Below are 122,970 nucleotides of genomic sequence, written 5' to 3' on the forward strand. Positions count from 1 at the left end.
TTTATGTCTCATAACAGTCTCAAAACACATATATATATACTTTATATTCATTATATATTCTAACAAATCATTGTCATGTTCACAAGCACTGATAATGCTCTCTGTGTGCTTTGGCATGCCTAATAATGCATATAGGAAGTGTTTCATTCCAAAATGGAATAACTACCATTTGAAGAAAAATGACATCTATTCTTACAAAATGATAAGGTGGAAAGTAAAGCACAATATTGGTTACTATCATATTGATGAGTCATCTTGAGACCTCTGACTATGCAATACCTGTTTTAGAGAGAATATCATCTGTGTTTGAAATTGACTAAATTTCAGGTAGCACATTTTTTCTAAAAGGGATTTATAGAGTTTTGGAATGAAACCACTCATATTTGATTCTGCAATCTTGAGAATAATGTTGAAATATCCATGAACAAATTTTCACAAGGATCATAATGTCAGCAATGTTGTCCATATCCATAGCTGCCATATGTTTCTAGAAAGTAAATCCACCACAATCAAAAGCATCAAAGTCTGAGTCTGCCACTTCAAAGTCAAAGCTGTGGAAGTGCTGTGAGTCAAGTGCATGGCCTCCTGCGTGATGCGGTCCTGCTGGCCCCATGCCAGAGAAATCTGTGCTGGGCGGCAGGTCGGGAGCTTTGGCCTCCAGAGTAGAGGAAGAGCAGGCGCCCAGGTAGCCCATAGCAGAGGAAGCAGCAGCCCCTCCCATCAGCATATAAACCGCCCTCACTGCTTGGGCATTATTAGCAGTGCCATGGCGCAGGCAGCCTGCTGAACGCACACTTCCGTTTGTACGAGGAGATTTCCTGCCTGTTGGAGTGGGTGGTGTGAAATAACATACCAGCAACATGTGTTATTAAGACTATTCACAAGGAAACTAATTGAACAAAGTGCTCCCTGGAGGGCAAAAGTCCTGCTTTGGCTAAACTTCACATTTATCTTGGTTTGCACAGAAACTTGGCTTGACCCAGTAATACATAAGACATTTGTACACACTCTCAACTCACCTTTCTCCCATTGGGAGCCATCAGTTCCAGGTCCTGGAGATGATGCCTCCACATCACTGACTGGTGGAGTTGGAGGACCTTTGTCCATGATTTGTTCTGGCATCAGATCTTTGAGAGTAATGCATGGGGTTGGTACCTGATGACGCTTACAGGAGTGCAGATATGATGAGACACTCTGGAGGAAAAAATAATACAGTTAAGGAAAAATATGTTTGTCAAAGAATAAAGAATTTCTTGGTAAAGTAATTGTCAGGCATACAAGGATTTCATACATTAATGACACTGAGTCACTGAATGACAAATCTGTAAATAAATGGACAATTTAGATATTGAGTTTAAAAAGCAGTGTGTTCTATTGTTGTGATACCAAAAACAAGCCATTCGTTTTCTAAGAAATAACTCTCTTTAAATCTTTAAAATCAACTTATCTTCAAAAAGATACTACAGGTAGACAGATGAATAAGAGGGGACAGCCTAAGAAATTATTCTGCAATCAAGAGATTCTAAAATGTAGCCTGCATAGTAATGCCCTACAGACACTTTTATACCCAGTTTCAGACAGTAAAAAACATTTAAGATGGTGTACGGACTCACCTCTTTCACTTTTTTCAGCATATTCAGCCATTGACTATAAAGAAAGAAATGCATCTATTATCACTTCCATAAAGATCATACAAGTGCATATCGATGCAATGAATGGATAATTTGTTCGAAAGGAATATGTTTTTGCCTTGGAGGCATGAAGAGATGTCAACCCTCACAATACTGAATAGGGCTGCAGGAGAGTGGTGGGTTGAAGGGAGGAGAAGTAAGCAGGAGTTTATATATTGAATGGAGGTAATGTAATTGGATTTAAGAATGAAATTGGGGAGTGATTGTGCTTGTAAATGGCAGAGAAGACATGAGGATAGACATAATAATGACTTTCTGAGTGATTTGAGTGGAATGAAGTATTTGATTATTTGTGAGCTCGCCTCCCAAAACTAAAGTAAAATTCCAAGCAAAAACATCCAGGCAAAGGCTAATTTGTTGAGACTGTATCGTGTCAATATGACAAATCATAATCCCAGCAATTGAAAGTCCACCGGACCTGCAGTCTGCAGCGGTGTCAGCCATCAGCAGCAGGTACTTATTCTGGGACAGGATCAGAGCAAAACAGCAATCCCTGCAGCCACCAGAGGGTAACTTGGGCAGATCTAGGATCTCCTTGCCTTCCACAATTGCCTCACAGCTGCTCTGCAACACTACCAACTGGTCAGGTGGAGATAATGCATCATGGCACACGAGGAGACTGCCTTCAGCTGTCAGCAGGAGAAACCTCCTCTTCCACTGTTTGAAAATAAATCCCCCTGGATAAGAGAAGTAGATAGGAGGTGCAGGGAGTAAAGGGAGATTAGTGGAAACAGGACAAAATCAGAAGACAAAGGAGAACTCCTTGGAGACATTGGCATGATGTTGCGATAAATATAACATTTCAAATCATAAACGCTAAACACCCCAAGCATGTTGACAGGATTAAGCATTGTCACAATGATCATGGTAGCGGTGGGAGCAGTGTGCCACTGGATTAAAGCATGAACACTCTGTCGTTCTATCATCCCCTCCGATTAGAGCGAGTCAGATGGTTGGAGGATCAAGGGGCTGTGGATGTGGGTCTGGACCAATCAGATAATGTTGACCAATGTGCACATGGACCAACATAATCATAAGCCACACATCTGGATCCACTCAAACTATATGCACATTTGAAAAACGCATGGATGTATAGTAGAATTACAATTACATAATAGAATATAGAAATTGCTGGTCTACCCTGCCCAGCATAATCTGTATTGCTTTTACTGTGTCACCATTCCGCTTGAAAAAAGTTTGAACACTGACAGCAGGGATTTAGTCTGGTCTACTAATCTATTTACGGTATTTTGGGTATTTTGTACCCATTGCAACTACAGCTTGTGGCAGGCATTCAGATCACATGCTTTTATCAGTGTTTGTCACACTTAATAGCTGTGGACTCAGCTATTGTGTGCAATGCATCCCAGAATGCTATATATCCATCTATCCATCTTTAAGTCCATCAGTAAATATTTCAAAAGCACTGATGATTTTCTCCTCAAAAACATATAACTATTTTGAAAGCAACAGTCTCAAGATTACTCTATTAACAATCCATAATGTGTTTTACTTTCATGCCAGAATCATTTAGTTACAGTAGGCGTATTTTGGAATGAAACTTCTTTGAACGTCTCTACATGGAAATGCACTGCTGCTTTTAAAGCTGCATGGGGTTGGACACAACATACAATCACTCTTATTGAACAATTATTCAAAATCATCCATAAAATCACAAAATCATCAATATCATTATGTAAAATGCAATCATCAACATCATTATGAAACTAAATAAACCAAAAACCAGTATGAAACATTTCTGACAAAAAAACAAAACAAAATCAGCAGTTTGAAATTGAACTGACTAAATAAAAAAGTATCAAAATTGAAAATGAAACAATCATGAAAACTATTGGAAACTACAAAACTAAAAGAGAGACAAATCTTTACATTCACTGAATGTTACCACAGCTATGAAAAAAGTTTAATGAAGCAGAAGACTTAACTCACCATACACCCTGAGGGATCCATGGTGTATCCCTGAGATGTTCATGTCAGCAGCCTGCGTCCGACAGGTCTGGGTCACAGTTGGAGTGAGATGGGCGAAGACGGGATGGGTGAAAAGCGCATGGGGCTGAATGTGTGTTTTAATGCTCAGGCTTAATCCCCATTCATCTGGGATGTTCCCCACAGCCACAGTTCAGCCGCTTGCTATGAAAATGGGTTCAGATGAGATGCTTATACACAGACTGCTGCAGTGTGTAGTGTGTGTGGAGAGTTGGTGCGTAAGAAGTGTGTACATTGCCAGTAAGGGGCAGGAAATTGTTATGACCTCTTAATACACTTTTTTTTGTTTTGCTAATGTCTGCTTTAGGCTTTCAACGGTTCCACAGCAGTCATGGAGAGAGGGTTAAGATCATTTTCTGTCCTGTCCTGTGTAATTTAGTGTCTTGTCCTGTGAAATGTGTGTCCTGTACTATTAGGAGGCTATTGTCTTGTCATGCCACATCATTTAATACAGTCGAACATTTATTGGGTTGGCACACTTTACTTGAATTTATTCATTTGTAAAAATTGCAGCTTTGAACCATTTTCCAAAGCTTGTGGCCCAGTCCCTAGCCTAGTAGCCTACAGCTAACCTTTCAAAAATGCATGTGATCTGACAGAAATCGAGAAGGTGCAAAGTTAAACCTGCGTTGATGCAGATCTTTGTTCGCGATATCAGTGCTTCATAAAGCTTTGGCTGGGTGAAGAGTAGATCTCCCTTCATATATGATCTGACAGAACAATGCACCAATTCACAGTCTGAATTTCAATGCCTTTTGATCACCATTTATCATATCATTTAGCAGAATGGATCATAGAATAATCAATTACTCCAATGTCGACCATCTTGTAAACATTGGGGATTGGGATTTATATTTAGGAATATATACAGGACAAGGCAAGACACAGGAACAGCAGAACAGAACGGGACACAAAGGACAGCAGCCAAGACACTGTAGCCACCTAATGGTACAAGACCCTCATTACCAGTGGCCTAATTGTGTCTAAACATTGGGGAGGGACCAACTGAAAGTCGGGGGCTGGGGGCCCTCCTAGAAAATTGTACAAATTTTAAATGAATTTCCTGCAATTCTACAAAATCTGACATCACTGTGGAGCTTTCTTGAATACAGTAAAAGATAGACTAAATCACCCTCACAAAAAAGGAAAATGCTAAGTGACAAACTATTGATATATGTAGGCCTAAGTTTTGAATACAATTAAAACAGTTTTTTAATACAATCCATTTCTCTAGTAGTTATATATTTATTTTACAGTGTAATGTGTCTATTTTGAAAAACTACAGGGTAACTACATAAATCTTAACAATGGAGTAAAGATCAACACAACCAACTATCCTACATGAAACGTACATGACACACATATTACATTCTCTTGTTTAAAGACCACTAGCATTGTATTGTGGATCTGTAATGCTCCATTAACTTAAATTTTCCTATCTACCAAGTCACATGACAGCAAGCTAATGTAAAACACATGACAATATAATCCAGAAAATAATTAATGAGAATTTGGGACTGATACAATTCAAATTATTCAACAGAGTTTATTATTCCCACAGGTCCCACAGGTACCATAACATGCAGTCACCATTAGTGTGTGGCTACAGGTGTTTATGGTACAGCTATTAGACAGCAGAGCTGTTTTTAAGTCTTTTGGTGCAAGTCCAAGTCAAGTCTCAAGTCTTTCAGGGCAAGTTGCAATTCAGTTGAGGGCTTTTATTTAACAACTTTAATTTTGCTGGTTAATTTGACGGCCACTCACTGGGTTCAGAGGTATCAAACACAAGGCAGAGTCCAGTTTGGGATGAGGTTGGGATATGATTGGCATGCTTGGTGATTGATGACATATGTGGTTTTGATAGTGAATGTCCCGTATCACAAACAAACTGAATGAATGATGACGTGGCTTATGAATTTGGCTGAGCGCTAGGATACCGTGAGTCAGCTGTATAGGGTTTAGCAGACATTGATCTGACCGTACTTCCTATTGCAAATGAATGTAATAACTCAACTTACATTGGCAAGAACGCAAAAAGACAATCAATTGTTAAATTGAAGATCCAGATTCAATCAAGGCTGTCAGACGTGACAACCTCTTCCTCCATTCACAGCGAGTGTGTGTGACGGCCGCAGAAAAAGCTAGGAGACTTACAGGGAATTCTTCACACAAATACTGCAATTATTTCCTATCAGACATTGTTGGACAAAATTGACTACTTGTTTGTGCTTCAAGGCTGTTAGACAACATTTAGGCCTATATCACACACACACACACACACACACACACACACACACACACACACACACACACACACACACACACACACACACACACACACACACACTAAGAAGCATGTGACATCCAATTGCACTTACATTTTGACTTATTCTACATACATTGAAAAGTTTGACTTGTAAATGCATGCATCTACAAGCCTACTCCAAATAGAAATAAAGTTCTATGTAATAGGCTAAATATCATTTCAAATAATCCAAACTCATTTTTGGCATTCAATCGGCGGCTTGGCCCACTGTTTCTCCTCCACCAATCAGAACACGGCTTCGCTTCGCCATTCTAACCGATTATGACATCACTGGATGGAGCTGGACTCTGCTCTACCAATCAGAGGCTGTCTCAGCTGCACTGATGACATCACAATCAGAATTCCGACATGTTTGGTCACAGCAGCTCAGGGCATAAAAAACCTCGCTTGAGGACTTCAGCTTCATACCTTACCACACTCTGTGTGGTATAAGGTATACTTCCCTGGGTGCTGGTACAGCTGTTGCTTAAGTTGGACCGCAGCAAGAGGCTCTCTTTGGGAACCTTTTTACATGGTCCTCATTTCAGACCAGCAGCTATTGGATGCTTGGTGGGCGTGTTTGGAAACTTTCTCTTAAATTGTTAATATTTCACTGAAATGTGTTTCTGAGAGAAATGACGACCCTGTGAAAACAAACCTTCAAATGATTGCAATCCTGTCAAAACCCGCCACCCAGTCCAGCCGCTCTAAAGGTGTGGTCTGGTCGTTAGCGATGGCGGTTCGGTGAAGAGCTGGTGGTTGGTACGAAAAGACGCGGTTCGCCTCCCGCTGAAACAAGCCTGTTGTGGGGAGTGTTGATGGTTCACTTTTAAGGGAGGGAGTTTGAACCATGGGCGTGGGGTTGCAAGGGGGGCTAGTAGGTTCATCTTGTAATTTGTTTCCATCGATTTGTCTGTTTTTTATGTATTGTGTTTGTTTGTTTCCATCGAGGACCACTTTGGAAATAAGTGTTTTTAGTAATGCTTTTAAGTGTTATCCGCTGGGATTTTGTGTCATGATACTCTTTTGAGTTGTTGTGCTTTTAAATTCCTAATAAAATCAATTCAATTCAATTCAGCCAGTCCAAGTGGTGGTCTGGCGGTTGCAGTTGAGGCGCGGTTTGCCTCCCCTGAAGCAAACCCGTCACCCAGTCCAGCTGCTCTAAAGGTGTGGTCTAGTGGTTTAGCGATGGCGGTTCAGTTAAGAACTGGTGGTTGGTATGAAGAGACGCGGTTCGCCTCCCGCTGAAGCAAGCCTGCCAGCCAGTCCAAATGGTGTTCTGGCGGTCGTGGTCGAGGCACGGTTTGCTTCCCGCTGAAGCAAACCCGCCACCCAGCCCAAACAGTTTATGCTACTCGTTAGTATAGTGGCTAGTATCCCTGCCTGTTATGGGAGACCAGGGTTCAAATACTCCGACGGGGAGGCAAGCTTCCCTGAATTTCCCCAAGAGGATTAATCAAGTGCTATTTTATCTTATCTTATCTTATAGGGTTGTAGGCCCTTGTCAAAGTCCACAGTAAGAGCTTTACCAGGGGCTCCAGGGAATGTGCTGGGTGCTCCTGCTGCTGCAGCAGTACCATTAAGCCGCGTGGTATTAGTCAGTAGCGGCAAGCAACAACACTGCTGCTGCTGCTACTACAGCTGCTGCAGCTGTATAGGCCTAGTAGTGGTAGTTCCAGTACTTCTCATTACAGATATCTGGAATATTTTAAAACAGCATTTTGGCTAGTCTATGTAATGAGAAATATTGTAAATTAGCATTTAAGATATTACATTATGACCAGTCAAAATGCTAATTTAAGATATCTTACATTATGACTAGTCAATTAGGGTTAGGGTTAGTTCAGTTGAGGGCTTTTATTTAACAACAAATTTTGCCTACTTTGAACCTATGCTTTGAACATTGGGGGGGATGCGTCCCCCCCGTCGAGTCATGGCACATTATTGTGTTAAATACATACATGATATGCCAACAATGATGATATGATCAAATCAATGTGACATTACTATAAAGTTTATTCTCATACAGAATATACTGCATATTAGTTATGGTGCTCACAGACTTTATAGAACATTAAATAAAAATTAAATAAGCTCCACTGCTAGCAGAAAACTAAACAGGACAGAAAAAAAAATGTTGGAGAAACATCACAGTCAGACTCCTGTTCATTTTGTGGCATAAATATGGAGGATTCAAAGCAATGCCATAATTATAGCGTTCAAAAGGAATTTAATACATATAATGCATCGGCAACAAATTAATAACTTAGAAAGAGAGAAAGGCCAAGTGTAATAATTATACATCACTAGCGACTACATTGTGGTATGTATGTTATAGTTGATGTAAGTTGTGTTGTTGTGTAGGCACTTTATATTATCACATTCTCACATAAACATTGGTTTTATCCTCCAACAGACAGCAAATTAAAGCTATGGGGAGGGAAAGCCATCATGTCGCTCACTGGTGCTTGTGTTCTAAATTCAGTGGGAAAGGCTCAACTCAATTTGATATAAGATTATATATAAGAGAGTATTCTGAATTAAACATGGCATGGATTCCATTCCTTTATTCCTTTATTGATTGTAATTGCTTGCCATCTGCTAAAGATAAAATTAGATTTTTATGTAAGTTTTATTGTAATGAAACTTATTGTATTATGTAAATCACCAGAGCTTCTTCTAATGTTCATTCAGCTAATTAGTCTTGAGGAATTATTTTGCATTTCTCAATTGTAAAATCAATGAGGATTTTTTTCAGGAATGAACACAAGTAGCAAGTCATCACTAGTTGTCATTTTCCCTCCCTATCTGTAAGGTGTTGTTTGGTAAGGTATTTTTTGGCTAGGAAAGTTGATCCTCATATTGCTTCCTGAAACAGTCTCCAGCAGGGAAGAAGTCCCAGCATCGCTCCTGGTACATCTTCCAGACGTACGACTCCTAAAACAGGGGATGGTAGGATTGACAGGAATTCAAGGAGGGAAACAGCAGCAGACAGCAAACTGAAAGTAGCTGGCACTGTGTTGTTGTGTTGTCAGCCTGTAGGAATCCTAATAATAATCTTAATAAAACAATAAATGTAATGCAACTTAGAAACCAGACTGACCTGTCCAGTGTGTTCTGTCTCATCTTTGTTGATGAGGTACATTAAGAAGAACCTGAAAAAGAAACACAGGTTAATTTTGGCTCATTTGTACTCAAACATATGTGCGCACACAACACACACACACACACACACATTAACACAGAGAGTAAACTGACATGTAATTGGCCAGGTTATGTTCATCGAAGGTGTGGGTCTCGAAGCCGTGCGGTGTCGTATCAAAGTAGTCACTTCCAATGCCACATATGAAGCATTTTGTCTGCACAAAATCAGTCAGAGGATTAGGCCACGTTGTACATATTGGTATAAAACTCGCACTTCAAACTGTAGAAAAAATAGGGATCAAGAAATAGCAATTCATTCTATACCTCCATGTCTTCCTTGACTTGCTCTTGTTGGTCTCTGAGTTCTCCAAAGGCATCAATGATCAGACCTGTATACAGCAATATCATTAGAGGTTCCTGAAAATCTTCATAGTGCTAGGCATTTTTTGACATCCCTTTTCCATATCATCACGGTTTCAAGTAGGTCTCTCAGCCACCTTTTTCTTTTCACTTGTAAATTCACAGTAACCACTGACCACCCATAGAGAAGTTTCCACAATAAGTTGAAATTTTCCTTCCAGCTTGCTTGGCCCATTGGCAATTTGTTTAATGGTAATACGTACCCAAAATCAATTATTTGGTGTAGTAAAGCATGTAAAATTACATTTATTAAGTTGGCATTGTTAAAAGAACCCATAAGGCTAATAAGCTCTTTTATGAACTTACTGTAGTGCGATGAGAAAATGTTCACTTCTGTGTTTCAAATATTGATTTAAATCTCTGCAGTTTAAATAAATATTGGACACTTTAAATTAATACAGTGCATCCCCTCCCAGAACCACAACCTTATTGTGTTAGAGGGGTTTGTGAGCCTTAATGACCCTGGGAGCCTTGTGCTCTTGGTAGGGACATCTATGGCAAACTGATCTCAGGTAGGGGACAAACAAATCAAAATTCATGAAGACCTCTAGCCTGCAAATAGTTTTTCAAAATTATTCTACAGGTGGCTAGTGAAGTGATCAAGATCCCTATCAGTCTGGAAACTCTGCCCATATATCTTTCCCTTGAATAGCTTAAAAACCGAATTCTATTCTTAACTTTAGTTATTATTAGTGCCCAGTGACATTGGATTTGACTGTATCTTCCAGTACTGTATATATATATGCCCAGTTGATTTACCCTGAATAATGGCCAGCAGGATGACAATGACGAAGAAGAAGAAGGTTATATCAAAGACCACTCGGTACAGCTCGTATTCATCTCCAGCAGGATCCTCAATCTCGTCGCCTATGCCACCGCCGGCACGCACACCCACATACATGTGGAACAGGTAACACTAGAGAGGGAGTAAAGAGGGAGGAGAAATAGTGTAAATTGGGATATAGTGTAGAGATATATACAGTATGTGTTAAACTTCACATTTTTGACATGAACAGTGACTCACAGTCATCATGTCATCACATTTCATGTCTGGTTCGTCTTCATCCTCACTCTTGTTATAAAACTTGCGGAAGAAGTTGAAGGCAACTACAGTGTAGAGGTACACAACCACAGCCAGCAGGCCCACTGTCATCATCAGCTGGCAGAAACAAGGACGAACAGAGTGAGTACATTTAAACAGTGGCAACATAAATGCAACAATGCAACATAAAGATTGTTCAGTTGTTTCTGCTCATGCCTGTTTTCCATTGTGGGTGACGGAGGACAGGATAGTGCGCAGAGTCTTGACACCCATGGCAATATCCAGCAGGTGACAGGCGAAGAAGAAGTTGTTGTAGTGGCCGAGCAACGACATTATCAAGTACCAACAGAGATAAAGGAAAGTCTACAAAAAGATTAAGGGAAAAAACATTCAGAGACAAATATGTAAACAAGACATCCACATTTACAGCATACAATAATATGTACTATATAATAATATGTAGAAGAGGTCATGAGGGTCAAGTCTCAAATCAAAAGAATTAATTCTTAAGTCAAATCCAAGCTTCTGTTTGGCAGCCAAATCAAATCAATTAAAGTCACAAGACAGAAAAAAAAAAAAGCCCTAAATTCATGGGAAAAAAGAAAAATGGCCGCTGTGGCCAATTGGTACCATTTTTGCAATGGCTCCAATTCTGAAAATGTTCAGTGCATTGAACTGTACATGTAAATAATGGTGTTTTTTTTTTGTTTTTTACACAATTCTGAACAGCTCATATGCATTATGCCTGGACTATATACTTGAATATTATTTGTGAGATTATTGTAAAGGCTATTATTGGTATTATTAGTCCTTCAGTTGGCACTAGACTTGATAGTTACTGAGGCAGCCAGCCATTCTATTATTTGTTACTTGAGTTGGATCTGAGTTCTTGTCCACAACTCTGATATATACTGTATACAGTATATAACATATATTTATATATATGCAATATATACAAGTTGATATTGTTTTTGCTTACACCGTCTGTGAACACAACGCCAAATTTCCAGATCTGGTACTTGATGTCAATGGAAGTAGCCCTGAAAAGATACAACATTGGCTCATATTCAGCAAATACTATTCTGTCCATTTTGTATGATTTCTTGTATTATTTTGAGGAGAAGTGTGGTGTGCATGTCTTTGCTGGTTAAATCAGTTCTGTACCATGTGAACATGGAGTTGTCTGGTTCCTCCTGTTTCTTCTCATGTTGTTGACTCACATCCAGGGAGGCTAAATCCACTCCCAGGAGCTCAGCAATTCTCTCTCTGCCATAAATGTCTCCATACTTATCCAGAACCTGGACACAGACATTAAATATTAACATGCTGTCCAGAACCCATTTTAAACCCACCAAAAGTGTGACAAAAGCAAACACAGCTCACCTTTCTCTTGACAAATTTGTCCCAATAGTTGTTTGGAAAAGAGCTGTGAAAAAAAACATGAACATGGGACTTAATTTACTCAAGACGGAAATCAGTGTTTCTGAATGGTTCTTTTGTGTGCTGAATAAATGTTTACTCTATTCAGAAGCATTTTATGGGAGACAAATATGATTTCTTTTTCCACATACGGTGTGTTCAGGACCAGTCGGTCCCACTGGCCCTTGATGTCATCGTCCTCGGGCTGCTCAGTGATGTAGAGGCCATCAAACTCCAGCTTTCTGGCAAGCTCCTTCTCCCTCTTAAAGATCACCAGTGGGATCTGAGAAAAAACAATCACAAGTACTGTACAATTGCATATTGAATTTTGTGAGATGTGTATGTCAGAACACGATTTACATAGCCTAAGTGCATCACTTCACGGACAATGTATTTTGCCAAGTCTGCACGTCTCTCTTGTATCCACCAGATAAGAACTTGTCTGACATTAAAGTTTTCCCAAAAATGTCTGTATTACAAACTGCTGTGTGTCTTGTCCTACGCAGTAGGTGGCTTTGTGGCAGCCAGATTCAGGTTGTGTATCCTTGGTAATATCAAATAGATACAGTAGTAGATAAGGTAGTAGAGACAATTTGGATCAGGTCTATAAAAGGAGCAAAAGTGAGTTGTAGTACTGGATAGCTAGGGGACACTGACATTTTTTCCTTTTTGACTTTTATTTTTACCTGGAGCACTATTCGGCTCGTTCCAAAGGGATATTTTTTCCTGATATTAGGCAGATCAAAAGACATGAACTATTCATCTGAAAGGGATAATTCACTGGGCCTCGCTGTGTGTGAGCTCTTGGAGTTAATGATCCATCAATCTCGGAACCCATTGCCTATCCGTCAGACGACAATTAGACTCTGGGGGCGACCATGGATGTATTGCGACCATTGCGACGACCAATATTTCGGGGTTTCCGGTGTAGCCAGCGGACATCCGGGCCAAGACTTCCTCTTCTGTGCGCCGGTCATTGTTTACAGTCCGATTAGCAACTTGAGACACGAGAATGGAGTTGGAGTTGAGAGACGACGTCTCATATGCAGATATCTGTTTATAGAGATTAGCCGAAATGTCGTCTGGACCTAAAACACCTACAAAAAGTATCGATGTTTGTGTATTGTGTGGAGAAACGTTCGACTCGGCGCACGGAAGAGGAAGTCTTGGCCCGGATGTCCGCTGGCTACACCGGAAACCCCGAAATATTGGCCGTCGCCCCCAGAGTCTAATCGTCATCAGACGGATAGACGATGGGTTCTGAGATTGATGATCCATTGATGGAGTCATGTGTGTTCTTGTAATAAAAAAAAGATTTCTAAGACTTCTATTTTTCTTGTGTTATCTGTCTGTGAATCCTTTGTGTATGATGTATAACAACTTCTATTATGGACAAGCTATGCAGATGCTCCAAGGTACAGCAGAGAAACTTTCATTGCTCCACGTGTACTGCAGAAGTGATGAGGCAATGCAGCCCAAAATGCTCTAAACTGCATTTCTGAGCGCTTCAAATTCTCACCCTTGCATTTCTTCTTGAGCCTTTTCACAATAATAAGAGGGGGGATGGTTCATTATTACACTGAATCAATTGTGATGTATGTTCGTCATACCTTGAGGCAGTTGTATCCGATGATACAGATGAAGGAGATGACTGTGTGCAGGACTGAAAGGAAGGACATGGTGGGCTGCATGTAGCCAGTGCTCTCCTCCAAAAAGAAATAAACTGGCATATCTTCCTCATCCTCGTCTCCTTCACCCATTCCAGATCCCTCGGCCTCTTCTCCCGAGCCTTCAAATAACCCAGAGCCTTCAAACATCCCGCTTCCCTCAAACGCTCCAGATCCTTCCGCCTCCTCTCTGTCAGGCGGGCTGTCAGACACCTGCACACAGCAGATTGGTGGAGAGACAGGACAAAGCAGATTGATGAAGTCAAGACAATGACTCAGTACAGTAGAACCTTAATTAGCCGAACCTCAGACATCCCAACAGATCAGTTTATTAAACAGACATAATTGAACACACTCAAAGACTTAATTGTTGTTTTTTCCTGTTTATACAAGCATCTAAAATTATTAATATTGCAAATTAGACTGTACTGAGTATTTCAGGATGTGTGTGCATGTATGATTCCTATTGTGAATAAGTCTTAGTCCACAATTTCAGTATATTCCAATGCTCTAAACCTCTAATTCTCCTGAACGATGGGTTTGGATAAACAAGGAACTAGTGTATAGCAAAATCATCACAACCATTCAACATAATATACAACAAAATTATTCAAATATGAAAGCATTTCTTGACCCTGTAGAATAGCAGAATGAAGTTCAGGGCAAATGCGATGAACAGAGCCAGAAAACGCAGGTTGTAGAAGTTTCTTGAGAGGTAGTTCTACAAAAGAAAGAAAAAATACTTTTCAGATGATTGGTAAATTGGTAAGTGAACAGTCAGATTGAACTAATGCCAGTGAAGCATCATTTATGAAACAAACACTAGCAAATGTGTCACCATAAATTTATTCCTTTGGACATCCAGCTCAGTCCAGATTTGGAAACCTTCCGCCTTTTTCGGTTTCTTTTCTTTCTTTGCTGCAGATTTCTTTGGTCCCACTGGTTGTTCTTCCTCTTTGGTCTGAGGTTCTTTCTCTGCTTTCTCTCCATTTTCAACACTGAAACCCAAATAACACAGTTAGGTTATTGTTTTATTTGTGTATTCCATCGACACCAAAATAATGAGATGTGCTGAGGGAGGAAGGAAAATTAATCTGGAGACTCTTACTCAGCCTTCTCAGGCTCTGGAGGGGGTTCTTCCACGGCGAGAGGTTCAGGAGGTTGCTGGCTAGCATCAGCTTCTTCTGGTGGCTGTAAGCAAACAAAAAACTGCTCATATGCACTAGTGAGTAGCCTGCATGCATACTGAACAACAAGCTTGAATCAACATAAAATTGAAGACACTGCTGGGCTGCCTTTTATGGCTTGTCATTTGGAAAGCCTTCCCTCATCTGTCTTTTAGATTTTTACTCTTGTTTTATTCATATACAAGTTTTTGTAAAAAATCTGCCAATAGTAAAAAGCATAGTGCAAATCTAAAAACTAGATTGCCAACCATTTAACAAGTTACCTTGTTAATATGAATATTAACAAGTGAATATTTAGGTAAATCAAATTTACCAGACATGCTAAAAATTCACCTGTTTCCTCTTTGTTATGGGAGTCCCTTCAGGAGTTGGAGGCTCAACAGGTGCCTCAACCCCCATGTCTCCAAGTCCACCTGGAGCATCAATACCTGGTATCCTCCCACCCTCCTTTTCCTGGGTATCCTCCTCCTCCTCCTCCCCACTCCCAGTTTCTCCAGTTTCAGTCACCCCTCCAGTGTCTTGTTCTTCCCCTGTCCTCGGCTCCCCTGGCACATCTCCGTGCACGTCGTCCTGTGTGGGATCTGGCATGCTGGCTAGGATCTCAGTCACAGTGATGTTTTTGGCTCCCTCCACCAGGCCGCCTCCAAACAGGGTTTGCCAGATGAGCATAAAGAAGCCTTTGCACACACTGTAAATGAAGTGCAGTATACTCATCAGGATGGTCCAGAAGAAAGTGGACAAAGCCACCACAATCTCCTTGATGGTCATCTTTCTGACCCGGCGGTACTGTCTGCGAAGGTTACGGAAGGTGAAAATGCTAAAGAAGCTTAACATGCTGTTTATGAAGTCTGCAAAGGCAGAGCTTGATTCAGGTGGCCCTTCCTCCCCGTTACTGTCCTCATCTCCTCCACTTGCTCCCCCTCCCGGTCCTCCCTCCCCTCCACCTTCTACTCCCTCATCATCTGGTTCCTCCTTTTCCTCCTCTTCCTGCTCTGAAATCTGTGAAGCTATATTCATCTCAAAGATGGTGTCCTCACAGAAGTTGACAAACATCTCCATCTTCTCAGACTCACCCCCCTCATTGACCACATCAAAGATAAACTGTCGTTTGGACTCTCTGACCTGCGGCATCTCCCACTGCCTACGGTTCACTTCACTGATCTCAAAGTAGATGCGCTCAATCTTTCTGCTGGCACCCATTATTTCAATACGGCCCAGGAAGGGGCGGAAGTAGTTCAGCACGCTCTCTGCCTGTTCTAGGAAGTTCTTCAGCCTGGTGTCATGGGGAACGTGCTCAGACAGGTTGGTCAGCAGCACTGCAATGTTGAAGCCAATGTCTTTGGCAGGTTCCTGGAAGCGACTGGCAAACTCCTCATAGTTGATCATGTCATTCTCATCGGCCTCTGAGCAGGACAAAAGAAACTGGATCTCAGAGGGGGAGTACTGTTTCTGACTGTCCATTGACTTCTGGAAGTCCTTCTTGGAGATCAATCCTCGAGGGTCGGTGACGTAATCGCGGAAGGCATCCGAAGCCACAATGTCTTTCAGCTTGAGGAACATGTCAAAAAACTTGAGGATCATCTCCACATTGCTGGAGGACTCTACCAGCATGTCCACCATCTGACGGGCAATTGTACCATTCACCACATTTCCTGAACCACATGGAGTAAAATTAGAACAACGGTTTGAGATGGACAAGACAGGGACAGATGAAAACTGTTAGATCAACAGAAAATGCTCTTTTACCCTCCAACAGTGAGAGCAGCATAACAACCATGTCCTTCTGAAGGTCAAGAAGCTCCTTTAGCAGACCAATCTGGCTGGAGTCCTACGACAATACAAAGACACACAGGATCTTACAGTGATAACTGTAGATTATATTTTGAAATACTAGTGGTTCAAATTGTACAGACATAGACTCAGTGTTGTTGTTTATAATTAGAGATGCAGTGGTAACGAGTGGAGTGGAAAACAAAAGTGAAAAGTGTAAACATTCCATGGTTATCACACAGAATTAGGTTAACCCAGATACTTGTTATAATATGAGGTCTGCATTAAAGAAATTGTGTAATGCATAAACTCACATTCACAACAAAGAGGGTGCTGCCAAGAAAACTTCACTCACCAATGCCTCATGCTCACAGAACTTGCCATGACTTATTGCAATACCAAACAAAACACTTTGCAGAAAACAGGTTTAGGAGCACTTGCATGTCAGACTGTAACCTTCATATGAACTCTGGCTTATAACACATTTATAAACCCTAAACAACAGCTTAATGACAGCTATGTGGCACCTTTCTGAATACTGATTCAATCATTATGTCAGCTTTCCTTTGGTGTTCATGTAATACTTAAAGCATTTGTGCCACCGCATTGACCTCCTGGCTTGAAACAGCCCACTGAACACTGCAGAAAGTGCATTGTACGAATAATCAATGCTCCATCTACTGTATGGCAGTGATCTCCAATGCTATGTCATGGAAGAGTATTCAAATTCAAATCAGCTGGTGTAGTGTTTGGTTGGAATGAAAACCTGAAAACTCCTCTATGGCACAGGACTGGAAACCACCGGCTGAGAGACATTTTACTGTCTGCAAGAACAAACAAAGTGGCATTGGTGACATTTTAACTTCCCTAGTCTAGCATGTAGTTTGCACCGCCAATCAGAAGTAATACTTGACGGTTGCGTCAAGCCTGTAGTCAGCTCCACCTATCAGAAGTAATGCATAAGGACATATGAGCTCAGTTGGCTTTGTCTAAGATGGCAAAGCAGCAGTAAATTAAGGGCTACTGCCTAATTTTGAACCACAAAATTATTTAACTGGGACAACGAAACATAAAACCCCAAATACTATCAAATCTAAATATTATAGCGTAATTTAAAAATTACAGCTGAGGTGATTAGCTCACTAATTTTGGCTTTGATTTATGTTAGTGTGTGTTGGGTCTGGCTACTACTACAACATGTTGTCAAAAACTTGGTTTCAAATACAAGCCCTGTTCCTGCCCCCCTGGGCACAACCAGTGGATATATGGATTTGCTAAACCCCCCCAAATTTTAGATGAATAGTTTTAATACAGTTAATGTACATGATGAAAATTATCATACTATGAAAACCTGAACATCTAATGATGATGTCACTACATTTCTACAGACTGAAAACCAGGGGAATGGATTGACCTTGTTCATACAGTATGGTTTGTGTTTGGACACATCTAATACCTAAATGGATTCATCCTAAATGTGCCAAGGATGGCAATGAATCATGATAACAGAGGTTAAGTTGGAAAATGGCACTTTACATGAATTTTATGAAATACGTGTTCGAATATCATATATAAGATCAGCTGATGTTAGAGTTAATCAGATAGTAACACACCACAAATGGAAGGCATATTCCCTCAGGTTAATTATTAATGAATGAAAATGGCACAATCAGCATAATTCTAACCCCTGTTAAATGTATGCACACAGGATGGATGTCAGATTAAAATGTATATTATATATATATATATATATGTAAATAGTGTCAAGTGTATACTCCAACAGCGGAGGTTAAAAGTCAGTTCCTTTTCTCAGTAAGTCTTGTTGTCACCTGCTTCTAATCGTTATGCCTAAATTGACCTCTAAAGTAAATAGCTGCATTTAAATCACTTTCGTTGTTAATTAAAATTTAAACTTGCTGTTGTCAAATCCCAGAGAGAATGGACATTGGTTGATCATTAAGAGGGTAATTCTGGTTGGGAAAATTTTAAATACTTGGAACGTGGTAATTGCTTAACAAGGCAAAATATGTGTTGCAGTAAGGAGAATATCACCCAGTGTAAGTCCATACAGTATATGCTAATTTAATGGCCTGATGTGGTTTTAACCAGTGGTGCTCAACCAGTGTGCAATAGCACACTCATCAAGCTCAGGTTTTGCTCAAGTGTTGAGAAAACGATCCAAAGTTTCTGCATTGATTTAATGATAATTGTATTTTGCAAGCTTATGATCAGACCTTCCTCCACGCTACAGCTGCTGGAGCATTGTCTTAGGATCTAGTTCTGTTTGACACCAGCCTTTTGATTTGACACTTCCAAGCAATTAATAATTTGGTGTGCCTTGGAATTTAATGTCTAACTAAAGTGTGACAAAAATTAAAGTAAAATTTTTTTTTTTCCAGGTGAAAGTCTCAATGAATACTGGCAAAAGTTAAAAGAAGTAATTGGCAAATAGATTATTCTTTTAAATTAATAAATATATAGGAAAATGGGCCCCACAGAGCTGCCTCACTTTATCAACCAGATTTGGGGGGAAAATGTCAATTAATGTGGCTTAGTGACCTAAAGTGAAACGGAAATTTTAGTAGTCAATGCAAAGAAGGCCTACAATTGGAAATGAATGGATAGACCTTACATAGATTAATAAGTGGGATCTTAATGTGGACTAGGGACCTAAAGGTAGAGTGAAAAGGTCATAAATTCACTCCCATAAATTAAATTCTAGTTATTTGTGGACAGGATTTTAGATTACATTTGGGTGAGAAAAGTTCTATTGAGAACATAAAATGTAATAGTTTCCATTATATGCAAACATGGATACACACTTGTATATTTGGGGACAATAAATTCCTATTGCAAATCCCATCATCTGAAGGATTAACCAAAGGTGCTTTGATGCAGCTTTTCCAATGGAGAGAAAGTCTTTGACAGGAGTTCATGCGGATATCAGTGACCCAGAAAATCTCTCAACACAACTGTTAAAGTGCTTATCTGATTACATGTATTCAAAAAGCTTTCTGTTTATTGAGACGGCATGAGATATAGCTGTTGATCAATACCAGCGGCTCCATAATTATTTCACCAGGTGCTGAGACATCTGGCTTTCAAAACTCACTTTTGTAACCCATATTCTGTTTTGTTTGGAAAGGGATTAGTGTCAGCAGAGATTGTGTTTGAATTGGAAGGCAAATACAATCTCTTTTGGTACTAATCTCCTTCCCATAGTTTTGGAACAAAAACTCCCCACCCAATGTAATTTGAAGACACTCCCAGCATTTTCGGCTTAACAATGGATGTGTCACAAGGCATTTTAGGTATGAAGGCAAATAAGCCTCGTTCTCAAGCCAAAAAAACCCAAATGACATAGTATTATTATTGTAGCATTTTGCATCATAATATATTACCTCTAAATTAAATGTTTCTATTGGATCTCTACTCTAATAGCTTGTATACACATCTCTATTGTGAAAATGTAACTTTTATTTTGTATCAATTATAATCCCCTTAATTATGTAAAGGGTTGGGAGAGGTTTAGGGATGATTGCTGTGCCAGCTGAGACTTGCACAGGAGGAGATAATTTCTATCAGTGTTATTACAGTTCATAGTCTGGTCACCATCAGAGGTTGATAAGGTCATAGATTACGGAATAATTATTATTACAGGACCTCCACAAGGAAAACTGATTTTGTTTTAGCGTATTTACTCCCCTGTATGTCATGTTTGTTTTATTTTTATTTTAGTTCATTAAGGCATATTAAGTGTTTGTTTTAGCTTCATGTTGGAATTTGCTGATTGAAAAAATGCATAGGCTACTTCATGGTTTTTGTTGTACCTCTAATTTGTTCCACAGTGAGGGTTTTATAGCATTTTTTATAGCATTTTATTCAATTTCAGTCTATTATGCTGAGTTAAGCCCTACTTTAGCCCATGTTCACAAAACGTTATTTTTTCTTCTGCTGATTGTAAATACTGCTAGAACTCATTGAGCCCTACACACACAATATTGTGTCAACATTTCTCCCCTAATTAAGCAATTTCTACATCAAGTATTCTTATTTAATCTGTAAAGGCAGGTGAATATAAAACAAACTGATAAAGGAAACCAACATTGAATAAAGTACAAACTGGTAAACACAATATCACATCAATAGATAAATAAAATGGATACATACTTTACCCTGCATTGACCATGTGAAAGACAGTTTAAATGATCAATATATTATACAGTTTGTGAACAGGTAAAAACACGATTACATTTCAAAATAGTCTTGTTTATGTCAAGTTTTTGACATTGCCTCCATTATTTGATTTACACATTGTGATACATCACATCAGAGAGATGTTTTCCTTTACATAATATAATCAAAGTCATACACAAATGCACTTTCTGGCATCAAACATTTAAAATATTCCCTGTTCAATGGTATACCACAGTATTTGAAATAGTATGCTTATAAGCAGCTGATAATTGTGTCAATATCAGGTAGAGAGAGAAAGTGCATTCAGATATGCTAAGTAGGTAAATTATTGATAAATCAACGCCCGACTCTATACATAACTGCATACTTAAAAGGTTATGCATGCAAATTTGGTGCTAATAAAGGGGATGCCATCTGCCTCCATCCCTCCAATCACAAGAATCAGAAGTAAGAGAGGATGCTTTCACATAAGATAGGTTTTAAGCATCACAAATTGATTTCATTTCATCTTCAAATTTAGTCTCTACGTCGACTCCATGGTCAAAATCTTCTTACTGTTGTAGAAGTTACTGACAAGCTGATCATACAACTAGCATTCAAACAATGAAAAATGAAAAATAACTGTTCAAGCTGATGGCTTGAAAAATATTTGTTTGTCCATCACACGCAAGTTTACTGAAAATGAACAACCCCACAATCACTTAAAGCAAAACTAATATCTGTTAAAATAGGCACAAAATATTGTATAGAGTGGAGAAGTCATGTGATTTCCCTGAAAGTATTTTGACCATTGATGTGTAGCATTGGGATCGCACCATAGACTGGGATCAACGTGATTCCACTCCTTCAATCAGTCATAAAAATGGTCAAATGACACATAAGTGCATCTTAAATTTTAACATTGTTAAAACATTGTAGACAAAAATAAAAAAATTTCAAAGGTATAAAACTGAATGAAAAACTTATGTGATAATTTGTATTGCTTGATATATTCAGATGGTGAAAATGGTGAAAATACTTCTAGAAACCATGTGACTTTGCTCTATAAATGAACAAAATTTTCAGGCAGTAGAGTATTTTGTGCTTATTATTAGGCTTGTGACTAACAATATAGATATTTAATTTTCCCATGCACATGTAAGCAGCTGTTGTATATACTATACTATCCTCTATGTATGGCATGTACAAAGTACAGGTAAACCTCAATAAACACCAACGTAAAGACATTCCTGGTGGCTCTGTAATGGTGGGGATGCTGTTTTTGGCATAGTTTTGGTTCACTCAGTTCATAGGAGGCAAGGGCACAACTAACAATACTACTGAGTGTTAACTTGGCCTTCAATCGTCATGATAGCTATAGAAAAAGCTAATGTTGTGCTGAAATCTTGGTGGATGATGAACATAGTATTCAAGACTGATACTACAGTTAAAAAAGTTTGCTAGTTCTTAATCTGTCTAATAAAGTAATGGTATAAATTATGGTTGGCCTGGCTTCTCCTTGAGTGCAGTGGACTAGTCTAGATTTAAGAAAATTAACATTTTTAACTGGGTTGACCATCCCTTTAAGAAGGTCATAAGTTATGGGTAACATTTTCTCACTCCTCAAACCATTGGGTGACCACTTGTACTTTGTTGGCACTGTCATCCTAGACGACGCCATTGTAATTGAAAAAGAAATGCATCATCAGATGAAAGTTGCACTTCAGAATTATTGTCAGTATTGATTAGAAAATGCTAGTGATGCCATGTCGGGGAGCGCACCCCGCACTAATACAGAGTCACCAGAGCCAGTTGCTGTTTGCCTTTCCTCTATTTTGACATTATTTGACAGCAATGTTTTTTCTTCTGGAGAGTATGATTAATTGACTCGTATGCACGTACCTGCGCCAGCTTCATCATCATGTGGGCAAAGACATGGAGGAACCCAACTACAGCATCCCACAGCCTGCTGTGGGCCAGGGACTGCTGGTTCCCTGTACAGGGGCCCTGAGGACAGGAGACCGTGAGTCACACACGACAGGAACAAACAAGCAGATAAATGTCTGATTTATTCAAACCTTACCTGAATATACTCAGTCAGACTGTTGAAAATCTGTTTAGCTACTGTCATAGCTTTGGAGAAATTCTTCTTCCCCGGTTCATCAATGATGTCCTTGCCAGAGTAATACCAGTAGAAATCACTGATAGACTCCTTGATAGAGAAAGTGAGAAGGACATGTCAAATGTATTCAAATTTAATTCCACTACAAAAAAGTATTGCACTGTTCTTTACACAGATAAATAGTGTTTAAACAATTCTTATGTACTTAATCAGATTAACAGATCAAAATGTTTTACCATTTTTGTTGTCCTTTTGGGCCAATTTGAAATGATTTTACACATATAGTATAAATAGTATTAAATAGTATATGTACTATAGTGTTCATTTTGAAATAGTCATTAAGTGGTCATTAAATAGCCATTTTGTTTAAACAATGTTGATTTATCTCAGACCGCTCTTATACACTGCAGAATTAGTCTATATTGGAAAAAAAATCCCTTACAGAAATACCAAATGGCAAAAAAATAGAATAATGGTCCAGCAGGAAAAGTTGTACAGCAAGGTTAGCTGGGTATGAACACCAGGTTTTGTGCCAATATGATCCACAGTTTGAGATACAGTATGACCTTTTAAAGTTTTCATTTTTGAGCTTTATTAATAGCACCCCTGTTAGGCCAAATCACATTATACGAGGGTCTGGAAGGTGTCGTCCTCACTGTACCTGCAATCGGAGGAGGTAATCTACTGTGCAGATGATGATGTTGATGGTAGTTGTGCTGCCTGTCTGCGTACGCAAGTAGTTCTGAAAATCTGCAGCAAAACAGAACACCACTTGAAAAGTCTGGCAACATTTGACTGTCTTAATAATTTCACAAGATTAGTTTGTTTATGTTGACTTTTGTTGAAACTTTACTCTCATTCAAGACACGAGTCATTCTCACCGTTATTGTGGCCCTCACAGAGCAGCTGCAAGAAACGGAAGAGGTCACACGTGAACTCGTCGTCTGCCATGACTTTCTCACCTAAAGAAAAAAAAAATGCAAACGAAAGCATCAAAGTAAACCTCAAAATCTGGTTGCATACAATGGTGAACAGGCTTACTGGGGATTATTGAAACAGTGCAGCTCATCTGCCTGTTTGCCTGTGTGTAAGCAGCATAAGAATCCTTATGAATAATAATAATTTCCCAGCTTGTCATCATTTCCCCATGTATTGCAATAACCACCTTGGACTTTGTTTTTACCACCATGGGAAGTATGATGAAATACAACTTGATGAAATAGGAAAAGTAAAGAAAAAGCATACTAAACTAATAATGAAATTGACAAAACAAATACTAATGAATGGTGCAATGGTCTGACATACAGTAAAGTGTAAAACTACACAGATATCGTCAGCATCACATGCATAAAAATAACACAAAAACAAGTTGTCAATTAAAAAGTTAACACAAATTAAGACATAAAATACACAGTCATATTAACAACACATATAGATCAAACAGACAATAATACTGGACCGTGGTCTTGAACACATAGCATGACAATTATAACAGTGCTGTACTGTACACACACAGACACAGAATCATGCAGCACAGACCAAGTGTGCTTGTTTAATGTAGCAGAATTAAATGGCAGAGAGGTTGGGGCATTGTCCAAGAAAAAGCAACATGTTGAAGGGAATCCAGTGCAAATTACAGAGGGGAATATAAAGAGGTTGCTAGAATTTCATCTGATAGAACTTCATCTGATAGAAGCTTAGCATAAGATTCTCAAATGATGAAATTAATCGCTTTTGGTACCAGAGATTAGCATCAAGTTTTCACCAATAGTGTTGTTTGATTAACAGAGAAGACCAGATTCCATTCATCGCCTTTTGGAGCGAGCGAGAAGGGTGAAGAGGAGCGTGAGCTGTGAAAAGAGGAAGATGGACAGTGGCAACCAATCCTCTCTTGGTCGAATTTCAGCGTTAAAGAGATAGAAGCCAAGAGGGACAGGGGAGAGAAAGAGGAGGAGGAGAACAGGAAGACAGATGGACAGAAACATGATTTACCCCGATCTATGTTCGAGTCTGAGGGCCATGAAAGGAGGGACAAGGGAGAGGAGGCAGTGATCGTGGGGAAGGGAGAGAGGATCAGTGTGTTGACAACAGTAGAGGACTAAGAGATGAGGAGGGGGAGATTAACAACATTCCATGGCAAATTCATTCAAATACAATTTAAAATGAACTTCCAGAATTAGATGACAAGAACACAATAGGGAAAACAGTAGGTGAAGCCCAATAGGCCCTTTTCACATTCTGTTTCTGCATTGCGAAACCGGTGCATTACAAATTCCTGTTGCCAGCTATGGCCTTCACTAAATCGCTCCACAACCCGCCCAAAATTTTAATTTGTTTTGTATCTAGTGCTAGTAACCATTACAATTTTGTTTTTGTTGGATTGGTTTGTCAATAAGTCGCAAAAAGAAACTTTCCACAGGAAGTTGTAATGCACCGGTTTCTCAGCATGGAAGCTGTTACCATGACAATGTGAAAAGGGCCTATTAGCAGGTGAATCTACTAGACGTAATGGAGAAAAAACAACTCATACAAATATTAAAAATTTGAATTCCTAAACAGTTATCAAAGTGTTAATCATATTTTAGGTTAGGAGATCATCCAATTAAATTCAAGAACTTATACAGTAAATGTCACAAATGAGGAACATTTAGAGGAAGATTAATTGAATTAATAGGAGAAGCTTCTGCTCAGAACGCCTATTAATTCAATCATTTTGATTAATTTGTTTTTGTATGTCGATGATGATGTGGCAAAAACCTTCTCCAAGTCACATAAGCATCACTGGACCAAGCACTACTTGATCTGTATTTTTTTATTTGGACTATTCTGTCTGGCTATAATATTAGGTTCTGAATAAAGCCATCTCTCCATTTATCCCTTGTTAGATTAGGGCCATGTAGGCTTAGCACCTGTTGTGTAATAGGAGTGTTACTGTCATTATTTGTGCTCTTGAGTTGAAAGTTAATGTGCAATGGTTATTCTAATCATTGTTACTGATGTCATGTGGTTTGATGATTTTTGAGTTTCGTTACTGCAAATGATTTCTATAGTCTCTTCAGATTTGCTGTGAATCTATTGTCTACTCTATTGTTGTGCTATACATAGCAAAGCAAGATTAGTCTATGTGCATTCCTTACTCAGACAAGATGTGTGTCATGCATGTCATGTCATACATACAGTGCCATACGTATTTCATTGCTGGATATTGTGTATTGTATTTATTATTTGCAGATATTGAGGTGGGTAGGGAACCCTGCACAGTGTGTATTCAACAATCTATTCTGCACCTGTGAAATATGCAGATCAAATATGACCTGTATATACTGTAGGCCCTATTATGTTTGTTAAATGATGCTGATAAGCAGTATGGAAACTTACTGGTGCCCTCCTCTGAAACCATGCCCAGACCCTCTGCCTTGTTCTGCCTCTCAAAGGCATTCAGATCCAGGACACTGCAGAAGACATAACCCTTGTTTTTTTTAGATGTACAGTCCCCACAGTTCAAATAAATGTCCCTACTTTATTCTATTAATCAGAAGCTGAACATTTTAAGAGTGACTGACCAGCATGTCTGCATCAATGCCTGGACACTCAGGAAGAAGCCTACATCCTTCTTATCCTTCAAGTACTCCAGCATTTTCTGCCAAAAGAAAGTGGGGAAAATCCACAAGTAAGTATTTGCTCTTTTAAAAATAACTTCAAATTTAAAACGACATAATCCAAAGATCTTGCTTCCACAAGACATACCTGTTGAACCTCACTGTTTCCGCCGTTTAGGATAGAGATACCCAACTTCAGGGTAGATGACACCATGGGCCCAGTCTCACCTATATACAGGAAAAGATGATTTCCAGATGTGGAGAGGATATGTAAGATAATACATTCCACCACAATGCAGGTAGGTTTGTGTGGTAAAAGCTTATACAGAACATAATAAAGAAGAACACCTTTGCAGGCACTGATCATTTGCAGGACCATCTCTGCAGCTCCACGGTTATGAAGTCTGGACTGCTGGTACAGGAGTCTTTGTTTCTCCATTTCTTTTTCCTGCGATGGACACAAATATTAGGACTGTGGCCTGATGTTTTGTATTCCACACAGCCTGCATTCACGCTCCATTCACTCAAATCCCTGACTTTGCACTGTCTAACTTCTAATCAACTTGCCGATTTTGTTTTTCTTCAAATGGAATACAGCTGTACTGTGAATAGGCACTTTATGCATCTGTACATAAAATGATCTCTAAGGAAATTGGTGATAACGTCTGTCAATTACTGATTTATGAAATAATGTTTGTTCCCTTTCTTTCATGTCCAAATATTCTGACGTAATGCTCACTCTTTCCTCTTTGCTATTCAATGCTGTTTTTTCACAGGCATTTGCATCATGGCTACTTACTTACTGTCCATCCATTTAAAGTATCTGTCTGTCTCTTGCACACATTCTCTCATCCCACTTTATTAGTCATGGAGTTGTTACACTACTTCTTCACGTTTGCTGGCTGGAGCAAGCGTTGGACTACAGCAAACAGCCCTGATGGCCTTGTCTTTTGCAGCGGGAGCCACTGCAAACGGCCATACAGTTTACCAAAGTGTCTTCATTGGTGCTGTTTTGCCTTATTCTGTATCAAAGACATTTCATTGCCATTTCATAGGAGAGTGCCTTTGCTTTAGGAAATGCTTTGATTTATTCATACACAGTAAAATAAACCAAAACATTCCTTAGCCTCTGAATGACCTTTACTTTAAATCTCAACCTGTGCAAATGTAAAATAGGTACAGTATAATATTCAACATACTGGGGATGCAAATATCATTTATAATCAAGGTAAAAGGTAAGGGTTGTCGAATGAATATCACTGAATATCACTGAATATTCAGTGAATATCACTGAATGAATATCACTGAATATCACTCATCAATTCCTCTGTTTAGCCATATTACAGACCCACTCATAGCATCCCACCCTCCTGAACCTCCCAAAGCTACCCCAAACACCACCCACCCACCAACCCACCCACCCAACCAACCACCCACCCACCCACATATGCCTGGCCATGGTCTACCCACTATGTGTGATGCAGTTGGACCTCATACTTGCAGCGCAGTAACTGATTATGTAATGAAACCTGGCTCTGAACTATGAACTATGGGATGTATGCAAGTTGTGGATATCTTTGTAGTTTTCATTATATGTGCATGGGAATTACAGCTTTGGCTGTTGTGTGTTCTACACTGGCTTTCACTGTAGTCTGTCAGTAAGCTAGGTAAGTTGGGAAAGGGACATTGATTAATAGCATTCAGTTAATAAAAATTAAAGTGTTATGAAGGTGAGAGGGGTTATATGGAGCGAGGGAGAGGGAAAGAGAGAAAGAAAATGGAACAGATATATATAGACAGGAAAGAGTGACATCACTGGTCAATAAGTCAGTGTTCAGTTATATTCACCATCAATTCTGTTAGAGATTTAAATAATTTCAGTGGTGTTTGACAACACTTGTGCTGTCATTCTCTGGCCTTCTGTCCAGTCTTTTAGCAGGTTCAACTCCAATACCTGTCAACTTCATATATCTAAAGGCTTTCATTTCAAAACTTTTTTGGTATGCGTTTTCTTTAATTTCCCAGTGACAAATCATGTTCACAAGAACAGAATTGTTTGGATGGAGCACTTTAATAAATGCATGTAAAAAGGTTCATTTTTCTGAAGTTTCTATGTTCAGTTTTCTCAGCTCCTACACGATTTAGAAAATATGAACACCATACACAAAGAACCAGAAAACACGTTGCTTTGATTTTGCAATAACTGAACACTGTACAGGAGACATGCACTTGATCAAAAATGCAACACAGATGGGGCTTTTCCCCTTATGAATTTCCAGGGACAAGACCAACCTTCCACCTTGATCTTTTCTTTAGCAGGCTCAATGTATAGTGACATGTTTTGTGGAACAGCTCCTTTTTATAGTGACGTGAACATTCAGCCTATAAATGAGTCCAGTGCCTGAGACTCAGAAAGGAGACTTGTGACATGTAGCAAAGGCATTTGCCTGAACAGTGGCAGCTGTTTTGAATATTCCAACTTACTGAGTCTCACGCAAAGTCCACACACAGGTACAGCCAATCAAAGTTAACCATGACACAGCACAAAAGCCCTTACTATCCAATCCAATACTGTGAGCTACATAAAGGAAACTGTTTGATTTATTTATTCCTTTAGAATGGAGTTGTTTTCCTGTAATGTATGGTAGTCTACATGATGTGACAGGATTACCTTTGGGCAACCTTTCTTCTTATACATTGATCATTATTATTATTATTATTATTATTATTATTATTATTGAAGGACCAATCCAGATTTGGGGGATGGCACACCCTACTGTTGATTAATTACTGTGATACGGCTAAACAGTAATATTAAATGTATTTTAAAGTGGTAAATGGTTTGTATGTTTGTATAGTTTGTAAAGACTGGAGGGAGGATAAATTACCTGCTTTTGAGCTATGGTGAGATTGTTGCGAATAGAATAAAATCTGTGTGCATAAAGCAACTGATATTATAAAAAAAAAAAGAAGAAAAATCTGGATTGGGGCTTTAACAAACAAGTCAACTCAAACTCACAAGTATGAAGCACAACATACGAACAGAAGAGACAGAGCACAGACAGAACAGACAGGAGCGATGAGACAAAAGAGAGAGACAGAGATGTGGGCGTGGAGTAATGCTCAGTGAATGATGAGGTCACTCAATGCGTTGAGAGCTACCGCTCCACTGTGTTCCCGGTCCCCAGCCCCTGGCCGCCCATTACCAGTTCTGACTGTCGCACCTCAAAGGACATCTCATCCTCAGCACTTTCCACCACCTCCTCTCCCCCTTCTTCCTCCTCACCAATATGGCAACTCTAAAACACACAAACACAGAGGAAAGGGGAAAAAGAACATAAGCATTGCAAATTACTGTCACACGCTATTTCAAAACTCGACTGATATCCCAAAATGCATCTCAAATCTAATGAAATGACTCACCTTTGCCATAATATCTGCATATGCCATATAAAGATGATCTGTATCAAGTTTACTGTAACAGGGACAAGAGAAGACAGGTGCAACATGATGAGAAGTGCATTTATTAGTGTTGAAAAATTAACTGAACTTTTAACTACTGTATGCAGGAGTTGTCTAATACATTTGCAAACTCTGAATACCATGTTGCACTGCATTCATACTACGACATTATAACAGCGAGGGCCTATCTAACCTCTTTTCTGTTAGAGCAGTGCGGCTGAAATGCAGAATGAGCTGGTGAAGGGGGTCTGGCTTGGTTTCCGTCTCCTCCTCCTCGTCTCCTTCCTCTTGCTCCATGGCTTTCTGGGATACGGAGAGAGGGGGATGAGAGAGGGGGATGAGTGACAGCTGCGACAAACCTCCACAGACAAAACGGCGGACACTCACAGACAAGTCATCGATCATCCTGTCTTCAAAGGAGTAACCCTCAGTTTGGATCCAGTTGCGTTTGTATCCCTCAAGGAACATGTTTGAAGCTCTGTGCCTGCAGTGAAAATCATTTCACCGTGTTCAAGCAACTGGTAGAGCTATTTCATGAACGTCCCATATGTGTTAATTCCCTTAAGGACAGGTGTGGCTTTCTCACCTTGGAAGGTTGTAGAGTGGCGTCATCCTGAAGCAGGCGACCACAGCCCGGCGTCTCTGCTTGGACAACAGCTTGTGCCACACCATCTTCTTGGATTTAAAGGGATGCTCCGTCTACACCAGAAAAGGTAGACATTGGCAAAATAGCAACAAGAGCGTTCCTGTGGAAACTTAACCAGCAGAAATAAAACCTTTTTAACACTTTCAAGTCTTATTTGTGAATTTTCAACTCTAATATCTGGACCGTATGAGTCAAATATTTTGAACACTGCTGTGCTTAACCATAATGTTGAAAACTGTAGTCAAGATTTGAGAAGATTTGATAGTACTGAATCTTGAAGTCAAGATATGCTGATTTGCTGATGGTGCTAACTTGGAGTTACAGTTACTGATGTTTCCCTTTTTAGTGTGCCTGCAAAGCGACATACCTCTGTTCTTCCTCACATTTCTTCTACTTTCTCTTCTTCCACCCAACTTTTGATTGATTTCTCTTATTTTTAAAAGCTTTCTCATTTCTTCTGTGAGGCTATTTATAAACTACAGCCACTGCAGGTAAGTTTGAAGAAAAACAGTTAACATTAATGCCCTAAGCTCAGCCTCTGCCCTTTCACACAGACCCACCCAGCCAGCAGTAATGAGCGACAGGTGATTGACACCACAGAGCGATGCCCTCCTGCTCCAGCCTCAACAGGTCAAATGCTGGAGCCACAAAAGTTCATTTGAAAGCAAATAACAGAGCAATGTATATAATCAATATTACTGAGATTCTGACATATTATCTTACTCATTTATGTTCAGCCAACATGGGGATTAATTTTGCTGAATTCAGACAAAACTTATAAAACCTACCTGTGGGGGCATTAAGCACGTATTTGAAGCACTTTCACTTCATTTAATACTCTATGGTGGGATCCCTGATTTTCTGTTTTCCAAATCATTCTGCTCACACACATTCTATACTATCATATTGGATCTTTCCTATCCCAATGCTTAATGAACTTCACGGCACTATTTCTGAAATACTAAAGGATTCCACCATACTGCAAACACAAGCATGCACACACACCCATACACACACTTTCCTTTAGGAAAATGTACTTTGTCACCTTTTTTCTATTATGCTGTTGCTATTTTTAAAAGTCTCCATAAAATAATGAGCAGCTAAAAAAAAATGTTGCGATAAAGACTTATTTTATTTAGTCACATTTTTTCTGATATAAAATGCAGTTTAAAGTCCCTAAAATAATTAATCTGTTTCCGTCATCCATCCATCTCTGCAGTCCCACCTCACACGGTATACGCTGGAGATACAGTAAGTGTGTTGAGTGTAAGTGCGGTGCGAGTGTGGTGGCTCACCACTTCAATGTGATAGAGGACAGCAGAAACCTCCTGCACTCTCTTCACAACTTTTACTGGGGCATCAGCGTCCTCAGCCTTCCCTGCCATCTCCTTGTACAGAGCCATCTGCCAGCGCATGGAGGGGTTGTCCACCTTTACACAACACAACACAAACAGGGACACAGGGCAAAGCTGTCTGAAAAGTGCAGTAACTGGGGGGCGGATCTGATAAATTAGGCTATTAGCACAAATCTAATACCAGGAGCAGTAAATACTACGTTATGGGACCGGCAGACAGCTAAAGAAAGACACCACTTACAGAGCCAACCAATTACCTTGCCCTGAAGATGAAGGTTGTTTTGCAGGAACTCTCTCACTTCTTCATCAGTGTCTCTCTGTAAGGTAAACAACCATTTATCAGTTATCGTCCTCTGGTGTTTGCTTTTGAAATGGTTTGGGAGATCACTAGCTACCAGGTAACACTGATTCTCACACACACTGAGGATTGTATCACAGTATTCCATGTGATACAAATCGGAAAACACTTGTTTACCAGAATCATGCTCATTCAAAGGCAGAAAAAACTACCAAAGAGTATCGGATCTTGGCCAAGTTGATGAGCTCCTGATCGGCGGGAGAGCACATGTTGAGGCCTATGGGGAGCATCTTTTTCAAGGCAGCCACGATAAGTGAAGTCTGAACAGAGTAACGGTCTCCCCGTCTCTTCTTCTTGGTACGCTCCGTATCTGAGCCCCCACCCTGAAAAAAGGATAAGGGACCAAAAGGCATTCACGGCTTCTCATAAAACGCCAGAGCAACAAATGTGCGAGGAACTATACCACAGTTAACACGGCTTTGCATTGAACACATGACAGCCTTGATTCAATGCCAGGCACACTCACTTTCATGGATAGAAGCCCTCATCAATAAAACCATCTTTCCCATAATGGTAAGCATCACTATGACACTACTACAGCACAAATGCAACTGATTCTACAGTAAATGCTACTGTACATCACACACAGTAACACTGGATAAAGAAATACGAGGAAATACCTTTCCTTTTGACTTCTGTATAAAAATGGAGAACAAAACATGAGTTTGGAAAGTAAATTTGTCAACATGTTCAACATTTCTCTGCAATTCATGACACACCTAGGTGATCATTTTAACATTATTGTGTTTTTATGTTTATCACACAATTTCCTGTTGAACATCATCCTACCTTTTGGTAAAGGTATTTGGGGCATTACACAATGCTCCACCTCTCTTGACAATGTGATAACAGCAGATTTGTATATGAAGAAATACCCAGTTAACACTTCACTGGGGATCCTAATGAACATAGTTTACTGTCACTCTAGGTGTAAGTACAAAGGATGTGCCTCAATGTTAATGTCTATCTCCTGTGATTCTATGATTCCCCCCAAATATAAAAATATCATGATCTCTCTGAGCTCAGGCTGGTAAGGAGAGGGTGTGGTGGAAATGTGAGGGCAAAGTTGGGAAATGGCTAGCTTTGGGAAAGGGAAGTTGGAAGGAGTGATTCTTAGCTGTAGGAGAGTAAATCAGTGAAATTGCAGTGATAAAACATGCAATAGAAAACAGATTTCATTCAAGTAGCAACCCACTCAGCATTCAATAGAAAAGAAAAATGGTTAAAACAAACCCGCTGCAGTTCTCTGTACTTGTGAGTAAATTATTGCAACAACAGCAGAACGTCATTAAAGATTAAAATGTTACACGATGTTGCAGAGCAAAACTCCAATAGAATACGCACAACACTATTTATGTTTAGCATCACATGGATGGAAATTAGAATTAGACTAAAGAGCTACACAATTCTAAAATCACACAGCTATAACAGACTGTCTGTGGGATTTGTCCCTGTGCTCCCCTCCCGCACTCCTGTCCTGTTTCTGTGAGGCTACATTGCCTCTGTTATCTGCTCTTCCTGGCATCCTCTATTAGCATATGTGTGAGAGCATACAATATATTCATGCACTTTGTAATTTGCATGTGTAGTCCATTTGATGCTTATTCTGCGTATGGGTCATACAGTATTAAGATTTCAGCCATGGAAGTGGAGATAGCAAGAGGATCACACAGTAATGGCTGCCTCACGGAACAGGATAGGATGCAAAGCCGCTCTACAGATAGAGAATGTCAAGTAGCTAAATCTAACAGTATTGATAAGGGGGAGTAGTCATTTAGCACTGCGGCAAAATGTGTTTAGCTAAACGTGTGGTGTGTGTGTATGCATGCATGCATGTTGGTGTATGCATGTGCTTGTAAGTGAAAGATGTGTTTACGGTATGTACGCCAAATAGCAATGTTTCTCAAAGGATGCACTCAAGGGGTGGGGGGCTATTTTGTTGCACATGAAGACATCTTTTTGACTTTTTTTCTTTTTGCAGCCCTCTAACCATTCATAGCCTACTCTATACGGTTATTTACACTATTGAATCCTAAGTGAGTTTCAGGCACAAATTTTAGATTTCAAAAGGCTTAAAGTGGCATGACTATAGTCGAGACTGAGCCAACCATTCTGGAAGAAGGCTAAAGAGCCTCTAAGCTACCTGTTAACAATGGTAACATGGTCAGCCATATATAAATGAATATAACTGAGGGGCAAAACTTGTGTACTGTATTCAGCGACAGCACCCAGCACCACTCAGATTATTTGCAGCTATGAGGCACTGGATGCACTTGATATGGTTCACTGGCCTTCACCAGGTTTGAAGACTGTATTATAGTGTTGTGTACTGTGAAGCTTGCCTTGCAGAAACAAAGGCTACATTTTACAAGCAGGGCCTATCCATTAATTGCCTGGAACCAGCCCCCTTCAGGACGGCTGGTTCCAGGAAAATTAAATTATGGCTATATTGGAAATACAGGAAGAGGCCAGAATCCTCCTGGCTTTGGCACATATGGAACCCCAGCTATTAGGTTTTAAGTGTTTCTTGGGGTGCCATGGTCAGAACTGGGCAAGCCAATCCCCAAAGCCCCCCAACCGCCCCAAGTTGAATAATTTCAAACAGTATCAGTGCTAGAGATAACTCAAAGCAGGGTCAGCCACTTCTTCAATTCAGTGCCAGTGTGTTATGAAAGACTAGTTTAGAGGAAACAGGGTGCAAAGCATTTCAGGGAAGATTTTAGAAAAGAAGTGTGATTAAACTTATTGGGTAAGTTCAGGGTCATTTTGAGTACATTCTACACTGGGAACCGAATGAATGTTTCCAGGAACCTGAAGTTAAGCACCAGGTCATGTGTTAGCGGGTGTGGGTACCAGGTAGTGTAAATGGGAACTAAACCATGATGTGCCATGGCTTTTCCAGGGAGGAATGACGAAAGAGCACAGAGAGGAGGACTAACATCATCCCCTAGAGGCAAAAAGCTGCATTACAAAAGCTACAGATCAACCAACCTTCAACGAAAAGAAACAAAAGACATAGTAGGAAGACTCCAACCCAACTATGATCAGCTAAGAGCAAACTCAATGACAGGATGATGGCACTGTGCTCTCACCGCCGCCTCGGGCTTGGTGTAAAGCCCAGTGCCATGAGCCCAACTCTACAGCAGAGTACTTTCATCAAGCGCCTCCAGACTCCCCCCCTCACACACTGGCAGGACTGGGGATGGCCCGCAGATAGGGCCGGCCCTATTGTCCAGTGATCCTTTATGACAATAGTGTAAATGTCTCTCCTTACTGTGTATTCATCGCGTTTTTTGATTATGTGGAATGTCACATAAAATCATTTTTAAAAGTCGATCTCTAAATCAGTAGATTTTTGTTTGAGTCATGAAGTGTTCCAATCTAACATTGCGTGTCAGTGTCCATGTATGCAAGCACAGGCTTGTAAATCAGTGTAATGCAATACTGATGACAGTGTAAGTGGATCCAAACTATAACTGTCGCTCCTATGAAGAAAAGACTGGCAAGGATTTTCATATCCTATTCCTATAAATAAATGTATATTTATAGCAATGACAAATTCTAGAGTGAGTTTTGTTCCACTGATGATGCATTGCAAGGTATTAGCAGCTAAGTGTATATAGCTGCATGTACAGAGAAACTATTTGTCACTGGTACTGGATTTGGTGTGTCATGTCATGTTTCTCTAAGTGGAATGTGCACTTGTCTGTGTCTGTGTCTGTGTGTGTGTCTGTGTGTGCATGTATGCATGTGTACGTGTGTGTGTCTTTGTGAATGTGCTTGGGTGTGTGTGGATCTGATGTGCCAGTGTGCTGGAGAGGTTGATGAAAAGCTCCCCCAAAGTGAGGTGCCATGCGGTCAGCACAGCGGTCGTGCAGGAACAAAGTCTAACCTCTGAGTCCCCGCCCTGGAAACCCAGCAGCAACCCAAAAGAAGAGGACAAGGGACAGCCAGAGAGAGAATATTATTAACACAACTGCTATTGTTCTCAAGCTTACGAATGAAAAAAATCTATAGACATTTCAAACACTGTACCTGGTAAAGATGGTGCATAAGTGCCTTTCTGTCTTGGATTGCATTGTTGGATTATAATCAATGGTACAATACTATGAGCTTCATAAAACATTACTAACCATACTAAATCAAGTGTAAAGTTTGTTAAAGTTAAAATCAGCACAAATGATTAAGGACACAAAGAAAAGAAACCATTGAACACATAAGAAGTAACACAATATGTCAGTAATATAAAGCCTTTTGATCAGAAGAGGGAAGCTGTCCGATTTGAGATCCAACACTAAGCCAGAGTTACTGCAGCAGTGGCTCTTCAGTGAGACAAATTTATACATCCTTTAATCAACTCACCTTGCTCATCTTGCTCTTGCTGTCAGCAGTGAGGAATGACATGTTATTGATCTCATTCATCACCACAAAGTTCTGCTCCTCTCGCTTGAAATTCTGCATAAATATGAGGAAAATAGAGAGAGGAAACATGCAATGAAGTAGGAGTTGTTACAAATAGCTGCGTTCATACGCCAAATGAGCATACTCACATGGGATTTGGACCAGAATATGAAGACCTCTCCAACCATTCGGAACAGCTCTTCTGCATCTGGGTCTGGGCATGTCAACCACCTCGCCCTGTAGCAGAACAAATCACATTAGGGCTCGCCAGTGCTTCATTTGTAAATGATGAGGTCCCAGAACACCAAGTGGTCGGTGTTCCCGCGAGTCGGTCTGGAGGGAAAAGGTTCCGGAACATATCAAGACAACAAGAGCATTGGAGGCACGGTGGTGCTCAGTGCAGCCATATAGCTTACTGTAGACCTAACAGCCTAAACATTACTAAATGACCGACTATATGACCTTAGAGTTCCAACTACTGGGGACCTATAACAATATTTGATTATTGCATAGGCTACATAATGCTCATTTTGTCCAAAATGATGGGAATTTACAAACCTGCCCTTCAAGAAGTGGACTAAAGATGTAACTGCACTGTGCACAACATAAATGCCCACACACTTGGCTGTGAGATATCCTAATCATACATAAACACATCAAGGAAACTGCAATGGCTTCAACCATTTACCAGACAAATTCTGGCTTGAGTAGTTATGCATTCATATTCAACACAAATACTTTCATAGGATATCTATTTTGACCTTAGGAAACAATGTCAGTGAATAATGAAATGACAGCAATAAAACGTGTCATGGTCGTGCCATGCAGCTAGAAGTAGACCTAAACGCGACACTCAGCTGGACCACGCTGGTTTTGAAATGCCCACATTGACGTGGGGCTTACAGACCTTCACGTCAACCAATTATATTACCAATTATTTCTGGACACTCAACATAACATGCGCAATTGCCCACATATTTAACTGCGGGACTTAGAGGTCCGCACTCCAAATAAGTTCTGTTTTCATCTATGCAAATATGAATTTAGATGTTACTGTCCCAGCAGACAGGTACAGTGTTTGAAATGTCTATAGATTTTTTTCGTTCGTAAGCTTGAGAACAATAGCAGTTGTGTTAATAATATTCTCTCTCTGGCTGTCCCTTGTCCTCTTCTTTTGGGTTGCTGCTGGGTTTCCAGGGCGGGGACTCAGAGGTTAGACTTTGTTTGTAACACGTTTACAAAAAAAAAAAACATGCTTACCTTGTCTAATTTTCCAAAAATAGTCCACACAGCGGACATATGGACAGCAAATTCAACTTTTAGCCATGACGATGTCTGAAGTTTAGCATAACACACTCTGCAGAGCAGCTCATTCATGACATGATTACTATGCGCTTGTTGCTACTTTCTAATAGGGTAATCACCTGTCTTCATATGGAAATGAGCCAATTAGGTTTTTGGAAGGGAGGGGAAAGGGTCAACTATTGAGTCAACTATTGGGATTATTACATGGCAGACAAGAAAAAACAAAAAAAAAACTTTCAGAGGTGCCGGGTCCACGCAAATAAGTATCGGAATGCAGGTAGTCCAAAACTGTGAGGTGCCGGATCCTGTTCCGGCAGGATCCGGCACAAATTAAGCACTGGGGCTCGTCAAACACAGAACAGAGTTTGGTTACTGAACAAGGTAAGAAAAGATAAGAGCATACAGTTGCATTGATTTGTCAGTACCACAGTTTAAGTGTGATATGCCAAGCTTCACAGTTCAAAATTCACATCTTCACTTGTGTGTCACCCTACCTGTTGTTGTCCACATAGCGGATGAGGAGAGGGTAGAGCGCATACAAGTCTCTGCAGAGGACAGCGAACTCATCTCGTATGGTGCCGTCCTCCTCATCCCCCTCTGATTTGCCCTCCATGCGCAGATGGTCCTCTTCAGCCACCACCTTTCCTGTGCGCTTCTTCAGCTTCTCCATTGTTGGGATGAAGTGGGACTTGAGCATTTCTGGCTTTGCCCTGCTCACAATAGGCTGTGAAAACACTAGGAGTGAAAGCAAATGGTGTCAGATCAGTTGTACAATATATTCACTCAGGTGTACATTATGACACATAAAAAGGTTTTGTGCGTCCTAGTGGCTCAGTTGGCTAAAGCACGTACCACATGGCATCCTGGGACCTTTGTCACATGTCATCCCTCTCTATCTTCTAAACTTTCCTGTCTATCTCTACTGTCAACTATCAAAATAAAGGCAAAAAAGCCCCAAAAATAATCTTAAAAGAATAATAGTAGTGTGAAAAGCAGCCCTCACCAGCCAACCTCTTCATCCAGGAGGCCTCATCAATACCCAGGTTGTTGACTACAATCTTCATGATGCTGCCCAGCAGCTGGTTGAGGTGCTCTGAGGTGACCTCAGTGCAGACCTGACCCTCCAGCTCAGGGAAGTTCTCAAGTCCTCTCTCCCACCAGCGGGGCAGGTAGTTACACAGCATGGGCAGAGTGATTTCAATCACATGTGGCATCTCAGTGTAACGGGCCCCTGACTCTGCCAAGTCCCCAATCTCCTTCAGCAGAGAATCCAGCTCAGGAATGTCCGGACATAATTCCTGGACCTCGTTGGGAAGGCCCAAGACTTTGAGTGAAAGAGTGAAAGAAGCAAAATTCAGGAACAAGGCTTGGTAAGACAGAAAACAAATGTGAGGATTGGGTAACACACTCACTGGCTCTCTCCCTGGGTGTCTTTGTGGTGTAGACAGAGAAAGCATTGAACTCATTTAGATGGGGCTCCAAGTAAGCTACTGGCATAGCAGCTGCAAGGTGAGCCAGACACTCTCCAAGAGCTGGCCTCTGTCTGAAAATACAAAAGACAAGTGCACAGAATCTCTCACAAGCTACCACTTCTAAATCCCTGTACAGTTCATAACATATGCAGACTGGGACTCACCTCTCAACATGTGGATTCTTGACAGTACCTAGGGAGTAGATGCTGCACATAATGCGATAGCATGACATCTGAAGATCATCCACTGTATGGAAGCAACAGAGACAGATAGTGTAAGAAAAATGTGAGATGAAACAAATACCACATGAAATAGGAATGCCGATGTTATCACTGCACTCACACATGACATCATCTCCAAACTGGTGCTGAGCGATGTGGTCAAACAGGGAGGTAAGAACTGGGAGCAGGGCAATGGTGGTGTAGTTAATGTTCTGGGACACGCCTTTCACTTGCTTTAAATGGAACAGATAGTACAAGAACATGGAGGTGAAAGGTTTAATGTTGAACATACTGTATCAATTGCAACAATGAACAATCAGGGACAGCAGTATATATTCTATAAACACTTACCTGATTGCCTTTAGATACTTTGCCTAGTTTGAGGTTCTCTACCATTTTCTCTATATCATCAGCAGCACTCTCAAAGAATGACCGCAACCCGGCCTTCACAATCTCAGGCCCCGACTTCATCACTGTCCTAATAAAGCAAATCAACAAGAGTACAGTGGAAAACCAGAGAAAATACATATATATATTACATATGATTTCATATCCCTCTTAATGACATTATGCATCTTGCAAAGACCAAAAATAAATGCTGAACCTTGCATCCAATGATCGTGCCAGAATGTGAAGACAGTTAACAATTGCTGGAGCGTCCGTTCCTGCAAAAATTACATAGTACAACAACACAATTCTGCTGTGATGAGGTCCTTTTTAGAATTTCAATCACCACATAGAAAAGAGAGCAAAAAGTTAGAAAGATTGTTGTTGAGAAACTTTGCAGACTTCTTACCAAAAAGAGAAACTCTGTGTCTCACCAGAGCAGACATTTTACAGAAGATACTATAAAGGGAGTGGAAATCAAGGAGGAAAGGACAGGAAAGGAAAGGAAAGGAAAGGAAAGGAAAGGAAAGGAAAGGAAAGGAAAGGAAATTAAAAAAGTAAAAGAAAAGGAAAAGTTGATCATAAGGGGAAACAGTGAAATAAGAGAGGAATATACTGTATAATACACCCCTGTGTGTGTGTGTGTGTGTGTGTGTGTGTGTGTGTGTGTGTGTGTGCGTGTGTGTGTGTGTGTGTGCACACGCATGTGTATGTGTAATAGGGAAAGAGAGGGGAGATTACCTAGCGATCATCTCCTTCTCCTTGTTAGAGGAATGCCCTCCACTACCCAGCACTTTGGCAGGTGTAGACAAGAAGTAGAGGCAGTGGTTCTTGAAGTACTGGTTGATTAGAGGCAACAGGATCTGAGAGACAGGAGTTATCACAAAGAGTTGTGTCATGGGAATAAATTGGGTCTTCAACATTGTGACCACTCCAGACTTAGACAACAGCCTCACCTTGGCAAAGAATTTGATTTCCTGCTCATGAGGAGACTTCTCCACTCGCCCACTGCTTACCACAGCCTCTGTAAGAACACATTGCAAAGTATGATAGTCTCACAATAACAAAAGACCTACTTTAATTTGCCCTGAAACAGTTCTATCGGATGTTACAGTATCCGTTCTCCACCCGGGCCCCACAGTACCAAGATGAGCGATAAATTCCTGGGCGATTTCCATCCATTTCAACAGCTTCTGCAGGAAACCATATGCAAATCTCTTCTCGATAGATGAGATGTCAGACTCCATATCTTTCAGGCCCCTGAAATGAAAAAGAGTAAGGCAATCAAAATTTGATTTTCCTCACTATATAATCAAATGCTGGGTTCAAGCACAAGCAGAGATAGATCTAAAGAGGACTTGTTTGAGTGCCTACTCTTTTGCCTTGTCTTACAATTTCCCAACCTACAATGTGATCACTACTAGATTTTTTGTAGTAAATTTGTTTTACCATCATCACCTACTGAAATAGAGCAGGATAGCCATAAAAATGGTTAAAACATAAAAAAGTAATCCTTCCAATTACCAGAAACTATTTTGGGTGCAGGAGTGCATTTTTCAGACAGGCAGGGATTATAGGGATTTTGATGCAAAAAAAACATGCACACAATTGTCATAGTTGTAGGCGGCCTCAGTGTCCTATTAGCACATTTTTCTTATTTTTTTTTTTTATCAATTATGCCAGTACAATACTGTTGCCACCCTTAGTCTGCTGTTACAGGCCAAGAACCTAATATTCCTTTTATTTTGTTTTTACCAAAAACAGGAACATAAAGCAACTATGATGTTATCTAGTGATTTAATGAAAATGAAGTCTAATTTGAAAACAGATATTATGTGACTTCCTTAGTTTGCTTGATATTTTCTGGTTTTTGCTTGTGTTCCTCTGTAAAGATTTTTGAAAAAAGCACTCTATGAATGACTTTGATTTGATTTGACTTTTCAATCAGTTTTATGACTTGAATCTGCTATACAGTGATGTAAGCACGTGCATCCAATCCCCCACAGTTGCATCAGTCGATTTTAATTGCTTTCAACCTGATCAGCTTCCATGTAACCTACTCTAATCATGTTTGCATCATTTGAATTGGCAGGCCGTCTGAGGGTACTATCTGCTAGAGCCACACAATCAAAATATTAAACAGAAATTATGTTACCAGATTAAATATTTAATTCAATTAGTCAAAAACAAATAAAATGTGACCGTTCAATCTACTGCATTATCACCTCGTGACAGCATATCCATTAAGCTGAAGGAATTTGAGCAGCTCATGAGCCTTCTCTCGATCTCGTGCCTTTTCCTTTGCTGTCAGAGTGTCATAGGGCACCAGCAAAGGATGTGTGCCACCTCCTACACAAAATAAAAACACAATCAAAACTCTTAAAAGACTTAATAAAAGCAAGCAAAACGTGAATTTCATGCGTTGTTCAGGCATGTTCAGGTTCTCTCCTGAAAAATAATCTCTCACCTTTTGACTGCAGCTCCAACTTCTTCTTCCGCCCCCAGGTGTTGTGGTAATTTTCTGCCAGCTGCTCTGCCATAGACTGGAAACAGAGACAAACTATGAACACTGATCAAATACAAAGATTATAGTACAGAAAGTTCAAACATTTACTGCCATACCTGCAGGTCTCTTGAGAGAGCCATGTGTGAGATTTCAATGGGCTGGGGGCTGTAACCATGGCTTGGGTCATAAGTTGCCTAAAAAACACAGAGTTATCATCACATACAGTAGCTAACACTTTTGTCATGACTATAATTCACAACTATCATTCATCCTACAGTTATACCTGTGCAGTCTGGGAGATCTTTCGAGACGCTGCCTTCTTCTTCTCTGACTCTTCTTCTTCTCTAGCTTTATCCATGGTCCACTCCCATGCCAGCATGGCTTTGATGGATTCTTTGATGGGCCAACGGTAGATCTCTTTGTCCTGCCAGGAGAAAAGTCAATAAGATCAGAGGCTGAGACAGATGAACTCAAAGTATAGAAACGATGAGCACACAGCAAGACTGTGAGCTTACCTTCTCTGAGAAAGTTTTGTAAGGTCTGAGCATGGGATGAGTTTTCGCATTTTCATCCAGCACCTCACCGTATGACCAGTTATTCTGAATCTGAAACATGACACACAAATACATATATGGATTACTGGTGTCATTCGTGCCAACAAGTGCATTAGCTTCCTCCTTCCTTGTGGTAATTCTCTATCTATTTTAATACCCAAGAGTCGACACACTAACTATTGTGACTACATATACGCTGAAATGTATTAATCTATCTTTCTTTCACTTAATGCTAGATTGCTTAATATGTAATGCTATAGGACAATAAAATGTCAAAAATCAATTAGCTGAAAGCATTGATTCAATTACTACTTATTTAAGGCTTTTCAAACATCTGAGCACTCTTTCAAGGATATGCAACCTTCAAGCAACCTTTTATTTCTTGCTTTAAAAATAAATTTCTTACAGTACATGGCCTCGACATGTCATTACAGCACAATGAAAAAACAAAAGCCCTACCTTTTCAAAAGCCCACTTGTCATGTGTATATTCAGCGTATTTGTTGATAAAGGGATCCAGCCTCTCAGGGATGATAGTGCTATGGATGGAAAGAATCAGTGGACATTTAGCTCCAACCATGTAACACACATATGACTGGCATGTTGACGAAAATCCACTTTTCAGTCTGTGACATTAAGCTCTCACTTTGTGGTCTCAACCGGTTTAGGATCAAAGTTTCCCTCTGCATCTACTGAGGCCTTTTTCTCTGTTTTGGAGGAGTAGCTGGCGTCCACATAGTCAGGAGGAATGGCTCCGGCGATGGAGCAGATGCACGGCATAGCAATTTTGAAGATCTCAGCGTCAAATTTCTGAAATCACAATAAGCAACTATTACAATATGCCCAGACCCCATCTCACGTGAAAAACAGTTTCATATTGCAAGTAAAGTTCACCTTGTGTGCCAGCGACTCAAAGATGCCCCAGAACAGTTTGCGGGTCAGGTGCAGCTCCTCCTCTGACGAGACACCAAAGTTGGCCCAGCCATTAGGCAGGCAGTAGTATTTCCAACAGCGCTCATAGTGATTGGTCAAAAGCTGCAGGACACCAAAAAATAAAGCAGTAGTCAGCTAATGAAAAACTACTATCAGACCATTTTGATGCTGTTGTCTCACTGAAAGGGCAGTTTTGTTTCAAACAGTTAAAAAGTCGTCATACCTTCAGTGGCATTTTGGCATACTCATTGAGAATGGGCACATCAAACACGAGCCGTCTCAGCAGGTGCTGGAGCATGGATGGACGTAGATGTCTGAGAAATGAAGAAGAATGAAAACACGTCAACTATCGAATCCACCTGGTGGCTTTAAATGTTGTCATGAAGTCAAACTCACTTGCACAAAGCCATGAGGCACTCTTCAATGATGTCTCTCTGGGCCTTTGTGAAGGCTCGTCCGCGAGACAGACGGTAGATCGTATGCAGCATGGAGTCGATCATTATGGCTCGGTGGTCGCTGCCAGCAAAGAGGGGAGCGCACTTGGTGATGAGCGGCAACACAGCTGAACACAGGTAGCGATTCAGAGCAAGGGCCATCTCTGTGGTACTGAAAGCAACCTGTTGGAAAGAGAGAAATTCTGAAGGTGAAATTAACGTAGTAACAGGATTATTACTAGCCATGTTTACAATCCATGGAGAACTGCAGCGTATACACCACAAGGAAATGAGAAACTGCTCTAGGCTCACCGTGTCAAGAGAGGCAGCGGCCCTCATATCAGGCAGGAAGCCCACCTCCAGCACATGGAGCAGGAAGTCCTGGTTGTCAATACCGTACACTCTGTCCAGGAACAGCACCATGGGGGCCTTGTGATCTGGCACAAAACTGGCCGACATCTTTGGTTCTATGATGCTGTTGTCTAGGCATCACATAAGGAAAACATAAAGAAATATTCAGAATAATACAGGAAAAGCTCCAAAAGAGTGTTAAGAGGAACTTGAACAGAAATAGATGCACTCTATCAGATACACTAGACTCCACTTGTGCTCAACTGTGAAAGCAGTTTTGTATAATGATGTAAGTTAAAGGATGACCTGACCACAAAACATTTAACACAATTTATTCACTTTCTGATAAATGCAAGAGCATAAACACTGGCACAACATAATTTTCATGAACCTGTTTTCACAGTATCCTAGGTTTTTCACTTTTCCACTTTAAATCCACTTAACTGTCTGAGTCCGATGCCGTTTGTGTTTACCTTTTCCAAAAGAAGGAATCTGAACAGGAAGGCTGATGACTCCCACCAGATCCTCAATAGGAACCAGAGACCTCAGGATGGCCCTGATCCTCAGAGCCTCACCCTTACCAGCCTGGATCAACTGTAGGAGAGAAAAGATCAATTCCTCTATAAAAAAAAAAAAAAAATCCTATTCCTATTTCCTATTCCTTTCCTAACCACTTTGATAAGTGGCGAGAGGAAACACAGTGTAACAGCTGTTAAGCAACTTACATGCATCTCTGGAGCGCAGCGTCCCAGCAAGTCAATCAAAGCAGAGTAGAAGGACATGATGGCATTTCCCAGGTGCACCCTGCTCTCCTCATGCTGCTCTTCTCCTCCAAACCTACAAAAGGAAAAGACACTGGCTCTAAAACATTCTGCTGCAGAAACAATGGCAGAGACTGAGAACACCCTCAAACCGAAGCTCTTACATAGGGAAGCGTCTGTCTTTCTTAACACTGGGGCCATCCCTTGCAGGATCCTCTGATATTTTGATGGCCTCCTCTATGGCGGCCAGCAGACCGTTACCCCCCTCCCCTCTCAGTGCCGGGCCAAAGCACTCAGGCCTACGAATGAGGAGACGCACCACCACGTTGGCGTTCTCCTCTACGCTCTCTCCTACAGGGCGGCAAAGAACAAAACAAAACTTATTAATGACGGAAGAAAACACAAAGAATATAGACATGAGGATTAAATATTCCATTGTCTAGTGAATAAAGGCCAGACCATTGACGAATACAGCAAAACGGAGGAAGTCAAGGTATTTCTCTCCACCACAGGGGTTCCAGCCGATGTCAGGGTATCCTTTAGCCAGGAGCATTGGACAGCTTTGAAGTCCACATCCAGCCAAATACTTCACCACCTGGAGAGACATCAGTGAACACATGAGTAGTGAATAATTTGAGAGAACCAACACTACCAGTCAAAAGTTTGGAGACATGCATTTTTCTTTCTCTACTAAACATTTGACTGGTAGTATACTTGTACATGTTGGTTGTGTTTTACCATCTCTAGGTCCTGCTCTTGCAGAGCCAATGCCAACTCATTGTTGTCGATACAAGAGGCTGCAGCCACATCCAGGGGGGTGGAGCCCCGCACTCCTGAAAAAATTGCACGTAATGTCCAGTTTAACCACACACATTGTCCTCAAACAAATCAACAATAAAAAGTACAGGAGCTGAATGAAAACCCTCACCAAGGCCAATGCCGCTGTTCTGCAGGAGGTAGCTGAGGTGGTCAAACATAGAACGTTGATTCTGACGACTGATGCGACAGAAATAGCACAGAAAACGGCAACAGTTTGTCACCATCCGAGGGAATCTGATCTCCTGCAAGTGGAACAACACGTTATATTTGTAAAGTCAAGTAACATCTAAAACTAGATGGCACTCAGGAGAGTGCACACCTCCGCCAACGCTATGCAATTGTCAATATATGCCAGTTCCACATGTCGGATTTCCACCAAAAGTTAATAATTTGGCAGTGTGCCATGCCCCCTGTGGCCAATTGGTGTGAAAAGTTAAACATTTTTTTCCACAACCTTTCATGCAAATCCGTTCATAACTTTTGGAGTTATCCTCCTAACTGACAAACAGACAAATGGAACAGGGCTTGTAACACGGTAACATAAATCTAGTAACATAAGCACAGTCTCTCTGTACACTGAACATACATACAGTATGGTGAATTAAGTAGTGTACCTTTGAGTCCCCGCCCCCCAGTACATTGACCATGACCTCCATGACAGTTTCATGCATGCCCAGGGCTCGCATCAGGTTGGGGTGCTGGTAGAACACTTTGTTACTCATGATGTTCCTAACAAAGACAAAACTTAAGTTGACGTATAGTTTCTATGACACGCATTTATTCACTTGTTGGACTCAAGGGACGATACTTAGAGTAAAATCAATCTGATACCTACCCAATGCTCTGAATCATAAGCCTCTCCTCCTCTGGGCCCATCTGGACGATGAGCAGTGAGCGGATCTGGCCCAAGCACTCCAGCAGGTCTATGGTGTCCTGAATGGACACTGCGTTGATGGTGTAGGCCTTGGGCAGGGCCCGGATGAGCTCGCCCAGCCCATCATACTGCCTGTGCAGCAGGCTGAACATCATACGCACCAGCTCCGGGTTCTGGATGAACGACTCCTGGGCCCAGTGGATCATAGTGTGGGAAATCAGCTCCTGCAAGGTCCCTGGTAGACAGAGCGTATCATTAAGCAAAAAGCCACAAGAGAAGTAGTCACTTACAGTGATTGTAGAACAGCTAAGATGGGTTGTTAGGCATGATGCAAAGCCCAATGTGGAGTGCCAAAAGCCCTCTTAGCTGTTCTAAAAGTACTGTAAAGCACAGCACTGAGGGGATTGTTGCTTTTATACAACAGGGGGAACACATCATTGAATTAAAAAAGAAAGAGGATTCAATAAATCCTCTGTTTTTAATCTTTAATAGTTATACAGCAACAGTAATTGCAATTTTTCTGACAAACAATGCAGTTCTTGAATAGTGGCTAAACAAAGCTAAGTGACAAATAAGTACCGGTATGAATGGTGATTGAGCCAATCAGAACTGAGGACCAGAGCTATCCGTTTAATATTGTAAGAATAGATTGTTTTTCATTATGTAATATAATCTGCATTGCTACTATTTTTAAATATTACTGTGACATGTGTTAATAATAACTTGCATATCCATAATTAAGTGGCAATTAATGGCGGCTCACCAAGTTTTTTCTCTTCCTCTGGCTCAGGTTCCACCTCTACTTTCTTCTCACGGAATTTCTTCACCTTCTCCAGCAAACGGAGCAGCCGTCCATGGACAGAGGTATCTACCTCTTCCTCCTGCTCCTCTGCCTCAATATGTACACCTGAGGGTGAGGCGTAAAAGGAGATCAGCTTTCATCTGAACCTGCCATTCATAATATTATGGGATTTTGAATGCTGATAGATGAGGACTGACCACAGTGTGCCAGTAGGTCATTGTGAAAAGCCAGCAGAGAATCGCGGACTTCATCAGGAACGGGACACTCCTCATCTTCAGCGCAGTTCTTAAAGTTCATGAGCATGTTGACCTGCACAACAGTAAACAAGAGTACAGCCGAGCATGATTATTTTTACTTTTCACCTCACACATCACAATAAAAACGTTGAGTACAATGTACTCTGCTCCGTTCATATGTTCATACAGTCTGAGTGTACCTGTTCCTGTGGTGGGGAGCGGAATTCGCGGGTCTTGCGGGCCGTCTCAGCAGCACTCATGGTGAACGCCAGCATTAGTTCATTGTAGCGTTGCCTCTGGTTAGTCTGTATCTGGTTGACAAACTGGTCTGAAAAGGCAATGATGGCCTCCACTCTGTGACGCAGCTCACAGTCGCAGAAATACTGCAGTAGAGTGCACATCTGAAGGACAAAACGAAAGTTAATAAAGCGTGAGGATTTTTATTAATATTGACATTGACAGTATCATTGAAAAGGTGAGCTGTAATTTCATTGCATTGTCTCAAGAGAGCACCCGCACCTGCAGTTTGACAGACTCTGGTAGCTTCATCTGGAAAAGTCCTTCCTCTAGATGTTCTCTTTTTGCCTCGCCACCCGTCTCTCCAGATTTTGCCTCTTTCTCTGTTTCCTCAGCTCCCTTCTCTCCATTTACGTGCTCTGTCTCATCCACCATTTCTTTATCTGGCCTGACGGATTCTGCCTCATCCACTTCTTCCTCAGCCTCAAATTCATCCTCCTCTTCCTCAGCTATGCCTTCATCCTCATATTCCTCCTCATCTCCTTCCTCTGCTGCTCCCTGCTCCTCTTCCTTCACCCCTCCTTCTTTTATGGCTGCTTTCTGTTCCTTCTCTCCCTTCGACTTCCCGTCCTCCTCAGCAGGAGCCTCTGCCTCCTTGCCGCTGAAGACCGTTGGTTCAATCATCTTCAGGATATGCTTGACATCTTCATCGTCAAACACGCCCATGATGAGGAGGGTGCTGATGAGCTTGAGGATGGGAACAAAGTGGAACTCAACGCTGCCCCCTACAGGATCTCTCATGGCCTGACCTCCGTCCTGCACAGCTTCTGTCAGCATGTTCAGGGCCTTGGTCTTCAGCACCTGGGAATACAAGCAAACTCATGATTATTAGTGACATATGTTTATAAGGCCAATAGCAAATGTATTTTTTAAAAACTCGTTATTAGACATTTGCTTATGAGTTAAGGTCAAAATGCTTAATCTTAACTCGTTTTATACTGTTGTATCCATGCATATGTATTTGACTCACACTTTTGTTTGAGCTTGTCCTTAGCCTTTTGATATGTAAGAATCACTGTTTACTGTACAAATGCGACTTATCTTATCAATATTTCTACTTGTCTTTCATGTGAAAAAGTGGTTTCAACGTGGTCCTAATTTTTTATTTTATTGTATCCTGGTTTTAAACTTTGTGCATATTTTTTGGATGTATATTGTGGCTTAGCAGGACCCCAGGAAGAATAGCTATTGGGGATCCTTATCAATAAACAATAAACCAGAGCTCCCAAAATCACCTCAACATGCTCCACCTCACCTGTAAGGGGATGACTGGACTCAGGGTGTAGATGTCTGGGTCTGTTCCCACAAACCCAGTGGGGGAGAAATGCAGTTTGGGACGCAGACATGTGGTGAGGCCCACCCCGGGTAGAGCGTGCGATTTGTCCTGGTCGGAGTACAGGGTGATGCTGCGCGTCTCGTCTGTCATGGGAACAATGAATTCCTTGTTGGTCCCCAGGCGGTTCCTCTTGGCGGACTCCAGGTGCATGCTGATGAGCAGGTCGTAGAAGCCGCTCCTCATTGGTCCAGGTAGGTAGGTGTTCTCGATGGCGTAGAAGAGCTGCGACTCGTCCACGTGGCTGCAGAGCGCGTGAGCGACACGGTTGTTTCCCAGAGCACAAACCGAGCCATACAACTTCAGCGTATGGTAGTGGAACTTCAGCAAGTCCATGCGTTCAGACAGCTCCAGGATGTCAATACACCTAGATGAAATGCAAAGAAGTAAAAATTGCCCACTCAAAAAAAACCAACGTTCCAACAGAAGCTTCTTTCACACATAAAACCCATAAAATTGATATCTGAGGATCTCTCTTGTTTCCACGTCTGTCTAATTTGACATTTTTGTCACAAAAGTAAAGCTACTGCCGGTTGTATAGTGGTTTGTATTTTTCCCTCCTACAGTTCGACAACAGAGCGTCCTGCGTCAGAGCGTCCTTTCTTCACACATAGCATTAAATTTACAGAACAGGCTGCATGTGATAAAAGGGCTAGAGAAACACAGAGAAATGCAGCTCTGACCTGTTTTCCTCTGGGATATGGAGGGCCATCATGGTGAGAGGCTCCCCGCACTCCACCATCCAGCCCAGTCTCTCACTAACTCGCCCCGTGTCTGGGGCCAGGAAGCGGTTGGGCATGCGGCTCCAGATGACCGGGGTCAACATCTGGACATCCAGTCTAGGGGGACACTGGGGGACGGGGTTCTTGCGCTCACTCCGGAACATGGCTGCTGAGATCGGCATGATGTTCTGGCAAGATATAAAAAGAAACAGAAAATATCAATTAGAGTAGAAGGTTAAATAATTATAGTTGAAATTAGGACCGGGAGATAATTCAATATTATCGTTTATCATCTTTCAGTGGAATTGTATTGTGATGATATGGTGATTTTGGGATATCGTAATACACAATTCTTGCTGTCTAAATAGATAACAAGCAAATTCTATTTTAAAATGATGACAAAATGAGGTATGAAACATTTTAAGGAATATTATTTGGAAATTGCAGTTTTATTTGACATCACACTTAACATTACCATTCGGTTCAATGGGATGAACATGAATTTGATTATTTAACATGTGATATTGCATACGTGAGCCATATTGTGATATATCAATATTGAAAAAAAAAATATTATTGATGATTATCGTGATATTGATTTCAACCATATCGCCCAGCCCTAGTTAAAATCAGGTAATAGTATTGTTGATGCAGACAGTGTGGAGTGATTCTTTGTGACTGACCTTGAGCTTGCCCAGCTCAACTTGTATCATATTCTGATTGGATGGCAGGACAAAAACAGCTGGGAACAGTTTTGTGTTGGGCTCCACCTGAAAGAAGGGAACATTGCGTGTTTGCATTAAACAGTTGAAGCTGTTTAAAGTATGTATACCACATTTAACAGCTTTCCTGACCTGGTAAAATGTGTTGATCTCTTTTCCATTGGCAGTGAAAGTCATGAGTCCAGTGTCCAAGTCAATAAGACAGCCAATCACAAAATCCTCCTGACTGACCCGGGTCTGCTGGGAGCTGCTGAACTCCCCTCCCCACACCATGTAGCAGTTACTGCGTTTTATACTGAAGAAGACAGGAAAAGACAGAAACCATTATTCAAAGCTTGTGCATCATCTTTGAATGGAGATATATTTGCATCTAACGGGATCTTTATGTCTTCTGTCTACGAGAGTAACCTACCTGTCATGAATGTTGCCTTTGTCGTCACCTACAGTGACTGTTACATTTCTCACTTTGTTGAGGTCAAAATGAGGGTCATACTGGTGATAGTCAGGTGTGATCCAGCCGACCCAAACTCCACTGGGCTCCTGCCCCGCAAACACTCGCACAGAATAATAGTACTGGTAAAGGAAGGAAAGAAGGAAAAAAGTAAAGGACGGAAAGGAAAGGAATAAAAAAAACAATTTCAGCTGAATAAGTTTGATAAGTTGGTTGGGAGAGAGATACGTTTAAAATGATAAAGACAAGATAAAAACTAATAAAGGCCATGTGTTATGTATATTGTATATTAATTATTTGATAGTTAACAGTAAAACCTAAATCTAGCAGAGTCTATGAGTGAAGCTATATGACTCTAAATTACACATTTAATCAGTATAAATATATATGAAACAGTGACAGTCATACTGTGGTGGTGTTGAGGATTATATCAACGTCGTCACGGTCATCTGGCACCACATCCTCTACTAAGCGGGGCATGGTGGGAACGACAGGTGGCGGAGTGATTAATGCAGCCTTCTTAGCCTTGAAAAGGAACCTGTAGAAAAATCAGACAGTTACACACATTGTATAAGAAACTTTAACTACTGTGTTCTTTACCTGCTGTAGCCTAAACCTCATACATCCCCTCTCTACATGAATCTGTACAAACCCTTTCTTCTTGCTCTTCTCAGTTGAGGCATCCTTCTCATTCTCTCCATTTTTGATGGCAGGGATCTCCTTGGGCACAGACGCTTCTTTCTTCTCCTCCTCCTGCTCCTTGCGAGTAGCTGACTTCTTGAGCACCTCGAAGTCAGAGTTGGGGTCCACCTCTACCACCTCATCCTCGGGGATGGTGAGGGCGCGAGTGAGCGGAGTGGTCCCGGCTCGGATTTTGAAGGTCTCGTGAAACTCGACTGGCATGCTGAGTCTGAGGAACATCAGGTCTGTGTTGGCGTTCTGAGAACCGAAGGTCTTGTGGGTCACTTTCAGACAGGGGGCGCTGTCCACTGTCCCATCCACACGGGACACCTACAGCACAAAGGAAAGGGGGAGCAGTGATCTAGGGAATAGAACTCATCTGTAATGGGAAAAAAGTCATTAAAAACATTGAGTCGGCTAATGTACAATATAGTCTACCTCAATGTGGGGATGGTCAGTGGGCACAGGGATGAACTGGGGCAGGCTCTTGCTGAACCACATGGTAATGTCTCTTTTCATGTTGATAGCAAAGGGTTCAAATCCCTCCTGCAGGCCACAGATGGTAAAGTAACGCAGGCTGCTGACGTTCTGGCCCAGGTTGATCCTGCCAACTTGTGACATGCCCAGACTGCACACCGGAATGAAACCTGGGGAATGGTGGGTATACAAACATAGATCAAGAACACAAACCAAAATGCACTCATTTCATTTCATGAGTCACAGCTGTCCTTTCTTACCCTCTCCTATCTCTATATCCTTAAAGGCCATCTCTGAGCCGGAGTCACTGATCAACATCTCTCCATTGAGGGTGAACATGATGTTCATCTCAGTGAGGTCAATCATACAGCCGACCACGTCACCAGATTGCCACTGACGACCAAATGGCTCAGTTCCCACATGCCAACGTTGGGCCTGAAAAAGACAAAGATTCATGTTGGAATTTCGTAGCACGGAGCTGCCTGGTAACCTTCACATAGTAAGCAAATCAGGCCTAGCTCACACCTTGAAGCCGTTGAAGACATAAGCCAACTCGTCTGCGCCAAGTTCTGTGTCGGCGCGGACACTGGGTCTGGCCCAGCCCACTCTCATCTCCCCGACCGTCACTGCCTCAAACTCAAAGTACCACTTCCCCTGGGTGACAACGTAAGACTTCTCCGCTCTGAACACTCGGATCTTATCTCCACGGGAGCTGCCTGGCCCGTGCCCGCCTACATTAACACAAACACAGCAAGATTAAATAGAACAGCTTTAGATTCATATAGAGACAAACAGATTTCAAATATTAAATATAACTATTCCTGCCATCTTCCTAGCAGAAAGCAACACAGACTTACTGCTCTCCTGGTCAGGTGGCTCTATGTTGTACCCGTAGCCGATGAGAGTGCGAACAGCTGCACAAACAGTGTCTCTATTGGTCTTTTTGGTCTTTTCATCTAGTAGGTTGTAAGGAACCAGACGGGGATTGCGCTTGTTCATTATATCCTGTTCAAGAAAAGCAGTCATATATTGTAAACAATAACAAATGTAGAAATGGAATGCCATTCTGTCCAGAAAATATCTACAACACTTTAGTGCAGCCTGTTGCCCATCTAAATGTCTACAAATATATAAGTTTCACCTGACAAAAACACTGTGGACATTTATTAGTCATTATTAACAATACTGCTTCTTGATTACAGGAACAGAGAAATGAAAGATACCTGCATAATACTATACGTCCAGCCTTGGCGAACTCGATCTCTTGCCCACACATTGTGTCCATTTTCTGCGAGTCTCTCCACTAGAGTGTTCTGATTAGGGGTCAGCTTGACATGGTTGAGGTCCAGAGGGGCTGGCTTATACGCGCTGCTCTGCATGTAGCTGAGGAACACCGTCATGTGATCAGAGTGGGACCGAGAAGAGCCGTTAATTGTATACATGATAAAAGAGAAGCAGTGTTAAAAACGATTCAGAATAAATGAATGCTCAGCGGCTCACGTTTTGGGGAGCTTGATCCTTTTCAGATTCTCCTCTGCCTTCTCATCTCCCATTCCCACATGACAGCCCAGTGCCAGCAGAGTCCTTTAAAATGAATGACGCAGGAGAAATGAGAAATACAAAGAGAAGAAAGCATAATGCTGTTGAGTAAAAAAAAGCCTTGACTTACTTGAGTGTCTCCCCTGACATTGCTAAATTGTAATTCTTCTCTGGTTCGGGCAGACTCTGGAAATCTACCAGGCAGGGGTGCAGCTTCTTGTTGTCATCACGAAACTTGATATGGATGTAAAAAAGGAAAGTGCCAAGAATAGATTTGTTATTATAGACAGTTACCTTTGCTGTAGGTAAAGATGAGCAACATTAAAAACACTCACTGGTCCAAAGGTCCATCCTTGTTCAATGCGAGTAACAGCCCATAACTCATGGCTGTTTTCTGCTAGCTTCTCCCGAATGCGCTCCAAATGAGGAGGGAGTACAATCTGAAAGGATAATAAATTCAGTGCAGCAGACAAGAGGAAGATGAGAAAGAAGAGGCTTGTATAGGATTTTACCTGTACTGTGTCCACAGGGCAAGGAGTGAAGGAAGTATGTGAGAGGGACTGTGTGGGACCCAGCAGGTTACGGACACCGTTAAAATCATGCTTATACTCCTTGATGGGCTCAATCCGCAGACGATCCCTGGGCAGCACTGCTTCATGGCATGGAGCGTAGCCTGGGGGTGGGAGGAACTTAAAATCCCCATGACGCCCTCCAAGAAGAAATCGCACCCTGTGATGAAAGAGTAGAATATTAACATCAGTCTTAGGGCACTCTACTTATTAAAGAACAGATACATTCAGAATATCTCATTTTACACAACATGATACGGCTTCTGATGACTGGTTACCCTAAACTTACATATACATACAGTGGATTGGAAACAATATTTTACTTAATTTCATATGATTAATTAACATACTTCTTTGGTGCCTATTTAGGTTTAATTTTTGTATTTAATTTATTTATTATTATTATTAGTATTATTATTATTATTATTTTTTTTTTTATTTATTTATTATTAATTCATCTTGTGTAACTATGTCTATGTGTTTTTGTTGGATGTGTTTGTATAGCTGTCTGGGTTGGGGGGGTTATTGTGCACTGTTTTGTGTGATGTGCTGTTCCTTGTTTAAAACTCAATAAAAAGTATTTAAAAAAAAAAAGAATATCTAATTTTATAATTTACAGTGTCCTACCTCACGCCTGCAGAGAAGCTGACAGCAGGGAAGAACAGGCCGTCCAGGTTGAAGTTCTCGAACATGCCCTGTACAGGGTGCCCATTGATACGGAAGGAAATGCTGGGCACGCTCAGATCCAAGCAGCAGCTGATCACGTCCTCGGCTGCCAGGATGTGCTGATTGGGTGTGGCAACGTGACGTGGAACCCGGCCTGCAGACACAAACAGGAGTTCTGTTTGTAACATTTTATCTGTATAAATGCAAATCTCGTGGTCTTTGTGGAGTGTCAACACAAAACCACAAGATTAAATTCTTGAAAAAGGCACAAAGGTTACATTTTTAAAGGTTTAAATATTAATTTTGAGCAGATGTTGATGCTGTAAGCCAGATCCCAGCAACAGACTACTTCTAAATTCCACCCAGTTTACTCTACCTGACCAGAGGTGAAGTCCATCAAAGCTGTAGGAGTAGAGGTCGTCCCCAACCCCGTTGCCCCCCCAGCCTTCCCCTCCCCCTGGGTAGGGGCTGTAGCCCTCCGTCAGAGCCCAACCCACACGCAGGTGAAAGGGCTGAGCTGTCAGGAAGGGCTCCACCTGGTCCACCATCACCTCAAAATACCACTTCTTATACTGCGTTGATCCTTCACATGTTCCAAGGAAAATGTTGGGTCTCATGCTAAGGAAAGACAAAAAGAAGATAAATTAGGACTGCAAGCAGTCATGGACGGGGCAGATGTAGCGTAAGAGGAAAAAGAAAGTTACAACAAAGAAAGCACATTTACTCAGCATCACCCAGGACTCAAACTCACAACCTTTGACACCAAGGGCAAGTCATGAACTTGTTGAGCTATCTGAGAAGTGACTTCTCCACAGGCGGCTTCACACTATGACTGAGGCAACCAGCAGGGTGCATGATAAGATCTGTCCATCCATACAAAGGCAGATTTCAAACTAGTGTCAAATATTTGCATACTTTATCTAGACAACATAGAGATGTCTGTAATTTATTTTTACAAGGATTGAATGCTTCATAAGTGAAAAACTGATGTTTAAAGATGCTCTATTTTCCATTGACTACAATGGTTTCCATAAAGGCAGAATTCAAATATTTTTTTTTAAATTCAATTTTTGAGATGGAAGTCTGAAATTTTGTAAGTTTCATCTACCAAGACAAGAGAATATTTTCTATTTTTACATGAAGATTGGACATTGAGTAAGCAGCAATGGATGTGGATGTGTACCATTTGCAGTCAGACATTTTGATGAGCTGTGGGCTAAATTTTTGATTCAATGAAAACCCCCACAAGAGTTTTATTTGGGCAGGTCTAATGATGCTCTGTAGTGATTTTCATCTAATTTGTGCAAAGTTTGTGGGACTAGATTTAATTAGTTTTACAGTTTTTAATAAAAACAGAGTAGTGGACTTCATAATTCAGTATAGGTACCAGTGTATGAAAGTTTTGTCTTGTTTGGGCCGATAACCTCAGAAAAGTACAGAGCTGTATTGTTGATTTTTTAAAGTTTTAAAATTTAGACTGTTGCTGTAGCGCCACCATCTGGACTATTTGCCCCAGACTTTAGTGAGTGTCGTTTAGCATGGGACTGGAGTATGGGGGACTGGAGCTATGTGCCAAGTTTTTTTTTACTTTTCATGCATGGGAAGGCAGTTTTAGTAAGAAAGTATAACAATAATTCATACAAACACAATAGGGGCCCTAACTAGTACTGCAAGCAGTCATGGACAGGGCCGGGAGATGTAGCATAAGAAAGCTCATTTACTCAGTATCACCCAGGACTTGAACTCACAACCTCCAGCTGTGGACCCCTAAATAACTTAGAGCAGTTATTTAGCTACAGCTACTAGGCTACAGCACACAAGAGACAGCAAAGTATTTTACAGGAGTTTCCTATTTCAAATTGACCGACCTGGTTACATAATTGATAATGTTGGTCTGAAGCAGGAGGTCACGACCTGGAAGCAGATTCTCTGTGATGAGATTCTGGTTGGATCTTACAGCCACACCGTTACACACACAGAGGGAGCACAGCACATCCAACACCTAGAGAAAGCAGGGAAAGAGCAAACCCACGCAGCTTGTTCTGGTGCTGTTTTGCAACAAAAGATGTGCAGCATGGCGTTGAAATACAAAAATTGCGAAAAGGCACCACACAGTCTCCTACACAGGCTCAAAGAGAGAGTATTCTAAAAGTTTTCCCAAGATGCTCAGCATACAGTATCACAAGTTACTTACCTTATGATTGCGTCCGTGCTTATCCAGAAGAGAGATGATTGATTTGATATGATTCTCCTGGATAATGTTCAAGACTTCTGGACTCTCAATCAGAACACAGTACAACACCTCCAGGATTCCTGTGATAAGAATGACACAACTTGAAATACATAAACAGCGGCAGTGCATGTGTTTGATAGGATACAATACAATATGATATGACACAATACGATACAGTACACAATGAAATATGATTTATTGTCACAAAGGGAATTCGGTTTGCAAGACCAGAGCAAACTGCAAGGTGTACATCACTCACATTAGTAAGCAACATACAAGCTTTTAACATTCACAGTTATGTTGTCAATCTATTTTTGCTTTTGTAGAGGCCAGCACAGGAAACAAAATGCACATCATACACAGTCAGCAGTCTATAAAACAGAGAGCAGCAACTTAAACAACATTTACCAGCTCACAATATACAGTGTTATCAATGAAAAGCTACACTACAGAATGCACGACCATGAGCAGCATATAAAAGGACATGAATAAATAAAAAATGGGAAAAATGTAACAAATGATGGAAATTAAACTTCTGAACATCTTAGAAAGCCACTGGGAAGCAACAGAGTCATACCTGAAGACGCCTCCAAACGGTCCAGTTTACTGACCAGCCAGTCCAGGTTATCACAGAAGAGGGCGCAGTTGGCACGATTACCTCTGATCAAAGAAGCTTCATAGAAGAACACAGACAGAGAAAGAAAAAAATGTTTAGTACATCATATTCATAAACAAGAAAAGGTTACTACAGATACCAAGAATCATAAAACATAAAGGCTCTTACATCTGAAATCACCAATCAGTGGACAGAATAAATCATTAGAGGAACATACCCAGTAATTCATACAGTAGATTTACTATCTCCTTCCATGATTCTGCAGCTTCCTCCCCGGCAAATTCAGAGAAGTGGGCTGCTGTGTTGTAAACATTGAGCCGATCAACACAGTCCAGAACGAGTGTAATCATGCCCTGTTATAGGGAATAGAGGAAAACATAGAATAAAGACTTATGAATACAAATATTACATGTAAATACAATCTAGCAGACAGAATTCACATCAAAATGCGCAGATTTTTCTTATGAATAGTCATTGCAGGACCATCTGACCTCCTCTTGGAAGAGGTTCTGTCTGTTCTTGAGGGAGCGGAGCTTGAACTGTTTCTCCTCATGCTCCAGTTCCTCCTCAGGGGGTCGGAAGTAGAAGATGAGGTCCTGCAGGGAGAGAACCACCGAGTCCATAGGCAGAGACGGGGGGCTGGGAGACTTGTTCTTCCCACTCAGAGCATCTAGACCTCTGGAGACACACAAAGAAGATGCAGAGAATACTGTATAAGTTTTGACTTGAAAATGAAAATGAGTTTTGAAAATTAAATATGCCATTTAGCAAAACTTTGAGAAAAATATGATTGAAGTGCTACTTGATGAACTGGTTGAAGAGGCCTGTTGTGCTGTAAATCATTCTAGCGGCCTGGGACTCTTCTGTCTGGGATCGAGCCACTGTGAGGGCATCATCCATGTGGCCTTCTTTGTGGAGGATGGCCTGATGAGTGAACAAAAGAGCTCTTAAAACACAGCTTAACACACAATGCTCATACAAGCTGACTTTAAAAAATGTGGAGAAGATCAGTCAGACAACTCACGTATTGAGCACAGACAAATGTAAATACAGATTTTATTTTGGCGTCAAGGCTCTGTTTTGTATCACTCCCTGTGAAGCACAATTTAAAGGCAGCCAAAAGCGAGAGCAGGGAGAGATCAATTAGTCATTAGTCATTTAGCTTTTTGTAGACACCTTGCTACACAATTCCACCTTACCTTCCTCTTCAGAGGCCCCAGACGGGCAGATTTGGCATCAACAGCAGCATATGTCAGCCAGAGGCCCGATGAAACATGCTGTACGAAGCACATGGACTCTCCATACTTAATCTCAGGTGTGCCCATGCCTTCCACATCTCGCTTCTGAGCAACTTCAATCTTCTCCTGTAGTTTGGAACATTATAAAAAGGAAAACAAATTGAAAAAGTGTCTTTGTTGTAAAGTTGGTGAGAATATCTTCTACTACAGAATGGACTCTCATACACATAGCAGCCTCCTTTTTTATGTTAAAGTTGAAGGTTTCCTGGTAGAGCTTGATTTGCCATGACACTTGACCTTTGAAATTCGGAAGCAGAAGGCAGACATCTTGGAGTTTGCTTTCTCCGGGTCGACCACCAGCAGTCCTTTCTCTTCATCCAGACAAAGGTATCTGCCTGTCGTTATGTGACGTATCCGGAAAGACTGGCCCCATTTAATGTGACTGCCACTCCACCTACACAGCAAACAGGCACGAGTGAATGAGCATCAGAATACTGTAACGTCAGTAAAAGTGTATGTTTGTAATCCATAGGTTGGTAAATACATGGAAACTAATTAATACACTTACCCAATACGTAGCGGTTCAAGTCTCCATAAGGATCGAGCATGACTGCATACAGCCCCTCCCTCATAATGAGCAACTCTGAACAAAACAAAGAAAATGTGTGGCTTGTCAGTGATATGTGGCATGGATTTGGAAGATAATATTTGATGTTGTGTACGACAAGCCATCAAAGATTGTTGCTCACCTGCGCTGGTCATCCCCTTGGTCAGCTGCTGGGATGGCCAAACACTCATCCATGTGACCATGGAACAGCCTGAGCACATAGCCTCCAATCAGAAACCCTGCAGGAGAAACGTCACATTGCTAAGTGAGAGTGGTTGAGTTGGTGGAGACTTTTTTTTGTGAATGAAGGAGGGGGAAAAAAGACAGACCTTCAGCTAGCTCACATCCAGACATCACAGGGTTCATCGTCCACAGTGTCTGCATGAAGGAAGCATCCACCATCAGGTCACCGCTGGCATAGGAGAGATGCTGAAAAGAGAAGAGGTGGTAATGTTGGTAAGATGATTCATTCAACAAACTGCCAGTTAAGGTGCTCTAAGTAAATTAAATCAGGGTTACCAGGTATCTCTCTGAGGACACACTGACAAGAATGAGGTCATCTCCCACCCTGACCTTCTCCCCTTCAGACCTTTGTTTGGAGGCCGGATGAATCGTCCACCAGCATGCCTCTCCTGTGAAAGACAAAGGCGTTTAGGATGCAGACACCCACCCCATTGCGTGTGGGACGTAGGGGGCAGTAAAGTTCATAGCTACCTGTAGAGTCCTCCTGCAAGCCCACATCAAAAGCCAGTTTGTCCGTCAGCGAGCGGGAAGTCGTCAAACAGCACAAGTACTGCAGCATAGAGAGAGAAATTACAAATCAGTGTGTTGAAGTGACACACGCTCCAAACAATTTAGAGCACAATAGACTGTGAAGTATGAATGTGAACTGAAGTATGAATGTGCTAACCATGCTGGAGTGAGTGTGCTTCAGGAGGATGGCGTGTCCGTACAGCAGGGTTCGGTGGCCCCCACCCTGTGATGACTGGCAGAGGAAGGCAGACACTGAGTTACAAAGGCCAATTACACAGAGCATTGTTCACTTCTCTTTTATACTTGGAAACAGGAGTGAGAACTTGCAAAGCGACAACTTTATTTGGAGAGCAGCAGGGAAAAGTTACAGACTCCGAGCATGTGCTGAGATAAGAGGAATAAAAACAACAACCATGTCTCATAACTGTCAACACAAGCAAGGGGTAAGTGAAAAGGAAAGAAATGAAACAATCTCAAAACAAATGAAGTCAAATGAACAAAATGCACCAAGATTAAGTTACATTATACTGAAAGTTATGATTGGAAAAAGCAAAACAGAACGTACCACAATAACTGTTACTTAAAATATTTTGTTATTATGTCATTATTAGTGTTTTCACATCCACTGTCAACACTGTTATTGCTCTATTTATTATTTGATCATAAGACAAAAAACAGCAAGAGATAAGCTGATTACATCACAGATTTACAATGGTACCCAGGACAGGGAAGTGGGAGTACAGAGGTTAAACAGACGGGACATTTTTTTACTGCAGAGAGATTTTTCCTATGCTGATGTTAGCAGCCCTTATTTTAATTTACTTCAATGCCACTTGGTATTTCCACTACGATAACACTGAGGTGAGGAAGTGAGGTGAGAGAGATGAGTAAAATGCGGTTATGCCAGGAGCATTCAGTGAGAAGGAGAGGACTCTCAGGCTGGAAAAGAGTGAGGAAAAAGGGGGAAATTTTAAGGGAAGGAGACAGGGGTGAATGAGCAAACGTACCCATTTGTCCAAATCGACTGCCTATGGTTGGGCAGGTGGGAGAGTGAAGGGGGCATGGGGCGTGGAGTCAGAGAAGAAACACAGTGAAGTTCAGTTGCTAAATGAACAAGACACCTCAAAAGAATCGTAAAGACGTATGATATTTTACGAACCACTCTAAAATCTGTTTACTATATTATACATATCATGGGTACATCAGATGCAAAAGAGGCACTTCTTCACCAAACGCTGGTTTCCCTCTGCTTGTCTCTCACCTCATCCAGAGAAGAGTTGGACAGCATCTCCTGTAACGCCCGCACAGACAGGGACTGCTCCAAAATGAAGCAGCAGATAGCCAAGTCTGGAGGGACATTCTGAAACACAGGGCATCCATCCAATGAAACTGATGAATAGTGGAAATGAAATTCTCAAGGTAACTATATATAAGGTATGAAGTAGGGCTGCAACTAACGATTATTTTCATTGTTGATTATTCTGTCGATTATTTTCTCGATTAATCGATTAGTTGTTCGGTCTATAAAATGTCATAAAATGGTGAAAAATGTTGATCAGTGTTTCCCAAAGCCCAAGATGACGTCCTCAAATGTCTTGTTTTGTCCACAACCCAAAGATATTCAGTTTACTGTCATAGAGGAGTAAAGAAACCAGAAAATATTCACATTTAAGAAGCTGGAATCAGAGAATTTTGACTTATTTTTCTTAAAAAATTACTCAAACCGATTAATCGATTATCAAAATAGTTGGCGATTAATTTAATAGTTGACAACTAATTGATTAATCAATTAATCGTTGCAGCTCTAGTATGAAGTGTCATTATAGTACCTGAGCGTTGGAGGTGGTCTCGAGGAAACAGAGACGATTCCCGAAGCCTTCACATGACAGACACAGCTTGATCTGTTCTTTTAGAATGGAGGCGGTGCACTGCAGCACAACCTGATCATCCTATAAAGACAAAAGAAGCACAAAATGAAGTAGCAAGGTGTTTTTTTTTGTTTTTTTTAGCATCAGCATTCACTCAAATTTTCTGAAGGTTGTGTGGCAATTATACCAGAAAATCAAACCAGGCATTTTAGCTACACTAGGATCTTTCAAGACTACTTTCAAGCCAAAGAACTAGAACCAGGAACAATTTGACAATAAAAAAGTATCCTATACCTCTTTTCAAAAGGAAAATTGCAGATTTTCAATTGTATCCCAGCTTTAATCTAAAGGCATTCTGTGCGGTTTAAATTAAAAATGTCTATTACATTTCATAGGTTGGTGCATTCAACCTGCCAGTCGTGACTTTGATAGGTCAAACCCATATGACGTATATTTGCGAGAGGTAGAGTTACAGGCAAACCTATTTTAGAGGGAGCTAAGTGGCGGAGCAAGGGAGCAGTTAACAAAGGAATACAGACAGTGCAGATGTCTAATTTTATTTCTGTGATTGATCACCAGATAACTGAGAGTTTTGAGTTAGACCAACATTGTGGCCAATGGGAACAACAGCAACTCAGGATATTACATAAATAACAGAACCTGCACACACAGCTGCTCCTCCTCGTTAAACAGCTCCCATTCCTAACCTTCACTTCGTTTCTTCTTTGTTGTTCCTCTGTGTCTGTCGCTGGCCCACCACTAATCTCCCCGCCTCTCTGGCTCTGGGTCGCCCGCCACTCCTCCCTGGCCCTCTATTTCAGGCCCCTGCACCTGCTGTTAACACATTCCCCTCTGGAAAGCACCAGATATCTGAGATTGGACGGCCCAGAAACACTGGCCCACATTGTGCGGCTTCAATAACCCAATTAGTCGGCTTGCTGAGACAGAGAATATTCAAAATTTCACTTTGAATCACCGTCCATGCTCAGCTGGTTATGTTTTCATCTGTAAAAATGCTTCTGGTTCATTCCCTTATTCAAGATACATGCCAGTCAGGAACAAAATAGCATATAAATTAGCAACATACATTGTAGAAGACCATACAGTACAATAATTCACATATAATGGAAGGAAACAAGGTGAGACACGAAGTACGAAGAGTATTTGCTAACATTCATTCAGTCATTTTAGCACTGGAGATATAGTTGAAGTGAGTGTCCAGCAGTGTATCAGGTTAGACTATAAAATAATTTAATTTGGCTTGTGCATTATTGTGGTTATTTCTGAAGCTATAAGGTAGCAATAGATTGTGCAAAATGATAATTATTGACATTCAAGGGAAAGACTTATTATACTATCTGTCAGATATCACATTTTTTATAGTGGACTTAAAAATGAGTGCAATCAATGTTGATATATAATGAAATATAATGCAATATGACAGTAGACAATTAAAAACAAAATATAAGCCCCAAATCTGCAAATTGATCTTTCGACTCTCAACTTATAAATTGATGTAATTTGATAATGTTGAGCCAGAAAATATCCCTTTTTTGGGAATTTATACTGAGGATTACAAATTAAAAACTTCTTGATGTGGGAGCAAAGCCTTGACCCTACCTAGAGTTCCCACATAGACTATATTTAGCGTTTGTATTATATAGCATTGAAAATGTGTGACTGCAAGTATCAAAATCTGCACTGCTTCACATCCTATCTGGATGATGTTTCCACAGATCAACTGATACACTCACTGTCTCAGCAAGACCCACCTTAGCTCAAGTGTAGTGGCCATGAAATGAAGCAGTTCCACCTGTATGAGATGTGTTTTTCTGTAGCCATCTGATATTTATACCACACTTGAGCTGAATCTGAATTTGTATGTGCAACTTAATGTGGAACACATTATGAGTTTGACACAGTGAGTGGTTCGGGGACGTTCACGTATTTTTTTACCATCAAGCTCTTGTCCTGATGGTGTGGTGGACAACTCAGCCACCACATATAAATTAATATATCAGAGCAAAACATTTAAATAACGATACACCACTACACAGTAGATTGAAAGTCAAGTCAATAGTTCAGCAACCACTAAATATAACCATCAAATTGAAGCCAAAAATACAACTGATAGCACCGGCTTCTTAAGAACCATTCAGCAAAATTCAGAAACCATATGGGCAACCATCAAACAAATTAACAATACCACTATAGCATAATGACAGAAATAAGTTTTCAATTGTGTCTTACACAACGTCAATTTTGTTTTCTCAAACTCCAGAAAGGAAATAAAATTGTCCACACAGTTGCTTAATGTGCCAGGCAGTTGTACAGTATGTAGCTCTTTATCAGGGGGGTGAATGAATTGTACAAGAGGCACTTGAGCTAATGCTAATGAGGTAATTAATTAAGCAAATATTTCCATGTCAACATTATTGTCTTCAAATAACACATGGATGATATCAATATAATCTCCAGATCTTAAATTAAGGAGTTATAGTAGTTTCAAGAAAATCAGTTTTTCCTCATTAATATGCAAATTTATGCAACAAGGTTCTCCAAAACTCTATCTACTCTATAGGGGGAATCTGGTGTGTGAGTATGAAATTTCTGTCATGTATTGTTCTTGAGTTACTGTGTTCACAAGAATGTGTCTACAGACAGACAGACAGACAGACAGACAGACAGACAGACAGACGTCACCATGACTACATAATGTCCCACATACCATGTACCACGGTGGGACATAATAAAGGTTTCAAGAAAAGTGTTATCCCATGAGAATGAAACTGATGGAAATGGTGACAGATATATATATATTTTTTTTCATTTCACAGACCGAGGGACAGAAACAGTCAAGTGGGTATATAATTTACCAGTATGTGTGAGAAATACTCATTTAATACTAATATTAAGTGTAAATCCAGTGTGGAAAAACTCCAATGTGAAAATGTAATGTTTTTCTTGACAGACAACAAAAGAAAAATTGATGGTAGAGTTGGTAGATGGTAGTGTTGGTGGTGTTAAAGTAAGTAATTCAGGCTACTCCATGTGTTTTGCAGCTATGTGGTTATCAAATATTCCAAAACACAGACGTTTCCAGAAGCCTTATAATGAAAGAGCTACTACAGGAACAGTCTGGACAAAATCTTATAAAAAAAGAAGGCGTTGTCACTAGTATACTTTCGGAGCTAAGTTCCCACATGGACTGAAGTAAGCAGGTGCTGAAATGGGCCGAGCCTTGAACTTGCTAATCCCCACATAGTAAATATAGAACTCAGCAGACTTCAGGATGAACAGCAGCAAAGTGACGAATGGCCAGTACTGACACCTCGACTTTCACGATTAACAACTAACATTTTGATTGAGTTTCCTCTTGACTGAGAGCAACATATTTATACATCTTCCTCTACACACATACACATCACAGCTACAGTTACATTACCATACTGTCCTGCTGTATGTGAATATTACAGTATTGTTTTACAGCAATATACTGTACTCAAATGCTCTGTTTCAAATTAGAAGACAATTCCACTTGAAGACATGCATTTCCTGGACTGATATATGTGCTGGACTAAAAATGTAAAAAGACTCACATTCCACTCAGCCAATGCTCATCTACATTTTAAGTAAAAAGTGGCCCAGCAAAGCTGACCCAGCAGTCCGTCTTTGTGCTAAAAGAAACACAGGGCGTGCGTTTCTTTTAGCACAAAGACGGACTGCTTTCAATGCCTCATTGCTGTCTTGCAGCCTTTGGCACAGAGCTATAAAAAGGAGTGCTATAGCTCAGTAGTGAGCAATCCAGCTAAAAATACTCAGATATAAATTTAATATTTCACACCCCTTGGTGTGTGAAATACAACTTAATACAACTTAACACATAGAATTAGCCCAGTGAAATGTGACTTCAAATTTTACTTGGTCTCTTAGGATTGTATTGTTATGTTATATTGTGAACCAATTATTATACATATTATTAATATTAATAGGTTTATATATTCACTCCCATCCTGAGATAACAGGGTAAAAAAAAGAGGTAAAAATTTAGATAACTGGAAAAATGTTGTGATTCAGATCATTCCAGTGTTCAGAAAACAGGTTCAGGTTGGTTCAATACCAAATGTATCCATGTCTGAGATATAAGGTAGCCAATGTGTGCTGAGTCATGACTGCCTAAGGCCCCAAGTGTATCTTAAAGCTGCACTAGGGCAAGACTTTTATGTAAAATACACCCGTCTTATCAGGTTATACCACAAACTGGGGCTACAACACAACAAATTGCCCATCACCAGTAATTGAGACCCTGTACATTCGCCACATTATGCCCAAATGAAGTGTCAGGAATGGTCACTGAAGAGAAATATTGTCCACGCACAGGAAGTGCTGAATCAAAACTTAAGAGCGAAATACAAAACGTTCTACTGAACAACTGAGAGCGAGCGCTCCGTCCAGAGAAAGCCGGACTCACCGACAATGGACAGTACCAAAAGACTTTTCTCCACCTGCACCAGCCACTAGAAAAAGAAATTTAAGTCTGAGGACCATGTACTGATCATGTCACATTACATGATTTCTGTCCTTCAAACGTTCAAAACGGTTATCACTTGCTGTCACTTGAAGCAGCCAAATTGTGTTTAAATTGTGCCTTAAATATTTCAAACCCCATGAAAATCACCACCTTTGTTATGGGACAAAGGAACAGGCTCAGAGGTTACTGTGTCATCTACATCAAATGTGGCAAATTGTTGTGGGCTCTCACTGGGTTTAAGGTAAATTGTCAGATACTGACATAGGACCCACATCACAAATAGTGATATTATACTCCTGAAAATCCACCCAAAATCCAAACTCAGTTGTTATTCCTAAACAGTTCAGTCAATATTTGTCAGCATGAACAACTTGCCAGACACAATAGGACCAAGGATTTAATCTGTAATGTCATCAAGAGATAAAACATGGAGGTGCTGCACTGACAGTAACTTGGGGACTGATTCTGTGGACTCTTAAAGTGTTTGTTAAAGTATTTACATCCATATCAGCTTTATTCTATTGTAGTGCGAACAAATACAAACCAAGAATAAATGCTATCAATGGTTCCCTCTCACAGATTTGTCATCCAGCGAGTCTGGCCTGCCTCCAGTCTCGCCTCGGGAGAGACTTGTTCAAGTTTACAAATCTAGACTAAACTCTCACACACACTATCTGAAAGTATAATAGGAATAAGATCTGAACTCTGTCTTTGGGCTGGATTTTCACTTTAAAGATTTAACCCAGGCATGACAGAGGTTTTCTGTCATTGTAAGTGTGTAACTACTGATTTCAAAAAATGTGAAAATGGCTTAAATCTCACACAATGTTGACAATATATTCATTGTTTTATTAACTGTCATCACAAATAAAAATCTGGTGCCACTGTCAAAATGAGACAAATACTGTCATCTAATTGTATCTAATTGCTTTCCTTAATCTGCCATATACCCATGTGTTAACCGTTACTTTGCACCAAAGTTGTCTCCTCAGTGACACAACAGTAACATATCATGTACCCACGGGGATATAAATAGATAACAATGCCGAAAAAACCAGCCACCTGTCCTTGTCAGTCTGTGCCTGCCACAGTCTACGTAAAGAAAGTCACTAATACAGTTGGTCTTATTATATAGGTTGGCCTATTCTCTATCCAGAAGCAACCATTCAACATAAAAAGGGTTATAACTGTACACTGTTAAGTAAAAAAGTAAGGTTACCAAGAGTTTTATACACTGCTGAAGCCAATTTCCAGGATACTATTTGAGAAAGAGAAGACAGCATCACTTACCGTACGCAAGAACTGAATCTCTTCCTCTCCATCTGCACCTTCTGCCATCCTGTCAAGGCATTAGAGGCTAAACCTTGCGAGAGATGGGAAAATGACCCGTTGTTTCTCACTCCTGTCACTCCTCTGTGTGTGGGCGTGCGGCGGGACAATGTTGGTGTGGGTTTCTGAAGGACAGTGTGGGTCCTGTGCCTCTCTCCGGCTGTGGTATGGGGCAGGGGGATTGACAGTTAACCCCTGTTCATTACAGCATCAAAAAGAGGTGGAGCGAACTGACAAAGTTGCACCAGCAATTAAAATGTTACTACTAGGCCATGGCATCTGGACAGCTGGTCTGCACTGTGCTGTACATGGTTGCACTTAAGTGAGATGTTAAATATTATAAGGTGAAAACTCTAATAAAGCTATAACAATTGAAAAATAGCTTTGAAAAAAAAAAATCTGTCTATATTCTAAAAATAGACTGAACTGACAGTGTTTTTACTTTTCAGTCTAATTCAACCTTAGGAGAATAAGGATGAACTTGACAGTCTTGGTTCTTGGTACTTATCATCTGCATTGACTTAAGCATTTCATTTACTAATTTTACTGAGTGATTTTATTTAGATCTAGGGTTAGGTTAAGAGGTTACAGGGTAACACCTAGGGGCCCAAATAATGTAAAGTGTTTTACAAATTATTTGTTAAGGTATATCAATATTATATATATTATTATATATATATATATAAGATTTCTTACAAATAAAGAAACATATCATCATCAACATAAAATTAATAAATGATTAAAAACCATACATTACAGCATTGCAGCATTTACGGTTGATTCATGAACAATTTACCATCATTTATTAATTGGTGTTTAAGATAAGATAAGATTTTTTTATTTTATTTTTAAATGTGTCCTGTGACAGGATTCAAACAATTAATGAGATACTATAGGCTTGTTCGGTTTAACATCTAGGCCTATTCCAACAGGCTGCTCCCTGTTCCTCCTGTTAACAGAGCAGGAAAGAAACATACTGTAAATGCAAAGCAGTGGTGAAATTTAGAGTAAAATTGAGGAGAGTATACCTACAATTTTAATAAATGTCATGACTGTCAACCAGCTAACTGTATGAAGCCTGACTGTAGCTAGCTAAATGTTTAGCTCTTTTCTTTGGCCATCCAGGATGTTACTCCTCACCTGCTGCTCCTTGCTCTGATGTCCCCTGTTCTTTCTATTGACAGTACAGAAAAAGTGACAAGCAATGGTGAAATTTGAAGAAACTGAGAAGAGCATCCTTAGTAATAAATAGTAGGTAGTAATAAATACCATGATTGTCAGTCAGTTACAGTAACTGTATAAAGTCTATCTGTAAGAAGCTAAATATCAAGCAGAATATAAACTCAAGTGTCATCTTATCCTGTAGCTATCTGCCCTGATAGTTACTCCACCTGTGCAGAAACAGCTGCTGCTCCTTGCTCCTCCTATTAACAGTGCAGGAAATGTGCAAAGCAATGGTAAAATTAGTAGGTAGAAATTCATAAAAGTGTCCCTAACTTGTATAAATAGCCTACCATGACTGTCAACTGTATGAAGCCGCTGCAGCTAACATTAGCTAATACCAATTTTCCCATGCCCAGCAACATTACTCTTCACCTGTGCAGATCATCATGGTCTTGTCTTGATGCCCCCTGCTCTTTATGTTGGCACTAGAAAGAATAAATGCCGAACAAAGTTGGAATTTGGACCAGCATTTGAAAAGGCTAACGTATCCCCTACAGGCATACTATCGCTGCTAGCTACAGATCTGGTAAATTAAAGCCGGTATGTAGCTAGCTAGAATAGGTGACCCTTTCCTGACTTGGAATAGTATACAGGGAATACTGAGTGGGAGTTTCAGTCTTCTCAGGCCAAAACATTTGGACGATAATAGAGAAGTACGTTCGCTTAGAGGAATTGGGATGGGATTCCATGTATAATTTTAGTGGGCCTACAAGATTTGATTAAATGTAATCTTTATTGTTGACTTTTAAAATCAAGTACCCCTGACTGCAGTGTGCTGAAGAATAGTAACGTTACGCTTCCTGTGGAGGGCAGCAAAAAGCCAGAGGTGCGTCTAGTCTGCCTCAAATCTCAGTAGAAGAAGAAAACGGTACGTCGGTGAAACCATTACTTCCTTCAATACACAATGCAGTTTCAGGTAAATATTGTTAGCTGTTTGTAAACAGTAGTTTTAATATTTAGTCATGAAATGCATATTTTTGCCAATATGGTGCGCTTTTTGTCTTGAAACCTGAAAAAGGAATCCAAAAGCTCTTCTGATAGCTGTTAGCTCGCTAAGCAACGGTACGTTAGTTTGTGAAACGTCTAGAGTAACGTTACCGATTCGGGGCTAATTTGTTTACTAACGTAGTAGCTAATGTTACCTTGCTTATGTAACATTAACGCTAGCTAACGTTAGTATAATTTCCCGTCGTTTTGCAGTGAGCTACTAAGCTTCTCCAAATCCATAAGTTGAACTACAACTGTAAGTTGAATCACAACAATGTGACACAGTGACATTAGAATAAGAGCAGGTTTCATGTGACTTTGTAATGATGTGTAATCTTCTGTGTGAAAGACCTTCCACCTCCTCAGGTTGGTGTAGAAGAGAAGGATGGATGCCCTTACCCACATGCTGACAGACCCTCTTGACCCAAAGGAAGAACATGACGGGCAAATCACAGAGGAGTGCATGTTGGGGAACTGTCGAGTGAGCCTGCCAGAGGACCTGCTGGAGGATGTGAGTCAGGTGGCACTTATGATGAAATGCTGCTGTTTCCTAATTTGTTTTATTGTTTACAGGCATAAACAAATTACAGGTTATGCATTCATGTCTGCTGTTTGCTTTTGCTACAAACAGCCTGAAATATTCTTCTCTGTGATGAGCGAAAGCACCTGGACTGAAGTACTGTCAGATTCCCAGAGGCAGCACCTTCGTCAGTTTTTGCCACAGTTTCCTGACAACAATGTTGCGGAGCAGAACAGCACCATCAGTGACTTATTCAATGACAAGAACTTCAGCTTTGGGAATCCCCTTCATCTTGCACAAAAACTATTCAGAGGTGCCTCCTACATATCCCACACATTCACCCAGCAACACACACAACCTTATGAAGTAGAGTGCATTTTTGAAGCATTTTCTGAACATGACCCCTCATTATTTTCAACCCAGATGGCTACTTTAATCCTGAGGTGGTCAAGTACAGACAACTGTGCGCCAAGTCCCAGAGGAAGCGACAGTTGTACTCCCTTCAGCAGTATTACCACAGACTGTTGAAGCAGATCCTTGTCTCCAGGAAGGTATGGCAGACATACTTGAGTGTTTTCAGTGTTTAAGTACAAGGCATATGGCCTCTTGCAGATGGTTTTGCTATGTCTTCATGTTGTAGGACCTGCTGGAGTTTGCAGTTCACAGTGGGCTGGACATTCCACCGAAACGAAAGTTGCTGTCTAAGACTCATGTTGAGATGCAGGAACCAAGGGTGAGAAGGAGAATGGGCCGGATACTAAAGGAAGTCAAAATGGAGTGTGGTGACAGCAATGCTTCATCCGATGATGATGGTGAGTCCATCGTTACTACTAATAATAATAATATACTTTAATAGCACTTATCTAAAACGATTTCATAAAGTGCTTTACCGAAAGGCATAAAAATAAAAATAGTAGAATACATAATGAGGAGATAAAATAGGAAATGCATTGTAGAAAAGAAGCAGAAAAAATACCAAAAAGTGTGTTTTAAGAAGTAAAAGATTATACTGAATTAGCCATCTTAACTAGCACAAGCACTGTTAGTTTTGAGTTTAGACAATGGGACAGTCAGCAGGGAAGAGTCAGTTTCTCAGGCTACGCTCCAGCTTAAGGTTTTCAGTAAAATCTTTTTAAGCTTACTGAACATATTACTGGACATAAAACGGAGCTGTAATGCATTGGTTTGGAGAAAGTCACATAGATTACTTTTAGTTACTGGTATTATTGTATATGTTTTCAGACTCATCCTCATGGCCGCCAGCCCCGCAGTCACCTTCCTCTCCAACGCCCACAGTCTCAGTCAGAGTTCTCTCCAGCCTCTCCACCCAGGACATGAAGACTACTGGTCAGTTAATGTCTGCAATATCCAGCTGTCACTGTAATGTGTGAGCTCAGTGAATATAATCTTTGAAGACGTATTATGTTTCTTCACAGAAAAAATAGAACTAGGAGAGCGGGACTTGAAAACCATGCTGCAAAACCATAGGGAGAAGAGGAAGCGACAGCCAGTAAGTGGCATCAAGAAAAAAAGGCAGACATAGTTCTTAAAAATGTATTATTATATCACAGTATCCTAATGATTCATTCATTCAGGACCATCCAGACTTGATGACCTCTGATATCCACCTTGGAGACATGATTTCAAGAGTAAATATTGGTCGGAAAGGCTCCACTATGAGTGAGTGAATGCTAAAAAAAATAGAGTAAAATCTTAAGCTATATATGAATGTCTTGCTCCTCTTGATTTGAAGACACAAACTTTACAGATCTGTCTTTACTCTTCACCATCCAGCAGTCTTTGATCTCGCTCTGCCTAAGAAGAAGATGAGAGAGGAGAGGAGAAAGAAGAAAATGCGGACCGTTAAAGTGGAATCTGAGGATCCTTGTGAAACTCTTGCGCCTTCAGAGACGCCGTCAGCTCCACCTGCAAACATCATCACTTCTCTGCCGGACACACCTTCCACTCCACTGGCCAACATCAAGGAGGAGTGAGTCAAGTCCTAGTGCCACGTTCCTTTGCCAATAATATTTACAGTCATATACAGATATTCATACATAAACCGACTTTTCTAGAGTTAACTCTGATGTTCCCAGACTAATGTAAAGAGCCGCCGTTATTACAGGACAATGGAGGAGTCTCAGAGCAGCCCAGTCATGGTGGAGGAGATAGCTGTCAGTTTCTTCAACTTGTTGGAGAACATCTTGAGGGCAGAAAACCTTTCCAGTACTACAATGGTATTAACTCATTACAGACTTTCACATGATGTATGTCTATACACGGCATAAAGAGTGGAGCACAATAGTTCTGACTGCAACTTATATTGTCTGAATTTTGCTCTGTTCTCAGTTAGAGGAGAAAGTCCAAATGTGGCAATCCTCTCCAGCCAGCTCCCTCAACTTGTGGTTCTCTTCTGCCTCTTGTTGGTCTGAGCTGGTTGTTCCAGCCCTGCAGTTCCTTGAAGGAGAGGCCAAAGGTAAATGGTAGCAAACACTCACATTGTAATCATCATGCTTTATTTTCCACCTCATTTATTTCTCCCACTTTCTGTCTGTTGATCAGATGGTATGATGGCGCTCCCCAGTGGCTTCTCTCCATATGTGGAATTTGGTGACCAGTCTCAGCAGTGGAGGTGGATTGGTAAGAGCACTCAGATATTCAAACTCCTGGGTGGTGCAATGTTTTGTATTCAAACTGATTGAGTTTGGAGATTAATGTCCATCACACATTGCAGGCCCCGCTCAGGATACAGAGAAGGATCTCAGTGCACTCTGTCAGCTGTGGATGGACTCCAAAGATTTTGTTGTCAAGGTATTACAAATAACATTTAAGCACTACAGTGTGTAAATACTGTTTTATTTGTGATCCATTTTAAAAGGCTTTGCTGTCTTCTACAGATGGAAAATGAAGAGCTATCAGAGATTACTTCTCCCACACCTAGAGTGTAAGAGTCAAAGTTATTCATCAAGCATTGCACTCGTGACACTTAGATCACAATATACTAAAGTCCTTTAATTGCAATATCAAGGTTGTCGTAGTTAACAGTAATCATATCTGTCATCATTACATTTCTCTAACCAAGCAGTTGGACTGACTATGTGGTACGGCCCAGCACTGGAGATGAGAGACATGTGTTTCAAATCCAGGTGAGTTTATGGTCCTGCAATTTCATTTTTATAAAATGTAATTACCTGTACTGAGATTATATGATTTGAATTATTTTGACATATTTTGTCTTCAACAGGCATGGTGCTTTCACCATTTAAAACTTCTTCAGAGTTTAAAAATGTGATGTTTTGGTCATTAGAACTCAAGAGACAATGGTGTTGAGTTACTGCTTGACTTATGTACTATTTACTGTGTGGTTCAGGTAGCACCTCTGCTCCTGTTGTTTGAACATGAACTCTCTCCTCCAACATACATTTTTTTTTTACCATTAGGAGCAACAGCGGTACGACCAGCCACATAAAGCCTTCACATTCAGGATGCACGGCTTTGAGTCTGTGGTGGGGCCTGTTAAAGGGGTGTTTGATAAGGAGATGTCTCTCAACAAAGCCAGGGAGCACACGCTGCTTCGCTCCGACCGTCCAGCCTACGTCACCATTCTCTCTCTGGGTTAGATCCTCTCTATTTTAACCAGAATCCATCGTCAAGCTGTTCTATTTTTTGATGCAGTTGAACCAAACATGCTATTTTCTCCTCTACCCTTTTCCCTATTCTCAGTGCGGGACGCGGCGGCCAGGTTACCTAACGGAGAGGGAACCAGGGCAGAGATCTGTGAACTGCTAAAGGACTCACAGTTTCTTGCTCCAGATGTCACCAGTGCTCAGGTCAGATCCATTTTGTATTTTACATTTTAGTCATTTATCTCAGAGTGAATTAACATGAGGTAGCAGGTAGGGGTGCACTGTCTTGCTCAAGGGCACTTTGACAGGACACATCCTGTTAATCCTGAGATCTCCCGGTTACAGGAAGGTCTCTCTAACCACTAGGCTGCCCGCATTAAAGAGGATTTTCTTTTTTATGACCATTACATATGCCATTTGGTGGACACTTTTATCTACTGTAAAGCACCTTACAGGATTATGAGTGAATACATTTTTAGCATGAGTGGTCCTAGTGGCAACCCCTAACCCTGGAAGTGTTAATGTATACTAGATAGATGCTGCTCTTACGCTATTGTCTCAGGAAACAAAGTTGTCTGTGGCAATTCATGTAATTGCTTTCTGTTTCATTTAGGTGAACACGGTTGTTAGTGGGGCTCTGGACAGACTTCACTATGAGAAGGATCCTTGTGTGAAGTATGACATTGGCCGCAAGCTGTGGATCTACCTGCACCGCAGTCGCAGTCAGGAGGAGTTTGGTGAGCAACAATATGATGACAATGATTTAATAATCAATTAAAAATTATTTTGCATTATAAAGCTGTCGTATAAACATTAAGTAAAATATTTACACATTTTAGGATTCAGCTGTCCAACTTCATAGGTTGTGCAGTAGTGTAATGATCTTATTTGTTCTTTGCGAGCACAGATTCTCTGTAGTCCCACAGCACATTTGTGGTGATGACACACACTAATTATCACTTTATTTTAATGTCAGCTCTCTGGCTCTCGAGTTGATCAACTGCCTTCCTCTCTTCTATGGAGCATACAGTAACGCTACTGATTTGCTAGTTAAAGATACAATCCACACTGATGAAATTGCACCCTCATCGGCATTGCATTGCCCTATTTATATGCTTGTTTTGTAAACATTGTGTTGGAGAGGGTGGTGTGGTGAAGTGCAACAGCCGCAGCTCCAGGTGAGAGCAGGACAGCTATGGTGACAGAGGTTGGAGCTGGATTGGAGACAGATAAATTGAAGTTGGCAAATCTAATCTAAAAATCAACTTAGAAACAGAACCAAATCAGTATTGGGTCAACATTCGTCCTTGGTGTAGTAGAGACCAAAGAAAATAATATAACTTCAGAGAACATTTTTTTTGTCCAGATGAAGTGAAATGAAATGAGTGAAGCACTGGAAATAAGCTGCTAGTGCCTGAAAGCATGAAAAAAATAAATATATTTGCATGCTGGGGCATATATTGTTGTAATTCCCTGTACAGAGAGGGTGCCCTCAAGCACAAATTGTGGATTGTAGCTTTAAAGTTAGCTACTGAACTGTTGGCGTAATTTGTAGCATATTACATCCATAGATAGAAGCACTGCTAATGCAACTATGTGATTTACTATGAAATGCCAGAGTATGATCATAAAGAGATTTAGATATATATATCACCGTACATAAGTGCATCACAGCAGTCCTTTCTCCTATTCTGAGATGTTATATATTTTATTTAATTTTCACATCAGTACAACTTTTACATATTTGTATTTATTAGACACTGCTCAATAAAGAATAGACTAGACTTGTAGAAAGTTAATTTTACCATTAAGTGATCAAGTTTGATAGCGCTCAGGTGTAGAGGAGTGAAGTGTCTCACCCTGTATGACTGATCTGAATTTGGCTGTTGAAGACCACAGTGCTGCGGCGACTGTGCTGTGGTAAAATTGCAAATTAGACTATTCTCATGGTTTCTCTTTCCCCAATCCAGAGAGGATCCACCAGGCTCAAGCTGCTGCTGCCAAAGCAAGAAAAGCTCTACAGCAGAAACCTAAACCAGCATCTAAACCTGTGAGTTCACCTGTGAGTTTTGCTGTAGAAATAACAGGCGTAGCTGCATATTTCCTAAAACACGCACTGTCAGCATTTTGCTCCTTCACTGTGTGGAGTAAACTTTTGTATTTGTGCTTTTGTAGTGGAAATTCTTGTTGTACCACTTTCAAGTTCAAGTTGTTTACCAGAGTCTGAGCGTAGCATGATACCAGTCTGTTATTTTTCTGTCCCACCACCACCGTGCCTTGGTATGCGGAACATTATGTTGTCATGGTGACGCCTGTCTGTCTAACTCAAGAACAATACATGATAGAAACTTTATACTTACACCACAGGTACTCCCTATTGTGTAGGTGATCTGATTCGATTTTGGAGCACCTTGCTGCATAAATTTGCATATAAAATGACGGGATACTAGGCAGCTCAAATGCCGCTTGAATGAGGACTGCTGATCGGGACTCATGAACCCTGTTTATATTTTAGAAGTCTGGCAGTAAAGAGGGAGGCAGTAAAACCCCTGGATGTCTGGAGGCAGGGCAGGATATAGGTGCCAATCCCATGTCACCAACCCCCACAACCCCCACTCCAAGCACACCTGGAACCCCCAAATCACCCTTGGCCTCTACAGCCACAACACCAACTAAGACGGGAGTCCCTGATACAATCAAGACCAGCCCAGGGTCAGTATGACACAAAATTAGATTCATTGTTAGTATTGTACGATACATATGCCATGTTTCATCTGTATAATTTGATGATGACTCTACTCTGCCCCTTCCCTCTCTCCTAGTGTTCTCCTTGTATCCCCCCCCTCCATGCCCCAGCTGGGAACCATCTTGCCCACCAGTCAGGCCGGTCCGCCTGCTTCACAGCCAGCCACATCTCAGCACACGGCTCGGATAGTGAGCCACCTGGCAGCCGGCTCCCTGCCGCAGGTACGGGTGGTTTCTGCTCAGCCTGGTCTGGGTGCTTCGGCAGGAAGTCAGCAGGCCACACTGATGCACCAGACCCCTCACCAGATCAGGGTGCCAGTCTCTGTGGGAACCAAGAGCATTTCACAGGTAAGCAAACCAGCTGACGGCTAAAGCATAAGATAAAGACGTGTTTATTGTTTTGTATACTGCAAATGTGTAATTCTGTGTTGAAATTATGATATACATAGGCAGTGGTGTCATTGCCTCTGAGGAGTCAGGCTGCTAGTAGTCCAGTCCAGGTGCCGAATACCCTGTCTGTCTCTGCTGTAACTGTGGCCAAACCCCACTCTGGCTCCCCTGGCAGCCCAGCTAACAACCCTGCATCACCTGCTGTCCTGCAAGGCGTTACCAGCCCCAGCATCAAACAGGTTAATCAGTTCGGTTTTATTGAGATATGCATTTAGTGCGGTTAATTGCATGTAAAGCTTTTTTCTATACAGATAGTGAAATATTCTCTCTAGCATGCTGCAAGTTATTTATGGGACAAGGAGCTTTGCTCTCAGACTGCAAAATGGTATTTTAATAAACACATTCCATGATGACACTGCTTGAACGTCTGATGCCAAATGCCAATGAATAATAATGGAACATAGACGATAAAACTACATACCTGCTGTACCCTGCCTACAGTATACCAGTATAGGTGCGGAAATCAGCTTTTTTCTGGTTTTCAACAGAAACAGGGCTACAGCAGATGTTATGGAGTTGAAAAGTTGTTATAAATGAAAATATTCTGTTTGGAAGGGGACCAGGCCAGCAATTCGTACAATGCCAAACAGGAGTTTTCTTCTGTTTAGCAAACAAACAAATGCATGGAGATGAGGTTAGCTGTAGCCTACATTAATAAGGTACATTTAATATACAGGTCAGGTATCTGTTACGTTGTTTTCTTGCTATATGTTACAATGAATGATTCATTCTCTGCCAACTTTGAAATGGAACAGGATTTGCGACAAAGCCATTTAAACAGAATTGCCAGATTCATGATTTCAAGACTCATCTTTTAATGGTTTGCATTTTTTTCTGTGAAGGTGTCCATCACAGGCCAGTTGGGAATGAAGACACCGGGAGGAGCAGGGATTCCAATAACTGCTACCAACCTGCGTATCCAGGGTAAAGATGTCCTCCGTCTGCCCCCGTCCTCCATCACCACGGATGCCAAAGGCCAGACGGTGCTGCGGATCACCCCAGACATGATGGCTACTCTCGCCAAGTCCCCAGTTACAACTGTCAAGCTCACCCCTGACTTCCTGGGCACTGCCACCACAGGAAGCAAGAGCATATCAGCCACTCTCCACGTGACTTCGCCCTCCTCCACCTCCAGCGCAACCACCTGTATAGGGGAAGCCCTGACCAGCAAAGCAGGCGCCGGCGCCTCCACCTTGCTGAAGGCTGCAGGAGACACCGCCATACGTTTGATGCCCACGTTGGCGGTCACTGTGGCTGACCAGAAAACTAGGACCTTCTCCACTGTCACCTCCCCTGACTCTAAGAGCGGTGCCACCATTCGCATCATGCCGGGCCTCGGTGTTATTCCACAGAAACAGGGTCAGACCATTACAATGACCACTGGCAATAAGCCACCCACGGCCTCTACAGTTGCTAACGCTGTCACCATGGCTGCCAGTGTGGTGGGCGGAGCCAAGGGAATCACGGTGGCCTCTGCAGTCTCAGGCTCACCTCTGACCCTGGGAACAGCTACAGCCACTGTGCGGCAGGTCCCTGCTACAGTGGTTACTACACAAACAGTAAGATAATATATACACTCCTATGTGCATTTAACAGCATAGTGAGAGACACTTGAGGTTTGTGTCTTAATATAAACAAAACTATAGTGCAGCAGAAATCTACCTCATATATTTTTTGAGATTCTTTATTGATCCCTGCTCTATAGCTGACCCTGACCTCTGACCTCTGTATGGGGGTGGGCAAGCGAAAGAGTTAGTATTACAAAAAAATGAGAAGAGGTTTTCTTTTGCACTATTGTTGTACACTAGCAGTCAAAAGTTTGGACACACATTCTTCTTTATTTTTACTGTTTTTCACATTTTAGAATAATAGTAAAGACATCAAACTATGAAATAACACAAATTTAATTATGCAGTGACCAAAAGAGTGTTAAACAAATCAAACTAACTTATATTTTAGATTCTTTAAAATAGCCGCCCTTTGCCTTGATGGAAAAGCAAAGGCTTTGGGAAGAAATTCATACATAGGCATCAACTTCACTATTTATATTTGTCTAAAATGCAAATTTCAAGCATTTAAGCATAAGCCTTTAGATCAAAATGGCTTTAAGATAATGAAAAACATAGTACATTCAATCAGGTGTGTCCAAACCTTTGACTGGTAGTGTGTATTAAGAAACATATCATCTGTCATTACTCTGCCCCACCTGTTGAAAGTTGTTTCACTCAGGATCCATCCTCTGCTTTGACACCACTTTAGGGGAAGTTACCTGCACGGATCACGGTGCCCCTGTCTGTCCTCAACCAGCCACTGAAGAGCAAGAGTGTAGTGACCACACCTATAATGAAAGGAAGCCTTAACACCAAGTGAGTTTCAGCATGTAAATGTATCCCTTTCAGCAGCCTCCTCCTCTCTTTTATACACATTTAGGTTTCTCTTGTAAAGAGGCAGTTTCTTTCTTAGCATGAAAGTAGGACATTTGGATCTTTATCCAAACAGAATGAATGAAGAATTTAATTTTAAAGATTCCCTCTAGATGTTTTAATGTTGTTTAATGTTCTAGTCTGTAAGATGGGATTTGATGCACTTCCAGTGTTAAACCCCTATGGTGCCTCCTACACTAGGTTTTAATAAATACTTTGTCTATGTGTGCAGAGGTGGCCATCTTGGATGCCATGGAATATATTTCTTTTTTATCTGTTTGCAATTCTTTAACCCTGAGGAAGGCTATTGCTTGTTTTTAACATTAAAGCTTTATCTGAAGTTCCTGAATTTTTCTCCTCTGCAGCTGTGAGTTGGCCTGGTAGACTAACATCTTTCTCTCCTTCTCCTCTCTCTCTCTCTTGTCTGAGCAGCATCAGCAGTCTGGGTAGGAACATCATCCTGACCACCATGCCTGCTGGCACTAAGCTGATCGCAGGAAACAAGCCAGTCAGCTTTGTCACAGCGCAACAGTTGCAGCAGCTGCAGCAGCAAGGACAGGCCACACAGGTTCGCTTGTTCTGCATCCTTGTCATTTAGGAAAGATGGTAGAGCTTCCTACTTGAAAATAACATTCATGGCAGATTTCAGGTTTTAAATACTGGTAGGGAACTCTGGGTTTTGCAGTGGTCCCTAACTTCCCCGACTCGATGAACTTTGATGTCATCAAAAAGGAAATATCTGTAGTCAACTATAGGGAATGATGTTTTAATTTCAAATATAACACATTTTTCATCAAATTTTTCATCGAACAAGTCATTTTGTGATTAGAACTCAAGTACTTAACTTAATTTTATTACTCACTAACTGCATGTGTGTTCAGTGAAAAAGCTGAGAATAAGCTTTTATTTTAAGAACGGTTGACAGCTTTAATTAAGTCTGAACTTGTGAACACTTCCAAGTAATCAAGTCATTACTACAGTCATTCTCATATGATGTGACCGCAGAATTACTCATACACCGCTTTTTGTACCCCTTCCTCTCAAGTGAAGCAAACAGCAGACGCAGAGGATCTCACTTCTAGTTAAATGTTTCCGTCTTGTTCTCTCCCTCTTTCCTGCAGGTTCGCATCCAGACGGTTCAAGCACAGCAGCTCCAGCAGCACATGGCAACAGGCTCTCCTAAATCTGTTTCCACTGTCGTTGTCACAACAGCACCTTCACCCAAATGTGCACCTGATCCCCCACCTGCACCTCAGCAGTGATATTGTCTCATCAGCCAGCAATGAAACATAGTTCCAACGCACAATATGTGTGCCCATGTTTTATTTAGTTAGTCAGTTATTTGAGTATCTTTGTTCGTGCTCAAGATGTTTAATGTTTGGGGTCATTTGACGTGTCTCGGTTCTTGCAAAACGAAGGCCATGTAACAACATTGTTAGACAAAAATATTATGTCACATTTCCTTCCAACTGTCTGTAGTTGTTTGTTGTTGGCTGTAAAACTTAGTGTTTATTCTTTATTGTCATTCCCATTGGCAGACTGGGATTTACACTGCTGCTGGTTCATCTTCTGTTGGAGTGTTGATCTCTGCAAAGCTCCCAGTATCAAAGACATGTGACTGTTGAAAATGAGCATTTATTTCATAATGCAGTTGATTCTCTAATTATATTTGGATGTTCGTCATACTTATGTGTTTACTTCATCTCCTGAATTTTCATCTCCTAAATTTTGTTCTCCATATTTTATCACTTGGAGCCAAAATATAATGGAAGGCTATGATGAATATTGTTGATTACAACATGCCAGGCTGTTGACAACTAGAGCCATATCCAACAGGTTGCAGTGTTACCATGAAAATGATAATAAACAAGCTTTGTCTCTACTGATGGTCAACAAACTAGACATCTCTTTTTATCCCAACATCTCTGTAAAGACCGACTGCTCTACTGATGTTTCACAAACCTTTAACCTTTAGTGAGATAATGACTTCTCATCTCACAAAAAATATTTTTTATTGCATCTTATGGTTACAGTTGTAATACTCCACTAACACTTCATGTTTCTATACTAATAGGACATTCTGATTGCCACTTTTTATATCTTTCGCATGATGCAATATTAAGGATTATGGGGTTTATTGTTCTATCTGATTCGTATGAATGTTGTGACTTGTTGAGTTTTGTTGTAATACATTATTTTTTTTTCTCTTACCAGGTGTTTCCGTATTTAGTTCACTTTCATAGCAATCAGTACACGCAACAATATCATATAATTTTAACAGATTTTATCAGTGTTTTATTGATTTTTAAATATAATCTAAAGTACAATGTGCAAAACAGCAGACAGTCTTAAAAAAAAGGATTTCATGTCAACATAGGAAATGAAACCAAATTTAAGTAAAATCAAAAAGAACCTTAGTCATGCATTTAATCTTCATCCGACCCTACAAGTAGAGCTTTCTCAGAGCTTGAACTGGAGGATGTATTTCTCATTCCAATCTCGATGTCCCTTCCCCTTCCCGAGCATCGTTTCACTGCCCTTTTGAACAGGAAAGAAAAAAAACAACTTTAAATGACAGTTCCTCTATTAAGACAAACATGAAGAAAAAATTAACAAATTGACATTACACATTAACTGATTTTCTAGTTAAGTGATGAGCTGAAGTATTGCAGAGAAACATGTTCCCTTCAATGTGGCAGGTGTCTGCTTAAGAGGGATAACAGACTGAAACTGAAAATGTTGAGGTCCCTTTCAATATATCTGTCAAGAAATTTTCAGTTTCCCGTAGTTTCTCTATAATTACTCATACACATACTTAAGTTTTCTGAAGAAAAAAAAAGTTTCGATAGATTAGCTTAGATAGATGTAGATTTGAGATACTCTGGAAGGGCTAGTTATACACTTAAGAAAAATGAATTCAAAAGTTTGTTTACTGGTAGTGTATAAAGCATGAGGCAAGACAAATTGCTACTTATTTGTCCCATGCAGGCTTCTCAGAGTGAACAAGTAGCTGATTTGTAAATTTGGAAAGCATCCAACGAGCATCTTGCAGGTAAAGCCACATAATTATCAAAAAATTACAAAGATCAAAAGACCCAAACCAAACCAGACACAGGGCAGTTGATACCAGGCCAGCAAGTGCATGATGAGGGAAAATTAAAGATCAGACTAAAACTCAAGAAATCAAGGTGTCCTTCTACCAATTTAGTTTTCCCTCAGTTTAATTAAATGCAAAAGAGAGCTGTAAATTAATTTGACCCAATTTCCTTTTAATTGAAACTGACACTTAACACTACATGGTTATTCAAGTAATCCTTTATTGGATTAGATGCTTTATCTGAATTATGATGATGATACACAAGAATGTAGCAAAGCTCTGAATATTTAAAGTTGCTTTTGATATTCCTTAGCCTCGACCAGGGGGCTCCAAACTTTTTGGGAAGTAGAGTCACTTTAGACCAGTTTGAGCAGCCAGAATAGTAAAACTGGCTGTGTTGATTCTGATATTAGCTGTGTCCCAAGCCTTTAAAACAGTCCACATGAACATCAATAATACCACCAAATATTATGTTGCATTGCAGCATGAAGGAGGATGATAGTCTTTGCATTATATGGGACAGACAAGTTCACATTATGAGGAAAAGATGTATCTCATAAAGTGGAATATTCAGCACTTTTCAACTTTTGTGTATTTGACAGTGAAGGATCATTTGAATAAATGTAGAGTGGAGAGTCACTTTCTATTGCAGGTTAATGGAAACAAGGTCACATCAACTTGCAGTTCTCTTTTGTGTAGATACCATGAAACTAAGGGGATACCACATAGTAATAACATAAAATGTAATTTAATTTATTGTGTACCAAAACTTTATTACTATCTAATATAAATTGAGCACATTACACATTACTATGTTACATTCAATAATTGTGATGATTTTAGTTACAAAAGGTGTAAAGATTAAGGACAGGATACTTACAACCAAACTGTAGAAGAGGTGATGGAAACTATAAGCAGGGCCACAGCTAAATGCCAGCAGAAGCACATTGTGACAAACATGATGTTGTCATGCAACGTCAAATCCCACTGTGGTCCACTTAACGGGTACAGTACAAATCCAATCTGAAGGAACAAATAGCGTGATGAAGGAACAGATTATCTTTGGTGTCATGCACATGAACATTTTCTCTAATTTCTCTTTAATGCCTGTTCTTGAAGTGTTTACAAAAATGTAATGGAGGTAATGTCCAGAATCGAATGGAAAGATCAACAAGTTCCATATGTCCGCTGTTGGGTTTAATTTAACAACTTGTTTCCCAGTTACAGGAAATAAGTTCCACTCTTGTCAAGAGACTGTCATAATTCACAGATAGTGAAGATATGTCCAATGTGCAGTGCCTCAGATCTCTCTCATAGGTGGCCATTCATCTTTCAGAATTATACTGTCAAAATGACTGAAATGGTAGTTTAAAAATAAGCTTGAGAAACTGAACATAACAGTATATCAACCAAGTCTGTGGAGTAAAAAGCCAGCAAATTATAAGTTTGATTTTGTACTTATTTTTTAAATTTCTATGGAATTTATAACTTTAACAGCTTAAACTGCATTGATGCTTAAAGATATGCACAGAACAATACTGTCTCATAAGTATGAGAAATATTGTAAGTGTTCTTGCCTCCCTTCACATATTAATCATGCACCACAAAATTAGTAATCTGGTTTGTTTAGCAATGCTATGTTGTAAAACATAGCAAAGCCTTCAGATATACAGGTGGTGGAAGCCTAGTAGTGACTTGAAGGTCACCTGTTCAAATCTACGAACAAGGTTGAAAAGTCCGGGCAGTAAAATTTAATAAGTAACAGATTCCATTGTCATACCCTGGAGCAAGGCGTATAACCCTCAACTGCTCTGGTGGAGCTGCCTGGGTGCCAACATTACAACTGGGCAGCTCCCAGGTGTGAATGTGTGTAATTTCATGAAGATGAAGCAGAGCAGTGCTGAAAAAGAGCATGTGTGCTCAGCAAATCCCTTCCCTGGACAAAAAAATATATATCTGAGAGCATTTATCACACCTTTCAGTGGAGTGCAGGGTGAAATTCAGTGGTGCATTTATAACACCAGAGGCTGAGAAAAATATCAGCCATTGATAGTGCTGCAGCTACTCAACACTCATTGTTTGGGCAAGTAAAGTAGGTAAAGTGTGCAGTAGTAAAAAAACACAGTTGGATTTGTACAACTTTGTGTGTTTAACAGACTAATACAGTACAAGATATTCATGTACGTCAAATCAGAAATCTCTGAAAGATCAATAAATATTCAAGGCCGTAGCCACACTGTGTCCCCGGGATCAGATTTTAAACACCACGCCATTCTCACAGCAGTCATGTTGCTCTCACCTGGTAGAACCAGGAGCCCTGCAGGATGAACAGGCACGCCCTGAACAACTCCAGAATGATGTGGTCTCTCTTGAACACCTCCAGCATGGTGCTGGCTGACCCGCCAAACACAGCCACGAGCAGCAGGGAGTGGATGTGAGCGTCCAGCGGGGGGCGACTGTGCACATGGTAATAGAACAGAAACCCTGGGTGATACAGGGGAGTCAGACACTGAATTTAGCTCAAGTACAGATGTCAGTGAGGAGTCTTAATGATGTCACATATGAAAGAAATAACATCGGAGGAATCTAGCTTCCTATGTTGATACTTTGATACTTTACCTTCAACAAAGAGAGCCAAGGAGAGAGCAAGGCGGTCAAGTCCAGTTGGCACTGATTTGGATGCGGTAGTGACAACACATGCAATACCAGAGATTCCAAAGAACAGGTACATGGTGCCGTGCTGCCAGTTCATCAGCTTGACCCAGGAGTGGCTCGGTTCGTCATAGAGGTGAGCGTGGGGCCCATCCACCACAAACTGCTCAACCATAATACCTGCAGTGTGACAGTATGAGACAAGTGACTCAGATAAGACTGGAGCAGGTTTTGAGAGGTTAAATGATGCAGATGCACTGGGAGGACAACTGACCGACAAATGCAGCAAAGATTGTGAATCCTCCCTCAAAGTAGTCCATTTTGTTAAAGAATGATGGCATTTTCTGTCTCGCTTTAGGTTGGCTCTTCCTCCAGTAGTGTCGGAGAGTGTGTTTCACTGATAGCCACAAACCATACAGCAGGAAAAAGGTGCCAGGAATGGCATGTCCTCCAAAGTTGGCCATCTTTTAGTAGGCCTGAAAACATAAGAGATACAGTACGTCTCTATTTTAAAGTTTTGATAAGTTGAAAGTTTGAAAGTTGAATCAATCAATTACACTTCAGTCAGGAACACTTTGGTCACAAGATAAAACCATATATGGCAACAAATGGTAATTCAGTTATGTTTGGCGTTTATGGCTCTGCACTAAGCTGCTGCATCCATAACATCCACACTTTTAGTCAGAAACACTTTGATATTTTGGCTCTACACTCGACATAACTTTGAGGTTTGAGTTTGATGTTGGATGAGAAGCTTAAGAAAAGCAGTCTTTTGAAGTTCCATAAATCAAGAGATACATTTAAACACAAAAGGACTAGAAAGAGGACCTGACAATGAGATATCCAAAGTCAGGTGATGTTTGTGGGTTGCTGACATATAGAAGTTATTGCAAAGTAAATGTTTGACTTAATTGTAAAATGAATTTTTAATGAATTTATGAACAGTTATGAGAACCCCAAATGTAGAAGCATGAGCAAAATGGCTGAAAATGTTCTCAAATAAAGCAGGCAGTCTTGGCTTCCACTTTACAGTAATTGTGTGAGGAGAGTGAAATTTAGTGAGTTTAAAGCCAAAACATCAAACAGAATTTTGTCTAAAACGTTGACACTCAGTTTGACTTTCCAATACCAAGTTTCATATCATATTATGGGTCTCACTGTAAACCATGAGATGTGAAGTTAGAGTATACTCAGATGAGTAGGCCCTTTCATGCCTGCTCATTTGTCTTGCAAAAGTGAAATTCAAATCAAACAGAGCGGTTTGGTGAACGGAGATATTGGCTGCCCAAGATAAAAACATTTTGGATTTCAGTGAAAGTAATACTGGTTGTGCTTATCAAAATGTTACTGGTTGAAAAATGCATACCTGATCAATGTGCTGTTTCCTTGGTGTTTTTTTTTTTGTTTGTTGTTTTTTTCAATGTTAATGGATACATTTAACAACAAAAACTAGAAACATACTGTAGTAGCATGATCATGGGGTCTTCAACAGCATGTAATTAAGAAATTAAAGGCTATGGCATTTTTTTCATATATGATAGTGTCTGAATTTGTGTTACAGGTAGGCCATTTGTACTTAGGAAACTAGTACTTAATAATAATATAAGAAAAGACAATATAATGTTGGTTCATTGGATTCATACATCCTTTAAAAATCTGCTTTCTGTGATTCCTTCTGCTGTCTGTAGTGTCAGTGGGCATTTGGAGCGGGTGTGTTTACGTAAAGGAGTGGTATGTTCTGTCAGACAAGTTTTTCTTGACAGGCCATGTTTGACTTGATTAACCCTGACTTATCCTTTTACCCTGTATGCATCGTTACACATTTCTACATGAACTGTTTGGAGGTACAGGCCAATAGTTAGATGTTATTAGCACCTAATAAAATTACATTTATCTGCGAAGGAAGGCTGCTACTTTATCTTTCTGTAAAAACCAATTTGAAGCAAAAGTGTGTAGTTATCATATAAACTTAGGCTTTACATTTGTTGCACTGCAGATTTTTTCCTGCTCAGATATAGGCAAACTGTAGCAGAAGAGAAAAAATGTGTCTTTCCTGTCACTATAAAAGCCACAGTCTAAAACAGATGATTACTCTGCAATAGAATATTCATACCTTGTTTGCTGCTACTACTTCCCAAACGGTCTAAGTATTGTTGAAAATCTGTGAGTCCTGCTGGCTGTGAAGTGAGTGAGAGCGCTGTGGTCTGTGTAAACTGTGCACACCTGCTGTCTGTACCTGCAGCCGCACTGAGATCATCATGTAGCTCCACCCATGATTTGCATTGCTTTGTGTGACCAAGGACCATCCTCCTGGGAACTAATTTAGACACAAAAAAACAGTAGAGCTATTCTTGTTTTAATCATGCATGGTAATAACAAAGTAATAGTGATTTTTCTTTGTCACTTTGAGTGTAGAATCATTTCCCCATGATTCTGTGAAAGATATTGAGCTTGTGGAAATTATATTTATAATACATCAATCTGTGTTTAAAGTAAATCCACAATTCATTTTGCCTTTCATTTTAATATCTTAAAATGACATCTAAGATGTTACTGCCAGGTTATGAAGAGACACCAGAGACCTGTCATGGAGCACAGATGATATTTAGAGGGAAGCTGGGTACATTTGAGTTAATATATAAGCTCAGAGTCGGGCTGTGTGCTCAGGGAGAGGCAACTGTATATTGGCCCTTTTAAATGAACTTTGCACCGATTTGTTTGCACCCAAAGAAATGTTTATTGCAGTCAATACCATGTTCAGTCGATAATCATTCTTCAGGTAAAGTCAGTTCTCAAACAACTACATTCACATATTGGAGTGGTTTACAAAAATGACAAAACTGAATGTAAAAAAGAATGTAGAAGTTTTCTTAGTGGCTTTATCATTAAAGCTGGCATTGAATTCTCACATTAAATAACTAGAAATGCTAGTGTAAGTTTTTCTTTTACATATGGGGGGTTATAGTATTACACAGAATAATTTCTTCTCTCGAAATGGGTTCTCAGAGGATGGCACTGGAGTCACCAGGGGGTCCTCTTTGGCATGAGCTTCACAGTAGGCCATCAAATCAGCTGCTGCTTTCGATACCTGTGCAAAAGTGTGTGTGTGAGCATTTGTGTGTGTGTTTGTGTGTGAGAGGGTGTCAAAGAGTGGCGTGAGGTGGGCAGGATACAGGAAAAAAGGGTATTTCAAGTTTAGCTAATTCCTTATTCAATTCAACATTGATAAACCATTTATATTAAAATAAAGACATTTTCACATACGTTGGGCATCCTAATGCAATACCTGCAGATTGTTAATTTAATTATCAAGCTGTATACTTCCATGATGTGCTGACTTACCATCATCCTTTCTATGTTGACCTCCAGTTTCAATTGTTCTACCGTCTTTCGGGCATCTGCAATCTTGGCCATGTTGTTGGACATCCTGCCCCTTTCCCACAAAAGTCAGTCAACCTGCATCAAAATCATCTGATGTTTAGACAGTTATCAAATAATATAGAAAGTATATTTTGCTTCATCCACAAAGAACAAAATGATACGATTACTATCTTAATACGCTAACACCGTGAGATTCAAAGTATTGCAGGTATCCATTGCCATGGTACGAGTATGTTTCAATTAGCTTGTTATTTCTGCTCCCTGGGTCTCAGCTGGAAGTGGCACAGGGAGGGTCTCAGAGGAAGAGGGGAGGGGAGGGGAGGGGAGGGGCAGGCGGGAGCAGCTTTCCCCTGAGGGAGCATCCGCTATAGCCGAGAAAGTAAATACACCTAACTTCTATCTGTCACTGTAACGCTTTGCTTTGTCATCTTCTCACAAATGACTGCCTTTTCGCCCTCCTTTGAGAACATGTTCTATTGCTCCCTGAAACATTATGGCATAGCACATTTATCATGCATTGCAGGTGAATGAAACATAAAACAGAGTTGCGATGACATTTCTAACTGTCCTTTCTGCGTGTCTCCTCTGTTGCTCAATTATTGGCACAGACTTCAGGGTCACCTCACATTGTTGACCCCTTTAGAGGGCAGTAAATGAGAAGCATCAGCAGCCAGCAATAAATTGTCTGTGACTAATGGACTAATGCAAGTGTGATTAGCTGATACCACCAATAGTTTTCTCTATGTACAAAATATCTAATTCACACTTCACTTGTAAAAAATGCTGTCAGTATCAGAGCATGTGTTCTGATATCTGATAAAGTTCTTTCCATGCATCTATCTGAATGATTCACAACATCAGATTAATATAAATTGCATATTTTCTGAAGATTGATAATAGCTGATAATAATTCATAACATTACTCACCGCAAGAAGACTGACAGCTTCTATTGGGCTGCAGGGATGGAAGTCCGTTTGAGGTTCAACTAACTGGGTCCTCTACACCAACTTACAGTTACAAATGAAGTGAGATTAATGGCAAAGATGAGGAGGAGGGCTTTAATAGGTTACCTCCTCAAATAATTAGCTGTGGTTCTGCCCCCATGATGGGCTCAATGCAGCAGCTACAGGCAACATGTGGTGTGACCTTCCTCCTGATACAGTCTCTATCACTCGCTTACCTGAGATAATAACTAGAATAGCTTGTGTTTTCAGTCGGAACATTAGAAATATTTCTTAAGAGCCTGAATAGGATTCGATATTTGTTTTGAATTGTTCATAGTGTATTTGACACACTGACACTGATGTTTGAAAAAGAAAAAAAAATATGATTCACAATTTGAAACCACCAGTTTTCCATGTTTTCCAAATGTACAGTCAAGTATTAACGTGTTGCCACTGTAACAATGGTTGCTACATGTAGTGCAGCTTCTCCTAGCACCATGAAACTAAGAGCCTTAGGCTGTAAGGAGGGAACTCTCCAGAGAATAAGATTGTTTTCCATGACTTTAATTCATTTTTTATTTTGAATTCATAATCAGACAACTATCAAGTCTTTACTTTGAGATACATTTACCCAGCACATGCACAATAGGTTCATGGCATGTTTTATGACATGCTTAAGAACACATAATGAATGATCAGTATTTACTGTATAACAACTTCATTATGTGACACAGTTGGAGAGTAGATTTCACAATAAAAGCCCTCCTGATCAACAGAAATTTCAGTTCAACATTTTACATTCAGCAGCTCTGACAGTAAATTTTACAGACAAAAATCTAAAAATTCCAATGTCCTGTAGAATGTAGTTAATGTCAACTTAGACTCAGTCCCAGTCGTTTATTCCACTTTGAAAGACTGGGGAAGTTTGACAGTCTCAGCCTCTACAAAGGGATGGACACATGTTGCCTATCGATGAGGCGTTGTGCTACAATGCAAGGGATGGAGTTGAAAACAAGTTCTGATGGTGCTTCTCTCCCAAAAGGTTCAGTCTCCATCATATTGAAAACCTTCTTTGTCACATATTGTATTTTTGTATTTTAGGTATCTACAAAAGGTAGTTGATAGGTTTTCTATCAACTGACAAAATTGAATGAAGCATACAGTCCTCCAGACTGTTACAACCTGGCTCAAGGAAGTAACAATGAGGGAGCCATACGCCAAAGTAAAAGTTAAAACAATGATTTATTAACTAAAACTAAGGGGTAAACAAACTTCATCAAACCAAAAGAACAGAACAAAAGGTGTGCATAAGTGAGGAGGGAGAGAGACACTGATGGTCTGAAGGCTTTTTAAGCCCAAGGAGTACACCGGGCCCAGGTGCACTCCATCAGTGCTGACGATGATCCCGCCTACCAGGCTCCTACAGGACAGACAAGACACACACAGCAGCAGCCGGCAGAGCGGGAGGGTCGTCACAACACCAAAGTGCATTGTGCAGATTCATAACAGTAGGTGACTCCAAATGCACCATGCTTCATGTGAAGTGACCTAATGAGTCTTAATGTGTGTGCTGTATAATCCCATTAAAAAGGACCAAGTTAAGTCAAGCACCAGACAAATACTGAGCTATTGCAAGAGCATCATCCTTTATATTACATCATATGGCAATATTTATACAATACACTAGGACATTTGATGATATGCAGTGTATCCAAGACCAAGTATTTTTGCACTTCAGGGGAACTTTTGATGACGTGTGTGAGGTTTCTCAGAGGATAGATCTATTTATCTGATAGCTATCCTCCGTCAAGGCTGCCAGTCTCTCCTGTAGGGTTGACAGTTATGCCAGACAGCAGCAGGGGGCAAAGTGGCAGCGTTGTAGAGTTAAATGTCAAGTGCCTCATTAGCATGCGTTTCCCTCCCTGCAGTAATTGGTCTGTCACTGTGGAAGATAAGGCAGCATACCAGTAAGCAACTCCTCCTGCTCCACTAAACCAGTCTCTGTCACTGAAGGCCCAAAAATATACTGTGATTTACCCAGAATCATGTTGCATAATTCAAGTGGTGAACAATCAGTCTGCGCCTGGTAATATGTAGAGAAATGTTTTCTACGCATTGCTGACAAGTATGGACTCCATCATCCATCTAGCATCTCTCCTCTCCCTCCCTCACTCTTACTTGTTAATTCATGACAGAAGCCGTACCACAGGAAATGATAACAGCAGACAGGAAGGGCGAACATTGCTGATTTGCATAAATCAGTATCTTATTTTCAATCTGACATTCACAGATTTACAAACTTCTATTTGACCATACTCTATTCGGTAACGCTTTCTTTTACAGCCCACTAATTACGGTGTAACTAGTTTGTAATTATAGGGTACTAGTAAAATAACAATGCAGTTACAGGGTAACAAAACAAGAAGTCCAGGAATTAAGGGGTAACAATTTTGTAATTATGAGAGATTTATAAGGTAGTTATGGTGTAACTATTTTTGTAATTATTGCATACTTAAAAAATAATTACAGGGTACAATAACGTAATTAGGGGGGGGACAAAACAAATGTTATCGGTGCTTGTTCCCTGTAGTTATGGAGTTAGACCCTAAATTGTTTTATAAAAGATTATGAAGATTTTTATTTTACATTTTATATTCTAAAATTGACATATTTGATATTTGATCTCAACATACTGTATATTACATTCCATAAAGTTCTTGTATGTTCAATTAAGTCTGTTACTGTGTGTTGAAGTTCCATATTTTTACTATGATATATTGTTACAGAAATGTCACCAAACAGCTGGTCTAGGGTCTCCTCTCCTAACATCGATTACCAGATGGACGTATGCGACTTTCTGTTAAACTGTATTTACTGTGGGGCAACCTTGTACTTACCCTAGAATTACTGTGAACAAGAGGGGAAGAAGCACTGCTTTATTTTACAGCCTGCACACCTTGTACTTACTTATAATAATAATTTGATGGGTTTTTTTTGTTTTTTTTTTACAGAAAACAAGTGGTATATTAAAAGATTCTCAGTGAAAAAAACAGCCACATTTAGAATAAATATTGATTATATTGTTAGTAAGAGATATAGAAAATGTCAATGGCCAACATATATTTACTAATTCCATTACATTTTCACTGCTTTAGGCTACAGGTTACCCATAACTGCAGGAATAAAGGTGTGTTTTGAAGAAATGTGCAAAGACATTGTAACAGTAGTGTGCAAATAAAGGTATTCAAATAAAATGATTCAGTTGTTAAATTGTGTAAAGTGGATAGGAAGATGAGGTGCAGGTGAGAGGGTGTTCAAGCAGGACTTTGGCTCATCTGCTTCTGTCTGGCAGGTCTATCGGAGCGGCATCTCTGCTGTTGCAGCCATGTTGTCAGCAGATTTCTTGATATTCCCCCAGAATATGCGGGATAGCCAAGAAAAGAAGCCACGCTCCTTCTTCTTCTTTGGTTTTGTCGACAGGCTATCTTTGGCACTGGAACTCTGAGGTCCTGTAGGTTTGACCAGTTGGACGGGTGGAAGTGTTTTTTCCAGGGTCAGACCGGACAGATCCTTGGTGTCCTTTACAGTTTCAACCACAAGGCTTGGCGGAGCTTTGACCTCAACCTGGATGGCTGGAGTCTGGGACTCCTGAAGCAGGAGCTGGTTGATCCTTCCTTAAGCAGGTGAATCAGGGTGTATTCAGCAAGAGAGACGGGGAGAGCCTCCTCTGAGGTGGAGATATTGTCAGGTCCAGCAGAGAGGACAGAGACTTTTGTTCCCACAGTACATTCAGGTTAATGGACAGTGACAGAGCTTTCAGCAGCGGCCTCAATCTGTGCGCAGGAGTTGACCGTTTCCCTCTTGATGAAACTCTTGAAAAAAGGACATTGTTCTTCCTCCTTCTCCAAGTCCTGGAGGAACTGCATCCGTTTAGAATCAGCTTTGATGATTGGCTCCCATTCATCAAGATGATCTTGAGTAGGGGCATGGTGTGCAGCGCAGGCAGCCATAAATGTAGAACTCACTGATGAGGAAGCATTCATGTGCTTTTCACCAAGTTCCTCCTCCTTCAGGAGGACTGAGAGGAACTGCATCAGGTGAGAATCAGTGCTAGATCAGTTTTCATTTTGGCACTATATTTACACGGGTGGGGCGGGTCGTTGTATCAACATCTATTCAAAGTCAAAGTGTTTGCTGGGAACTCATTCACTCTCCCCACCCAAATTTTCCCAGATGGTCTGGGGGGTTCAGCCAAGCAATGTTCTGGTCACAAACCCGCTTTTCTGGCCTTTACGCTCCTGCTGCCCCAGAAGATGCACCCATGTGTGTGGTGAGCAGGTTGTGGGTGTGGCACAAACACGGGGGAAAAACAATCAGTGTTGCCATTAGTGCATCCCAGAACCACCTCTCTCCAGGCACGCTCTCAACACTGATCAGACATACTGACTGACTTACATCTGAAGCACTGTACTGTGTATCACTGTAATTCATCAGTTTTTACCAAAAGAAAAAAGAAAAAAGAAATGGTTTGGACGAAGTCATATAGGCTAATAAATTCAAATTCATCCCATAGTTATGGGTTAACTGTAAGCTTTCAGTGCTATAAAGTAATGCAAGTCAGTGTTCCACTTATGTAATAGATATCTAATGGCAAAAGAATAAAATAGACACATAAGGTTAGACATATGTGTTTTCATAGTAGGTAGGGTGGCTAAACACAAGAGTGATGTAAAAGGCCCCACCCACCCACACACACCCCCACACACCCCCACACATATTTAGCTATTGCTGCAAAATAAAAAAAATAAAAAAGTCAGTTGATCCATTTTTTGTCCCATGTATGACGATTTCAGCATGGCCAACATGAGTTATTATTACTGCTACATTCAAAGTCTCTTTCTGGGAGAGTGGGAAAGTGCAAACTCCCCCTTACAACGCTGAAAAAATGTTAATAACTTCAGAAAATATTCAACAGCATCCAGGGATGTACCATCATGATTGAATGTGGGCGTGTACGAACAGATCGCTGCTAGCTAAAAGTGGGAAAAAAATAAAAAATAAAAGAGACTGGACGACACCTAGCTAAAATTACTCCTGTGTATGTGAGTTGGCAGCGTATACTCTGTTGATATCACTCCCGAAATTAAACCTTTTCGGTGTCATTTTACTGAGAGAGCTCTCTACCATTTGAGCTTATCCCTAAGTTACCAATCGCCCAGACAGACACAGTACACAAGACTGTGACTTTCATCGACAACAACGGTGTTTTCATGTGCGGGAGAAAGAAAGACGTTAAAAGAGTTTGACATAATGTAACGTTACGGATCGGTTGGTGTTACATAATGCTGCTCTAGGCGTCGTTTTCGGATTTCGCCAGCGTTATTAATCGTAGGGTTTCGATCTGCGAGGATGTGTGGGAGGTCGGGATGATGACAGGAAGATGGCGAGCGGGGTTGGAAGTGAGTAACGTCGGTAGATAGCTTGCAAAAATTTGCAAGCGTGTCATGAAATGGTATCCGCTAACGGTGGCTGTCTCGTGCTGTTACCAAGTGCGTGCAAGGCAGCCTCCGCTCCCTGCAGGAGAGCGTGCATGAATGAATGGCTGTCATGAGTTGACAGCTCTGTTTACACCAACGCAACGTCGATAAGCAGGGCTGCCTGTTTACCACCAACAGTATAAAACAATGCTTTGGGTATGCTAAGTCTGGTCGATATTAGCTGCACGCCCTCATGATGTGTCCAGGTGATCTACTAAGGTGAACTGCTTGTATGTTAGGCAGCTGTAGGTAGCATTAAAATAAAGCTCAGATACAGTAGATCATAGCCTAGGCCTGCAGGCGTTGATAAATTATACTTAGACAAGGCTTTGGTAAACTCTCCATTTACAGTTTGTTGATGTGTGTGTGTATGCAGGCTATTTATCTTCCATTTTGTCCACTTTTCCCAAACATCCACAGAACACAAGTTGCTTGCCATTGGACCGACGGAGCCATGGTCAGTGAGGGAGAAGCTGTGTCTGGCCACATCTGTCATGAAGAGTGGAGACCAGAACTGGTACAATTTCTTTTTGCCTGGAATACCATCTTAGTCTGCAGCTGACGCACCTAGAAATGGTGTTATATAGTATAATACAGTCATAAGCAGGCACTCCGGGGTTTGATCCTGTATGGAAATGTTAAACATTTAATGCTGTCAGGGGTCAAGAGCTGTATGGAAATGTAGAGATTAGGTTCTGGTGCTCAGCATGCTTCTTAGTGATAGGAACGTTCATAGTGATAGTTATGACCTGTATGCATCCATCTTTGTAGGCTATTGAAGATTAAAAACTATCACCCTGGGTGGCACGTTGGCTCGCAGCAAGAAGGTCCCAGGTTAAATTCCCAGACCTTTCTGTGTGAATGAGTGTGAATGTCTATCTGTGTTAGCCCTGTGATGGACTGGTGACCACCCCAGTGCATGCTGGGATACGCTCCAGCCACCTGTGACCCTGAACAGGAATAAGCGAGTAAAGAAAATTAATATCAACCCCTAATTACTTTAATTCTATTTATCTTTGGCAGACATTTTGAATTGGAAGTATATCACTATATACTATATACAGTATACTATATATATATGAAACACTCCAGAAACTTGATTTTTCAAGTAGTAGTCCCTCAAAATGCTAATATGAGGTCAGCATGGCCATTTCCATCTAGGTGATATTTGCCTGATAGACGCACTGATGCCAAACCAGCTTTACCTGCTGGTAACGACACCCCCCTCCAGATGTGAGCGCTGATATGCACAAGAAATAAATACAGCCACGGCAGTAAAGTAACACCAGCATCAAGCCTGTAGTCTGCTTCAGCATTCAGAAGAAATGTATTAATGTGAGAGGCACTCCCGGCTCAGCTCCCTCGGTTGAATATGTGAATTATGGTGTACTGGCAAATTGTGAACCAATAGATTATTTAAGTGTAACAATAAAATGCAAAACCTCAAATAGGATCAAATCTACATATTATAGCTACATTTAAAAAATTACACCTGACACATGTGCACTTTTATCGGTATTATACTGGCAGTAGTAGGTGTTGGGTCTGGTGATTACCATTGAAAACTTGCTTCAGAGACACGCCCACTTCCTGGTTCCCCGGATGAGAGTTGTGTCCTCTGTAAACACAGGTTGATTACAACCACAAACAAACCATTCAGCAACTTAATAGATGTGTCGAAAGCTTTATTCTGTTGATGTGAGTTTATCCCTACATTCTATTCCAAACAGGTGAAGCAGTAAAGTTTTGAGTGGAGTAAATTTTTGTGTGGAACAGTACTAAGTACCTAAGTTACTGATAGGTTACTGATGATGGATTTTTCCCTTTGCCAAAATACAAATGTGACTGTTTCTCTGGATCAGGAAGAGCCAGGTGAGGTGGTTTGGGCATGTGCCCCCCAAGAGTCTCACACTGGAGTTGTATTGGGCATGTCCCACTGTGTGGAGAGTGGAGCGCCTGGGGGTCTGAGGACATGCTGGCAGGATTAAATCTATCAGCAGGCTTGAGGAAACAGCTGAGACTCCCTCAGTAGGAGCCGGGCTCAAAGGGATTTCTAGCTATGTGCTATTATTGCTTGTTCGTGAGTCGGATCCGGATTCGCTCCAAAATTTAATGGGTTCTTCCTTGGCCCATGCTACACCCTTCCACGAAGTTTCATGAAAATCGGGCCAGTAGTTTTTCAACCAGGATGCAAAAATAGTAGGCTTTCTGGGCTTAATTTCATAAACATGTGATTTATCTTACAATTAAACTAAATGTATTAAACTCAACAGGGTGTCTGTCAGTCGAGCCATCAAACCATTTGCAGAACCTGGGCGGCCACCTGATTGGTTCTCTCAAAAGGTATGACAGATTCAGAGCATGTGATATGACAGGGCACAAATACCTGAAACAGGAGTCATAATTGTGACCGCTGCAGTAATTTTACCACATATTTTGTCTGTTCACAAAGCCTTCAGCGGTTTACTTAATACCCTTCATTCCTTCCTTCTATCTTTTCTCTCTATAACATGACCTTAAACATTTTAAAATGTCTCCATCGCAGCACTGTGCCTCCCAGTACTCCGAGCTCCTGGAAACAACAGAAGCCCCAAAGTGAGCACATCACTCACTTTAATCCTTCGCATGCTTTTGAAAGATTTGCAGCTTTATATATTTGACATCTGCTTTGACAGTAGATGCTACACGGCCAACTGACAACTAAGTGTGATAGTATCTGTTACCCTCAGGCGGAAGCGCGGGGAGAAAGGTGAAGTGGTGGAGACGGTGGAGGATGTGATAGTTCGCAGGCTCACCGCTGAGAGGATCGACGAACTGAAAAAGTTGATCAAAGAAACACAGGAGAAGCACAGGTTCAGGAGCTTACCTTTCGACAGCATGAACACATGACCGCAGTTATGAAAACATAGTTATATCCTGAAGTGCATTACTGAGATTTGTTTGAGCACATTGATAAGAGATGTGATGTGTTGTATCTGCAGGAAGCTGAAGAGAGAGGCTGAGCTGATCCAAGCGGGCCATCTAGATTCCAAACTAGAAGAGTTATGGGAAGAAATTGTACAGTAAGAAGCAACAAGCTATCTATCTGATCTGTTTTTACATTAGAGATTAGACTGTCTCTAGATAAGCAAAATGAAATAATCCTATTTGTGTCTGTCAGAAAGAAGAAACTGGAGGAGGAGGAGACAGAGTTGAAAAGAAAGACCACAGATGCTGCCTATCAGGGTATCTTTATATTATATCTTTTAGACCAGTCAAAAAGGGTATTTTTTGGGGTAAAACAAAAAAGTGTTCAGTGTTAGTTACATGCTTGACAACACTTTGTCAAAGTGATGCATGGGGCATCGTTTTACAAAGCAGCATTGATCAAGAGTGCATTATTATAGACAATAAAATCACAACCCTGATTTAGCTTAAGAAACAGTAGGTTGTGAGTACTAATTCAGCCAAAAGCTAATGCTTAGCTGGTGAGTTCTCTACCAGTTTGGATTATAGCAGGAAGTTATAGCAGCAAAATAATAATATTTTACTTGATTTGATGTTTCTTTGATGCATTTTTTGTAAGAAAGATTGGCTGTACCACTGATTTTAAAATACTGTAGTCTGGTAGCAACATCAGCACATGTACAGTAGATGCTTGCCTAAAAAAATAGCATGTCATGCCTGCAGAGCCAGAAAGGTGCAGAGGAGCTTTTGTATGACTGAATTAACAGCGTCTTCACCCTGCTGCCCCTCCCTCTTCCAGCCAGACAGACCGCGAAGAACACACCGAAGCGAGTGCACAGTGTCACCGTGCATTCGCCCTCGGACTGCAGCTCCCCGAGCCTGGACTTCTCACCAGGCGACCCACTCCACGGCCTGACGGATGATCCTGCGTCCAGCAAGAATGTGAGTCACTGCTGCTTAAACAGAAGGTTGAAGGGTTACAGAGGCCTTTATCATGCCTGCCCTTAGGACTGTCAAAGAGTTCTCACACCAGTGTTATTGTTTTGGAGAAATTGGCACCAGCCTCTTGTTATCATTATTTTAGTAGGCCTAATGCTCATTCAAAACAAGGGGGAATCAAAGCATTCCCCTAAAGATTACCACAGACTACTCAGTTTTCATCCTTGAGCTGTAGCAACAGCAGTAATACATAATAGAACTGTTTGAATAGCACAGTTTGCCAGTTTCTGTGAAACAAGTGAAAACTAGTTGAAGGCCAGTGACATGCTTGTTACCTGTCAGCATCTTGGCAAGTAATCTAATAAGTCTTAAGTGTTTTCGATGACAGTCATGGATACAGACTACACCTCTAATCCTTTAGCAACACCTTTCATTGAGACAACAAAGGGTTTGGAGTATAAATAGGTTAGATGTCATATGATGTAATAGTATTTTTACAAATACATACCAGGTGTGGCTCATTAACCACCAGGGAAGAATGAAATCTTGCAGGATACTGAACCTTGAGGACCGGAATTAAGTACCTAGGACTTAAAACAGTCTACTGCGCATTCCCCTCTCTTTGTCACCAGGCCTCGGGATCAGCCAGGTTAATGCCATTGGCTGAGTCTTGTGGATCTGGGAATGATGAGGTCAGCCAAGGGTCACTTCTGGACGACTCCACACAGAAGAAGCTCTTGGGCCAGAAAGCCACACCACCACCGTCTCCCCTCCTGTCAGAGTTACTGAAGAAAGGCAGTCTCTTAACCACAAACTCCAGACTGGTATGTTTGAAGAGACGTATTATGCCAACAATGCCAGATTTGCACTGCCTAATGCCTTCGTCAAAGCTCTAGATATAAGTTTTACATGCTCAAGTCACTGGGGCATCTCATCTTCATCTCATGATCTGTGGAGATACAGTGTTGATCTTTTCTGCATTTTGTGGTGTTGCAGCTTGAATTAAAATTGAATTAAATTGAGATGTTTTTGTCAATCTACATAAAGTTTAATCCATGTTGCCCCTTTCACCTCTTTCCATTGACTTTGCATGCATTCATGCCACCTGCTTTTTTTTTCAGTCTTTTTAAACATAGGGTTAGATGAGTGATGAGCTATATCTTAACGCTTTGCATTATGGCTGAAAAGTTTCATCAGGCACAGAATCTTTTGCCTCATATTCACAGTCTTTCAGGTGCTTTTTTGCAAACTCCAGGTGGCCGTCAACTTCCTCCAGGCTGCTGTCATGTACGTTTTTTCTCCAGGCCTTTTGTCATGTGCTAGGAGTGGCTCCTTTTATAGCAAGATCTCCCATTGCAGCCAAGGAACTCTGTAGTTCTGTCAATCCGTGACCAAGGTCCGTCTTGAACAGTTGCTCAGTTTGGTCAGACAGCCAGCTCTAGGAAGAGTTTAGGTAGTTTCATATTTTTCCCCTTTACTAATGATGGAGCCTTCTGTGCTCTTGTGAACTCCCAACACTTTGAAATAGTTTTATACCCTTTACCAGATGTGTGTGTCTGAATTATAAGGACAGTTCCTTCAATTTCTATCCACTTTGATATAAAAGGTTATTGTGTGTAGATTAGTGACACAATTCCTCATTTCATCCATTTTTGGATTCAGGCTGTAATACTACAAAATGAGGAAAAAGTGGTTTGAATTCTTCATGTACAAGAAAACAGACAAATTGCAAGTTGGGTGGACACTCACACATATGTGTTTATATCCCAGATTGGGGAGGGTGATGTGTCCACTGGTTATATGACAGGAGCACATGACCTGCAGCTGGCTCCGCCCAATCTACCTGTCTCACAGGCAACAGGTACGCATACACAAACACACACACACACACACACACACACACACACACCCATGCATACACAAACACATCCACAAACACCAAAACACAGAATAGACACTGGATCTATAATTTGTTTAAATTCTATACATAACCTATCTGCATGTTTTAGGAATATTTTTGAAGTGAAAGTCTTTTGCATCATTTATTAGCAATTACAAATCCTGTACCAAGAATTAATTGGTGCATAACTGTAACTTATATTTGTTTATTTTGCTACTTGACTCTTAAATCTATGTATGTGCTGTCTACATAGAAAGGTGGTAGTATCGTGTAAACCCTGGCTAGCTGAAGGCCTCCACTGCTTTGTCTGCACTCTGCGTGTGTGTGTGTGCGTGTGTGTGTGTGTGTGTGTGTGTGTGTGTGAATGCTTGCATGTCAGGTGCCCCTACGTTGTCTCGTCTCCTGGAGGCTGGTCCCACCCAGTTTTCTGCCCCGTTAGGTTTCATGGCCAGTCCAGACTCTGCCTCCAGCGCTCCTCCGTCTGCTGCCACTCCTGTTCCTTTGGACTCTCCTGCCTCCGCAAGTACAGGTCCGTCCCTTCCCCCTTCCCCCTTCCCCCTTCCCCCTTCCCCCTTCCTCTCGACCTTCTGTTTCCAGACTCACTGCTCAGACCACAGGCCATTCCTCCTCACTCTCTTCATATCATCTGCTTTGTAGCTGAAGTAGAGACTCTACAGCATAATGTTTTCTAGCTATTTGATGGTCATCTCTTCCCAAATGAGCACAGATCCATTTCCCATGATCATTTTCTGTGCAAAAGTAGAATAAAGGCATAATTATAACAATTTAGAGAGGAAATCACTATCATTATTATCCTTAAAGTGGCACTTAAGCAAAAAACAAAGCTGAGTGATTCAAAGCTGAGTCTCATTTCACACATATTCCAAAAAACATTGTTGCACAGTTTCATCTGCTGGAGGACACTGAATCCTTGTGTTGTGTAAATTAACACTCAATTAAATTAGATTAAAGGAGAGCATGAGCCAAAGATTCAGTGATGGAAGACACTTTCCAAGCTGATTTATATAATTAGCATAGTGAAGAAGGCCTCTGTAAATGCATCACAACCAATAATGAAGTAAAGACCACATCTTAATATTTCTGAAGGTATCAGTTACACCAAAGGTAAAGGCAAAGAAGCGTTCAGATGCATTATGGGTGAAATACCCCTTTAAATAAAATCTATAGATGAAGTTTGAGTAAAACATGATAAAAATTAGAAGCTTTGTCTGTTAAGGCAACTAGGTCCAAATCAAACAAGAGGGTGATTACTACAACCTAGATTTTTACTATTAGTTTAAATTTATATTTTGACAAAAATAGAAGAATATCCTTCCCAGTGAAAGTATTTTTCATACATCTAACAGTCCCAACTATTTATTTTTTTAGAAAATTAGCAAAATGTCAAGGAGGCCAAACTCGAACCACTATATGTGCACTAACAAAATCTGTGCAAATTGGGAATGATATGGGATGTGGATGCTTGTCTGTGTGCAGAAGGGGATGTGATGGTGCCATCTGTGCCCTCTGGATGCCAGCCTGTCTCTACGGGGGAAAAGGTATCTGAGCTCAGTGAAGAGGATGTCACTGTGTCCTACATGGGGGACGAACTGGACCTGAAGACAGTGGGGGACATCATCGCCATCATTGAGGATAAGGTGCAAACTGACAAAAAGTACTTTGCATGAGTATTTTCTCAGTACTGAGATCAGTTATGGATAAACTAAATAATGCAATTAGTGTGTGGAGCACCTGCTTGTGGTGTTAAGGTGTAGAGTCAGATCTCTCCTTCCACAGGGGGATGAGAATGCGGAGGCTTTGGACGCAGCTGCAGTAGAGGCTGCTCTGTCCCTGTGTGAGGAGAATGGCCATGCCCTGTCTAGTGCCTGGGAAGCTGGGCCTTTCAAGACCCATGAGTCTAACCCCGTAGTGCCCACAGGAGTCCCACACCCCTCGTCTCTTCACACTAGCCTGGTGGGGAAGACAGAAGTGTTGGAAATTCAGGGTGGGATCTCAGCTCCGCTCTCCTCTCCATGCAATAGTCAGGATAACTGTCTCTCGGCATTCCCTGTGGGACTAAGGGGCCTTCCTCCCACCTCCTCGTCCTCACGCAGCTCAAGGATTTCGGAGCACTCCCAAACTGGAGCGCCTCCGCAGCCTGAGGCAAAGGGAGAGACTGGAGAGGAGGTGCATCAGGAAAGCCAAATTTCATTGGACGTTACCATAAAGTGTGAGAGTGAGAACTGGGCTCAGCAAAGACCTGATAAACCCCATGGAGGTATGCGCATCCATGCATAAATATTAGTATTCACTTGCTTCAAAACATGCAGTTTGCATGCAACTATGCATTTTGCATAACCATTTCCTTCTTATTATTCATCTTTACTATCTTGGCAGACTCAGTATTAGAAGATAGCCCACTGACAGAAAGGCACCCCAAGGTACACCACCCAATGAGGACAGAGCTAACATGATGCCTGTAATTGCTGTACTGAAATGCAGTGTGCGTAGCTCCACATCTTTCCTACACAGTAAGCTCCATTAGAATCTCTCTGCGTCTTTCTCCATCTTCGCAGGAGATGAAGGCAGAGGACGGGGTAAGTGTTGGGGAAGGGGAGAATTCCTCAGGGACTAAAGCGGACTTGGAGGGGAACGGGCCAGCAGCGTGCGGAGCGGAAGAGGAGGGGGACGGGGCGGAGGCGTTCCTGTCGGAGCCAGACGGGGAGACGGAGCTAGAGCCTCCGGCCAGCGAGAGCGAGGACGGATACAGCCTCCACACTGCTTCGTCATCTCTGCAGCTCCACACAACTGCAGACTCCATCCCCAGCAGCCCTGCCTCCTCTCAGTTGTGAGTAGCACACACTCATGCTCACGCAGCAGGGAGGGAACAGTGTCATTATAGTGAGCCAGAACAAGGGTATTACATGTGCAGTGAGAAATGGTGGTGAAGTAATGGCATTGTTTAAGTACCTTTGCTTTTCATATCACCTGTCATTTCTCACTGTGTCATGCTGCAGATCAGGTTCTCCTTGACACTTTCCTTATCACTATTCATTCTGGAGAAAAGTAGTACAAACTTCCTCCTTCCGTGTTTGTTTTTTTCCATGTTGTCACATGCCACTGTTTTACAGCTCTGTGTGCAGTGAGGACCAGGAAGCTATACAGGCTCAGAAGATCTGGAAGAAAGCCATTATGCTGGTGTGGCGTGCAGCGGCCAATCACAGGTTAGAGTTCGACTCTGAACAATTACATCTAGCCAGTGATCCTCAGCCTCTGATATCTTTACATTTTTCAATTCTTTGTACCATTACTGAAATAGTTCTAATTTTAGTTAACCTGTTCTAGGTATGCAAATGTCTTCTTGCAGCCAGTAACAGATGAAATTGCTCCTGGGTACCACAGTATTGTGCACAGGTAAGCATTGGCAGTGTGTTGTGATGAGGTGAGGTGATGAAGTGTGATTAGGTTAGCTATAGCACATTTTTTGGCTGATCTTTGGTGCCAGGTGATGTCACTTATGTACAACAGGTGGTGACATCACCTGGCGCCAAAGATCAGCCACTAGCAGATGGCAATTTCTGTAGCATGCTTTTTACTGTTAGATGTCAGGCTTTACACAGATTTGGGTTTGAAGTTTAGTTATTCTTTAAAGGGAAACCAAACACAAAATACTTTTCAGGTTGGACTGAGGTTAAAAAAGCATGCTATTGCAATTGCAATTTGCTATTGGCTGATGTTGGTTGCTATTGGCCGATCCATGACAAAACAGGTAGCCAAGATCAGCCAGTAGCAGATTGCAATTAACCAGTAGTTGTCAGTCCAACCTGAATTCTCTGTGTTTGATTTCCCTTTAATGTTTTGTGGTGTGGTCAGTTGTCTTATACAATCAGATGCCCTGGTCAAAAACTCTCCATCAGCTCATCTTTCTAAATTTCTATACTTCCTCTCCTCACGCAACAGCGGTCTCGGCTGTCTCTTCATAACTCCAACCTCCCGTTTGCCCCTCACCCCTACCCCTACTTCCAGGCCTATGGACCTGTCCACCATAAAAAAGAACATTGAGACAGGTTTGGTACGAACCACAGCTGAGTTCCAGAGGGACATCATGCTGATGTTTCAGAACGCCGTCATGTACAACAGCTTGGACCACGATGTGTTCCACATGGCTCTGGAGATGCAGCGCGACGTCCTAGAGCAGATCCAGCAGTTCCTAGCCACCCAGCTCATCATGCAGACGTCCGAGTCTGGCATCAGCGCCAAGAGCCTGCGGGGCCGCGAGAGCACGCGCAAACAGGACTCCACTGACAAGGTGCTTCAGTAGGGTTTTGATGAAGGCAGAGAGTAGGTGAAAAAAGAGATAAGGGTGAGACAATTGGCTGGCTTGAAGATGATAGATGAACAAGAGTGGTAGTAGATGCAGTTGTTTTTCCAAAAACTTGCATTTTCCAGCAATTAATAAAAAATAAATTCCATGTGTGCATGGGGTGTAGTTGGCATAGTGATATCCAAATTCTCATGTCAATTTTTGTTGTCTTTTAATCCCAATATAATAATGAATATAATAAATCTTTTACTGTACACATTTTGTGCATATTCACTGTTGACACATTTGGCCTTAGGACTAGGCACTGAAACACCTTTATTATTTCCTTATTCACTTAATTCTCTCCTGTATGTGTGCTAAACCTTTATCATAAATAATGACCACATTCATATAGCTGCAATAGATTATTGAAATGCCCTATATTGTGTTTATATTGAAACTTTTTGAGTTGGTGCTTTACCAATTCCTGTCTAAACTATATATTTATTTATATATTCATTATATATATCCTATATTGTTACTGACTTCTGGCTGTGTGTGTATATGTTGTATAATTTGTATGCAAGGATACGAATTTGCACATGCACTATGGATACATGAGGCCTGAGCTGTTACCTTTGATACTAATAATACTACTTATTACCCTTATCTAACCCATGGAATGTAAAACAGATTCCTTTGGTTTGTCCTGCTGTAATCTTCACATCTTCACTTGTGTAATGGTGGTAATTGTTCAAGTCCCCCCAGCCCCACTATCTTCCTTGTGGGTGGAGAAACAGTGTAACAGCAGTGCAGTGAGGAAGTAAAAATTGGAACCTCTACAATGGCTATCTGTTGGCCTATATACAAATTCATAGAGAAATGTGCTGTAAAGGTATTGCTCATGAAGAGGCTCATTGTTAGATATGTCTGTTCATCCTTCCTTGTGCTGAATGTATGAGTTGTATTGGGTTTCTGGAAAGTAATCATTCATTGCCATGCAATCTTTTAGATTCTTGATTCATCTTCAGTCCTTTCTCTGCCCCTCTTGTGAGTCCGAGCTCTGACCTGCATCATGTTTCCTCTCTCAGGACAGTGTCTCCATGGCCTCCCCTGCCTTCCTGCTTTCTCTTTTTGTAAGTACTCATCCTACAGCCTCCTTCCTGAAGAACCTTCCCTGTCTTGCACAATTTTTGCCTTTTTTCTTCTTGACACATGCACAAAATAAACATGGCAGAGCTATATATACATGAAGCAAAACTCATTCATACACGGCCTCATGATCCAGAACATGTTCAAACTAAATCTGGGAATTAGCTTGGCTAATTTCAGCAAGCTGAATCAGCTCGGTAATATGTTAAAGTATAATATGTTTAAGTATAATGTGAAAGATTGGTAGAAAGTTTAAATATGTATTTCAATCAAGTAACTTGCTACTGCCAGTTGAGTTACATAAGTGGACACTAACTCTGATCTAACAGGCGGTTTCTTTCTCTGTGTGACTGTGCAGGATGGGGGCACCAGAGGGCGCCGTTGTGCCATTGAAGCAGACCTCAAGATGAAGAAATGACCACAGACAGAGTCTCCCCAGTTAAAGTGAATGGCATAATTCTGAGACTTAACTTATTTTCTATTAGCTGCACATGAATGCTTGCTTAAAGTGCAATGAGCATAATGTGCGATGTAATCCTTGACTTGCAGTCTAGGCAGACTGTAATGTGGAGACGCTCATTTCTTCCGAGCCAGCCGTACATACATGGATTACATGTAATCCTAGAAGAAAACGACCCATTGAGATGGACTAGCTCAAATCTTTCATAGACATAGCTTCAAATAGTTCTAGATTTAGCCTGCTCTGGTTTACAGGTTGCATAAATGAAGACTAGAGCTACTCCAGGACTAAAGAAGGGCTTAAATTAAGTCTCCAAGGGGTCAGGTTCAACTCCAGATTAACATTGTTGGTCAATGGTTGTTTTGGGGAATAGGCTGTGTCAGTGATAACCACTTAAAAGCAGAGGCCAAAGACAACACATTGGTCCAGGATTTTAATTAATCTGAGCCCAAAATATGAATTATCATTTCAAGCTTTTTCAGTGTTGGTATAAAATCATTTGATTTGTTTAAATTTTCGAATTTTTAATTACTTTCAGATCATTTTTGATATGGGGTATAATAATTGTGATCAGTTGGTTTTATCTCTACGCTACACTTGCAATGAAAAAATAAAAATTACGTCATGGGACATGCGCTAAATCCATTTCAGGGTTTTGAGAACATTTCATATCTGGACATCATAGTCCAGAGGAACATTTTAGGAAGTGGAATTTTCCATAGAGAGGTTAATATAATATTATAGTTTGCATTTCATGAGAGATGACCCTGATTACATTTCAACTAAAAAAGAAAAAAAAAATCTGTTTATGATTATGATTGTACATGAGCTGCTAAATATGAAAAATTATTTTTAATTTTTCAAGTTTTATTGGCATTGCAATGGACTTAATAGTTCATAACCGTTTCATGAAAGACTTTTGGCAAAGTCCATGACATTCATGAAAGATGTTGTGTTTGTCAGTGGGGAAATGCTTGGGGATTTTCTCAGGAACAGATGTGACCAGCAGGGACAGTAGTAACACTTTCCCTCCACATGTCACACTCTTCTTAGCAGTTATAAGGAAGGAGGAGAATAAGAGGATAAGAGGAGTGAAGAATCCAGTCACAGCATGATCCACTGTTTTATTTTGTTAGGAGTCGTAGGAACAATGTAGTTTTTAAGGACCTTCAAACACACATCGACAATATAACAGTGAATCTTTCCCCTCACTCCTCTGCAGAACAGCCATCTTAGGCTTCAGTGTTCAGTAAGAAAAAACAACAGCAAAACCACATTGATCACTGCTTTTAGATGAAGATGCACAGCTTCTGGGGCTTTTTGGGGGCTAATGAAGTACAATCCCTGCCCACTCTGTACAGAATGTCAATTTAATTATATTACACCACAATTCCTGTATGCCCACCACCAACCTAGCCACCCTCACACTTAACCTCACATGGAGAAGTACTGGCCAATCAGAGCAGCACATTCTGGTTAAGATGAGCCATCAGGAATCCAATCCATATTGACTGCAAAAGACAATCCATATTTTTAGATTCTATTGGCAAAATGTAACACGTTAGATAAAGTATACTCCTGAGAATCTATGTTATATAGTCTTGGCCACACAAACAGCCCACACCTCCTCCCAAACAGCATCCACAAGGTAGAGGAGCTTTGATGAAAGATTACCGGTTTGAATGATATTTTTGGACTTGGCCTCTACTTAGTCATGTTCTTGGAACTCGATAATCACTGTCAGTAACCCCTTTAGGCCAATACTTTCATGTAAATAAGTTAAATACAAGTTGGCTTAAACATTTCCACAGGTTTGATTTAATCAGTCAACTTAATAATAGGACTGCCACTTGGATGCCTTTTTTTTTTGCAACAGCCTATTTTTGCATTTGCAAATATGTGTGTTCTTCATATTGCGGAAGAGGATTAGGGCCACGTGAAAAATGTGAGTTCTGAGATTAATCTCAGAACTGAGAATATGCTGAGTTTAAATCAGAATTCTGAGAATGTAGTCAGAATTCTGAGACTAAAGTCAGAATTGAGTTTAATCTCAATTTTGAGAATGAAGTCAGTATTCTGAGATTTAAATCAGAATTCTGAGATTGAAGTCAGAAACTTTTTCCTCAGAATTCTAACTTTAATATCAGAATTCTGAACTCAAATTTTTCATGTGGCCCAAGTACTCTTCTGTATCTACCGAATCCATGAGCCTTCCCTTTAAATTTCCAAAAAAACACTAACAAAAAACATCAGGTTCTTTCTGTTTCTATTGCAGCTAATCACTGTATTAAATCCATGCACTTGATCAGCATCACAGGCTTGTTAAAAGGAACACAGACATACTTTAATAGCAGTGGAGCTGTATTAGTTTGATAGCTCAAATGTTGAACAAGTGTTGTTAAAACAGATAAAGCAACTTGTGCAGAAGAAGGACTAACTAAATCAGATTTGAACCATGTCCATGAAGTTTGAGCCTTGTCCATGATAGACACTTTAATATTCTGGTGTGGTTATATTAGATCAAGGTCTATTTCTAGCTTTATCTAAGTTATGTCTGTGAAACAAGCCCATAGTACTTGAAGTATTGGCCCGACTCATGATCAATGAATCATCCATCTGTGAAGCGTTTGGCCAGATCACATTTAGGCTACAATGCAAACGTACAAAAATGTAACAAGTAGCCTACAGGCATGCTTCGGTGTATGTATGATGCTTTTCTAAAGGCAGTAGTGAATGGTTTAAACAATAAATATTGTTGGTGAGATTGAGAGTGGCTTCTCACTACTTGAGACTGTTGTGTAATGTTTTATAATGTAGTAAACATATTTTATGCTGACCAAAAGATTTTGGCTTCCACTTTCTGCTGCCTGAAAAAGACACCAAGTCAACAGGAGATAGTAAAAATGACCTTATGCTTTAATCAGGTACAGTGGTGGCTCACCGAGTAGAGCGCGTACCATAAGGCTCAGTCCTTCTGCATGTCCTCCCCTCTCTCTCTCCCATACCTTCCTGTCTCTCTCTCACACTGTTTCTATCAATAAAGCATAAAATGCCTAAAATAAGTCTTTAAAAAAAAAAAATCAGGTACAATGTTAAGTTACAATAATCACTAACTGAATATGTATGCCAGTTGCACATACCACTACTGTCTGTCTGACCTGTATCTTTCATGTGCTGGCTTTATGATCTGACCAAAGATGAGGCATTCAAAGACTAAAACCACCAGTGAACAAATTCCTTTATTTGGAAAATGAATCATAGATACGCCAAAACATATTCTGGCAACATCTTTCAATTTCTGGTATTTTTGGCTGAAAAGCCATGAAAATTGAATTCTGCAGTGTTATGCTGCTAAAGTGTACTACTACCATTAACTGACACAAAAACATGGTTTTGTGTACATGAAAGCAAAGGTTTTAGAAGTTTTTAAGATTGTGTTTGGGCCTGATCATATGGAAACTTCAAAGTAACAGCTAAATGCACTAGATGAGAACATTTTCCTTAAACAGACAATCTAATTAATAAACATTTAGTGTGTAACAGTTGAACATGAAGATGTGTTCGCCAAAAATAAATATATGAATAAATTAATTACTAGAACCTCTCACTAGGGTGCATGCAATGGGAGTATGATGTGTGGGACACAGGATTAAAATATGCAAGTATAACTCAAAAATGCTCCAGATGAACCTGAACAATGCAACAGTATGAGAACAGCTAAGGCAGTTTGGCGAAGTCTTAGTGCACAGCAAAAAGTATCAATGTCTATGTAGGGTTTTCATGGTTTTGGGTTGGTGAAAAGTTGTCACAATCTACAAAGTTAGTGTCCTATTCATGACGAGACATCACAAGTAAAAGTCACGATTCTCTGGATTCTAGCTATGGGAGAAAGTTGTTTGTGTCCACAAATATTTAATAGACCTTATAAGATCATTGGAAAAACAAGTGTTAATTCTGTTAAAGGATCGATTTTCCCTTTAAAAACAAAAAGTGTCAGTTTTATAAAACGTCCATATAAATGAAATGTGTGGCCTTTATAAAACATCTACAAAATTTGGGCTGAAAACCATTTTTCTGAGAAAACAAATTATTATTATTTAAGCTTGTCTAAATGATGTGAATGAGGAAACGAAGGTGCTGCATGTCACTTTTCAGAGGGTTTTTAGTCCCAAAAACTTGCACTGGCATTGCTAACAAATAAGCTTCCAATATCTCAAACCAGAAGCACTGAGGAAAGTGCTTTTTGGATGAACTGGAATCCCTGTTTGTGCCAAATCAGATTAACTTCTTCAAAACATGGCCGCTTTTATGCAACACTCATCAACGCTCATCAAATCTCTCGAAGCAACACTCAAAACTCAAACGTATGCCTTCAGCTGGAACACTGGTTACTGCGTGGCAGAAAGATAAACTGTACAATCTATGCAATGCCAGAAAACACTCATGCAAGCAAAAGGACGGAGAGGTGTGAAAGTCTTCTGTAGGAGAGATAGCTTATTTTTGGCAAGCACAGCCTTTTTTCTGTTTTTTTTTTTAAAACAAGCACATTAGTCAGAAAAATGTCATGTTGGTAACATTTCCAGCTCTACTGTGCCTCCTATTGTGATAGTGCAGCAGGTCAATTGCCTCATAAACCACAGTATATACGCTATAGTTCCTTCTTTTGTTTCCATGTCTGATCTGCATATGCTTTAATCATAAATAAAAGGTCCTCTGTCATTTCACAGTACAGACGCTTTCAGTTTTGTTAGACTACAGTAGTATGTAAATCACTGTACTGAAACTCACTTATATTACTTCCTACAGAAAAAGATAATGCTCGAGTAACATTCACTCCGAATACCTATTAAATAAATACTCTAAAACTTAAATGAGGACGCAAAAACAATCAAGAAAATAAATTAGTACAGCTAAATCACAAATACTAAAAACATAACTAAGTGGCCGTTCACACAGAGAAGCGCTAGGTGGCGTAGGTGCAAAGACAACGATATCCGCGAGTGAGCAGGCGTGTCTTTCCGTTGAAATAGTAATAGAGTTCAAAGCATTTTTTCCTCAGCGGCGCCTCTCTGTGTGAACGGCCCCTGAATAGAACATGTATATGTGAACATACAATTGCCTTCATAACCTCGGTCAGGGAAACCCCAAATCATGTCATGCCATTTCTATAAGAAAGTTTAAAGGCTCTAGGACATCATACAACACTGCCGTAGTGAGTCTGCACTTCATGTTGCCATCAGCACACAGCCAGGGTCGGCAGCTTACATGCAGCTCTAGCTTCTTCCATCCAAGAGGAGAGAAGGCACATTGTTTCAGCGGCATTATCTGCCACTGTGCTCTACCCAAAGAGGCATTTCTCTACAGAGTGGCCAGATTGACTTAATTTAACAACTCTATTAACTATAATATTGTATAGTTGGAGAAAAATCTGGAAAGAAATGCCTCCACCTCCTCTCAAACGCTCCTCATTCTCCTCTCTGTCGCCCAACAAAGCGATGTAGCTTGTCGCAATTGTCCAGCCTCATAGACTCTGCCTTCTGCTTTAACCTTTCGTCCCGGTACAGTTGTCCAAGGTTTGCCAAATCTGACTCTGAAAAGGAGAATAGAATGATAGAGAGAGAATAACATATCACAAATATTTGTCATCGACTTTTACAATTTACATTGTCCAACTGGATGTGACCTGAAACTGCTTACGTGACCTGGATCACATCTAGTCGACTACGTCATAAAAAATGCTTGTCAGTAAAAGTTATCCATTACCCAAACAAGAGTAGAGCTTTAGCCAAGTCTGTGATACCTGCCTTATAACTACAACCATAATCCATCCATGTGAGCTGACTTACTTTGCTGTTTCTCCTTCCAGCAGCTGTTCTGCAGGTGCTCAATATAGTCGCTTTCAATGGTTTTCTCCAGCTCCTCCAGTGCAGCTCCACGGTACTCCTTCTGAAAACCTTTATCCACATAGTATGGTACACCCATGTGCTGCGTTTCCCTGGACACCACCAGCCCCATGGCCCTGAAAACCAAACACATAATCCAAATTTACTGACTGGAACCATGGTGCCATGGGGGATCACAGTTTTAAGGACAAGGGAGTGTATTTCAATGCCAGTACTCTTTTTAGGCTGATGGTGGGACAGACTCACGGCTTGTAGAACAGACTGTAGGGGGGGTTAGTGGCCATCATCTGAGTAAACACTGATATGAGGATTAGCACCAGCACAGGAAGAAGCTGCAGGAGGGCCGTGAAGGTGTTCTGTGGGAAGATAAAATCACAACAGATTAGAAAATCACAACAGATTAGAAAAACACACAGTATGTAGGCTACATTGGTAGAATGTAGTACTTTTGTTCTTTGAAGCAAGTCTCCTTAACTCTATAAAGGCACTACAGTTAAGGGGAAAGTATATGAGTGACAATCAGCAACCTTCTTTAAAATGCACCCCTCAAACTACCTAATTTCATGTTTTCCAGTAGTTCTCGTGGTAACGGCAAATATATAGAGCTTGCTGTTTAGAATAATGCCACATCTACAAAGGAAGATTACAGTGTGAAATTCTGCTTGTTTCAGGGGGATTTGTCTTCGTGGTTAGTGAGTCACTGACCTGACTGCGGTTTTCCTCCACCTCCTCCTCGCGCCTCTCATAAGCCCGCCGACGGCGAGGCTGGTAGAACTGAGAGTAGGAGGCTCCTCGGTTGGTGTACACGTGGATATTGCCTGAAGGGAGACATTATACAGTTCTATAGCGTCTCCTCTTCTCGCCAGTGAGATACATACTTGCAGTAAATAATCTTACTAAGCCCCCATCCAACCAAACACTCATGACTCACGACCACTTACCTGTGGGAAACCTTCCTCCAAAGAAAATGTTGAAGAGCTCTTCAGGGGAAATGTCAGCCTCAAAGTCTCTGTTGAAGCTTCGGTAGTGTCCATGGCGACCATGGGCTGAGTGTTGAGGTGCGTTCCCAGCTGAAGATTGATCTCCGTACTGATCGTACTGCTGCCTCTTCTCGGGGTTGCTCAGCACTGCGTATGCATTGCCTATTGCTGTTGAGAGAAGAGGGAAACATTTTGTAAAAGGCATCGAGATCAGTGGCGTTGCATCAGGGAATCGGCACAAGCATCTGATACAGCTGCACTGAGTCAAACAGCTTTGGAAAGGCAAAAGCTGAGAAAGGGGATTGTAAACAAGAATCTGTCGAACACAATATGACAGCAATATAAGTTGATAATAAAGTAATTGCTCCACTTTGAGATGACACAGACACCACTCTTTCTGCTACTCGCCCTTCTCCACCTATTGTTAGTACCTATGCTGTGTGTGACGAAGGTGGAGGCTTGTTTTTACATCCCAACTACTATTTTGTTACACGTAACCAGTGTTGTGTTGGAAATAGAGTCATATATGTATTATGTCCTGTGCCCCAGGACGGTTCAGTCAATACTTGTGAACATGACCCATACGATTTTTGTGAGTTCTTGCACCCAAATTAAGTTTAAATTCTGGTTCATACCTGTTAGCAATGCTAGAATATGAACTTCATATTCCTGTACCTTTGAATGCATCAGTGGCTCCTGGAGCAAAGTTCTTGTCAGGGTGGAACTTCAGTGCCAACTTCCTGTATGCCTTCTTCAAATCTTCATCACTGGCATTTTTGGAAATGCCAAGGATCTCATAAAAGTCCTTGCAATTCTTTATCCTGCAAGATCACAGCAAACTGCATGTAAAACACAAGCCTGAACAGCAAAGTTACCAGCAGTACTCTCCCAAACCAATATGAGGTTATTAAGTGTACCAAGTGAGTGGATACTCCTCACACCAAGTCAGTGGTTACATTTACATGAACAGAGAATTCAGTCCTTAACCCGTTTACTTAAGTAACCTGGTTTTGGTTGGCACAATGTCATACCTTGGTTAGAATAACCTGGTTAAGCTCATATTCTGATTATGAGAAGCCCAGTTAAGAAGCTTGATTTACTCCCATACTAAACAGGTTACTGTGGCATGGAAACAACTTAGTCCTTTCACTTTTGGTGCATAGAGACTTGCACCGCACGATGGGTACATTTTATCTCAACAAAAAAACAGGTGGCGAACAGTACATACAATTACTATTATTAGAGGGATCATCATTTCATTCTCCTGTATTATAAGTAACCTACTGCTCAATCAAAGAGAGCAGCTGGTAGCCAGCTTTTTCATATTTATTTGCTGGCAAACCGTTCTAGCTTTTAGCAGGACACCACAGGTGGACAGGAATACTGTTAACTGTTTATTCATGGCAACAGGGATATTGAATGTCAGGGTATCAAAGGCACATGTGAACAGCTTAACCTGAATAAGACCTTAACCTGAGTATGGCCAATCGCCAGGTTATTCCATGCATGTAAACATAACCATTGTTAAATGGTGAAGAACAGTGGCAGTCATCAGTCTTGTTGTATGATAGTGTGGAAAACAAACATGTTAAGAGTTAAGTGTGCTACTGTGCACCTGAGAACACCCAGGCGCTGCTCCTCTGTGTAGCTCTTCTTTTCCTCACCACCTGCACTACTCCCTTCATCGTTATTTCCAAAATCCTCATCTCGCCAGCCTGATGGCGGGGGTACGTGGTTTGCTTCTGGACAGGCAGTGCTTCCATTCCTTATTATGGCATCTATCAGCACTAGAGGAAAACAAGATCTGAGGTCAACTGAGAATTCAGGTGTGAGGGTTAACTTTTTCCCCCTCAAATCAGGAGTAGGACCAGTCAAAATTTTACAACTAGTTAAGGAATACAAAGACGCTAAAAACAGACTCAATTCACAGCACTCTTACTGCATATACCAAAAACATGCAACACCTGCAAACCTCAGGTGACAGATGATGACTTTAATTTTTCCCCAGTCAGTTTAAACATAGATAATGAATTGCAAATGAATGTCACTATTTTTTATCTCAACTAGTGCAGATCCTTTAGTAGCTTAGCCCAGGGTTACTTTTAGAAAAAAAAATGAAATGGGGATGAGGGGCAAGTTGATAAAATTGTATTAATAATGTTGTTCAATTCAAAGGTTAACATTAATACATTACTTATTGCTTTCAAGTTTGTCACCTAACAAATGCTACAAGTCTGATGGCAATGTCCTTCCTATACCATGTTGTCAGATTATTCTAAAAGCACCGTGAGAGAAACTAATATTGTGAACTTAACATTATTATGATTCATTACCATTCTATTTACAACTGATCAACCATTTTGCCCAATCCTAGATTTCTTACAATGTCTGCACAATCCTATGTACTCCAGACTTTGCACACTATTTAACTTTTCAGCCTCAGGATGTTCTCCAATACTCATAATTTATTTAATGCTTCTCACCTCCAACTTACACTATACACTAACAATACACAACTGGTCACTCACCACCACACTTCACTCACTACACAGCCTGTATAGCTGCACCAATATGAAAAATATATGCCATGCACATAGCTACTGAAGAAATTCAGTATTGTCTAATGTCAAGTGTTTCCCTCCTGAGGGTCTGTTGGCCTTTCACAATCTGTGTCAGTATGTGCTGGGAAACGAAGTTGTCAATATGTGTCTGCACCGGTGTCACCAAGACACGTTTCTGTGATTGTAGCTGGCAATTCTAACGTTCAACTATCTTGTGTTCAAGAGATAAAAGGCAAAAAAAAATAAGTATCAGTAAAGTACATTTTCATTATTAATGTCCATTGATTTTATATGCATTCCCCTTGGGATTTATAGAGTGTCTATCCATTTATCATACCAATGTCTGAACTGCCATTAACCAAAACTGCGCCCCGGGCTATGCTACTTGAGTATCCCTGATAGTTGCCTTAGGCCCGACCATAATCATGAAAATCGGGCTGTTGCAATATAATATAAGCATGAGTTCATTGATTTACCAGTGAAGATCGGTACTGAATCGTTTTTCGATATGGGCAGCAGAATTGTCCTGGTTACGATGTTTGTGATTGCTGTCAAAAGCAAACTTATAGCTGAGGCCTAGGGATAATGTCCAAGGGACTATGTAAAGCAACCATACAGAGAGACAGTCAGATTTTAACAGCGCTGTCCGACAGTCTGCGGTGCTGTCTGTGTACTGCAGGGGAAGGTAGCCCAACACAACCCCCAATTTCAGCTTTGCAACACGTCCAGACAAAAACTAACGTTACTGCAGCTAGAGCAATTTCAAAATAGCTGCTCTGCACCAATGCATGCATCTGAAAAACTGAAAACGGACAATTCCTCTGCTTAAGTTTAGGGTCAGGTTAGCTACCAACGGTCGTCAGACAGCTATTGCAAAATTTGCGTCAGCTAATTTTACCTCTGGCCCGGGTGCTGGGAAAAATGTTCTGAGCTTCGTACAGCAGATGCAACGCCCTTTCTTTCCGTCCTGACCGCAAACACAGCTTTGCCTTCTCTATCAACCGGTCTGATTCCTCTTTGTCCATTTTAACGTAGCGGTGTTATTTTGCTGATCCAACGGCTGGCTACTGAAGTCGGTCCCTGTGCAGTGTGCGTCAATATCATATGGGTACAGCCGCCTGTAGCTAGGTAGCCAGTTAGCTTTGATTACAGCTGAGGAAAGACAGCTGCGTTACCGTTAGCTAGGTACAGCAGTCACTCAAAATCCTTCGCACTATCCGGTCAGCCAACGATGACGTTTGTTGCCAGACTGCAAACACACTTGCGGATGGGACATTTTTTTCAGCTGCGGGAAAAACAAAATCTCAAGTCCAATAAAATGGATCTTGTTTTCATGTCCGGATTTTAATAACGTTAAAGGGCCACCTTGCTAGACCTACAGTAGACCTCTTGAGCTGAGCGGTAGGGGGGCGGGGGCGAGACCAGGTCGACGTCATATCCGTCGGTGCAGCCTGCGATGCTAACGGTTTCTAAAAGTTGTAAAACAACAAACAACCCGTGTGAGTCAAACCGTTGGATAGAGTGTTGTCTTCTTCTACTCAAGATACCCCCTCTGTTTGTAAAAATCCCTTTGTTTTCCGCTGTACCTATATGTTTATACATGGCCCCGAAGATTGACGTTTTTTTTGCCCTGAAGGTTGACTACTAGCAGAACGATATGATGGACTCATGCTGCCTTCAGGTGCTCCTCACAAACTCAGGCGAGGCAGATGATTAGGCAGACTAGACTGCTTCTGTTTTTTGGGATGGGAGTCAATGAGAATGTATGAGAATGTTTCTGCGAGAGGCTAATTTGATTTAGGCAAAACACTGTAAAATGTAATGTCTTGGTAAACTACGGATAGCGTCATGGGATCCAGACGTGTCTTTAAATGAGTAAAAACAAATACTTTTTTTTTTTTTTTAGCAGGTGCTCTTGTTTCGCACATGCATGATGAAATGTGATATCAGTGGTGAATATTCTTCAATAATTATTCTATAATAATTATTCTAAATATTGCAATATACATATAGCTATTATTCATGAATATTGTAACAATTGTAATAATTGTAAATAATTCATATTTTTTCTTTGTTCCTTCTGCAGTATCTTTGGTTACGGTATTTCCGACAGCACTTGAAGGCATAGTTAGTTAGAGATAATGTAACACTTGCATTGTTAGTAGCAGGATAGTTGGTTTGCAGCTAAACATGTACCGCATAAATCAAACTCAAAAGTGTATAATTTGTGGCAGGCATGATGAGTAATATGATTACAATGATAAATCAATAATCAGTGTTGTGACAAGTCATATTTTGGTCTGCTATAAACCACACTAATCCCGGGAAGAGTGAGTTTAATCTCAGAATTTTGACTTTAAACTCAGAATGCTGATGAACACCAAATAACCCCTCCGAGGGAAGACGTATGTAGGATTGACATGTAAATGTGGTCACACTGCCCTTAAATTCATATATAGGCCTGTTAAAAAAAATATATGTATCTGGATGTAAGTGGAGGTTACAAGTTCTATTAATTTTTCCAATCAGTGAGAAATTATGCAGCATTGGTTTTGTTCATGCATGTTTTATTCAAGAGTAAAAAAATGTGATTTGTCCCATAGGGCATGCTTACAATGTGTGTATCATTTAGGAAGTCAAATGCCAAAACCTATTTCCAGAGATAATAAGAAAAAAAATGTTGCAAGATAAAATCCATGATATTTGTTTTTTTGAAATATGCATGTAGACCATACAAGAACCAGAAAACAGTGGAAGGAAAATAATCATAAGCTAAATTGTAACAATAATAAGAATATCAGCAATAAATATAATCAGAATATAATGTTTCCTTTTAAAAGTAAGTGCGACACATGATTTTCAATGTGTCCAATTCATTTACATCTGAAAACCATGCTATCATGCTTTGGCAGCCTGAATGTTGCTTTTCACTGAGATTATGTTCATTCACACTATTGAACATCTTCTGTACATCAATAGAACAGAAAAAACACAAGGCTTCACACCTTAGAAGGGCATCTCTGCATACAACAAAACCATATAAAAATAAAAGCAGTGGTAATAAATAATAGAATGAAAAAATGGACAAAAACAATCAAAGGAAGCCATAAAAATATGTATAAAACAAGACAAATATAACTTTACAAATATAATTCAAAAAAAGAAAATAATTCAAGTTTACTAGTTTGAAACACAATTATCACAATTATAATCTCACATAACAATTAGGAACTTAATTGCATGCATTGATGCGTTCCATACCGTAGATGCTGTGTTAAAAATCACTGTTTTTGTTTTTGTCCATCCTTATAATTAACATACTCATGATTAAATAGAAAGATGGAATATAAAGTACAAAAAAATATTCATGTATGAAAGGAAATTCTAGAAATTTATGTGATAGTGTGTGCCACTTGAGGTCATGCTTCACTGGTACCGACTTTCCAAGATGTCATATCATGTGACTCAGCCCTCTTTATCGCTCTAGTAATGGATTTTGAATAACATTTCCTGATCAGAACCAGAGTGTTTCCTGTTTTAATTCCATTTCTCTTCCTATATTAGTCAGTAAGGCCTTCTCAGTGCAACTAATGATATTTTAGGATGTCGGTAGACTCTTCATCATAATATTCAGACACAGTGTGAACATGGCGATAGATGGTTCATTTATTGAGCTTTCAGGGGGATAAAACAAATTTTCACCCGTACAATATTAATGGGAAAATAGGGAGGGTACATTTGTCAGTGCTTTCTTTCTCCATTGACTTCCATAGCAAAATTAGATAAGAGAAAGTACTGAAGTAAGATGATGAATTAAGTTTCCTTGGAGTCTGAGGCACAGCACTTAGATGCTATCCATAAAGCAGCTGCCTGTTTCACACTGTGCTCAAGTATCATGGAGACAGTCCACCCTACAACCTTAAATCCCATTTAGATACTGTATATTGAAGGGAGCTGATATTTGTTCTCAAAAGAGGCACAATTAGAACAGTTCTACATGGAAAACATTATTCAAAACCTGTTAGTATATTATAGGCTGAGGAGGAGCAAGCATCACAAGAGAATTATTGGTCAATTTTTGAATGCCTACTTAGCCCAAACGACACAATAGGTGGTGGTGGGTGAATACTTTTTGAATTAGATATTTTGATTTTATGCATTCACAAATTTGTAGAATTTCCTTCTCACTTTGATGAGAGTACTTTGCGTAGATTTTAGGCATAAAATCCCACTCTGTGTCTTGAAATTATTTTGTAGCACAACAAAATGTGCAAAAACTCAAAGAGTGTTAATGTATATTTGAGTGACTGCACATACATGTATATTTATATATATTTCTTTCTCTTAAGTGACAAGCAGGTGAGAAATAATCAGGTAGTGTGTGACAGCAGGGGTCTGTCCCAAAGTTCCACATCACTCCTCCTGTCCTCTCCTCCTTTCCGCTATCTTCTCTGTTTTCCTCTGTGATCTGGAAACGGGTGTTAATGCTGCCTTGTTGCCTGCCGTCCCAACAGCAGAAGAGACAAGAAAAGCTGCATTGCCGGAGGATGCTCAAGTGCATCCTCTCCCGAAAGTGAATTACGTGATTGTTGGACATGTGCCAAGTATAGCTCAATCAAATGCCGTACTTCACAGATGTGGGATGATGAAACGATTAATGGAGAGGGAAAAGAAATAGCTTTGAGGATGATGTTGATAAAAATATAACCCTTTGAGATTCACTTACCTGGAAGTTACATCTTAAAACATACTGAATAAAAAGCTGTTTTTAGGGGACATTTTCTCGATGTGATATCTATGACGCTGAGGTGCCTAAGTGGAACCAATTTTCCCCTCTCACTTCTCCTCCCCTCCCTTTCTTCCCGCATCACCTCCAAGGTATTTCTTGGCAGGAGAAGAGTGGTAATGAGGGAGGGGAGGAGAGGAGCAGTCGTGAAAAGTTGCGAGACACACCCAAGGTAGATTTCCATCTCACACTGCAGTGGTTTTTCGGTGGATAGGCCACAGCCGAGCACCCTATCCTCCTCCCCTTGCAGGATGAAGGCATCTTACCACAAGATAAATCAATAAATTAAAGTCCTCTGGTTCAGGTTACAACATTGCAAGTTGTAAGAGGTACGCATTTTGCTTTTCAAATGTTCTTTCTTACAATGTGTTTCTGACTTGTACTTGTTAATACTAG

General features: G+C 40.7%; 6 protein-coding genes across 10 annotated transcripts; 2 read left to right on the top strand and 4 right to left on the bottom strand.

The window, feature by feature from the left end:
- Positions 1-8,757: 8,757 nt before the first annotated feature.
- Positions 8,758-69,066, bottom strand: LOC139667667 (ryanodine receptor 1-like). The gene is made up of 108 exons (XM_071547151.1): positions 69,019-69,066; positions 63,159-63,278; positions 62,591-62,689; positions 61,487-61,561; positions 61,291-61,369; positions 61,096-61,208; positions 60,906-61,005; positions 60,719-60,815; positions 60,538-60,612; positions 60,267-60,423; positions 59,931-60,095; positions 59,534-59,655; positions 59,223-59,409; positions 58,949-59,084; positions 58,693-58,788; positions 58,077-58,195; positions 57,751-57,884; positions 56,259-56,500; positions 55,844-56,036; positions 55,160-55,376; positions 54,983-55,087; positions 54,778-54,881; positions 54,609-54,692; positions 54,332-54,491; positions 53,956-54,113; positions 53,634-53,820; positions 53,369-53,543; positions 53,070-53,278; positions 52,603-52,961; positions 52,359-52,488; positions 51,912-52,072; positions 51,632-51,794; positions 51,461-51,547; positions 50,739-50,965; positions 49,978-50,422; positions 49,325-49,523; positions 49,134-49,213; positions 48,945-49,061; positions 48,626-48,826; positions 48,387-48,498; positions 48,151-48,294; positions 47,349-47,622; positions 47,128-47,242; positions 46,623-46,755; positions 46,433-46,527; positions 46,154-46,289; positions 45,859-46,045; positions 45,659-45,770; positions 45,407-45,527; positions 44,895-45,064; positions 44,545-44,765; positions 44,372-44,462; positions 44,110-44,250; positions 43,862-44,025; positions 43,676-43,754; positions 43,178-43,267; positions 42,946-43,086; positions 42,779-42,856; positions 42,624-42,699; positions 42,382-42,505; positions 41,301-41,416; positions 41,113-41,180; positions 40,898-41,019; positions 40,566-40,615; positions 40,374-40,434; positions 40,121-40,247; positions 39,891-40,002; positions 39,713-39,794; positions 39,489-39,619; positions 39,080-39,400; positions 38,571-38,811; positions 36,921-37,008; positions 36,733-36,825; positions 36,263-36,277; positions 32,523-32,693; positions 32,270-32,329; positions 31,953-32,087; positions 30,598-30,710; positions 30,399-30,495; positions 30,205-30,314; positions 29,973-30,024; positions 29,774-29,848; positions 26,898-26,997; positions 26,698-26,777; positions 26,514-26,590; positions 26,329-26,402; positions 25,773-25,799; positions 23,832-23,912; positions 23,612-23,700; positions 22,912-23,040; positions 22,731-22,835; positions 16,629-16,710; positions 15,216-16,534; positions 14,804-14,886; positions 14,534-14,693; positions 14,330-14,416; positions 13,639-13,908; positions 12,181-12,311; positions 11,993-12,035; positions 11,774-11,907; positions 11,589-11,649; positions 10,826-10,972; positions 10,592-10,726; positions 10,327-10,483; positions 9,472-9,536; positions 9,262-9,362; positions 9,107-9,158; positions 8,758-8,940 (listed from the first exon to the last, which is right to left on the bottom strand). Exons 1-108 carry the CDS (start codon positions 69,064-69,066, stop codon positions 8,845-8,847), a joined length of 15,054 nt encoding a protein of 5,017 aa, XP_071403252.1. The 3' UTR covers positions 8,758-8,844.
- A 2,325-nt stretch (positions 69,067-71,391) lies between these two features.
- Positions 71,392-82,312, top strand: nfrkb (nuclear factor related to kappaB binding protein). Of its 2 annotated transcripts, none has more exons than XM_071547159.1 (26): positions 71,392-71,524; positions 71,618-71,779; positions 71,900-72,101; positions 72,212-72,339; positions 72,429-72,600; positions 73,031-73,135; positions 73,225-73,298; positions 73,384-73,468; positions 73,583-73,778; positions 73,914-74,025; positions 74,138-74,264; positions 74,351-74,428; positions 74,523-74,599; positions 74,686-74,732; positions 74,871-74,934; positions 75,229-75,403; positions 75,512-75,618; positions 76,028-76,151; positions 77,385-77,464; positions 77,930-78,126; positions 78,237-78,507; positions 78,609-78,788; positions 79,452-80,168; positions 80,869-80,975; positions 81,465-81,600; positions 82,154-82,312. In XM_071547159.1, the coding sequence occupies exons 2-26, from the start codon at positions 71,654-71,656 to the stop codon at positions 82,292-82,294; spliced, it is 3,828 nt and encodes a 1,275-aa protein (XP_071403260.1). In that variant the 5' UTR covers positions 71,392-71,524; positions 71,618-71,653; the 3' UTR covers positions 82,295-82,312. The 2 variants fall into 2 exon arrangements, with proteins under 2 accessions (XP_071403260.1, XP_071403261.1); XM_071547160.1 differs by having other exon boundaries at positions 73,586-73,778; positions 74,874-74,934.
- Positions 82,313-83,319: 1,007 nt separating this feature from the next.
- On the bottom strand, positions 83,320-89,018 carry tmem45b (transmembrane protein 45B). 3 transcript variants are annotated; one of them, XM_071547163.1, is made up of 6 exons: positions 88,895-89,018; positions 87,056-87,257; positions 86,749-86,961; positions 86,429-86,613; positions 85,013-85,152; positions 83,320-83,570 (listed from the first exon to the last, which is right to left on the bottom strand). In XM_071547163.1, the coding sequence occupies exons 2-6, from the start codon at positions 87,243-87,245 to the stop codon at positions 83,459-83,461; spliced, it is 840 nt and encodes a 279-aa protein (XP_071403264.1). In that variant the 5' UTR covers positions 87,246-87,257; positions 88,895-89,018; the 3' UTR covers positions 83,320-83,458. The 3 variants fall into 3 exon arrangements, with proteins under 3 accessions (XP_071403264.1, XP_071403262.1, XP_071403263.1); XM_071547161.1 differs by having other exon boundaries at positions 83,324-83,570; positions 85,010-85,152; XM_071547162.1 differs by lacking the exon at positions 88,895-89,018 and adding an exon at positions 88,148-88,709 and having other exon boundaries at positions 83,324-83,570; positions 85,010-85,152.
- A 722-nt stretch (positions 89,019-89,740) lies between these two features.
- Positions 89,741-95,150, bottom strand: gng8 (guanine nucleotide binding protein (G protein), gamma 8). 2 transcript variants are annotated; one of them, XM_071547158.1, is made up of 3 exons: positions 95,133-95,150; positions 90,124-90,186; positions 89,741-89,869 (listed from the first exon to the last, which is right to left on the bottom strand). In XM_071547158.1, the coding sequence occupies exons 1-3, from the start codon at positions 95,148-95,150 to the stop codon at positions 89,741-89,743; spliced, it is 210 nt and encodes a 69-aa protein (XP_071403259.1). The 2 variants fall into 2 exon arrangements, with proteins under 2 accessions (XP_071403259.1, XP_071403258.1); XM_071547157.1 differs by lacking the exon at positions 95,133-95,150 and having other exon boundaries at positions 90,124-90,207.
- A 1,397-nt stretch (positions 95,151-96,547) lies between these two features.
- LOC139667671 (bromodomain-containing protein 8-like) lies at positions 96,548-108,302 on the top strand. Its single transcript, XM_071547156.1, has 20 exons — positions 96,548-96,566; positions 97,065-97,161; positions 98,918-98,987; positions 99,190-99,239; positions 99,374-99,496; positions 99,626-99,706; positions 99,805-99,869; positions 100,390-100,532; positions 101,162-101,353; positions 102,300-102,390; positions 102,809-102,958; positions 103,927-104,087; positions 104,227-104,707; positions 104,827-104,870; positions 105,006-105,277; positions 105,561-105,653; positions 105,775-105,843; positions 106,456-106,738; positions 107,824-107,868; positions 108,243-108,302. The coding sequence occupies exons 1-20, from the start codon at positions 96,548-96,550 to the stop codon at positions 108,300-108,302; spliced, it is 2,589 nt and encodes an 862-aa protein (XP_071403257.1).
- Positions 108,303-111,573: 3,271 nt separating this feature from the next.
- On the bottom strand, positions 111,574-119,162 carry dnajc18 (DnaJ (Hsp40) homolog, subfamily C, member 18). Its single transcript, XM_071547155.1, has 8 exons — positions 118,687-119,162; positions 116,843-117,014; positions 115,903-116,048; positions 115,189-115,395; positions 114,953-115,065; positions 114,494-114,603; positions 114,191-114,363; positions 111,574-113,934 (listed from the first exon to the last, which is right to left on the bottom strand). Exons 1-8 carry the CDS (start codon positions 118,811-118,813, stop codon positions 113,810-113,812), a joined length of 1,173 nt encoding a protein of 390 aa, XP_071403256.1. The 5' UTR covers positions 118,814-119,162; the 3' UTR covers positions 111,574-113,809.
- Positions 119,163-122,970: the final 3,808 nt, after the last annotated feature.

This window comes from Centroberyx affinis, unplaced genomic scaffold, assembly GCF_046629955.1.
Source record: "Centroberyx affinis isolate AG114_WGS23_722 - 3 ecotype Tasmania unplaced genomic scaffold, CSIRO-AGI_Caff_v1 ptg005694l_1, whole genome shotgun sequence".
Taxonomy (NCBI): Eukaryota; Metazoa; Chordata; class Actinopteri; order Beryciformes; family Berycidae; genus Centroberyx; species Centroberyx affinis.

Coding starts and splice junctions, on each gene's coding strand:
- tmem45b (XM_071547161.1), bottom strand. CDS start 87,245: ATGGCCAACTTTGGAGGACATGCCATTCCTGGCACCTTTTTCCTGCTG. Junction 86,962..87,055: donor AATCTTTGCTGCATTTGTCG/GTCAGTTGTCCT, acceptor GTCACACTGCAG/GTATTATGGTTGAGCAGTTT. Junction 83,571..85,009: donor ACCTCTTCTACAGTTTGGTT/GTAAGTATCCTG, acceptor CCTGTTCAAAAG/GGCAGTGAAACGATGCTCGG.
- dnajc18 (XM_071547155.1), bottom strand. CDS start 118,813: ATGGACAAAGAGGAATCAGACCGGTTGATAGAGAAGGCAAAGCTGTGT. Junction 115,396..115,902: donor AGCCACTGATGCATTCAAAG/GTACAGGAATAT, acceptor TTCTCTCAACAG/CAATAGGCAATGCATACGCA. Junction 115,066..115,188: donor TGGAGGAAGGTTTCCCACAG/GTAAGTGGTCGT, acceptor GTCTCCCTTCAG/GCAATATCCACGTGTACACC.
- LOC139667667 (XM_071547151.1), bottom strand. CDS start 69,066: ATGGCAGAAGGTGCAGATGGAGAGGAAGAGATTCAGTTCTTGCGTACG. Junction 59,085..59,222: donor AGAACCTCTTCCAAGAGGAG/GTCAGATGGTCC, acceptor TCCCTATAACAG/GGCATGATTACACTCGTTCT. Junction 44,026..44,109: donor TTGAGTCGCTGGCACACAAG/GTGAACTTTACT, acceptor TTGTGATTTCAG/AAATTTGACGCTGAGATCTT.
- nfrkb (XM_071547159.1), top strand. CDS start 71,654: ATGGATGCCCTTACCCACATGCTGACAGACCCTCTTGACCCAAAGGAA. Junction 76,152..77,384: donor TCGCAGTCAGGAGGAGTTTG/GTGAGCAACAAT, acceptor TCCCCAATCCAG/AGAGGATCCACCAGGCTCAA. Junction 78,789..79,451: donor CCAGCCCCAGCATCAAACAG/GTTAATCAGTTC, acceptor TTTTCTGTGAAG/GTGTCCATCACAGGCCAGTT.
- gng8 (XM_071547157.1), bottom strand. CDS start 90,207: ATGTCCAACAACATGGCCAAGATTGCAGATGCCCGAAAGACGGTAGAA. Junction 89,870..90,123: donor TCAACATAGAAAGGATGATG/GTAAGTCAGCAC, acceptor ACTTTTGCACAG/GTATCGAAAGCAGCAGCTGA.
- LOC139667671 (XM_071547156.1), top strand. Junction 105,278..105,560: donor AGCCCTGCCTCCTCTCAGTT/GTGAGTAGCACA, acceptor ACTGTTTTACAG/CTCTGTGTGCAGTGAGGACC. Junction 105,654..105,774: donor CGTGCAGCGGCCAATCACAG/GTTAGAGTTCGA, acceptor AACCTGTTCTAG/GTATGCAAATGTCTTCTTGC.